Below are 144,179 nucleotides of genomic sequence, written 5' to 3'. Positions count from 1 at the left end.
TTGTCTCAAAATATCTCCCCACTCGACTCATCCACACTGGTTACCTGATCCCATTCCCAGTTGCCTGATCACATACCCAGTTGCCTGATCCTATTCCCAGTTACATGATCCAGTTACCTGATCCTGTTTCCAGTTGCCTGATCCTATTCCCAGTTACCTGATCCCATTTCCCGTTACCTGATCCCATTCCCCATTACCTGATCCCGTTCCTAGTTGCCTGATCCTATTCCCAGTTACCTGATCCCGTTCCCAGTTGCCTGATCCTATTCCCAGTTACCTGATCCCGTTCCCAGTTGCCTGATCCTATTGCCAGTTGAGGAATTCCATCCCGTGTATGACAAGACCTTTCCTCTACCCTCCAAACCTTCAATTGTTCCATGAAACTCACCTCTTTAAGCAACCTTATCAGATCGCCAAACCAGCCTCTGTCTTAACCTATTTAGGATATTATACCCAATCAGCCCTCTACGCAGTTCACACAAGACTTACATTTATTATCTTCATATTCAGTCAAGGAAAAAAGGGATTAAGGAAGTCGGGGTTTATATTCATGATCACAGGTAAACTCTGCGCTGAGATGTACCAAAGAACTCAGAGATAGCTGGTGGAACTCAGACAGCTTCTTGTTATAAGCCAATCAGATATTAGCTTTCATCTTTTCAATAGTGTACTAACGAAAGCTAGTGTCTGATTGGTTGTCCTGATAACCAATTGATGTACATGTATCATGATTAAATCAAGCATTTATAAATGTGCTATATTTAATATTGTCCCATAAACGTTTCTTTATCTGCTTCAGCTGTCGCCTCTCGCGTACGTGCCAGCCTCATTGGCATTATTAACGACCAGGATTTCGGAGTATCCTCACTCAGTGCCAACATGACGGAGAACTCCCACTCTGGAACCACCACCATCAGCAGCAGCATTGAGAACATCCCGCCCTCAGTAGGTATGTGTTACCCCCAACGTATGGGCACCTTACTACTTCATTAACGTACAAAGCTTCGGGGCACATGGCTTTTTTATAGCCAGCTCCACGCCACTATGGGTTTTGTCACGAGACCTTTATGTGGAACTGATAATCACATAGAGACCTCTTCACGCAGAGACGGACTTCCCAGGATCACTTTACAGTGTCATAGCTGTGGCCAAGGATAGCCATAATTCTGTGCATTTGTGCACAGAAGGCCATTAAAAATCATCTGGATGGTCCTAGGAAAATCAGGATTGTTGGCATGTATCTGTTTCCATTCCATTCTCTTCGTTCGGAACAGGAGACGAGTCCACATATTGAAATATTTGGTGGTTGACCTATGGCCGCTGCTGGGGGTGCAGTGACTCCGGGGCAAAGAGGTGTGGGGTCCATCTGCTGCAGAGCCGCTCTTCTTAGTACTCATAGGGTGGGCACATGTGCTATTCCCAAATGGGGAAGAGCAGGAGGATGGACCAGCATCGCCATCCCCAGGGCCTGACTGGCAAAATTTAACCCGGGGGGATAGACGCAGCTCAGCAGCCTATTAGGAAGTAGGAAAATGCAGGTAGCCCAGTGATCCAGTCCAAAGTAGCCCACTATGGGAGCGGCCCGGGAGGAGGGGGGGGGGGGGGCAAATGCCCACCAGTCCAACCAACCCCCCCCAAAAACCAAATTGGTCTGTGGGCCTCTGGATACTTCTGCTTTAATATAGATAATATCGCTTAAAATTATATTTATTTTCTTTTCCTAACAGGACCCCTGATGAAAGTGCTGGTTTCTATGATTGCCCCTCTGTACTGGTCTGGGGCCTTCCCCCACGATGGCACCGTTAATGGTTTCTCCCTGACTAAAGGCGTTTTTCGGAAGGAGTCTCAGGTGGAGTTTGCAACAGGTGAGATCCACACATTAGTGTCCAATCGTGGATAAGTTAGACATCTAACCCCTCAGAGCTTAAGAGGCCCCTTCTCTTACACACCTCACTGAGGCATGAGGCACGTCACATCCATTCTATGGCAAGTGTGGGTCCTACAGTTGTTTCCCATCAGACGATATCTCTGGCAGACAGTATTCTCCTCTTGTGTTGCAGGTGAGCTGCTGCGTATTACACACATAGCCCGGGGCGTGGACACTGACGGCATCCTGTGGTTTGATATTGTGATCAATGGATTTGTCCCAGAAGCCTTAGCGTCTTCTGAAATTGTCCTCCAGGTACGGTTTATATCCCTAACTTCATCCTCCTGAAAAATACATCCCGACCACATTGCCTATAACTTAGCAATGATCTTTTATCCTGAACCCTGTTATCCGGAGAGTTACAAACACCAGATAGAAGAGAAACGTGAATTATCGCTGCTACTCCAGGATAAATGAAACACACAGAGAAATGATCGCTGAATGTTTCTGCTTAAACTCTCTGAGGCTGATGCAGTTGGGAAAAAACTACTCTTATAAAAAAAGAGTATGGAAATATAGCACATTTCTGCTCATATGCAGAGATCTAGATGCATCCATCTTGGCATTAGCAACATATGCGCCTGGTGCAGGCGGGCGTGTCAAGTTCAAGGTGTTACATAGGCACATTTGCAATCGCTTGCTTCATGAACATGCCCAGAGCGATTTCACGCAACATGCGCTGCACCCGCTGGTGTACGTCCCTCTCTGCATCAGCCACACTGTGAGGAGCACTGCTAAGCTATGAGTGGAGGAATAATGGGGGGGGGGATTGTGGGGAACAACTGGGATACTTTTGTAAATGTAACATATATTATTAGGCATGATGCTCATTACTGGGAAAACTATAAGTCCCAAGCATTCTGGATAATAGATCCCATACCTGCGCTGTTGACTTTGTCCTTTAAATGGCCATGGACCTATAATACATCTTGAGCCGATACAGATTATAATTAATAAAAGACAGAAGATGTTTGATATTGTATGTAATATATATAATTGTACATGCAATATATATATATAATATTTACCAGCCCCCACACGTTGGATTTTACCGTTTTAAATCAAGCTGGCAAAAATTGTCGGTTTTAAAAAAGATACTTAAATAAATAATGCCCTAAATATGAAGATAGTATGGTGTGTCTGGAGAACGTTTACCCCTTATCTTTTTGTTGTGGTTTGTGTTTTTGATGTATGTTGATTTAATAGCAAAACAGTTCAAGGTTTGCTACTAAGAATATTTGAGAATGTTTGTTAATAGTAGCTTTTTGTTTTATCATTGAGAGTTTTTATTGACATTTGTCAAGAGTATATGGGGGTGCAGAAATAAAAATAAAGAGGGAGGGTCATAACAAGGGAAAACACAAGAGAGGAACCTCCATGCCGGGGAGGGGGGGGGGGGATAGTCACTCAGTCAAAACAGGGTATGCAACTATATCTGCTGTTCTATATGTCGGCAAACTTAGAAATCACTATGTTCATCAGTTTGAGGGGATTAAATGAGGGCCGCTGTAGAGGAATAGCATAGGCAAACCGAGGGGGGGGGGGGTTCCTAGTGCCTAGAAACCCCCCTCTAAGTCTGGGGCACTGTATAATTGAAGTGGCTGGAATCAGCTCCCGCTTCACACGGCTCTGCTTGAAAAGGGAGAGCTGCATGCACCTAGCATTAGTGCACGCAGCATTGCCCATGTATAGTATGGGGATAGGAAGAGTTGGAGAGCAGCCAAGCACTGTCTAAAATTATAGCCACACCCCCATGCATGCTGGTCACGCCCACTTTAAATTCATGTTTCTTGTCTGCTCACCCCTCCCCAGGAGTACAGTGAGACGTATGTACAGACGGGTAACGGGCAGATCAACGCCTGGGCCTCCCCAACCTTCGTCAAGGATGGAAGTCACCTGACTCTGCGCTGCAACCACACTGTGGAGTACAACCCAACCCTGGGCCGTCAGCACAAACCCACCCAACGGGTGCACGTTAGCGCCATCCGCTCCTCATACATTCCCCAATCGGAGGAGCTTCGCTTCCAGCTCACAGCCTCACTTCAAGGAGGTACCGTACTGGTCTTCTCTCCCCGTTCATATGTCAGCAGGTTAGATGGAAAAGTATTGATAAGGCTGATTACTTAATAATAAGTAATAAAAAGTCTATTATTGTACATCCACTCCTCCTCTTCTCCCTATTGTTACTTCTTAGCTCTCTTTTTAATTACACCTTTACATATCTACTTTGATGAGAATCAGTTATATTAAATTCAGATTATCTTTATGGAAACTATATGTCATATTTTTTATTGTAATCCCATCTATTTTTCCTTTATACGTATCTCTTATCGCCACAATTTATAAAAAACAAAAAACGTCATGGGGGCAGCTGAACGATATGTGGCTGCCTTCGTAATACTGACCCAGAGTGGAAAGGGTTAACTCCATACTTGCCTACTCTCCCGGAATTCTCGGGAGGCTCCCGGAAGAGTAGGCAAAGCTCCCGCATTTGCCGAAATTCACGGCAGTGAATGGAGGGGACGTGGCTTAATCGCGTCATTAAGCTACGCCGTTAATTTCGGCTTTTTATAGTGGGGGCGAGGCTTTGGTGACACGTATAATGTCTCCACGCCCTCCTCCTACCCCATGTCTTAAAATCTTAAAAGTTGGAAGGTATGGTTAACTCTCTGCCAATATGTGCTAGCCGGCTCTCGCATGCACAGTAGAACTTAAAGCTCCACTTGGTAACCCAAAAATATTTTTTTTTTTAAAATAGATAAAAAGTTTAAAAAAATAAAAAAATATTAAAGCTTCTTTTAACATTGGCAAAATGCAATACTTGAAGAATAAAACATTTTTTTTCAATGACATTCTCCCATAGTCCATTTTTGTCAGCAGCCAGTTACCTACTAGTATGTTTTTGGAGTGTGGGTGGAAACCAGAGCCCCCAGAGGAAACCCACGCAAACATGGGGAGGACATACAAACTCCACACAGATAGGGCTTTGGTCGATTTTGAACCCGGCCCCCTACGCTGTGAGACAACAATGCTAACCACTGTGCCACCTCCGAATTTTATACTTAATAATTTTAATCTGAGGCAATAGATACCCGTCAGATCACACGGTCTAGGAAGTGCTGCTGAGATTTTGCAAAATAGTATTCATGGCTTATATCTTGTTTCATATTCCAGGTATAAACGGTGGAGCGTGCCCTCTGGGTTTTGTGCAGTCATCAGATTTATATTGTACAGGTGAGTGTGCTGGAGCAAGGCATTATGGGAACTTCCCTGCATTATACTAATCCTATGAGCCCAATATGTACATAAAGGAAGGTTCTATCCCAGTGATGGCTAACCTCTGACACTCCAGGTGTTCTGAAACTGCAAGCCCCAGCATGCTTTGCCAGTAGATAACTATCTAATAGCTGGCAAAGCATGCTGGGAAACACCTGGAGTGTCACAGGTAAGCCATCACTGTTCTAGCCACAGAACGGAATGCAGCTCTGAAGGAAAGGCAGCATTAGTGACTTATTGACTTAACTTAAAACAATTCACTAATTTCCATGTGAATTCCACTGATAAAATTTAGCTGGACTTTGCTTAAAACAGGTATCTGTAGGTGCTATATTTCTACAAAAAGGCACCTGAAAAATGAAATGAGTAAATAAAATGAGAGTTAAAGCATAGAGATACTAGGACATAAAAATATAGGAGTGTTAAAGGTAAAAGTACAATAGTAAAAATTTTAATAAAAAAACTTGGTGGTTTTAAAAGTGGGTGAATGTGTGCAAGATAATGCTATTTCATTTTTAATTCTTCTCAGTGGGGCCCTATTCTGTCATTCCCAAGATAGATACCTACAAACCTTTCAGTCTACCAGGCATTGTTGCCTTTATGTTTAAATAGTGCATCTCCCAAGGCTGATTTGCATTATTGGTCAGGAATGACAGCCAGCAGGGAGCCAAGGGTGAAGTCACCTACCCAACCCAATAACTCTTTATAGTGATACAGACCAGCAGCTTCAGAGTTCTGGAAGCAGGGATGTCTATTATAATGTGATTACATAACAAATAAATGGATGTGATTCTGTTATGTCTAACACTTTTCTAGATATGAATGAGTGTGACCTGCGCAGGCCCTGCTCTCATACCTGCCACAACATCCTGGGCAGTTTCTCCTGCTCCTGCCCGGCGGGATATGGTCTGGCACCGGACAACCGCAATTGCCGAGGCGAGTATTGTCAGCTTGGTTTAATCCACCCTATAGGCTCAGGCTGGCACATGTCTGGGAGCCGTTATTTCTTTACCTTACTTTATACCGGTTGGTTTCTGCCGGCCTCGTATATATGCAATTAAATTTATGGAGTTTGGGTATTTAGGTAAACATGTGGGAGACATTGTCATTCATTTAGGATGTATTTATTCACAGTGGCTTAGCTTGCGTTATTACGCCTTTTTTTTTTATTACAGATCTGGATGAATGCAAAATGGGTACTTACCAGTGCCCGTCTGGGCAAGAATGTGTCAACACAGCTGGATCGTACCTCTGTCTCCTTCGCTGTGGACCCGGCTTCCGACCCAACTCTGAGGAATCGGCCTGTGAAGGTAAGACCAGGGAAGGGATGATGCGGAGAGAATGTAAGGGTCAATGAAAATAATCTTTAGTAATACTTACCTAGGGGGGGTTCCTAGTGCCTGGAAACCCCCTCCAAGCCCGGGGCACTGTATAATTGAGATGACTGGACCCTGACCCCGCTTCACACGGCTCTGCATGAAAAGGGAGAGCTGCAGTAGAGGGAGACCTAACAGTAGTGCACACAGCATTGCCCATGTATATTATGGGGATAGGAAGAGTTGGAGAGCAGCAAAGCACTCTCTAAAATTATAGCCACGACCCCATGCATGCTGGAAACCCCCCCTCTACAAATACTGCGTTTGCCCCAGCTTACAGAATCTTGTTTTCCACTGGATCCTGTGAAAGACGGCCCCTCAAATCTTTATAGTGTACCTCCTTCTGGAAATGTAATTTAGAAGCGTTGTGAAGATAATGGGCGGTACTAAAGAAGTAGAATGTTGGACTTTGGTGTGATGTTTACACTTTTTCTTACATTCTATGAGCAGTGCCGGATTAACAATGGGCTTCATGGGGCTGCAGCCCCAGGCCTCTCCACAGAAATAGGCCCAGACCAGCCAGGGGCAGTCCCATCATTGGAGAGCAACAGGCAGCCAATCGCGAGGCTCCCTGTTTCTTAGTGGGGTGGTGCTGCGCCTACAGAGGCGCTGTGTGACTCAGCTGCACCATCTTCCACCCAGTCCCAGACGGAGGTCAGTGGCGCTCAGCACAACATGTAGGAACAATTCATTTTTAAGGGGATATGGGACAACTGGGGATATGTGAAAATATAATATACATGTGTTAATGGCCCGTGTGTATTAGCAGAGGGATCTGTTTCTTTTCTTACAACAAAATTACCCACTTTTTCAATGGAGATTATACCCGGGTACCACTGACAGGTAACTGTGTTTGAATATTTGTGTGAACACTTTAAGAAAGAATAGTTATATATAACAAATCTTATACATTCCCCTTTGGCCATTTGAGGTGTTAGAACAGGGGTCAGGGAACTATTTTACTTTTTACCCCAAATATATTTAGATACGTCGACGTTACCCCCTTGATTTGAAAGAAAAGAAATCATATATTATTAATTATTGGAATTCAAAATTTTATTGAATCTATTCAAAATTTCTTTGAAACTTCAAAACTTCAGGTTTTGGAGAAATGATGTTGCTTCATTTTTGATACGAGAGCATCATTATTGGGGCATTTTGATGTCAGAGCAATTTGCATACAGTCTTCTGCGTCCAATCGATTTCTCTGCTTTGTTTTTATGTTCGTTAGAGTAGAAAATCCTTGTTTGCAAAGGTAGGTTGTTGCAAAAGGCAGCAACTTTTTGACTGCCTCCTCATGTGCAATTTTGAATGCCTTTGCAGCTGTTGACATCCAAAAATATGACAGATCTGCTTTGTTTTCAAATGCAATACGTGCTTCATTATTGCACCGTAGCTCAAGAAGTGCCTCTGCCAACCCTTGAGGCTCTTCTGGTACAACAGCAATTTCACATTTAAAGGAGTCTACAATCCAACTGACAGCATGTGAATCGGCAACATTACCCCCAGGAATTTCATTTTTACCCCATTTGGGGTAATTTACCCCTGTTCCCTGACCACTGTGTTAGAAGGTATAACAATGACTAACAGCTGATAATCACGTTCTCACACATTAACTGCACAGTTTGTTTGTATCAGTTAAAATCAAATTTTGCTCTCTGTATTGGGTGGAGGTCTCAAGTCTGCCCTCTGTATTGTGTGGCTGTCAAACGCGTGCTGTGTACTGTGTGGCGGTCACAAGGGTGCTCTGTATTGTGCCGTGGTTACAAGGGTGCTATGTATTGTGTAGCGGTCACAAGGGTGTTATGTAATGTATGGTGGACACAAGGATGCTGTGTATTGTGTGGCGGTCACAAAGGTGCTGTGTATTGTGTGGCGGTCACAATGGTGCTGTGTATTGTGTGGCGGTCACAATGGTGCTGTGTATTGTGTGGCAGTCACAAGGGTGCTGTGTATTGTGTGGCGGTCACAATGGTGCTGTGTATTGTGTGGCGGTCACAATGGTGCTGTGCATTGTGTGGCGGTCACAAGGGTGCTGTGCATTGTGTGGCGGTCACAAGGGTGCTGTGTATTGTGTGGCGGTCACAAGGGTGCTGTGTGGTCTTCTGCTGCTGTAGCACATCCACTTCATGGTTGGATGTGCTGTGCATTCAGAGATGCTCTTCTGCCTACCACCCATGGCTAATTGAGTTACTGTCGCCTTCCTGTCAACTTGAACCAGACTGGCCATTATCTTCTGACGTCTCTCGTTAACAAGGTGATTCCACCCACAGATCTGCCGCTCTGGTTTCACCGTTCTCTGTAAACTCTAGAGACTGTTGTGTGTAGAAATCCCAGGAGATCAGCAGTTTCTGAGGTACTGACACAACCCGTCCGACACCAACAATCATTCCACAGTAACAGTCACTTAGATCACATTTCTTCTCCATTCTGCTGTTTGGTCTGAACCGCAATTGTAATTTTTGACCACGTCTGTCAGGGGAGGGCTGGCAGATTTTAGCCAGGGGGGAAAGTTTGGACTCAGCAGCCTATTAGGAGTATTTTAAAGAAAAAAAAACGCAGGTGGCCCAGTGACACAGCCCAAGGTAGCCCAATATGGGACCGGCCCGGGGAGCAGATGCCCCCCAGACCCTGATGTCTGCATGACATTGAGTTTCTGCCACATGATTGGCTGATTAGATATTTGCATTAACTAGCAGGTGTTCAGGTATAACTAATAAAGTGGACAGTGACTGTTTATATATTAGGATCAATATAGATACATACAGTAGACATTATATATATATATATATATATATATATATATATATATATATATTTATACATAGATTCAAGTTTTATTGATATATTTATTTTTCTAAGGCTTTCAGCACCCTGTACTTTGTTCAATATTAAAAACTTAAAAATTATCATTTTTCATGTATGTTTCTGTTAAAGCACTTTATAAATGTATCTGACAGTATCTGACTGCCTCTCTGCCATCCCCTCCTGGATGTCCTCACGCTTTCTCAAAATGAACATCTCTAAGACTGAACTCATTGTCTTTCCTCCCTCCAGACTCCCCTCCCACCACAACCTCTCTATCGTTGTTAATAACACAACCATCTCCTCTGTCACCCAACTCCGTTGCCTAGGTGTCACCCTTGACTCCTCTCTCTCTTTTACCCCCCACATCCAATCCCTTGCTCAAGCCTGTCGCTTCCAACTGCGTAACATCGCCAGCATCCGACCCTTCCTCTCACAAGACGCCACCAAAACCATCATCCATGCACTCATCATCTCCCGCCTCGACTACTGCAACCTTCTCCTCACTGGCCTCCCCCTCTCCCATCTTGCACCCCTTCGATCTGTACTCAATGCGGCTGCTAGACTCATCTTTCTCTCACGCCGCTCCTCCTCTGCCTCCCCTCTCTACCAGGCCTTACACTGGCTCCCTTTCCCCTACAGAATCCTCTTTAAACTCCTTACTACCACTTACAAGGCTCTCTCCCAGTCTACTGCCCCCTACATCTCTAATCTCCTCACCATTCACACTGCTGCCCGCTCCATGCGCTCAGCAAACGATCGCCGCCTCTCCTCCCCTCTAATTACCTCTTCCCACTCCAGAATCCAAGACTTCTCCCGAGCTGCCCCCCTGCACTGGAATTACCTCCCTCGCTCCATCCGTCTCACACCCAATCTGTGCTCCTTCAAACGGGCACTCAAAACTCACCTGTTCCTGAAAGCCTTCCAACCATCCACTTAACCCCTCATCTACTCTGCAGTTCTCTCCCCTCTCCCCTCTCCCCTGCCCCTTTTTCTCCCTCGTATCACTGCCTCCCTTTCGTGCCTTTTTGTCCACCTTCCCTTAGGATGTAAGCTCGCATGAGCAGGGCCTCTCTCCCCTCCTGTCTCCATACCGACTCTTCTGCTCTGTATTTATTCCATATGTCTGCCCGGAGTTTCTGAAGCATTGGTACTTAGTGTCTATTGTTCTGTGATGTTTACCCTGTATGGTCTACTGTTTGTACTATGTAAGGAGCTGCGGAAACCTTGTGGCGCCCAACAAATAAATGATAATAATAATAATAATAATAATAATAAATAAAAATAATCAACCATTGTTTGTATTTTTGTCTTAAATGGTCAATAAAATAACAAACCTTTACCTCTCAACTGTCCCCATTCCATCAGGATAGTCCTGATTTTAGGGGACTGTCCTGATCAGCCAGGAGCTTGTCCCGGCATGAGGGACAGCTGGGATGTATTTCCAGTCATCACGTTACATACATGTTGTGTGATCCAGTTAGTGGTGCCCTCTGTATATAAGGGAGGATGGGAGGGAGATGTAGGTGGTTGGAGGGCAGTGCAAGCTATGCCCTCCATGGTGCTGGCCACGCCCCCACACAGCTGGTCACACCCACACATCACTGGCCACTCCTCCGGTGGGACGGCACTTCTCACATTAGGCCCTTTATCATTTTTATCTCCAGGCCCATGTGGCCCTTAATCTGGCTCCGCCTCTGTAGATGAATACGGGTCTAGGTCAGCTCTGCTCTAACAGACAATACACTGCAGGATACGTCCAGTACATATGTGGAATATAAAGTCACGCACAGAAAAAACAAATTCAATTACTGTCACCTGTTATAGTTATTAATGACAAAACATAAAAAATTTCCATAAAATACATTTATTAGGATGTTATTAATGTCTACTGCACATAAAATGCATTTTACAGTTGCTCCTGATTGCAAACACATGTTATAGCATGTATATGCGCCCATCATCGCTAGTAATCGGCACTTACACCAGACCTGTAGCCGGTGCAAGTGATACGACAGAAAATCACGTACCTTTGAGATGTTCAAAGCTTGAATCAGACGCTGGTGATTACACTCGAGCTTGGCACACCCTTACTGTACAATGACTACGTACATACCCCCCTTCTCCTCCCTGATCTGCCCCTGAAATTTTAGTCTGTAGTAGGGTCCTTTGCGCTCGAAGATGAATTGGACGTTGCTGCACTCTCTGGCGTATGGTTTGTTTCTGGACATGCGCAGAAGGATTTTCCGCAAAATACGGCACATATTGGTATTTACATTCCTTAATGAATCGGGCCCTTTGTGTCTGTCTTATAGAGTAATATCTGAAATTCATCACACAGTAAGGTATTTTCAGGCTTGTATCTAACTTAGTTATAACTTCATTGTACCTAACTTAAATATTTGTCTCTCTCACTAACTGCCCCAAGTGTGAGGAGGCCCCAAAGGTCCTTCTTTAACCATTACCACAAACTGGCCCCAGCTGTGATTTGTCTGTTGTAGAGGTGACCACACCAAAATCATCATCATCACTCCACATATCACTTGTCACCTTCCCCGTCCTATAGTCCTTGACATGTACAAACCCCACTGCAGAGCAGAATGATTTGACACCATTGTTTCAAAGCTATAAAGCTGCCTATGTAGAAATATAAGATAATCAGATAACAAAGGCTTTTGTAGTCAGAGAAATAGAGGACCCCAGTTGTGGCTGGACTCTCTCCACTGATGGTCAAACAGAGGTTTATTGAGTTTGCTGGGAGTTGCAGTTCAGAAACATGGCCCATTCCTGATACAAAGTTACTGACTGATGACAGTGAGAAATGTCTCTCATCTTACTTCAAGATGGGAATAGCTCAGCTGGCTAGTAACAAGGTCCTTTACTTGCTTGGATTGTGGAGGCTCTGGTTTGAATCCCATGTCTGGCTTCATTTTAGTAAATTGAAAGTTGCAGCAGGCTGATTAAAGACATTGAGAAAAGAATAAGTTAGCTCAGTTGACCAGTAGTGAGGTGCCCATGGACAGTTATAGTAGAGGCCCTGCATTGAATTCTGAGTGACTTCCTTTCTAACATATTTCATACTGCAACAGGCTTGAGGAAGTCCATAAGACAAGTCTCTCCATATTGTCATCATATGTACTAGCTTGGTGGCGCAGTAGATAGGAGATCTGTCTACAGGTTATATGGATTCCCTTGTTCAAATCCCCAAGAAGGTAAAACTTGCAACTCCTTTGATTTTGCTCCAGGCCCCTTGATGGTAATGATAAAAGTCTCACTGCTGCTTACATCATGTACTGGCTCAGTTGACTAGTAGGCAAGTTGTTGACTATGATGCTGGAGATCCTGGTTTGAATCCCCAGACAGGCTTGATGGTCTTTCCTAAGTCATTAGCCTGGTCTGGGGCTGGTTATTGGGTTCTCTCCTGGTGATGTGTTAACTTGTTTGTCTAGTGTTCTTTAATATACTTGGCTGTTGTATGTAAAAGTACAACAGTCAATGTATGAAAAGAGAACTCTTTTCTTACATTATTAACTTGCCACTAGATTACTCTTTTCTCAACATTGTTAGGAACTCTGCTTGATTCAGTTGAACACTTTACTACTTGCCTACTCAATGTGATTAAAGACAGACCACCCTTCATGTAAGTAGGAAGACACTTCTCAATGTCATGAACCAACCAGGTGCACCAACAAATGTATGAAGGGGATTTGAACCAAGACCACAGCCATCTAATGATAGGAGAGCACCAGGCTACTAGTCATCTGAGCCATCATATGGTCTAAGCAAGTGAGGAGACTTTTCTTAATGTCTTCAACAAGTCAGGTGTAAAATCCAAGGTACAAAAGCTACAGCTGTTTGTGGATTTGAACTAAGACTTCAATCATCTCTATAAACAGAGAACCAGGATACTAGTCCCCTGAGCCAGCTTAAGGTTATGTAAGTGATTCTTCCTCAGTGTCATAATTTATCCTGGAGCACCAGGCAATGTAGTTAAAAGAAGCCTTTCTTGGGGTTTGAACCAGAGTCTCTACCATTAGTTATGAACAGAGAATCTGGACACAAGTCCATGGAGCCACCTTGTTTGATAAACATTGTTGGGGAGATTATGTTCAATGTCATCAACCAGCCTGGAACATGGCCCATTCCTGATACAAAGTTACTGACTGAAGACAGTGAGAAAAGTCTCTAAACTTACTTCAAGAAGGGAATAGCTCAGCGGGCTAGTAACCAGGTTCTTTACTAGCAGTGATAGAGGAGGCTCTGGTTTGAATCCTCTGTTTGGTTTCATTTTAGTAAATTGAATGTCACTTCAGGTTTGATGAAGTCCATGATAAAAGTCTCTCCATATCTTCGACCAATGTTCTAGCTTGGTGGTGCAGTAGCTACATGATCTGGTTACAGTGTATATGGATTCCCTTGTTTGAATCCCCAACCAGGTGACATTTGCAGCTCCTTTGATTTTGCCCCAGGCCCCTTGATGGTAATGATAAAAGTCTCACTGCTGCTTACATCATGTACTGGCTCAGTTGACTAGTAGGCAAGTTGTTGACTATGATGCTGGAGATCCTGGTTTGAATCCCCAGACAGGCTTGATGGTCTTTCCTAAGTCATTAGCCTGGTCTGGGGCTGGTTATTGGGTTCTCTTCTGCTGATGATGTGTTAACTTGTTTGTCTATCATTCTTTAATATACTTGGCTGTTGTATGTAAAAGTACAACAGTCAATGTATGAAAAGAGAACTCTTTTCTTACATTATTAACTTGCCACTAGATTACTCTTTTCTCAACATTGTTAGGAACTCTGCTGTCAGTTGAACAACACTTTACTGCTTGTGTGTCTACTAACTTATGCCCTTAATGTGACTAAATACAGACAGTCCTTCAGGTAAGCAGGAAGACACTTCTCAATGTCATGATCCAGCCAGGTGCACCTACAAATGTACAAAGGGGGATTTGAACCAAGACCACAACCATCTAATGATAGGAGAGCACCTGGCTACTAGTCCTCTGAGCCATCATATGGTCTAAGCAAGTACCAAGACTTTTTCTTAATGTCATCAACAAGTCAGGTGTACAATCCAAGGTACAAAACATACAGCTGTATGTGGGTTTGAACTAAGACTTCAATAATCTCTACAACCAAAGAACCAGGCTACTAGTCCTCTGAGCCAGCTCAAGGTTATATAAGTGATTTTCCTCAGTGTCATAATTCATCCTGGTGCATCAGGGAAGGTAGTTAAAAGACATCTCTCGTGGGGTTCAAACCAGAGGCTCCACAATTAGTTATGAACAGAGAATCTGGACACAAGTCTACAGAGCTACATGTTTGCTAGGTAGGGTGGTGAGATTATGCTCAATGTTATCAACCAGCCTGGTGCAACATCCAAGGTACTAACAGAATACTGTCTGTGGGAACATAAACCAGAACTTCAACAGCTAGTAGAGCACATGGGTACTAGTCCAGTGATCCAGCACAGTATCTTTAGGACGTAAGTCTTTTCTAAATGTCACCAAGCATGTACAATATCCTAAGTACTTAAAATGATACCTGTTTGCAGATTCAAACCTGGGACTCTACTATTTCAAAGCCCCAATTATACGGGACAAGCAGGTACAATGAGAGACAAATTCAACACCTTGAACTTTTTTGTCATGTTCCTCAAGCAATTAGTGAACAATTTCTGCAGTGTGGCAGGGCACATCAGCCTGCTGAAAGAGGCCACTGTCATCAGGGAATACAGCTGCCATGAAGGGGTGTAGTTAGTCTGCAACAATGTTTAGGTAGGTGGTACATGTCAAAGTAACATCCACATGAATGCCAGGACCCAAGGTTTCCCAGCAGAACATTGTCCAGAGAATCACACTGCTTCCGCCAGCTTGTCTTCTTCCCATAGTGCATCCTGGTGCCATCACTTCCCCAGGTAAATGATGCATACACACCCAGGCTTCCTCATGATGTAAAAGAAAACGTGATTCATCAGACCAGACCACCATCTTCTGTTGTTCTGGCGCTCACGTGCCAGTTGTAGGCCCTTTCAGTGGTGGACAATGGTCAGCATTTTAAGTATATAATGGCATGGCCTGAAATATCTGTAAATGACGCAATTCACCACGAATCGCGATATTTTGGCCAGGGAATTGTGGATGCGGGAGCGTTGGCAAGACTTGGCTCAGCAGCCTATTAGGAACATTTTAAAGGAAAAAAATTTTAGGTGGCCCAGCGACCCAGCCCAATGTAGCCCCATATGAGACAGATGCCCCAGTCGCTTACTGTAAGGACTTTATAGATAATATTGTGTTATATTGGTAAATTGTGTTGTATTTTGTTTAATAAATAATGTGACTTGTTCTGTCTTGTAGATGTTGATGAGTGCGCCCAATCATCTCCTTGTCAGCAGAGGTGCCTCAACACCATTGGCTCATATAGGTGTGCTTGTGACCCAGGCTATGAGCTTAAAGGCACGCGGTGTATAGGTTAGTGACATCCCTGGCTTAGTTTCAGTCCGGGAGAGGGGCGTGCCTAGAGGGCGGGAGGGAGCGGGGCATGGCCAATCATGTCATTTTGACCCCGCCCCTGCGATGAAAGTGACAATTTGTTGCGGGCCAAAATGACGCAATTCACCACGAATCGCGTTATTTTGGCCAGGGAATTGTAGGATGCGGGAGCGTTGGCAGGTATGATTTTAGTATCATTATATGTCCCCTCTGAATGAGATCACACTGTTGCCTTACTTTTTATTTTACACAGATATATGTATTCCCGCATGAGTAGAATTTAACGTGAACCCTTCACCTACTAACAGCGGGGGCAGTCACTTTGTGGGCTGAATCAGTCAGTCATTTCACTTGGAATTAGTAAAGTAGCCCTAGTTCCTACTGAATTCATAGGCGGCATTCTCAGAAATGTTGGTTCAGCTCACAAAATGGCTGCCTTCATAGTGTATGCTTTAATTAAGAAAAAAATTACCTCAGAAAAATCTTACTGTATTGGCCAGATGTCAGCTGCTGGATGATAATACAAGGTGATCTATTAATGGGATGGGTTGGTGAGGATTTATCCACCGCACCTCTACCTAAAGTGATGGGATAATGACGTGGTTGTGTCTTTGCCGGCAGATATAAACGAATGCCTACGAGGGCAGTGCCAGTCACAGCAGCAATGCAAGAACACCCTCGGAAGTTACCAGTGCGTGGACAACTGCCCACCGGGCACCACGCGATCAGAGTCTGGAGCCTGCAGTGGTGAGTGGACATGTGGTACCTGACATTGTGCAAAGTCAACGACACATTCCAGACGGGGTTCAGCCCCAGAGATCTCATCTTCAGAATAGAAGCTAAACTGAAAGCTTTCGAAATGGAGGGAGGGGATCGTTAGTACAAATTAAACTATATCACAATTTTTTTATTGTAGATTGTAGAAATTTACTTGCAATTTTCCTACACACTGTACATTACATTTTTATAGGACTTGAAAATAATTGGATTGCATTGAAAAACCAACAAAAGGTTTACCCACACAGGCAACAAGTATTACTTGCTCTTTACCTTCAGAGAATTAGTACAAAATGACAGCATACACAACAATAGGATTTTTAAACTTCCGTAAACTCTGTTTCTCCTAGTCCATTGGGGTATAGTGTAGTGAGATAGGCGTGTGGCACTTTAAGAAAGTTGTTAGTTAGCTGCTGGCAAAAGTTATACTGGGGAGGACGTCGCGGATGAGGCTCAACTGAACCGTCGATGCGGCTTCCACATGCAGACAGCAATTAAATGAATAAAAGTTAAATAAAAAACTAAACAGCGACTGTATAGCAGCCCCAAACGTCCTAGTTTAATTTGTCCTACACGCTGGGGCACTTAAACTAATCTGAAGCCTAAACTGGAAGTGTGGTATAGAGGGGGAAGAGCTAGGGCTAACTAACATATTTATTAAAGTGCCACACACCTATCTCACTTTACTATACCCCAATGTTCCCAGTGTCCCCCAGTTGGATGTGGGAGGAAATTCAAGTTGCACTAAGATATAGTTTTTCCAACTCATCCAATCTGAATTCCACACAATCTCATTGTATATATTTTTTTTTTTTATTAGATTTCATTTAATGTCTTCCACTTACTAAATTTTTTTTGTACAATGACATCAAGATCATTCACATTGTATAACCAAACGTGGACACGTTGGTCGTAGATGCTGCAATTCTGTAGCCGATAATGGCCAGTCACCTTTATATCCAAGACCGTGTGGTATCTGTGCCGTCATGATGCCGGTAATTCCGTTGGAATTGATATGCTCATTGTCGGGCATGGCGATAGTTGTAAGATGGCCACAAATATAGGCCAATAGTGCTCATCTCCAGACCGCACCAAAAGGTTACTGTGCGTTGGCCAAACGGCATCTAATTGCGTGAGCAAGATGAACGATAATCCTGCCGCCTGTCTCTCAGGTTGAGCAACAGACCTGTGTGTGGTCATCTGCAGATTTAATGAGCAGGTTACAGGAGAGGAGATAATGGTGGGACATGAATACAGTACAATGGTGCAACAAGGTTTACTTTGGGGCGTGCTTGAGAATAGGAAAATGTCGTAAAAGATTACTCTCGAAAACATGAGGAAGGTGCTATGGGGTACATTTATCAATATTCACATAAAGTGAAAAGTAGTTTTCAATCCTTATCGCAATGATAAGGATTGAACTACTTCTCACATTTATGTACAGCCCTGCACAGAAACAGCAGTTCCGAAAAACTGCTGTTTCAGTGATAAAAAAAATCATACTTACCCCCCTCTTTGGAAGCGCTGTCTCCGGGTCTTCTCTTCACTCTTCAATTGCGCATGTCCAGTTCCAAGAACTGGACATGCGCACACAGATCCCCTCTCTGTCTCTGCAACGATAGTTGCAGAGAGAGAGCGCTGAGTGACAGGGAGGGATCATGTGATCCCTCCACACATGCGCTGTCCAGCTCTGCTCTCCGGAGCAGAGCTGACAGCATTAGATATCTTCAATTAGGATGATGTACGCCAGCTGCAGCTTTTTCCCGAAAAAAATGTTTTTTTCGGGACTTGTTAGATTGCGGCCAGGAGCAGTCACCATTCTGTTGAATGGTGACTGCTCCCAAAAACGAAGAGGAATGCAAAGCAGCAGATATCCATGATATCTGCTGCGATGCCCCCTTAATAAATTTGCGGAGGACACTGTGGGACCTTAATGACCCGTTAAAAGCACTATCGTGCTTTATTAAATATGTCCCATTAGGCATTAGCAGATATAATACTAGTGTAAGGTGATTACACTGTGTTGACTGTACAAATAAATCTGTGTATATAACAAAGGGCTATCCTGATAACTAACCAGTAATACAATGAGTGGTTAGACTAACAGAACCAATTGTCCTCTATAAGTCGTCATGTCAGATCTTACCGCAATCCCCTTCCGTTTCCTCCAGATATTGATGAGTGTCGCGACGGCTCCCACATGTGCCGCTACAACCAGATGTGTGAGAACACTGTGGGCGGATATCGCTGCACGTGTCCACGGGGCTACAGGTCTCAGGGTGTCGGGAGACCATGTCTGGGTACGTACGGATCTGCTCTGCCAGGATTCATTGTCAGGGTGGATGGGGGCTTGTAGATTTCCACTGTATACTGACAGGTTGGTGCCAGGTGAGAAGTATTATTATTATCGTTTATTTATGAGGCGCCACTAAGGGGCCGCAGCGCCGTACATAGAGCGTGGGACAACAGTACACGGTCACAGTACAGGGTAACAATGCCCGGCACACAAGCACAACAAAGACAGGGTGCAATAAGTACAGAACGTAAGTACAAAGGAGAAGTGGAAATAATGCGCAGAAGAGGAAGAATGTCACACTCAGCAGAGAGCAGGTGCACAGGCAAAGAGGTGAAAGTGACTAACAGGGCACAGAGAGGGGGGGTGGAGGGGAGAGAGTAGGAGGCTGAACCTGCGCCCACAAGCGTGGGTGCTACTAACAGGGTCAGAACAAAGGTGGGGATGCAGAGGCAAAGGAGAAGTGGAGAGACAGCGAAGGGCGAAGGGAGTCGAGTGGTGAAGAGGAGAAAAGAGAGGGGGGCCGGGGGCAGAGGTAAACAGGAGGAAGAGGACATGAGGATAGAGGGCCCTGCTCAAGATTAGGGGGGGAGGGGCTGACAGGAGACACAGAGAAGGAAGATAGGGTGAGGGAACAAGAACACCGAGGAGAGAGATGGGCATGGCCAGGAAGGAGCAGAGACAGAGTGAGGGGGAGGTAAAGTATGGTAAGTGGAGACGGATGGTAAAGAGGGATAAAGGAGGGTTAGATGGAGGAAGGATAAGCTAGTATGAACAGATGGGTTTTGAGGGAGTGTTTGTAATTGGGCAGGCTGGTGGAAAGCCTGAGAACGGGGGAGTTCATTCCAGAGAAGGGGACAATGCGGGAACAATCTTGAAGACGGGAATGTGAGGTGGTGACCAGATGGGAGGCGAGGTGGCGCTCGTTAGAAGACAGTAGCGGGTGAGGAGGAGTATGAGTGGAGATGAGGTTGGAGAGATAAGGAGCAGTGGGGTTAGAGAGGACTTTATAAGTGAGGGTGAGGAGGAGTATGAGTGGAGATGAGGTTGGAGAGATAAGGAGCAGTGGGGTTAGAGAGGACTTTATAAGTGAGGGTGAGGAGGAGTATGAGTGGAGATGATGTTGGAGAGATAAGGAGCAGTGGGGTTAGAGAGGACTTTATAAGTGAGGGTGAGGAGGAGTATGAGTGGAGATGAGGTTGGAGAGATAAGGAGCAGTGGTGTTAGAGAGGACTTTATAAGTGAGGGTGAGGAGGAGTATGAGTGGAGATGAGGTTGGAGAGATAAGGAGCAGTGGGGTTAGAGAGGGCTTTATAAGTAAGGGTGAGGAGGAGTATGAGTGGAGATGAGGTTGGAGAGATAAGGCGCAGTGGGGTTAGAGAGGACTTTATAAGTGAGGGTGAGGAGGAGTATGAGTGGAGATGAGGTTGGAGAGATAAGGAGCAGTGGGGTTAGAGAGGGCTTTATAAGTGAGGGTGAGGAGGAGTATGAGTGGAGATGAGGTTGGAGAGATAAGGAGCAGTGGGGTTAGAGAGGACTTTATAAGTGAGGGTGAGGAGGAGTATGAGTGGAGATGAGGTTGGAGAGATAAGGCGCAGTGGGGTTAGAGAGGACTTTATAAGTGAGGGTGAGGAGGAGTATGAGTGGAGATGAGGTTGGAGAGATAAGGAGCAGTGGGGTTAGAGAGGACTTTATAAGTGAGGGTGAGGAGGAGTATGAGTGGAGATGAGGTTGGAGAGATAAGGAGCAGTGGGGTTAGAGAGGACTTTATAAGTGAGGGTGAGGAGGAGTATGAGTGGAGATGAGGTTGGAGAGATAAGGAGCAGTGGGGTTAGAGAGGACTTTATAAGCGAGGGTGAGGAGGAGTATGAGTGGAGATGAGGTTGGAGAGATAAGGCGCAGTGGGGTTAGAGAGGACTTTATAAGTGAGGGTGAGGAGGAGTATGAGTGGAGATGAGGTTGGAGAGATAAGGAGCAGTGGGGTTAGAGAGGACTTTATAAGTGAGGGTGAGGAGGAGTATGAGTGGAGATGAGGTTGGAGAGATAAGGAGCAGTGGGGTTAGAGAGGGCTTTATAAGTGAGGGTGAGGAGGAGTATGAGTGGAGATGAGGTTGGAGAGATAAGGAGCAGTGGGGTTAGAGAGGACTTTATAAGTGAGGGTGAGGAGGAGTATGAGTGGAGATGAGGTTGGAGAGATAAGGAGCAGTGGGGTTAGAGAGGACTTTATAAGTGAGGGTGAGGAGGAGTATGAGTGGAGATGAGGTTGGAGAGATAAGGAGCTGTGGGGTTAGAGAGGACTTTATAAGTGAGGGTGAGGAGGAGTATGAGTGGAGATGAGGTTGGAGAGATAAGGAGCAGTGGGGTTAGAGAGGACTTTATAAGTGAGGGTGAGGAGGAGTATGAGTGGAGATGAGGTTGGAGAGATAAGGAGCAGTGGGGTTAGAGAGGACTTTATAAGTGAGGGTGAGGAGGAGTATGAGTGGAGATGAGGTTGGAGAGATAAGGAGCAGTGGGGTTAGAGAGGACTTTATAAGTGAGGGTGAGGAGGAGTATGAGTGGAGATGAGGTTGGAGAGATAAGGAGCAGTGGTGTTAGAGAGGGCTTTATAAGTGAGGGTGAGGAGGAGTATGAGTGGAGATGAGGTTGGAGAGATAAGGAGCAGTGGAGTAAGAGAGGACTTTATAAGTGAGGGTGAGGAGGAGTATGAGTGGAGATGAGGTTGGAGAGATAAGGAGCAGTGGTGTTAGAGAGGGCTTTATAAGTGAGGGTGAGGAGGAGTATGAGTGGAGATGAGGTTGGAGAGATAAGGAGCAGTGGAGTAAGAGAGGACTTTATAAGTAAGGGTGAGGAGGAGTATGAGTGGAGATGAGGTTGGAGAGATAAGGAGCAGTGGGGTTAGAGAGGACTTTATAAGTAAGGGTGAGGAGGAGTATGAGTGGAGATGAGGTTGGAGAGATAAGGAGCAGTGGGGTTAGAGAGGACTTTATAAGTGAGGGTGAGGAGTTTAAAGAGGATTCTGACGCGGAGGGGGAGCGAGTGAAGAGCTTGACAGAGAGGGGAGGCCGATGAGGACCGGTAGGTGAGGAAGATGAGTCGGGCTGCGGCGTTTAGCACGGACTGAAGTGGAGCGAGACGGGTGTTGGGGACGCCAGTAAGGAGAAGGTTGCAGTAATCCAGGCGGGAGATGATGAGAGAGTGAATGAGAGTTTTGGTGGCATCCGTGGAGAGGAAAGTACAAATCTATGTTTCTATTCGTGTATCTGATTTGCACTAAAACACTTCATTGAGAAAGATTTATTTCCTTACCATAGTTTTAAGTCGGAAACATTCTCCTTTTCCACGTATACAGATATTAATGAATGCCAGCAGGTCCCTAAACCCTGTGCATACCAGTGTCAAAACCTTGCCGGCAGCTACAGATGCCTGTGCGCGCCTGGGAAGCAGCTCCTGGGGGACGGACGGTCGTGCGCAGGAGTGGAGAGACTTGGCAACAACTCCTCTCTCGCTAACACTGGCGCCCTGACTAATGGACGCATCAACGGAAACAACGTCTACACCTGGCTGTCCTTCAACCAGGACGGCAACATGATTGGCCAAAGCAGCACACCCCGCTGCCCCCAGGGCTTTATGCGTAGGAATGGGGTGTGCACAGGTAAGAAGGACTCCGAGTAGAGTGAGCTTACAGGTCTATGTCTGTTACTAGTAGTACACATGGCACAAAGAGGAATGGTTTTTATGCCACTTTATTAAACTTGATTGTAATGTAGATTGTGTAACCACTTAAAACAGGTGTCACCTGGTCTTTAATTACCTTTTACGTTCCGACACCGCTCGTGTTCCCTCTTTCCAGACATAGATGAATGCCAACAGAGGAGCCTCTGCCAACACGAATGTAGAAACACAGAAGGCAGCTACCAGTGTCTATGCCCATCAGGTTACCGGCTACTGCCCAACAACAGGAACTGCCAGGGTATGTACCAAGGACTCGGGAGTGAGTGCAGTCACATCACCACTAGTGCTAAATAGCTTTGTAGCCTTCTGCTAGCAGCGGGTCTATAGTCTGCGGTCTAACAGGCTCGCTGGCTGCCGTCCAGTCGGCCTGTGGGATTCTACTAATTGACTACATTTTTTTTTGCACAGTAAGGGATAAATTTATCAAGCCGCGAGTTTGAACAAGTGGAGATGTTGCCTATAGCAACCAATCAGATTCTAACTGTCATTTTGTAGAATGTACTAAATAAACTAGAAGCTGGTCGGTTGCTATAGGCAACATCTCCACTTGTTCAAACCCACGGCTTGATAAATTTACCCCTGGGGCTGTGATCGGCCACTCAGTTGGGCTGTAACAGACCAGCATTCAGCTGCTCGGCGTGGCTGTAATACGCTGCTTGTCGGGGCTGTAACGCATTGCTTGGTGTGGCTGCTATGTGACATTTTGGCTAGACCCTTAAATAACAAATAGCAGCATTTTTACATGAAATAAAACGATTTCACTCTGTAAAATAGCAAAACTAGTTTGGAAAATACACATATGTCACGACTGCATTGGAGATAACTACCATGCGTTCTGCAGAGCTGCTAGGTGACAATTGTAGGCATGTAAGTAACTACATGGCAGCTACGTCGATGTGTTTTTAATATGCCCAGTATTAAATGGCTGACTTGGCGACCCCGACTTTATCTGTCAGAATATTTTATTAACCCTTTCACATTTGTAAGACCCGACACACTCATTATACAACAGATCGGAGAGCATCAACCAAAGCTGAACCATAAACACTGCGGCTTATTTCGACACGAAGCTCGGGAGGGGGGGGGGGGGGGGGGGGGGGAGTAACCTATAGCAACAAGTCCAACAATTGTTTTCATTGTTTAACATTAGATCAATGACGGATAATGGATTACTTTGCAATTTTAGCTTAATTAGCAGCAAAGCATCTAACTGAAATAAATCAGTATGTGTGGACATAACACCCTTCCTCTGCATCCCCTCTCTGCCTTGCCCTACACTGGCTCCCCATACCCTACAGAATCCTTTTCAAACTCCTGACCACAACGTACAAGGCTCTCTCCCAGTCCACTGCCCCCTATATCACTGACCTCCTCTCCATTCACACTCCTGCCCGCTCCCTGCGCTCGGCAAATGATCGTCGCCTCTCCTCCACTCTGATCACCTCTTCCCACTCCAGAATCCAAGACTTCTCCCGCGCTGCCCCCCTTCACTGGAATGACCTGCCTCGCTCCATCCGTCTCTCTCCTACTCTGTGCTCCTTCAAACGGGCACTAAAAACCCACCTGTTCCTCAAAGCCTACCCACCTTCCACCTAACTCCTCCTCCCCTCCTTTATACGCCAACTCACTCCCTCTGTACCTGAGTTTTGTTCACCCTCCCTTAGGATGTAAGCTCATTGAGCAGGGCCCTCCTCCCTCTTGTGTCCTTACCAGCTCTTCTGCTCCATCTCTACTGCATTAGCCTGCTTGGAGCTCCTGAAGTGTCAGTATTTTTTTGTTTACTGTTCAGTAATGTAATACCCTGTACTGTCTACTGTTTGTGCAGTGTACGGCGCTGCGGAACTCTTGTGGCGCCTAACAAATAAAGGATAATAATAATAATAATAGCTATTATTGCTTGTTACTTACTAATCACAAGAGGTAATTGGGACCACTGTGCTTTCCCTTGTTACCATAACTCTGGGTGTTTGTACTACTATGTGAGTAAGTGCTGATTTATGAGTCCATGTGGAAGCTGATTACATGAATGGTATCTTAAAATGTAGACTGTGTCTGATGCACATACGTATGTACAATGCTTGCGGATCACCAAAGGTAGGATTGCAGCCTGTTTGCTGTCTGACCTTGTGTGTACTCAATAAGCAGGTCCTGCCCCCTTGTGCCACATAATGTAGATGTACAGTACCCAAGGCAAGAAGTGCGGATTGTTCTCAAGCGGGGCATCCGCCTACTCACAGCAAGGAGTCCATCAGTTTCAGAGCACAGATCAATACACAATAAAACCAGTGAAGAGAAAATACATTGAGATGTGTTTTTTAAATTCTATGTGTCCTTTTCATTCTCTCTCTAGACATAGATGAATGTGCAGAGCACAGAGTGAGTTGCGGATCCAACCAGATGTGTTTCAACACCAGAGGAGGACACCAGTGTCTGGATACCCCGTGTCCTGCCTCTTATGTGAAGGGTCCCAGCCCCGGGTAAGACCTATAGAGAGCAGGATACAGACTTCCTCTCATGTCATTAGTGAACTCAGTAAATGTTAATCCGTCAGCTGTGTTAGAGCATTACGTGACCCAAAGACCTGTCCTCCACCACCATTCTCAGCTGCCTATCTGCCCTACCACCTGTGTCGCCATCTAAACCCACACACATAGGCTGGCAGCTGTTTATAGAGGCATTGGGCTGTTATGCTGGCATGGCATTGTATAGGATGAGCATGAGAATGTTAGTTCTGGACTAGATTTACTTTTTACCTTGCGTCGCATGGTAATTATTTTACTGGTCTGTAATATGCACTATGGACTAAGTACAGGATTTTTGGCAAGTCTTTACTTTTACAGTTGACCCTAAAAAAATGTATCCTGTTTTGCAGGAATTGTTTTTTAGTGGCATAGCTAAAAGCCTCAGGGTTCTGTGCAAAGTCTGAATTAGGGTCTGCCTTCCCCCGTTTGCCCTCTCTCCATTGCCCGGTGTAAAATTTATCCTTCGCCTGCCAAACATTTCCTCCTTACATTGCCTTGCCCACTAATTATGCCCAGAAATTGCCCAGTGGGGGGTGTAATATTCCTAGCAACGGCCTACAAAGATGTAATATGCCCAATAATTGCTGAGCAAGATTTGTCAAGTAATTTCCCAACAGGGTGTAATAAGCCCGATTAAAACTGTGAAACTTCTGGTCTAGTGAGATGTCTTAAATGGTTATGTTAAAAACACACTGGCCGACACTAGACCAAAAATATGTCAGTTCATTGATTGTAATTACGGCCTCTTTTGTCTGCAGGACCTGCTATCGGCGATGTCTAACAGACTGCAGTTCAGGGGGTCCCTACAGCCTGCAATACAAACTCTTGACGCTTCCTTTTGGAATACCCACCAGTCACGATGTCGTGCGCCTTAGTGCCTTCTCTGAAGGAGGCGTCCTTCAAAACCAAACCAGCTACACTGCTCTGGAACAAGATTCCGGCAGTCCCTTTGCTATCCGTGATGAGGGGGGTCACGGCATCATCTACACTTTACGGCCGCTGAACACCTCGGGAGTTTACCGACTAAAAGTCCAGGCTCTGACTCACAGCGAGCTGCAGGGGGTACGATACCAGAGTGTCTTCATAATATACATCTCCGTTTCTTTGTATCCTTATTGAGCCCAAAACCCTAGACAGGTGGGTCAAGACAATACCGAAATGTGACTATGGAGCCAACTGTCCAAAAATGCCAAACCTCCGACATCATAAACCTAAAAGTATATTTTTATACACTACGCCAGTATCAATATCGTAAAATATTCTGACTGTGAAGTGCTGGCACTGCCCAGTTACTGGTGCCAGAGATGGGATGAGGAACTGGACCACTCTCTGCAGCCTTACACAGCATGACGGAGAATATAATCCTCTGTAGAAAAATTACCAGTATAGAATGTAATATTACAGTGACTTTAACGAGTGCAAATCGATCACGCGACTGAGGTCGATGGATGAAATGATAACAAAGGTTACACGGGGGGGGGGGGGGGGGGAAGGGGGTTGCAGGATTTTTGGCGGTTCCGCTTGCTAGTTTCTCTGCCAGCCCTGTTGCAATCTGCTGACATATCTGTGCCGGTCTCAGGGAGTCATGTAATCGATAACAGGCGCGGCCTTCACTCAGGACAACCGTCAAGAAGGGGAAAGACACAAAGGGGGACATTTATGAAATCTGGTGCACTGGTATCTGTAAAAATAAGAAAATACTGTACCCCATACCAACCAATTAGATGGCTTGATTTTTCTAGTACAGATTAAAGAGTAAAAGCCGACGCATTTTGCTTAGCTACCTGTGCACCTGTTTTCATATATTATATATAGTATAGGTTGGGCAGAGGGAATGTCGATAAGAAGGCTACACTATTATTGCAATTGTGTTATGATCCTCTGTGTACGGGATTTATCACTGTAGCTAATTACATCGTAAAACGTTGTTTGACACATAATGGTGGGTAGTTTATGTACTCACAAAGACTTAAATTTAATTAAAACCCTGACTCCATATTACGTAATTCAAATTAGAGAACCTGTGGCTCTGCAGCTCTTGTACAACTACCTCTGGCTGATAGGGAAAGCTTGGACCTGTAGTCCCACAACAGTTGGATAGCCATGGGTTGACCGAGTCTAATGAAAGTCACATAGCGCAGTTTGAACAATGCCCACTAGAGGGAGCGCTGCATGCCAAAGTCTGAGGAATCCGCTACTGGCCCAGTTTCTACACTCTCGCTCAGCCCTCGGGCAACCAAGGCCTACCCCTTCCCTGCTGCTTACAACATGAAGCTGCTGGGCTAAAAACACTATCAAAATGGATTCGATGATACAAATTAATATTTAACAACTCAGTAGTTTATCAAAAAATTATTTGTATATCTTGCTAAAAAATATTTGTTGCAGGAATATTTTCTTTTCTAGTTATTTAAGTGTTATTAACATCCTCCGACCCTCACTGGCAGCCCCTCCCTAATGCCAGTGATCCTGTACCGCAGAGGGAAAAGATTTAGCAGATAATATAGTAGTTTAAAAAGAAACACGGCCCTGTGGATCTGTCGGCGAGAAATGAAACAGACTCTAGAGACAATATTTTGGCTTTACATCTCCTCCGGTGGACGATGGGTCTATTTTACTGAGCTTGTGTAATAGGTGCTATGGAACGAACGGGTCCCCTCATCCTTTATGGTGGGGGAAGACGATTGGTGCTTCAAATCAGGAAACAGACCAATAGGACACTTTCTGAGGGAGGAGGGTGTTTTTCATGGTTATTAATTATATGTGGTATGAGGCTTGACTTTAATGCATTTCATTATTTACTGTTGGCTTATTTATTTTTATGTCCAAATAAAGTCTTTTATACTGTTTGTTACACATTTATTTGTGTGTCACCAGTTTATATAGTTTATATATAAGTTGTACTTGAAAGCAATCTCCTTTTCTCCTTTCATTAATCTCTCTCATATATATATATATATATATACATACACACATATATATATATACATACACACACACACATATATATATATATATATATATATATATATATATATATATTATATACACACACATATACACACACACAAATGAAAATCATTGTAGCGAACGAGATTTTACTCATTTCTCTATCCACCATGGGGGGAGCGCCAGAGACGCTGGGGTATATAGAGTGTAGAAGCTGAAGCATTGGGCACATTCAAATTTACTGTTAGATTTCAGCTCCTCCCCCTCTATATTCCACTGGCTGCCTCTCAATGGGCCAACAATGGTAACAGAAGCTGCAGTCACAGTCCTTGACACCAGGACAAGTTGGGGGTCTCCCGGTCCCTAGTTAGATAGTGTAATGGAGGTCAGCTGAGGGCTATTCTTACTAGCTGCCCCTCATTAGGCACTAGCAGCCATCTTTGGTGCTGGGGAAAGGTGAGATCCCTTCAGCACCTCCTCCCTGGTGAGGCTTCCTAGCTAGACAAGCCCACTAGAAAAGACACAGCAGCCTTTTTGGAAGCAGCCTTGTGAGCAGTCTCTTCTCTCCGCTGTCTTTCCATGAGTCCAACCCTCTGGAACCTTCAGGTTGTGCTCTTCCTGCACCTGACCAGCCAGGCCAGTACGGGGCTTAGTCCAGGTACCCACCCCCTTGAAGCGGACTCTGACGTCTGCCACCACATCTGGATCTCGGAAGCTTCAAACTCTGTAGTGATCAGATTCAAATTTTTCTTCCCGGGAGGGGGTGGAGATATTAGGAGATTCTGGGCACTTCCTTACTCAAGAGGAAAAAGAAACGGTGATCTCTCTTCATTCATCTGCACAGATGAATGACCTGTTTAGCAAGGAGTAGGCTAGACCTGATGATAATGTCAGGTCTCCTGCAGACTGCAGGCCCTTTACCCTCTTCCTGACTCATTGGAGCTAAGATTTCAGCCCCCAATCATTGTGGCACTTCGTGCCCTATGGTTACGGACCTGGGAAGTGGATGCAGAGGCCAAGTGGACCCTCAAATCCCTTACATACTCTGGGGAGGTCCTATTTGGTTCCGAGCTGAATAAAATCATTGCTCAGGTCAAAGGGGGATCTGACAAGCAATCAGCTTGTTGGGATGTTTGCCCATCCAGGGACTCCTGTGGTGGGGCCCGTGTGCTTCTTTTCAGGAACCAGTGATTCTGTTCCACCACGGATGCCTGAGTGAGCGGCATTGTCAGCTAGAGATATATAATAGATCTACAGGCATCTCCGCCCAGGTGCTTCTTTACCACGGGTCTTCCAGGAAGGAGGGGAAAGCAGGTTGCCCTAAGGGAGGCCACTCAGTCCCTCATTTTGGTGTGGGTAGTTATTCCCAATCTGGGGATTAAAAGGGGTTGGGTTTTTAACTCAAAGCTTTTCCTGGTCCAGAAGCCGGATGTCTCTTTCTGACTTATTCTGAACCTGAAAACTCTAAATGTGCAGTTGAGGGTGGACAGGGTCAAGATTGAGTCATTACGGTCAGTCATCAACAGCATGGAACAGGACGAGTTTAGACTTTTCAGATTTGCTGTTCAAACTCACAATTAAAAGTTTTGTTACACTTCGTCCTGGCAACAGCACCGAGGGTGTTTACCAAGATCATGACTTATGGCGGTACTTCTGGATCCAGAGGGGTGATGGTCATTCCACACATTGTTGCTCCGTTAATCAAGGCTATCTCCGTGGCCTTGCTTAAATCTCATGGAGACAACTCAGGTATTAGAATCACAAGGCTGGATTAGCAACTTCAAAAAGTCCAAACTGAGCCGTTCCCAATAGATCTTCCTGGGCCTTCTGATCAGTGCCCAACAGTAATGTGTGTTTCTATAAGAGGACAAGATCCTCTCTCTACAGGGACTGGTGAAGTCCATGTTACCTCGCAGGTGGGTGACATTTCACCTGAGCATGAAGGTTCTGGGAAAGATGGTGTCCACCTTCGAAGTGGTGCAATTTACACAGCTTTATTCAAGACTGTTCCGGCTCATTTTGATCTCGAATTCCAACCAGCTCTTGACCAGGCAGACGTTGTCTGTTGCTGGAGTCGCTGATGGCTGAAGAAGGGCAATTTCAAAAAAGGATCACCCTCGTTATCTGGGACTGGACCTTGGTGACTACAGATGCCGGTCTTCGAAGTTAGGGGGCTGTGGTGTTCCAACACCGATTTCAGGGAGTCCAAACTTCCAATCAATGTGTTGCTCAGAGCAGTTCTCAACACTTTAATCGCAAGCCAACATTATCTGCAAGGAAGGTACAATCCGAGAACACCATAACTGTGGTGTACATAAATCACCAGGGGGCACACCGAGAGGTCCCTAGTCATGAGGGAGACTGCCAAGATCTTCCATTGGGTGGATCCCTCACCGTGGGTGTTAGTCAACAAATAACTTTTAATCAATCATTCTCATTAGTGTTAGAATTTCACTGGTTTGGGGTCACACCAAGATTTTTATCTCCACACCAGCCTTATTATATACTACACTATTACTATGCTGGTGACACAGCTGTCGGACGGATTAATGTCTTCCTGCAATCTGAGCAGCGTCATCAGTACAACAGCTCACTCCCCTCTGAATACCAATTATCACCCCCCAATAGGGAACAGCACCAGACAATGGCAGTCCAGTTGCCCCACTTCTTGCAGCCGTTCCAGATTCTCTACCCTCCGCCTTGCAGACCGCTCATCCTATCAGCTCCTGTCTCTACCTCCTCTTACCACCCTCCACCAGACTTGCCTTTCAGTGAACCTTTGTGTCAGTACATGAAGAATAAGTAATTCAACCTCTGTGCAAAGTATAAATCGAAATTCATCCAAATGTGGACAACCCTGTCTGATACTAACCGTCACCTACATATATTCAATGGGGAGGCTCTACAGTGGCAGTGAATGATGCTTGGGTGAGGTTGGTCGAGTACCAGCATAGGCATGGTCAGCATTCAAGGGGTGTGGCTATAATTTTATACAGTGCTAAGCCATTCTCCAACCCCTTCCCATACCCTTCAAATTCACAGGCAATGCTACTGTTAGGTGCATGCAGACACTTCACAAGCAGAGCAAGATCTGCTCCCTGCAGTCAGAACCGGCCCACCAGAATCAGAGCAGTTGGCAGACTGCGCTACTCTTACCTCACTGTTCTTGCAGCTTTCACTACCTGCAGCTGCTGGTGTCTTAAGCACGGTTGCTGTTTGTCTGGATCCTGGAATGTTGGGGTCCCCGTTTGGAAAAAGGACAGGCACATGAAATATGAAAAGACTCTCCATAACCTCCATAAAATCAACAGCACCCACGGTTGATATTTAGGCCTCCTTCCCTGCAACCAGCTCCAACATTAAAAAGTATTTACATTTAATAAATAGACATACCCACCCCTCCCAAGCAGCCCTGACATTAACAACATTTTAAAAATAAACCTATTCCTCCCTAAAGAGTCCAAACATTAAAAAAATAGTATCCACATTTAAAAAATAGGCCTCCTCCCCAAACACAGCCCCACATACATTTAATAGCCCCCAACCACCACTTCATTAATATAATAGTCCTACCACCCTACCTTAACTTACTGGCACCGCCATGATTTGACTATTACAATAAATAGCCCCCTTCAATGAATAGCCCCAACCCACCAATAATGATTAACTCCTACCCTCAATTTATTAGCTCACCCCATTACATTAATAGACCACCACCACCCCCCCCCCCCCCCCCCCCCCCCTCACTAACCTCTTTCCTTCTGGTGCTATAATGTTTCTAAGGCATGCTCTTCAGTCTACCGCACTTCTGTGTGCCATGTTTAATGTCTGCAGGGGCCACAGAGTGGGCACACAACGAGGGGAGGAACGGTTCAGGAGAATCCACACCTGTATATGAGGTGTCTGGTCCCAGGGGATGAGCCAGCCACCAGGAAGCATACTGCAAGAGTCTTCAATACTCCATTCCTGGAATGGGGGAGTGGGAGGGGGTCCAGGCAACTGGAAATCCCTGCATACTGCCTCCCTCCCCCTCCAGTCTTCTCGAGCGTGTCATTTACAACCGGCTCGCCTCTTTCCTCTCCTCTCACTCCCTCGTTGTCCCACTTCAAACTGGCTAACGCTCCCTCCACTCCACGTTAACCGCCCTCACCAACGATCTTCTCACTGCTAAAGCTGGGTACACACTACACGGTTTTTGTCCAATAATCGGCTCAACCAGCCGACATACGACCGCTCGTTCGAAAGTCGGGTCAGTGTGTGTAGTGACACGATGGTCGAAAGTCTGCCCAAATAGACGATTGTCGCCTTGTTTGGTTGGTCGTACCATTCAATTTTTTACGACCAATCACCTAACGATCATGTAGTGTGTATGCACTCATGCTGACGATCTCCATAGAGTTTACAGAGTCGGGCTCTTTTCAGCCGATGTTAGCGATGAATGTCAGAGTGAATAAATGTAGAGGGTGCTGTAGAAGGAATAATTCATTTGTTCGTTCGGAGACAGAATATTTAGTTTCAGAGTCACAGAAGCTAACGAGATTCGTTAGGACATGTGGATAGCTATAACAAGGTGGTTTTAATCAGTGTGACAATGTGACAGTAGTGAATGAATGAATATTGTGCTGTTATTCTCCGGACTAGAGGACCAGATGAAGAGCACAGATCTGAAGGTAAATCAGTGTGTATGCATGAATCACCAGACTGATCAGACCTTCAGTCGTAGGTATAATCGTTTGAGATAGCACGTCTGTCTAAACAATTCTTCAGTGTGTATCCAGCTCAAGTCTAAGGGTCATTAAGATGCACTCTGTAATTTATATTAGTCATAGAGATGCTCTCTGTATTGCACAGAGGTCATTAACATGATCTCTCTCTATTGTATATTGTTTATGAAGATGCTCTCTTTATTGTAGAGCGTTTCCTAGAATCATCGTCTATATTTATAGGGCGTCATAGAATCCACTGCACAATCAACAAAAAATAAACAGAAAAAATACAGATAAAGGACAAGAGAAAAAGTATAATCAGTGTCATTCAATACAAGAGACTATAGACATAGGGGCATATTTAAGAAATCACGGTAGTGCACTATCGTGCACTTACCGTGGAAATCAGGTCCCGGATATCATGGATATCTGCTGCTTTACACTCCTGATCGTTTTTGCGAGCAGTCACCATTCAACAGTATGGTGACTGCTCTGGCCGCAATCTAACAAGTCATGTTAATGTACGCCAGATTATTATTAAAATGAAAAAAATCCAATGCTGTCAGCTCTGCTCCGAAGAGCAGAGCTGGACAGCGCATGTGTGGAGGCATCACATGACTCCCTCCCTGTCACTCAGCGCTCTCACTATCGTTGCAGAGACAGAGCAGGGATCTTTGTGCCCATGTGCAGTTCTTCAAACTGCACATGCGCAATTGAAGAATGAAGAGGAACGAAGAACACCTGGAGGAGATCCTGAGACAGCGCATCCCGGAGAGGCGGGGTAAGTATGGGTTTTTTTTATCACAGAAATGGCAGTTTTTCGGAACTGCTGTTTCTGTGATCCGTTTTTTACTAAATTTGAGAAATAATTCAATCCTTATCCATGCGATAAGGATTGATAACTATTGCTCATTTTTGCCGATGAATGATAAATGTGCCCCATAGTAACTATATAAGAAGACACAACTAAAAAATGATAAAGAGGATGAGATGGAAGGTTTAGAGGACCAAACTTGTGAGAGTTAACAGTAAGAGGATTAGGGTTGTAAATGGAGACGAGAGAGGCGGAGTGAAATGGCAAGGTGGAGCCAAGATGCTCTCTGTATTGTATAGAGGTCACTATGATGCTCTCTGTATTGCATAGAGGTCACTATGATGCTCTCTGTATTGCATAGAGGTCACTATGATGCTCTCTGTATTGCATAGAGGTCACTATGATGCTCTCTGTATTGCATAGAGGTCACTATGGTGCTCTCTGTATTGCATAGAGGTCACTATGGTGCTCTCTGTATTGCATAGAGGTCACTATGGTGCTCTCTGTATTGCATAGAGGTCACTATGGTGCTCTCTGTATTGCATAGAGGTCACTATGGTGCTCTCTGTATTGCATAGAGGTCACTATGATGCTCTCTGTATTGTATAGAGGTCACTATGATGCTCTCTGTATTGTATAGAGGTCACTATGATGCTCTCTGTATTGTATAGAGGTCACTATGATGCTCTCTATATTGTATAGAGGTCACTATGATGCTCTCTATATTGTATAGAGGTCACTATGATGCTCTCTGTATTGTATAGAGGTCCATAGAATTCTCTCTGTATTTTATATCTGTCCCTAGGATGCTCTCTATATTGGATAAAGGTCACTAGAATAGTCCCTGCATTGATCACAGGTCAGATCAGACTGTGTTGTAATATTTGATATGTCATTGGCTATTAAAAACCACACCCACTTTAGGCAGGAATACGTAGCATAGACGGTGGCATTCTCAGGGGGGAATTCAATTGGGCGCATTACTGTAAAAAGTAATGAGACCTGCGCACTACTAACGATATTACGGTAATATTGCGCATAATTACTGTTAATACGATAACACAGAAATCTGCTTTAAAAGTACTGTATTAACGGTAATAGGTTTACCGCGGTGGTATTCTGGGGGAATTGAATTCCCCCTTAGAACAGTAACAGATAGATAAGTCCAGCAGTCTGGTGTAACTAGACCGTTTATTGGGCAACAAAATAAGTTCTGAAAACAAAATAATCCTCATCTGTCTGGCTGTAACTACATAAAGTCCCTCTCTGTGGTGGACCTGGTATCCACAGGCGACTCTCTCAGCATAAGCTTCCCGTCTCCTCTCCCCAGGTAGTGGGACACAGACAGAAGACGGACACAGCCTTTTATTTAGGCCTCACAGCTGCATCCGTCTAATCAGCCTGTTACCTGGCTGTGAGGCCATAGGACCTGAGCAGACTCAAAAGAATGAAGGCCCACCAACTTTTCTCCATTCACTCCAAGGACCCTTAAACCAGCTCCTACTTGAGCTGAACCTACTGAAAAACTGTCTTTCCAATACACCCTACAATTTCCCTTGAGTTTAAGAGACACAAGATGGGAACCTAGGACATATATACTGGTCTGAATGTTCTCATAAAAGTTCCATTATGTTGGGCCTGAGTCATTAAGGAGAGCAGAGCATAAAAAAGAAGTAACTTTGCACCTGGGCAAAACCATGTTGCACTGGAGGGAGAGGTAAATTTAAAATGTGGGGACAGATTTATAGCTGGGGTAGGGCATTTCCAAGATCAGCTTTAAATTTCAGTGTAAACATAAAGCTGTCAAGTGTTTGTGTGCGATATGAAAAAACAGCCAGTATTTAACTTATGTGCAAAATAATAAACCAATATGTACCCCTTGGATTGTAACATGGTTTGTTCCATTATCAGGAAAAATACTAAACTTCACTGGAACATTCACCCAGACTACATCACCCCAGCAGCTTCTTTACATTCTGCCAAAGCCACGATGAGAGAGCTCACAACGAAGGAGTATTATAGTTTTGCAGCTGATTTTCTCTAGAGTGGTATTTGATGATAACCCTTCACTACCATTAGCGGAAGGCATTTGAATCCTGCATGCCGATTCATTATACATTAACTTCCAAGAACACACATTGACATTTGTTAATTTATTGAATATTTCTCCCAGCCCAAGCCGTGTAATACTGTATATGTACAGAAGGTATTACCATAACAACAGCATGCACATCACAGTGAAGGAAAGACATAGGTCTGAGGCAGATTACAGCACGTGTCAAAGCTGAGGAGACAAAGTCTAGTGGAACTACAAGATCTAGTTACCAAAGGAGGAAAGGATCGGGGCAACTGTGCCCGAGAGGATGACCTATTCTACACGAGTCCACCCCTGCTAACAGAAGCCACTTAGTATAATCCCATCTCCCATCGCTTCTTTGCAAAAGTGCATTTTCTTTCCCGTTCGTCAGCTGCGAGTACTGAATAAACCATTTCTATCATTAATCTGCTAATATTTGCGCTCAGCTGGCAACTGACGCTACAGGCAGCGGGTTATTGGGAAACGTACCCTATTCGTTGACCTTCACTAAGGTCGGTGGAGTGAGTGCACATGACTGTTTAGTAACAAGGCAATACTAGTAGTAAGACAAGCTGGCCGCAGGGCGAGGCTAAGCCTTGCTCTAAGCACCCGTTCCAGTGTTAGCCGTCTGCCAACGCTCACGTGACGGATCTCCTCGCTGCCGCGTAAGCATGCTACACAAACAGTTCTGCCTCCCCTCGAATAAAGATCTTCATACATTAGCTTATTACATTGGTGAGCTTCAGCTTACATTGACCCACAGTTTGGTAAACTAAGACCTGGGAAGTTTTATTTTTCATTTCTCAACTATCTGTAACGTTAGTTGCAAACAATAAAAAGAATAAAACACCACGTCTGTGCGCACAGTTCGTCTGAAGGTGCTTCTAGAAGTGCGTTAACCTGGTGTAGTAGTAAATACTACCACTAGGGGGTGACATCCATCTGAGCCTGCATTGAAAAAGGAAACCAGTTAGAGTGTTTGCTAAGGACTATGGCTGGGACTGTGCCGATAGATAAAGATGTGAAGGAGGCACCTTGGTTGTTGCTATCCAGCTCGTGTTTCAGCTTCTATCTTCTGCTCCCCGTGGAGGCTCTCCACCTCCTGAGGCTGGGCCACGGTTTGACGAATTGCTACCTCGGGGCCACCACCGTACAGGCTGAAGAGGTAGTTCCACGTCTCTTCAGAGATCTGCCCATAATCCGCACCTGTACAGAAGGAACAGATCAATATGTGGGATGGTCTAGAGTTCATGGAAAGAAATATGGTGTCATGTGTCACCTTCTGTCCTGACAATATACTGTGCACAGTAATATGGTTCTCCACAGTTCAAACTCTCATATAAATATGACCAGTGATGATCCTGACCACAAACCGGTCACACTATAGGATCTGATTTGCTAACGGGCAGAACCACAGAATCCTCATGTAGCCGTCTGTCTGTCTGTCTGTCTGTCTGTCTGTCTGTCTTCACCCAACAACTGGAAATGACCATTTGGCCAACAAAACGGGAAGAGACCTTTTATAAGGTCTGAAACCGCATTGGTAAAAGGCGGAGGGCTCTATATAATTAATTATATTGTGTTACCTAAAGGGCATCAATGGCATTTGATGTGGATGTAACATTGAGATTTAGAGTGGCGAACGCTGACATAACGGAACCTCATAGATTAAGGGCTTGTTAGATCTTTATTACAATAGAGAGAATTGTATTTACAAGCACAGTTCAGCGTAATGCATATAACAGTGACTGAGTTAACCTGCTGTTAGTGTCCTCCCATCAATGCATATGGAAGGGGGGCTCCTCTACAGGCAGTTCTCTAACTATCACCTAAGAGGTTCTCGTACTTCAGCTCTCCCCACTCTGAACCTAATTCCTCACACTGACATGGCCACAATCACCCCGCGCTCTCTGTCCCCCCCTTCTCTAAGGTCATCCTGCACTCCCCTTCCCTGTGATCTCCCCCGCGCTCCCCTTCCCTGTGATCTCCCCCGCGCTCCCCTGTGATCTCCCCCACGCTCCCCTTCCCTGTGATCTCCCCCGCGCTCCCCTTCCCTGTGATCTCCCCCGCGCTCCCCTTCCCTGTGATCTCCCCCGCGCTCCCCTTCCCTGTGATCTCCCCCGCGCTCCCCTTCCCTGTGATCTCCCCCGCGCTCCCCTGTGATCTCCCCCACGCTCCCCTTCCCTGTGATCTCCCCCGCGCTCCCCTTCCCTGTGATCTCCCCCGCGCTCCCCTGTGATCTCCCCCACGCTCCCCTTCCCTGTGATCTCCCCCGCGCTCCCCTTCCCTGTGATCTCCCCCGCGCTCCCCTTCCCTGTGATCTCCCCCGCGCTCCCCTTCCCTGTGATCTCCCCCGCGCTCCCCTTCCCTGTGATCTCCCCTGCGCTCCCCTTCCCTGTGATCTCCCCCGCGCTCCCCTTCCCTGTGATCTCCCCCACGCTCCCCTTCCCTGTGATCTCCCCCGCGCTCCCCTTCCCTGTGATCTCCCCCGCGCTCCCCTTCCCTGTGATCTCCCCTGCGCTCCCCTTCCCTGTGATCTCCCCTGCGCTCCCCTGTGATCTCCCCCACGCTCCCCTTCCCTGTGATCTCCCCCGCGCTCCCCTTCCCTGTGATCTCCCCCGCGCTCCCCTTCCCTGTGATCTCCCCCGCGCTCCCCTGTGATCTCCCCCGCGCTCCCCTTCCCTGTGATCTCCTCGGCGCTCCCCTTCCCTGTGATCTCCCCCGCGCTCCCCTTCCCTGTGATCTCCCCCGCGCTCCCCTTCCCTGTGATCTCCCCCGCGCTCCCCTGTGATCTCCCCCACGCTCCCCTTCCCTGTGATCTCCCCCGCGCTCCCCTTCCCTGTGATCTCCCCCGCGCTCCCCTTCCCTGTGATCTCCCCCGCGCTCCCCTTCCCTGTGATCTCCCCCGCGCTCCCCTGTGATCTCCCCCGCGCTCCCCTTCCCTGTGATCTCCCCCGCGCTCCCCTGTGATCTCCCCCACGCTCCCCTTCCCTGTGATCTCCCCCGCGCTCCCCTTCCCTGTGATCTCCCCCGCGCTCCCCTTCCCTGTGATCTCCCCCGCGCTCCCCTTCCCTGTGATCTCCCCCGCGCTCCCCTGTGATCTCCCCCGCGCTCCCCTTCCCTGTGATCTCCCCCGCGCTCCCCTTCCCTGTGATCTCCCCCGCGCTCCCCTTCCCTGTGATCTCCCCCGCGCTCCCCTTCCCTGTGATCTCCCCCGCGCTCCCCTTCCCTGTGATCTCCCCCGCGCTCCCCTTCCCTGTGATCTCCCCTGCGCTCCCCTGTGATCTCCCCCACGCTCCCCTTCCCTGTGATCTCCCCCACGCTCCCCTTCCCTGTGATCTCCCCCGCGCTCCCCTTCCCTGTGATCTCCCCCGCGCTCCCCTGTGATCTCCCCCGCGCTCCCCTTCCCTGTGATCTCCTCGGCGCTCCCCTTCCCTGTGATCTCCCCCGCGCTCCCCTTCCCTGTGATCTCCCCCGCGCTCCCCTTCCCTGTGATCTCCCCTGCGCTCCCCTTCCCTGTGATCTCCCCCGCGCTCCCCTTCCCTGTGATCTCCCCTGCGCTCCCCCTTCCCTGTGATCTCCCCCGCGCTCCCCTTCCCTGTGATCGCCCCACGCTCCCCCTTCCCTGTTCCCGCATCTCTGACAGGTGGGTGAGACAATGAACACACTTACCCTGCTTTGGCTGAACATGTCCTCCACTCTTGGTCAAGGCCACCTTACTGTTATCTATCGGTCCTGGGGGGTCTGGTAAAAAGAAAAACAACATCAGTAATGTGAGATGAATGTGTCATGATCACATTGTATTTTATTTCTGTACAGAAGAACCTCTGTCATCCTCCAATGTACTGAGCTTGGTGTATGGCTCACTCGTACTGGGAGCAGGGAGATGTGAGTGATCCTACGGCTCGTACTGGGAGCAGGGAGATGTGAGTGATCCTACGGCTCACTCGTACTGGGAGCAGGGAGATGTGAGTGATCCTACGGCTCACTCGTACTGGGAGCAGGGAGATGTGAGTGATCCTACGGCTCACTCGTACTGGGAGCAGGGAGATGTGAGTGATCCTACGGCTCACTCGTACTGGGAGCAGGGAGATGTGAGTGATCCTACGGCTCGTACTGGGAGCAGGGAGATGTGAGTGATCCTACGGCTCGTACTGGGAGCAGGGAGATCTGAGTGATCCTACCACCTAGGGCTCACTCGTACTGGGAGCAGGGAGATCTGAGTGATCCCCACCACCTACGGCTCACTCGTACTGGGAGCAGGGAGGTGTGAGTGATCCCACCACCTAGGGCTCACTCGTACTGGGAGCAGGGAGGTGTGAGTGATCCCACCACCTAGGGCTCACTCGTACTGGGAGCAGGGAGATGTGAGTGATCCTACGGCTCACTCGTACTGGGAGCAGGGAGATGTGAGTGATCCCACCACCTACAGCTCACTCGTACTGGGAGCAGGGAGATGTGAGTGATCCCACCACCTACGGCTCACTCGTACGGGGAGCAGGGAGATGTGAGTGATCCCACCACCTACGGCTCACTCGTACGGGGAGCAGGGAGATGTGAGTGATCCCACCACCTACGGCTCACTCGTACTGGGAGCAGGGAGATGTGAGTGATCCTACGGCTCATACTGGGAGCAGGGAGATGTGAGTGATCCCCACCACCTAGGGCTCACTCGTACAGGGAGCAGGGAGATCTGAGTGATCCTACGGCTCATACTGGGAGCAGGGAGATCTGAGTGATCCCTCCACCTAGGGCTCACTCGTACTGGGAGCAGGGAGATGTGAGTGATCCCACCACCTACGGCTCACTCGTACTGGGAGCAGGGAGATGTGAGTGATCCCCACCACCTACGGCTCACTCGTACTGGGAGCAGGGAGATGTGAGTGATCCTACGGCTCACTCGTACTGGGAGCAGGGAGATGTGAGTGATCCTACGGCTCACTCGTACTGGGAGCAGGGAGATGTGAGTGATCCTACGGCTCACTCGTACTGGGAGCAGGGAGATCTGAGTGATCCCTCCACCTAGGGCTCACTCGTACTGGGAGCAGGGAGATGTGAGTGATCCCACCACCTACGGCTCACTCGTACTGGGAGCAGGGAGATGTGAGTGATCCTACGGCTCACTCGTACTGGGAGCAGGGAGATGTGAGTGATCCTACGGCTCACTCGTACTGGGAGCAGGGAGATGTGAGTGATCCCACCACCTACAGCTCACTCGTACTGGGAGCAGGGAGATGTGAGTGATCCTACGGCTCACTCGTACGGGGAGCAGGGAGATGTGAGTGATCCCCACCACCTACGGCTCACTCGTACGGGGAGCAGGGAGATGTGAGTGATCCTACGGCTCACTCGTACTGGGAGCAGGGAGATGTGAGTGATCCCACCACCTACGGCTCACTCGTACTGGGAGCAGGGAGATGTGAGTGATCCCACCACCTACGGCTCACTCGTACTGGGAGCAGGGAGATGTGAGTGATTCCACCACCTACGGCTCACTCATACTGGGAGCAGGGAGATGTGAGTGATCCTACGGCTCACTCATACTGGGAGCAGGGAGATGTGAGTGATCCCCACCACCTACGGCTCACTCGTACGGGGAGCAGGGAGATGTGAGTGATCCCACCACCTAGGGCTCACTCGTACTGGGAGCAGGGAGATGTGAGTGATCCTACGGCTCACTCGTACTGGGAGCAGGGAGATGTGAGTGATCCTACGGCTCACTCGTACTGGGAGCAGGGAGATGTGAGTGATCCTACGGCTCACTCGTACTGGGAGCAGGGAGATCTGAGTGATCCCTCCACCTAGGGCTCACTCGTACTGGGAGCAGGGAGATGTGAGTGATCCCACCACCTACGGCTCACTCGTACTGGGAGCAGGGAGATGTGAGTGATCCTACGGCTCACTCGTACTGGGAGCAGGGAGATGTGAGTGATCCTACGGCTCACTCGTACTGGGAGCAGGGAGATGTGAGTGATCCCACCACCTACAGCTCACTCGTACTGGGAGCAGGGAGATGTGAGTGATCCTACGGCTCACTCGTACGGGGAGCAGGGAGATGTGAGTGATCCCCACCACCTACGGCTCACTCGTACGGGGAGCAGGGAGATGTGAGTGATCCTACGGCTCACTCGTACTGGGAGCAGGGAGATGTGAGTGATCCTACGGCTCACTCGTACTGGGAGCAGGGAGATGTGAGTGATCCCACCACCTACGGCTCACTCGTACTGGGAGCAGGGAGATGTGAGTGATCCCACCACCTACGGCTCACTCGTACTGGGAGCAGGGAGATGTGAGTGATCCCACCACCTACGGCTCACTCATACTGGGAGCAGGGAGATGTGAGTGATCCTACGGCTCACTCATACTGGGAGCAGGGAGATGTGAGTGATCCCCACCACCTACGGCTCACTCGTACGGGGAGCAGGGAGATGTGAGTGATCCCACCACCTAGGGCTCACTCGTACTGGGAGCAGGGAGATGTGAGTGATCCCACCACCTAGGGCTCACTCGTACGGGGAGCAGGGAGATGTGAGTGTTCCCACCACCTACGGCTCACTCGTACTGGGAGCAGGGAGATGTGAGTGATCCCACCACCTACGGCTCACTCGTACTGGGAGCAGGGAGATGTGAGTGATCCCACCACCTACGGCTCACTCGTACAGGGAGCAGGGAGATGCGAGTGATCCTACCACCTACGGCTCACTCGTACTGGGAGCAGGGAGATGCGAGTGATCCCACCACCTACGGCTCACTCGTACTGGGAGCAGGGAGATGTGAGTGATCCCACCACCTACGGCTCACTCGTACTGGGAGCAGGGAGATGCGAGTGATCCCACCACCTACGGCTCACTCGTACAGGGAGCAGGGAGATGCGAGTGATCCTACCACCTACGGCTCACTCGTACAGGGAGCAGGGAGATGCGAGTGATCCTACCACCTACGGCTCACTCGTACTGGGAGCAGGGAGATGCGAGTGATCCCACCACCTACGGCTCACTCGTACTGGGAGCAGGGAGATGCGAGTGATCCCACCACCTACGGCTCACTCGTACTGGGAGCAGGGAGATGTGAGTGATCCCACCACCTACGGCTCACTCGTACTGGGAGCAGGGAGATGCGAGTGATCCCACCACCTACGGCTCACTCGTACAGGGAGCAGGGAGATGCGAGTGATCCCACCACCTACGGCTCACTCGTACTGGGAGCAGGGAGATGCGAGTGATCCCACCACCTACGGCTCACTCGTACTGGGAGCAGGGAGATGCGAGTGATCCCACCACCTACGGCTCACTCGTACTGGGAGCAGGGAGATGTGAGTGATCCCACCACCTACGGCTCACTCGTACTGGGAGCAGGGAGATGCGAGTGATCCCACCACCTACGGCTCACTCGTACAGGGAGCAGGGAGATGCGAGTGATCCTACCACCTACGGCTCACTCGTACTGGGAGCAGGGAGATGCGAGTGATCCTACCACCTACGGCTCACTCGTACAGGGAGCAGGGAGATGCGAGTGATCCCACCACCTACGGCTCACTCGTACTGGGAGCAGGGAGATGCGAGTGATCCCACCACCTACGGCTCACTCGTACTGGGAGCAGGGAGATGCGAGTGATCCCACCACCTACGGCTCACTCGTACTGGGAGCAGGGAGATGTGAGTGATCCTACCACCTACGGCTCACTCGTACTGGGAGCAGGGAGATGTGAGTGATTCCACCACCTACGGCTCACTCGTACTGGGAGCAGGGAGATGCGAGTGATCCCACCACCTACGGCTCACTCGTACTGGGAGCAGGGAGATGCGAGTGATCCCACCACCTACGGCTCACTCGTACTGGGAGCAGGGAGATGCGAGTGATCCCACCACCTACGGCTCACTCGTACTGGGAGCAGGGAGATGCGAGTGATCCCACCACCTACGGCTCACTCGTACAGGGAGCAGGGAGATGTGAGTGATCCCCACCACCTACGGCTCACTCGTACTGGGAGCAGGGAGATGCGAGTGATCCCACCACCTACGGCTCACTCGTACTGGGAGCAGGGAGATGCGAGTGATCCCACCACCTACGGCTCACTCGTACTGGGAGCAGGGAGATGCGAGTGATCCCACCACCTACGGCTCACTCGTACTGGGAGCAGGGAGATGCGAGTGTTCCCACCACCTACGGCAGGGTGGAGGCAGTGCCAATATTCATGAGAATACTGTCCATCAATCCATTAACAACCAGTGATGTCTCTGACACATGAGGAACCTCATTATAAACCAGGGGAATTCTCTCTTACCATTGTCTTTGCCTTTGACGAAAGCTTCCCACTCCCGGAACCACTGCATGCTGATACAGTAGATGATGTTGGGAGACTCCTCCGCCTGGAAAGCTTTGTTTAGCTAAATATAGGAGAGATAAAGGGTGAGAAGTGTATTCTCTGTGGTTACAAGTTGCTGCCAATGAATCCTATTCACTCCCTGGCAGCTCAAAGGTTAATATGTCAAGATGTAACATATAGCGAGTTATGCACCTAGAAAAAATGTATCATTGTGGTGGAAATAGCACAAATGAGCTGTAAAATATAGAACAAACATAGTTTATCTTTCATCGGTCTAATCTGAAGTGATACAATTGATAGTAGAAGCTGATTGATGCTACACAGCACATTTGTGGTAATGTATTATATTATTATAAGCTATTATTGTTGTTATGTTTTGTTATAATGCATCATGTTATTATACAAGCCTGACAGTGTAGTATTTTCACTGAGCTGCGACTAAGAGGAGTTTCCATAGCTGACAATTGCAACATTCTTGCACAAAATGTCTTTTTCACATCACGGATGTTATTTTTCATGACTGCAATCAGCTAGGTGGCGCTGTTTCTAAATATCAAGATCACTCTCATACAGAGTTACACATCTGTGCTCACTCATCTCTATATAATTCAGTGCACATATGTATCGAAGCCAGTAAGAACCTCATAAGTTGAACTGGGGTTAGGGATTTAGGGAAGGTCCTGGATGCAGAAGATTGGCTGGATATATGGAGAGGTGCGGCCGAATAATCTATCAGCGTGCGTACTAAAGGTACTGCATATATGCTTTTATACCACTGGTACCTGGTTCCAACCAGGTTGCATAAGATCTATCCTAGTGTCCTAGTGTCTCTCCTCTTTGTTAGAGACAAGTTCTTTTCTCCATATCTGGTGGTCTGTCCGGTCAGACCGAGATTCTGGTCTGAAGTTCAAAATCTTACTGGAAGTTTAAAAGCTACAGATATTCTGTTCCATCAAAACATGTTTCCCCCTCTCCCCGGCCTAACAATAAATAATACATTTATCAGACACATGTAAAAAGTGTGGTCACCTGTTTAGTGGGCAGCTCCAGGAAAAGTCAGAGTCCAACAACTATAGCTGACCTCAGGAAAAAATTCTGGTACATCTGGAATAGTGTTTCCCAGACCCAGACCTCAGGGCTCCTCTAACAGTGCAGGTTTTCCATATCTCTTTTCTGGAGCACAGGTGTACTCATTACTGAGTGATACAATGTAACAGATCCACAGGTGGTGTAATTATCTCACTTGTCACCTGGAAAACCTGTCCTGTAAGGGGTCCTGAGGACAGGGATTGGGAAACGCTGATCTAGAAGATGGAGATTATGACCTATATACTGAGGAACTCATCTACCGTTCTATAAAGCCCGAGTTATCTGGACACAATTTATAATCCAGATTCTGTTCTTCCAGCTCGAGGCCACACGGCGAGGAAGCTCATTCTGAGCTTCCTATTTTCTTTTGTTGTTTCACTGTCTGTCCCCCATCTCCCCACTTCATCCCTCTTTCCATTTCTCCCCCTTTTATATTTTTTTTCTTAATTAAAATAAAAAACAGGCATGAAAATATCTTCATTTTCTTTTTTTTGTGTGTATTTTACATTTGCATTAATTTATATATGTTGTATCGTAATAAATTGCACTTTGATTACATATATCCTCTGCGTAGGATGTTTATCTGTTTTTCTTTTTGATTGAAATTATTTGATGTTGTTAATAAAACATAAAAAAGAAAAATACGTGCTCACACTACAATCTGTTTCTATAGATATTTCTGTACGTTCAAATAAAAATAAAGAACTTCTACAAGAGTGAAGATTGTTTTAAAGGATGTAGAGAGAGAAGCTGATTTTTACATATATTTATTGCCTAATTTCCTGTAGTACTAGTATCTGCCCCTCCCTCCCCTTCGACCCCCCTACTACTATCTCTGACCTCCCCCCCCCTCTTTTATAAACCATAAAAATGGGAGGAAACACCCTGTGTATTACTACATCATTGTTTATTCATGATCTTACTATTCATGTATTGAGAGTAACATGTTGCTGTTGACTATAATATTTCAGAACATTGTGTTTTTACCTTAATAAAGGTGTCGATCTCTGTTTTCCGGCGTTTTGCCAAAGCCTCGATTTCCACCTGACATATTGAGCAAACATACAGATGGTTTACAGCTGGTCCCCCACCAAACCTGTTGGGAGTAGGACACAATAGGTCACACCGGTGCTTTTCACTTGATATATATCACATATTTGGTCAGGCCCACAGACATATCTTAGCCAATCAGAAACAAACACCCTTATCTTTGATTGACTGCTTCACGGAGTATACAGTGTTGTAACAAGGAGCCATGGCGGCTGGAGACAGCACTTGCTCAGGCATCCACCTCCCCTCCATAGGTACAAAAGAGTGCGTGGCACCGTGGAGCGTTGGCAAAGGGGCGTGTCTAGAGGTTTAGAAGCACTGGCCTCCCTCCTGTCACCTCCCCTTCCAAACTATCTAAACTTTGGTCATTTTGGATTCACACACAGGACGATACTGTGGTGACCTGATTATTCTGGGTGTGGCCAGTTTAATGTATGCCTGTCACCTACACAAAGAGAAGGCAGCCATATTGTGGGATGAGTCAGTAATGAGGTCATATTTCAATCCCAAGGCCAAGCAAAATGTGGGCCGAGTAAGTAATTGTAGTAGAAAGAAAGGTGCTAAACACCTTATATATAAAATTCCAACACACGCTCGCTGCTCATATGTATTGTACTACAGTGCCATAATATGGCTGCCCCCGCTGTGACTAAGGATCGTTTCAGGTCTTCCCAGGTTTTGAGTAAAAGAATCATCGTCCAATTTGGCTATAAACATGAGCGGTTAAATAGGCCGAGATCCAGCAATACATTGATTGTCCAGCACAATACCACGGACTCAGTGACAAGATGTACCAGCTGCATTGTGGGTAGAGACGGAGAGGATCGGAGGTCTTACCTGTTGTACAAGTATTCCCATACGTTCTGAGGCAAGATCACAACCAGGTCATCGATATAATGGTATTTGTTGGGTGGAATTCCTGCAAAGGTAACAATATATACATACGTATGGGAGCAGATCCTAACAGACACGTATATATTCTATCTATATATCCTGGACACAGAGAATTGTGTGGTTTTCTCTCACAAACATCAAGAAACCTCTGAATAGAACAGAGCTCTTCTAACAGCCACAAAACGGGTGAAACGCTTTACTTTTCTTCACAACATATACTTTGTTATATTCAGTTTCTGAAGCGGAGGGAGACATTTTGTGGACTGAACCAATATTTCAGTCAGAAATCCGCTACATAACCTATAAGGCCAATATTTACGAGACCCTGGTCCCTAGTGACTATTGGTTCATGCCACAAAATGGCCGCCTTCACCGTTTGCAGGTGACAGCCGCCCACCAACAGACACCCCCGTCTCTCTGAGGCCTACCTCCATGGCAGCACAGGAAGCTCTGGTTACTTATGGGTCCTGGCTCTGCAAAAGTGTTGAACTTGTTGAGCCACTCGCGGGAGATGTAGAACTGGAGAAGACCCGATTCTTTCATCGCTGCCAGCGACACGACCTTCTGCCTCTCCCGCTCCGCCTCCTCGCTGCTCTTCCTGAGTACCGGACAGACGGACACGTCAAAAATGAGTGATGGTTAGTCAAATTCAGTACAAGCAGACACAAGGATCATCTGTAGCCAGACAGGTAACATAACAACGCGTCTATCCACTTACACTCACCTGTAGAAGAGGACGTAAGCCTCTGCGTTCTGTACAACCGTCTCGTGCACCTCCGTCACGTACTGGTCATCAAACTCGTACCACTGGCCGTTAATCACGTTCTGACAGTAAGATATGTAATGACCGCCTGTAATACGAGAGGACCGCGAGATTAAAGAGGGACGCTGACTTTTTACATAAATCCGTTTTGCACACTGGATATGTACACACATCAGAGTTTTTCTATGTTCCCTAAAACTTTAGACTTTTTGGACTGTGCTAAACAACAATATATCAGATGTATAAGTTAAAATGTAAGTTATAGTGACCCTTTAAAGCTTTCAAACAAATGAAGAATAGATATTTTTTCCCATTTATATAATCAGAAGGTCACAAAGGCTCGAGGTGTTTGAAACTTTCCTGAATTCAGTACCTTGGATTTCTTGATTCATTTAATAGAGATTGTAACATTACTTATCTACAAAGTAATATAGGTTATTAATTATTTATATTAAAAACGGGTAGCAATTATCATTTCCGGCAGATACTCCTATTAGTTATATCATCATTGGCGGACACTACTCTCTGTTGGGTCTACAGTGATTTTATTCCAATGCATGTCCACTCAAACTGTTTTGTCTGGGCTCCAATGTGTGTTCGTAGAACTGTATTACGATGTGCTACTAGAACAGATCTCACCGCATAATCCATTTCTCTCTGTGCCGCAATTCCGTCTACTAGCCAATATGCACCTTTACAGCCATCATCAACACTGAGTTATGATTGGCTGTTTCAGTGAGTGTAACTAATCGCAGTACAGGAAATCGTGCCGATCTCATGCAGACATTATAGATCTGTCAGCTGAGCTGAACGACATAAAGTCTGCAGTGCGTTGCAACTGAAAATAAAGGAGTTGGCTGCTTAGGTTAACGTTTAGGAACACAGGGTGAAATGCAAAACGTGCTAATGTTGGCTGCCAATAGGTGGCGCCAATAAATCACTTTCTTTGGCTTCTGTCTACTAATAGAAAAAGGGGGATATTTTAGTTCCCAAACAGAAGGTTAGTGATTGATAATTCAGATAATAATATAAATAATACCATCATTTTTCTATGTCTTCGACAGATAAAGTTTATAAACTTACTCCCCGCAGTCCCATGGTGGCAAATAACAGCCAGAAGGTCATAAGTGGTGATATGAGAGACGCACTCCTTCGCTAGGAAGGGTCGCAGATTCAGCCCCTCCAAGGGAAAAGAGACGTGGCTGCTGATCTTGAAAGAGTACATCACCTCGTGCCGGAAACGTTTCAAATGTATACAGAGGATCTGCAGAGAAACAGTGAGACCCGCGGATACAATGTTGAATGAATACTTTGGCTTGTACTGCCTGGATAAAACGTTTATTAGACTATATGCAGCAACACCTGTCATCATCAGCTATTTATATAGCGCCACTAATTCTGCAGCGCTGCACAGAGAGCTCACTCACATCAGTCCCTGCACCATAGGAGCTTACAGTCTAAATTCCCTAACATACATACACATACACAGACTAGGGTCAATTTAATAGCAGCCAATTAACCTACTAGTATGTTTTTGGAGTGTGGGAGGAAACTGGAGCACCCGGAGGAAACCCACGCAAACACAGGGAGAACATAGAAACTCCTCACAGATAAGGCCATTGTCGGGAATTGAACTTATAACCCCAGTGCTGTGAGGCAGAAGTGCTAACCACTGAGCCACTGTGCTGCGCAGAATGACAGACAAGAAGGAAGTCACAATCTGAAGAAGTATCAATTGTCATTATGTTTATTACCTTCTTGTTCATAAAACTACAATCACAAGCAGTAAGTATTTCAATAATTATTGCCAAAACAGTAAGCTTTTGGCTACACTATCATTAGGGTGCAGTAGCTTCTGACAGCCTCTGTGTGGCGCACATTGCTTTATAAGGATAGCACAAATCTCCTGAACTCCATGAACAGACTGAATCCTCATCTACAGAACAGACTTAACGGAATGTAAATTATGAAATAAATCGAAAAGTTTGACAACATTTAATTGTGCACGTTAGGACACTTTTTCTGATATCCTATGGGGAACACTGATGAAGGCACTTCCCGTGCTAACCATACGAGTGGGTACGCTCAGGAAGCTAGCATCTTTTCAAGCAAAACGTTAGACTCCAATGGGGCAGGGACTGATGTGAGCGAGTTCTCTGTAGAGCGCTGCGGAATTAGTGGCGCTATATAAATAACATGATTATGATGATGATGATGATGATGATGAAGTAGCACAGTCAGATAACATGGAAAAGTGACAGGAAGAGGAGAACTTACCTCCGGCAGCCGTAAAACTTTACAATATTTTACTCCATTGCGCAGCCTAAAAGAATTGAAAAGCAAATAATGGTCTCTCTGTTTCTAATATTATATATATATTATTGTATATTATACACACACATACAGCACTTACTTTTTACAGCGCTCACAGCTATACATGTTATCACCTAGGAAGAAACATATGAGGAGAGAGAAAAATATGACCTTAGTTGAGACATAAAAAAATGTTTAAAGGCGTGGGGGTAAATATATCAAGCTGTGGATTTGAAAAAGTGGAGATGTTGCCTATAGCAACCAATCAGATTCTAGTTATCATTTATTTAGTGCATTCTACAAAATGACAGCTAGAATCTGATTGGTTGTTATAGGCAACATTTCCACTTTTCAAACCCGCAGCTTGATAAATTAACCCCAGGCTTCTAAACTTCATTTCCCATAATGCCAACTAGTAGCCACCAATAGACACTGACGGAGGGGAGTCTGGGAGATGTAGTTCAGTGGCAGGAACTGTGAAATATGTGCAAATTCAAGCGATATATAACTTGTCATACATAAAGGTTAGGGCAATAATACAGAATAACAAATTGACAAAAAGATTAAATGGAAAGCACAATGGAGTATGCTGGTGATATATAAATATTACTACTACTGTAGTACTAATAATATTAATATTTTAGAAACAATATTTGTTTCAGTTTACACTTCTTCAGAAAACAGGCGGCCTATATAACCTATTATTATGTACATGATGTCTATGATATATTAATATATTAATTATTATATTATATATTAATAAGATGTAGATAATACATCCAAAAAAATATGAGGCATTTAATGACAATGAGCCTGATTCATTAAGGAAAGTTCAGCAAAAGTAAGTAAGTAGGGCAAAACCATGTTGCATCGGAGGGGGGAGGTAAATATAAAATGTAGGGACAGATTTATAGTTGGGGTAGGACATGTCCTAGATCAACTTTAAACTTCAGTGTACATATAAGCTATCAAGTATTTGTGTGCTACATGAAAAAACAGACAGTATATATCTTATATGCAAAACTAATAAACTAGATTGCACTGTAACATGGTTTTGCCCAGAACACTTAAGTAAGAAAACTTACTCAATTTTTTGCTTAACTTTCCTTAACGAATCAGGCCCAATAGCTTTTTCTCTATTACCCGGTAAAATCTAAACTAAGATAGTGACTACTTATACACAGCTACTCTTCACCATATTATATGAACAACCCAGGTGCCAAAACGATGTCAATGTAGAGAGGTTTGTTGCAGGCGATTCCAATTTTTTTGACACAACGTTTTGACCGATCCACCAGCCAAGTGTGGTCACGCGTCCTTGTAGAGGAGTACAAACTTCATGTTAATACATTGGAACAGAGCCGTAACTTAGAATTCTAGCGCCTGGGGTGAGAAAGACAAATGCCGCCCCCCTAGCCCTCAATTTTAGCAAAATGAACCTAAAATATTCCTAAATTGCGCCCCCCCCCCCTTTCAGCGTTGCGCCCTGGACGGTCGCCCCTGTCGCACAGCCCTAGTTACGGCCCTGCATTGGACCTCCCTGCGACACAGCCTATAAGCGTCTTCTAATCTACACCAAAACCAGCCACAGTGCCGACGACTTACCTAAACAAAGCAATTAATATGTGTTATGGTAAATTACCAATGCTATCCTGATTTTGCTGTTGATAAAATGAGAAACGTATGTGTCTTACCTTTTAATTCGTCAGCAGCAAAGAAAGCAGCAAGGCAGTCCTCCAGTGTGACTATCGGACCCCAGAACCAACTTGGAATGCAGGAGACCACAAACCTGAGAGGGGGGACACCCAGAAACACACAAGGGGTGCCAGGTCATACGGATGTTGTCGTTATGGTTAACACAATGCGCGTGCACACACACATACATACTACTAGTAGTTTGCTGGGGGTCCCTCTACTGGAAAACACTCCGTTTGCTAATTTGAGCAGGATCCCAGTCCGAATCAGATCCCTCCCTCCTACTAGATTGACCAGCAGAGATCCCTATTCTCCAGAATCACTGGAAACTTGTTTAATTAAGCAAACTGCAGCAGTCCAAGGGGACGGAACCCCATCAAAGTGCTGTTGTGGGCAACGGGTTAATAAAATTTTAACTGGAAAATCAATTTAAAATGTGGTGCTGCAGCTATAAACTGAGAATCAAATAAGACGCCACGCTACAAATTCTGCTTGTCGGTAGATAATGAGAAGGTCCTAACATTGGGGCGAACATGTCAGAGATAAAAATTCCATCTACAAATCATTACAGTAGAAATATAAATGACTTTATTGCAGAGCAAGAAGCATTACCCATCTGTATAATAAAACAAACAAATTGAATGAGAGATGTACAAGAGTGCAACCTGTTTCTTAAAGTGTCCTACCTATTAAAGGCGGATATTAAACCTGATTATCTGCGTCCTCCAATTGGGAGAAATATACCTGCCTAACAAATACTAAAGAAATGGTCATATCTGTCAGATTATAACTAATAACACACTCACTCTCTGTTTAGAACAATAAAGTAAAATAAAATGACTAATTGGTGGAACGGATACTTATATTGAACTTGACGGAGCGGGTACCTGCGGATATAGTCCATCAGGAAGGTCAGCCACCCCTGGGAGTTATAGTTCTCTCCGCAGGTGCCTGGTTTGGAGACAGCACTTTGATGAATGGTGGAGTGAAGCTTTGCCAGATCCTCCTTTCCTGGGATAGGCAGCGACAAGTCCTGAAAGGTCTCAATGGTGGTGGACACCTGTCCCAAATATAAAACGTGGGTCACTTTATGTTAAAGTTACAGTGTGACTGTACAACGCCAGACCACGAAATACCACGAGCAAAGCTCGGAAACATACCCGATCACATGTTAGACACTGTACCAAGCTTAGAATGGACCCGTCAAAGATATCGGATATGACGCTGCGATATTTGACCTCAGATCGGCGTTTCCCTCCGCTCAGGACTTGCGCTAAAAACAAAGCGAAAAAATAACCCAATAACGCTACTCGGAGCAGCTAAGACCGAGAGCCCATTTTGGGCTTAAGGCATAAATAATCTGCTAAAGCTTTTATAAAATGATTTAGAACAAAAATCCCCTTGCAGACTTAAAGAACAACTGAACACAAATATTTATTTTATTCATATGACGCATGAAGATGAATACAATATTTACCCTGAATGGCCACTGAGGTTTTGCTAAAAAAGTTTAAATTAAAGGGACTGTAACTTTATAGTTTTTATTTTCCCTTTATATTTGTTTAATATAAATACAGCGATAACTGCAAAAATAAATTGTTATAGGTTTTACCAAGTTTCTATGCTAGTAAGTCTGCTTGCAGTGCACTTGATTTAGTACAGTTCCGATATTTGCTTCCTCTTTCCCAGAATCCCTTTATTAGCAATGTTGTAAATATGGTAATTAGAAAACGAAGGGAAATCAGTAGACGACAGGTACAGATGGCACAGGGTCACGCTGTGATTCAAGGAGTGGGAAGGTTTAAACAGGGGACAATGGTCTGACTCATCCGTCTGGTACAGGGCAAGTAGTGAACAAATAATTGAAGAGACAGGAAATGACATTGCTGGGGAACGTAGTGATCTGGCAGCTAAATACAGACACACAGAGAACAGTGTTTAAATGGGCTCAGGGTCAAGGTTTATCTAGCACAATGTGCACTGAAAATAGAGCCATCTGCACAATTTTATGCTGGACTACATATGTGGCCTCTACAGCAAAAGCCAACAGAGACACTAAAAGGGACTCAGCCTGGTCAAGTGTGGCTAACGGATGACATTGATCCCTGCGTTGGCTACTGGAGAAGGCTACTGCTCAGTCAGCCCTTTCCAAGACGCCACCAGCCACCACTTCGGCCATGGTGAAAACATGCACTGAACTACAGCAACCAATCAGCAACTAGCTGCTGTCTAGAGCAAGTCACACAATGAAAGCCAGTGTCTGATTGGCTGCTATTGGTTGAAAGCAATCTTTGCCCTTAAATCAAATGTTAGCAAATGAGCCCGGTTATGTCGGCCGAACTAGACTTTGGGTCTTATTTTGCCCACTTACCTTTCTTTAAGACATACGAGTGTGCCGAGCGTAAGGGGCTGGAACGAGGTGGGCTGGTGGAGAGTTTAGGGTGCGAGTCGGTAAGGTGCGGGCTGCAGGGCCGGGAGGAGCAGTGCATGTAGGCCTCATTGTCAGGCTCTGGGGGGCGGAAGAGAAAAGGAAAAAATAGATCAGAGCTCCCCCCACATGCTCATTGGCTGCCCTAGCTGATCACATGACTTGTAGTTGTGCATGTACTCAGTTTGTGGACATGAATGCACTTATACAAAACTCCCAACAGTGAGTACAACACACACAATTTAATTCGCTAATCTGCATTCTAACAAATGCCCTCTAATTAATTACTGTAACCTTCTTAGTCCAAATACATTCTTACATCCACTCCCCAAAATCTCCTATTAAGTGCTAGGTATCAACACGTTAAAGTCACTATACAACCCAATTGTACGTGGGATGTACATTCACCTTAATTACTATGAATATTCCATCTAACAAATGGGTGTATGCAAAATGCAAACAGTATTGTTCCTCTGCAAAGTTTACCTTTAATTCCATGCAGCCAGATTGGTTGCTGTGCAGACAAATCACTGAACATCTATAGATACAACTACAATAGTGCCACTTAGTGGCCACATTGAATAATGACATCACACCTGCATGCTTTGCATTAACAAGCAATACTTTAGCAAAATAAAGCACCCCCAGGTTTAAGTGTAACCTTTACAAACAAGATGTAGAACCTAAAAAAGGTTCTATATCATAATGAGACATGTTATACGGCTGTTTCACCTGGTATCATTGCAGTGTCTACATCTGCGTCCTCATCTGCCTGTTCAGAGCTGGTTCTGCGGTGACAATACGACAGTCTTCTCTCCTTCAATTTTTCCTTCTCGGAGATGGACCTTCCAGCTTCTTCTCGGATCAACAGCTCCATCTCAGCCAACGAACCCACCCCTCCTCCCCCTTCTCCGTCACCCATTTCTCCTCCGGATTCACATGACAGGAAGTCATCCTCTGTGGTTCCTCGCTCAATCTCTCGCGGCTCTTCCCTCTCGTCCTCTTCCTGGTTATAAGACGGTATGGGCTCCTTCAGCTCTTCATGCAACTGGTCCATGAGACAACGGAGGAACTCCTGTGTGTCCTGTGAAACACAACTACGTGGGTGAGATACCCTGTTTATTAGCACCAGTTTTGGGTGGAATTCTTCTTTTATTACTGAAGTGAGACCAAATTTTGTGACCCACCTGTTGGGCATACCCTCGGAACAAGGGATTGACCAGCTTGATCCCATGGGAGAGGCTGGAGGGCACCACGTAACTAGGGCTGAACAGGAGATACAATTATTATCCAGTACATGTCATAAAGAAATCTACCTAAAGAGATCCTTTAACACCACATTGTCTAACTCACCAAACTACCGGATTGGCGCAGATCCAACCATTTTATGGTTGACCGTAAAAGCATAACGACCAAGTTCATCAAGTGATCACATTTTTATCGAGAAACGACAGAAAGCCAAATGTATTTCACGGAAGATCACAAAACATCGGTTTTAGCCCGATTGTATTTATATTGGCCGACAAAATCACCCAGTGTAGCCACCTAAAGTCTAACCAGGACGGGTGAATGTCCTTACCGCTTCTTGTGCCATAGCTCGGAGATCAGTTTCTGGTAACTCTTACACAGTGCCGGCTTCTTGTCTGTCCGTACAAGGCCACCGCATTCTAAAAAGAACTGGGTCAATGGAGGACTACAGGGAGGAACAGGTTAACCGTCAGTACAAGTTTTACCAGGCAACGTGCTGAACCAAAGCTAACAAACAGCATGTGGATTAGACGGTTACTTACCAGTTAGAGAGAGCTTGTAGGGCTGCATTCATGTAACAGGAATTACCAATGTTCTTCATTCCTGTAAGGCCTGGAGAAGAGAAACAGATAAATCATTATAATGCAGTATTACTGGGCCAAATAAGTCATCAGGTGGCGGATAAGACAGAGGTAAAATAATAACACAAGACAAAATGTACAGTGTATAAATGCAGTAAATAAAACCATCAATTCTAATACAATGTCCCTTTCCTTACAAAGAGTTTCCTCTGGCTGAACGCAATACAGCTCATTTTAATACATTAGAGGTAGAGTCAAATCCCCATCGTGCATTTCAGGGGGCCAGTAAAAGTTGGTGTTAAAAAAAAAATAAAAAAATAAAAATCTAACTTCAAGAAAGTCTAAAAACACCCAAAACTTCAAGTAAAATACAAAAAAAAAAGGAAAAAAGAAACACAGCAAGCTGCTTTCCCAGCCATGCAAACATATTAGACATGAAAAAAAGCCAAAACGCTGTAAAGTCATTGGTGTAATTAGACATATGGGGGCCCCATATAGACATGGCAGACAGGGAAGGTGGCCCCACACCGGCTGTACCTATGGTAATCCCGCCCTTGTATATAGGTGTGTTCATATAAAATAATAGACAGAGCAAACATACAGTGCAATAAACTGTACGGATGGGATTATGCAACTTCCAGATTATTAAAGCACAAACTACTGTACTCAACACTTGCAGCAATAAACAAAAGGAGAGTGAAAAAAAGGAGCGTATAACATGGGAACGGGTGACAATTGCATTAATTACAAACTTTAATTTACCATACACGCTAAAACTTAATTTGAATTAAAGGGATATCAGCATCAATATAACAAAAAACATAACTTTTACTGTTTAGCACACCACTAATTGATGCTTTTCCTATAACTGCAGATACATTTGAATACACAGAGCTGTGATTATTGATGTATTTATTACATATCTCTTTACATGTGATAACTGCTCATCTCCCCACTCACATTGTCTGTGTCCTGGGAGCTCTCACTGCAGGGCTGCTGTAAACCAATTAGATGTTTACTTTAGATTATGAATCCTCTGATCTTTACTTTATCATCATCATCATTTATTTATATAGCGCCACTAATTCCGCAGCGCTGTACAGAGAACTCGTTCACATCGGTCCCTGCCCCATTGGGGCTTACAGTCTAAATTCTCTAATATACACACAGAGACAGAGAGAGAGACTAGGGTCAATTTGATAGCAGCCAATTAACCTACCAGTATGTTTTTGAAGTGTGGGAGGAAACCGGAGCACCTGCAGGAAACCCACGCAAACACGGGGAGAACATACAAACTCCACACAGATAAGGCCATGGTCAGAAATCGAACTCATGACCCCAGTGCTGTGAGGCAGAAGTGCTAACCACTGAGCCATCATGCTGCCCATACTTTAGATTATAAATTCTCCGATCTTTACTTTAGTGCAGGGGTCGGCAACCCATGACCACTTCTGTCTGGCACGCCAGCGCTGAAGCAGCTCCCAGGTTTCTGGAGGAAGACGTGTCTCCAAAGGTAAGTAAGAGCAGCAAATTGGGGGACACATATAATTGGTATACTATGAACAGGGAGGATAACTATACAACATACTGTGAATTGGGGGACAACTATGTTTTATGATATGATTTGGGGGCACAACTTTGTGTCATGATATGAATTTGAAGCTCAACCATGTGGCATAACACAAAGTGGGGGCACTACTGTGTGGCATAACATAAACGTTTGTGCCATTACTATTAATATGATATTAGCATCATAAAATAAGACATAATAAATGTGTGTGTGTATATGTATAATTACATATTATATATATATATATATATATATATATATACACACACACACACACACACACACACACACACACACACACACACACACATATACACACACGCCCAAATGGCACACCTAGGCTTGACTAGATTTTAGCTGGCACAATGATAGTAGAAGGTTGCCAAATAGAAAACAGGAACAGATCACGAGAATTACTCCCAGCAGACAGAGGGTAATTGCATATACAGTTGTACCAGTGCTAAATGAACCAGAGAGTCTACTAGACGGACCATCTAATTCGTCGAACTGGCCAACCAATCAGTTCTGTGGAGAATACTATGAAACATTTCACACACTTCTGATTGGTTGGTTGGTCCAACCAGACTGGGAGACAATGAGGATCGTCATGTCAATTATTGAGCCTCAGAATGCATTAGCAATTGGGGGGGTGCTTTTTTTATCTTCTTCCTTTTCTTTTTTGAGCTTATTTTCTTCCCCTTCAGAATTGGCCGGGTCAATGACACACATAATTTCACTTTCTAAACTACATCAGACAAATGTATGAGAATATGAACTTGTCTTTAGTCCATCCAATCAGGTGCTGCTATCACAGTCCGACAGGTCTGTGAATGATATAAGCACTGGTGCCTATGGAGGGCAAGTGGCTCAGTGGTTAGCATGTCTGCCTTACAGCACTGGGGTCATGAGTTCAATTCCCGACCATGGCTTTATCTGTGAGGAGTTTGTATGTTCTCCCCGTGTTTGCGTGGGTTTCCTCCGGGTGCTCCGGTTTCCTCCCACACTCCAAAAACATACTGGTAGGTTAATTGGCTACTAACAAATTGACCCTAGTCTGTGTGCCTGTCTGTCTCTGTTAGGGAATTTAGACTGTAAGCTCCAATGGGGCAGGGACTGATGTGAGTGAGTTCTCTGTACAGCGCTGCGGAATCAGTGGCGCTATATAAATAAATGGTGATGATGATGATGATGATGATGATGATGATGAGGGCAACCTCTAGTTGCCTCAGTAACAGAACTCATTGGAGGATCCTTCCCCCATCCTGACCGTTATAAAGCAGCTGGGAATGGACAAGTCTTTTAGAACACGGCTTCTAAGCTGCTTTATAAACACATGCACATGTAATCTCATTAATATTTTTTATGAAAACATCTTTATATATCAATTCTTACAGAAATATCCTCAATTTGAGAACAAAAGTGGAGGAAACAGAAAATAAAACAATAAAAAGAGGAAAGACACCAAGAAAATGGGTTACAATACCCGGTTACAAGGAAGATAATATCCCGCTATGAATGGTTTGCTGCTGGTCACAAGAGAGATGCTGCTACAGACAATACTGACCATGCAGCTTCTAATCCAATAAGTGCACTTACCTCTGGGCTTCAGGTCATCTTCATCACTCTCGGACTCTCCATCGTCGGCTACTGCAATGGGCACAGACTTCAATGGGTGAGGAGTAGGAGGAACATCCTGGAGAAGGAGACAAATAGTGGACAAAGTTTACACACAGCACGGACAATATCCCGGCAGTGTGGCACCTTACAGGTCAACGAATGTTCTGACCACACAACATAGCAGTATGCTTAGGTAAGGTCATATCTATATGAGTGACTTATGTATAGGATATAGCAATGCGACAAATGTGATGACTATCCCAATTTGGAAAATAACACTTACTCCGTTTAAACCATTTATAGAGTTGGAATGATTAAGAAAATGCATTGATGTTTTTAGAAGACCTTTAACCATATCCCATAATAACATACCTCTAAGCGGTCCCTAGTTTGCTGGGACATCCCGATTAGAGGCCCTCAAAAGGGATGTGGTTTAGGGACCATGGGTGTGGTTTTGTCCAAATATGGTCATTTGTGGGTGGTTTGTGAGGGCGGGGCCTATTTTGACCACTTTCAGGATTCTGGGAGTTATATAGTAAGCCCAATTATACTGTCCTGTCTGTCCCCAGTGCAATCTGAGCATCCATGTAATGTTATATATATTTTACATAGGGGACAAGGTCACCCAATACCTCCCCATTTAATGTGTGGATGGTATTGGCTCTCTTTCCAGACGACAAGCTATTTATGAACGGAAATAAAAATAAAGCTAATATAAGACCTTAAAAACAGGTGCCCTCCTTCCTGGGCACAAATTAAATACTGAGGACGTATATAGGATGGGCATAGAGAGGAGGAGTAGAGTACAAACAAGTTTAAGTGGAATTTATGCTTTACTCCCAGCACAGCGCCCTCTATACCCAAGGTAGAGTAGTGTCCCCCAAATCAACTCCCGCTTGGCCTGGCCAATATTTAGAGCAAAGTGCAGGAGGGTCTGGGACCCCCGTAGATCCAGCAAACAGCGCCTACCCGTTAGGTTCTAAATTCATTTTTTATTTCAAATCTGAACTCCACCCAATAATATTTTCTTTAGCTTTGCATGGAGTGGAGTTTATAAAGAATTAAGAACCACCTGATCAGATATATGGTGGTTGTATTACAGTAACATTAAGAGATTCACAGTCAAGCATATAACAAATCAAAGTGTGAGACCTAGCAGCAAACAGGATCCATTATTACAAAATAATCATTATGGTGATTATATGATATTTAGTTACGTTGGACGGAAAAGAAGCCTAATCATTTTCATCTTCAGGCTAATGGGTACATTAAACCTGGACTGTATGTTGTATGGTGACATTCTGTTATACTGTATGTCATTCTTAATATCTGTTCTTATAGAAAACTGCAACACGGCCCTTGTTTCATAGGCAATTCTCAGTATCACCTCTCTGGTAATGTCTGTTGAATACTACAGGTACAAACAGCTACACAGTACCACTTATCTAGTTGTATGTTAGATATAACTTATTCTGTATGTCTGCACAGTACGATTTCTCTACTTCCTTTGCAGAGAGCCACTAAACTTGTTCTGTATGTCATTCTCAGTATCTGTTCCTTTGTGTATGTAATTACAGATACACATTAACAATTCCCTTGTTCTGTATGCTGAACACAACTCTCAGTATCATCTTATTCTGTACGGTTGGACAACTGCGCAGTACCACTTCCATATTTTTTTTTTATAACAATTGCGAATGGAAAAAAAAAGTCAACATTATTTTAATCCTTCCTTGATTTAAACCCTTATCATGTGGTCTGTACATACAAAGCAACGGATCATATGTTCAATTGTGTGATAACTATCCTTAGCATGTACAAAGGTCAGACACATCAGGCGAGCAGAAAAGGTCACAGAAGAAGACATTCAAACATGTACAGAAGGTCAGAGGTCAGGTCCTTGCACCCTTTACACACAGATTTAGGGACGCACCCTGTGGCTTAGCTTGGGGGAGGTGGACTGGGAGTGAGTAGGTGAAGGTGCCTGAGGATCCAGGAAGACCTCTTTCTCGCAGGCGTAGCACCAGACGCGGAAGGTGGTCAGGTTCACCGTGAGATCGTGCTTCTTAGCCTGAAAGTGCAGGAGAACACCGGCAGTGGTTTAAGTCATTTGCCGACAACAATCAGTCTACACATACACAAGACTTAGCGTCATGGGATCCCCCACCTGGGCGTGTAATGTACTGTGATCAGCGTAAGACTCGCCGCATCCCACGTACTGACAGCCGTCCTGAAAGCAGAAAGCAGACGTTATACACAAGAAGAATCAGATCTACCACACATCTCACTAGGGCAGGGGTAGGCAACCTGCGGCTCTCCAGGTGTTGTGACACTACAAGTCCCAGCATGCTTTGCCAGTTGATAACGCCTTGTGGCGCCTTATAAATAAAAATGAATAATAATAATAATAATAATAACCAGCAGATAGGTGGCAAGGCATGCTGGGATTTGTAGTTTCACAACACCTGGAGAGCCCCAGGTTGCCTACCCTTGCACTAGGGTATAGAAGAAGTGTCTATCACTTGCTCAGTTTAAAGGCCAGTTACCTGCAGACAGGCCCATAGGTTGGGTCCGCCAGCTCCACATGACTCGCATGATCCCTACAGAAAGAGATAGGGAACAGGTGAGGCCAGAAAGAAGTAATTCAGAGTAACAACCTAACGTTTAGTTATTTATTCATTATTTCTGCAGAAATTAAAGCGGTTGTACACCTTTATACAACCCATGCTAGCTAGGTACCCCTCTTATGTACTCTACCGCAAGCACTGGATGTAACATGAGCCTTTCTGAATATACTAGGAAGAAACAGTAGTGACAACAAAGTCTCATCCTACGGTGTTACCAAATGAGACATAGGCATTAAAATAATAACAAACAAAACAGACAAGATAAAGTTAAAACAGGAGAAAGAGTTTTGAGAGACCGACCCTCTTTTCAAGTGCTGGGAATATAATAAATGTACTGCCATAGATAACTTATACACAAATGGGACATTAAAAACAGTGAGTTCCCATTATAATTTCTTAGCTGGATGCAGTAACATGAACAAGAGGCTGATCAGATATGTAAACAAACCATTATACAACGAGAACAAAAACTTCACGCCGGCACATGGAAAAAGGGCTGAATTTGTGAGCAGGACACATAAGTCTGGGCCAAGGATGGCACTATTCTGTCAGCCATAAATCTGTTGTGAGGCGGAGCAGAGGCAGAACTGCCGAGCTGTGGTCCCCGCGGTACAGGGGGGGCAGGAAAGAGGGAACTGGGCCCCCGACCGTCTGCATCTGTCGTGCAGCGGGCCCCATTATCTCCATGGGCCCCAGTGCATAGCCCCTGCTGCACCAATGATAGTTCCGCCACTACAATGGAGGACGTACACGTAAGAGTTACAAGCTCCTGTTCTAATGGCCGATTAATCTCTGGCCAATTAAGTACTGTAACTCCTGTACATATTACAGATATGTGCAGAAGTTTCAATTCCTGATTGGAAACGGCTTCAAGTCTGCCTTCGGTCCCTCACAGGAAGCCAGCACCGCCATTGCAGAGTCTGGCAAAAGGCAGGGCGAGTCCTTCATTCACTTCATCTCTGTGCTGGAAACAAATAGACACCCTGAAGGGTCATGGATAATGAGAGCTAAAGGCAGAGGAGTCAAGGAGGAAACACAGACATCAGTGCTGCATGTTACAGTAAGGGATTTTATATAGCATTAAAAAACAAAGCGATTCATAGGAGCCGGTTTTGGCACCCCCAAAATTTTTGCTGGTGCAAGCATTAACCATGTATATGCATGGCATTTTTCAGTGTTAGGGGGGGTGTTGTGTCTTATGATGTAATTAAGTATGTCGGTGTGCTTTTTGGCCAATGTACTTTCATTCATATGTTCCCCCATTCTTCAATGTTTATAACTTAAACATTATATTATAACTTAAACCCGCGGCTCCCAGGGGTGCCGCGGGCCAGCCATAGAAAAAACAAAACACATAAACTTACCAATCCGCGCGGCGCCGGGACCCAGCATGGGAGCTGAAGCGCGGATTGGTAAGTTTATGTGTTGTTTGTTTTTTCTATGGCTGGCACGGGGCAGAGTGAGAGAGGGCAGAGGAGGGGGACATTGTGACAGTGGAGGGGGATAGCGTGAGAGAGGGCAGAGGAGGGGGACATTGTGACAGAGGAGGGGGACAGTGTGAGAGAGGGCAGAGGAGGGGGACATTGTGACAGAGGAGGGGGACAGTGTGAGAGAGGGCAGAGGAGGGGACATTGTGACAGAGGAGGGGGACAGTGTGAGAGAGGGCAGAGGAGGGGACATTGTGACAGAGGAGGGGGACAGTGTGAGAGAGGGCGAGGGGGACAGCGTGAGACAGGGCAGAGGAGGGTGACATTGTGACAGAGGAGGGGGACAGCGTGAGAGAGGGCAGAGGAGGGGGACAGCGAGAGACAGGGCAGAGGAGGGGGACAGCGAGAGACAGGGCAGAGGAGGGGGACAGCGTGATAGAGGGCAGAGAGAGGGGGACCGCGTGACAGAGGGCAGAGAGAGGGGGACAGCGTGACAGAGGGCAGAGAGAGGGGGACAGCGTGACAGAGGGCAGAGAGAGGGGGACAGCGTGACAGGGGGCAGAGAGAGGGGGACAGCGTGACAGGGGGCAGAGAGAGGGGGACAGCGTGACAGGGGGCAGAGAGAGGGGGACAGCGTGACAGGGGGCAGAGAGAGGGGGACAGCGTGACAGGGGGCAGAGAGAGGGGGACAGTGTGACAGGGGGCAGAGAGAGGGGGCAGAGAGAGGGGGCAGCGTGACAGAGGGGACAGCGTGAGAGAGGGCAGTGTGCAGAGGGGGAAGTGTGCAGAGGGGGCAGACGGGGCAATGTGAGAGGGGGCAGACGGGGCAATGTGAGAGGGGCAGCGTGTCTGGATGCAGAGGGGGCATTTTTGCATACAACTAAATAAGTATTTCTGTCCTGACCTAAATACTTATTACATTTTTTTGACCCAACTATTTGTAAAACAGGGCTGCTCAGTAATTATTTTGGAGCGGTGCCTTGAAAAAATTATGGAGACTCTAAGGGTGCCACGAACTGCAAAAGTTTGGGAACCACTGACTTAAACTGTTTATTAATTTATTATTTGTAAGTTATTTACATATTATAAAAATGTGCCTATGGGCTAAACATATAGAAAGATATACATGAATAACACCTGTTTTATTGCACTTTTGTGATGTTGTTCATGCTGTGTCGTAGTGTGTATGGATAGTAGGCCTGCATAAGAGAATAGAGTATATTACACTTGGGGCCTGATTCATTAAGGAACTTAAATTAAGAAGTTTCTTATTTCAGTCTCCTGGACAAAACCATGTTACAATACAAGGGGTGCAAATTAGTAATCTGTTTTGCACATAAGTTAAATACTGACTGTTTTTCATGTAGCACACAAATATCAACTTTACATTTCAATGTACAAATAAGCTATCAAATATCTGTGTGCTACATGAAAAAACAGTCAGTATTTAACTTATGTTCAAAACAGAAAACTAATTTGCCAAAAATATCCACAAGATCATCAGAGCGAAGGACGTTATGGAGTCTGTTCCAGGGCTCCCTGTGGCTACGGCCAAACACGTCTGGGAGAATGTGGCCTCTAAGAGGCTGACTAATAGACACAAGGACATTGCATGGATGGCTATCCAGGGGGGTCTGCCTCTCAGGACATTCATGCACTCCCGGAACCTGTGCAGATATGTTCACTGCCCCTTTTGTATCACCAGAAGGGAGACTGATCAGCATATCTTTTGGGACTGCCCCACTGCACAGGCACTGTTGGATGCCCTGGAACATAAACTTAAGGACAGTGTGCCCAGGACTTGCCTTTCATACCATTCAGTATTTTATGGATTATTTCCTGGGACCCACATCATTGAGGCAACCCAGGAGGCCTGGCGCCTTATGAACTGTTTTAAGGACGCTATGTGGCTTGCCAGGAATCATCTTGAAGCGGGAGAAGATGACCATCCAGGACTGTCGCAGGATGATCCACAGCCTACTAAGAGACTATAACACCCTTGACAGTCCTGAGGAAGAAGAAGACGACGATTGATTGATTGCTATTGATTGTTGTCTCCCTCTTTTCCGCACTGTCTTTTTTATCAATAAAATCTTTGGTTTGTGCTTCCCCTCCCTTACCCCCTCCAACCCATTCCCCTTTCACAGCTTGAAGTATTATTGAATGTAATGTCTATTTATGCACCCCTCTCTTTGTGTCTGTCCTCAATAAAAACTTTTTGCTCGTAACTCCCCCACCCTACCCCTCTCACCTACCTCCCCCTCATATCCAATGTTTTTTATTGTACTGTGATATGGTTTAAAGTTTGAATGGTTAGTGCAGTACTTGATGGATATAGTGTAGGATGTCATATCTTGTACTCTATGCCCTGTATTGTACTAAAATGTATGCATGATCATGTCTTACGGTGTACTGTGTACACTTGAATGAAACGTATGACCTGTGTTTTTTGTACTTTATACAAATAAAGCTACTTTTTCAATCAAAAATCAGATCCGGAAGTTGGAGCGCCAAACGTTCCGATCTCTTAGATTTGGCAACACACGTCTACGGTCATATCTGACCGGTTAGCCAGTGTACGGCCAGCATAACTTACCTTGGATTTTAAGATCAGATCCTCCTTGGTGACTTCTCCGATTGAATCTAGATGAGGACAGAAATCTTCAATCTCACCCATGTTGATTGGAAGGATCAAGGCAGAGCCAGGGTGACGGCCTCAGGCGTCCTCAACAGGTCCCAGCCATGGAGCTGAAAAGTCATGGACGGCCTGAGAAAGCAGGAATAATAGGAGTTATCTTACATGGAAACATAACCGGACAGTTGCCAACAGCCCCCATTTTTTGAATCTTAAATGGGTGTGGCTTTCTTAGAATGGGTGTGGCTTGATCAGAATGGGTGTGGTCTCATCCTCAATGGCTTCATTTGTCCTGATTTTCTGCTTGCCAATCAGATATGCATGCATACAATTGCTCAATAACGGCTTAACGAGTTGTGTAAACCCCATGGATAAAACACAAACTGTTCAGCCAATTCACTAGACCAGTGACATCAATTTGTGCAACAGTGATGTCACTAGGCTGTAGTAAATTGATTGGCTTATTGGTTCAGCACACAAAACTGCCTGCCTGCACTGTGCAAAGGTGACAGGTGCTCTTTAAAGGACCCAGTGACTCATCATTATTTACAACACAACACTGTGCTCAGCCTTAATACTTATTTTGCCGCGATCCCTGCAATGTTACCATAGCAACTACAACCAGGGTTCATCCGACAAAGTAATGTCCTAGAACTCACAAGGACATAAATTCACAATAAGCTGAAGTGGATATTTTATGAGTATAAAAGGAAATCTTAATTCCAAAGTTTGTATTTGCAGCTATAATAAACACTATAAATTAGCATCTACAATACAATATGGTGATTTGTGTGTTACCTGAATAAGCAGTACACAGTCTAAATGTAACTGGAAATTTGGCAATTGAGGTTGAATTACAAATCTCAACACTCAATGCCAGTAGTGGGGAACCGGTATACCCCAGTAACTTAAGCCTGGGTTTAAGGATCCCCTGTACCTGGGTTGAGCAGATTCAAATACAACACAAACGACATTTCTACTGCATAATATAAGGTTACAACAGGAAACTCCAGCTAAAGACATTAAAATGCTGAATCACTGTAGGTTGAGAACAGTGCTGATCTAGAACAAAACACTGCTTCATTTACTGGACCCCCCTCCGCTTTGCAAGAAACTTGAAATTGCTCACTTTATTATTAATACTATTATTATTATTATTATTATTATTATTATTATTATTATTAACAATCTTTATGTTCCGCAGCAAGCGCCGTACAGAAGGCAAACAACAAAGACAGTACATGGTATAACAGTACACTACAGTAAACAACACTACAACCCTCAACACAGCTACTAATAGCCTGGATGGTTAATGGAGTGCAAGTGGTATATTCAGCGCAGGATGAAACCTGTGCCCATTAGCGTGGACGCAACTAACACATACTTACCAACTTTCTGTTGGAGAAATCCAGGAGCCTGCAGAGGAGGTGGGCGTAACGGGGGTGCGTCATTTTGGACCCGCCCCCGTGACATAATGACGCACGCGCGTCATTTGACAGTGGGGGCGGGGCCAAACGCCGCGATTCACCGGGAATTGCAGCGTTTGGGACTTAATTCTGCCCACTTCACTAGGAAGTGGGCAGAATTATCCAGATGCGGGGGATTGCCACACTCGCCCGGGAGATTCTCGCAAAATGCGGGAGTCTCCCGGATATTTCGGGAGAGTTGGCAAGTATGAACTAACAGGTTTAGAGCCACTTAAAGAGGTGCGAAGACAATGTAAGAGTGGAATCAATGGGCAGAGAGCCCAAGGAGGAGGTGCGCAGTATAGCTGGGGAGAAAAAGTTATAGGTAATGAAAGCAGGAAGGAAGAGGGCCCTGCTCAATAGAGCTTACGATCTAAAGGGAAAGGGGCAGACAGACGGTTGACACATGGGGGAGGGATTAGGACGTTTTAGGCAACTTGCAAGTCAACTAACTAGAACTATGGATTATCATTCTGTGAAAGAAACTAATATATATATATATATATATATATATATATATATATATATATATATATATATATATATATATATATTGCTGCTGTTCCAATCAGGGGAAGACATCAACAGAAGACTCAACATCTTGGTAACCCAACCCAAAGGTGATCTCTCCCTTGCAGAGCAGCTGACAAACTTTTTCTATATAAACCTAACACAGACACAGTGTTAAAACTTGGACCTCTATCATTATCTGTAGTTCCTTACAAATCAACAATCATCATCATCATCACCATTTATTTATATAGCGCCACTGATTCCGCAGCGCTGTACAGAGAACTCGCTCACATCAGTCCCTGCCACATTGGAGCTTACAGGCTAAATTCAATAACATACACACACAGACAATAATAATAATATATGTGAGCATTGCCAACTTGATATAATATTAAAGTCCAATTAGTATATACCAGAGAATATTTTAACCTTAATGCTATATGCCAATCTTTGCCAGTACTATGTGAATCCTCTGAGCTACGGCTATAGGATGATGGCGGCTAATACTTCTATGTGGGTGTGTATGGGTGGGCATTCATTTAACGTATGCAGCATAGGGAAGACCCTACTGCCAGCTTGTCAGGGTATAGACCACATTGTCCCCTTTATGTATTATAGACTTACAACATGTACACAAACAGGCCTGCTCCCTCTCCATTGACAGGAATATTAATGTCTGTATGTAGGAGTGGGGTTATTTATCTATGTATGCCATCAGACCTTATGTTCTTTATGCATAGAGTAACCAGGGATTTGTCATTGCTTATAAATCGGGGTCATCTCAGCTCCCTGCATTTACCAGCCATGGCAACTTGCAATTAATTCCATTGGTTATACATAATTAAATCCTATTAAAACCATGTAATAGCTACGGCCCTCTTCAGCATACATTATATATATATGTATAGTGCACAGCTATTGTCAGCTCACAGGTCTCTTGGTATGTGTCTGTATTGTATAGTATAGTATATTATATTATATGATATGATATATTATATTATATATTATATTATAGCCTGGCTCTCACCTATGTCCCAGGCTGGATGCTGCTTACCTCCCTACGCTATGCCAGCCTGTGCACGGCTCCCCATCTTTTCTGCAGCTGTTGACGGCTGATCCATGACTCCGCCCACGCTGCCAGGACTAGGGCGGGGCCTGGACGCGCCCGGGGCCTGTGATGGGGGCGTGACGTCATCACCAGGGGCCGGAAGTAGACGTAACCGCAGCTGTTTACCTGTATTTGGAGGGGGCAGCACGGTGCGGAGACTGAGATGCCTGCGGGAAAAAACTTTAGAAGGCGGAGAGCCACCAGCTCGGATGAAGAGGAGCAGGATGAAGGGGTGACCAGGGAGGTTAGGTGAGTGAGCCTTATAGGGTTACTGGCAGCCATTGTGGAACCACAAGTACCAGAATCTCCAGCCAGCCAGGGGTAGGGCATGGTTCACATAAGCTGGTGATCCACTGGTTAACTAACCCTCTGGTGTTCTGTACTCCAGGTGTTTGTGAAACTACAAGTCCCAGCATGCCCTTCCAGCAATAAGCTGCTATATATTGGCAAAGCATGCTGGGACTTGTAGTTTCACAAACCCCTGGAGTGTCACAGGTTAGCCAGCACTGTTTTAGTGTGTGTCTTCTGGGGACTGGGTGTATTCCCATGTTGACAGTTTTCACTATCATTTGGTTTACCATATGCACACCTAAAGTTATTATCTTTTGGGATTAAGTCCCCATCTATCTCTTCCCTTCAGAATTGTCCAGCTTTAGATTTGCATGGGTAGTCCTAGGACCGGGTGGAAATTTTTAGGTTTTATACAATTCTGTTGTTTTGTGAATTCTAACCTGTGTTCTGTATGTGCAGAATGAAGGTTGAAGAAGCAAAGGAAGTGCAGAGTCTAAGAAAGAGGCCCAATGGTGTGAGGTAAGTGATTTATGCAGGGTTGTATTTTTTTTTTCTTACGATATCCAAGTAGAGCAATAGGTCAGAATAAGTTGATGCCTTGTACAATAGAAATAATTTATTATGTGCATTTGACTTGGTCTCTGCATTTTGTTATAATTCTTGGTTTCCTGTTCGTCCATGCATAGCTTGTTTAGAAGTCATTGGGGATAGAACAACCTAGAACCAGTCTTCTAATTGGAATGTTGACATCGGCATGTAATATTTCAGGAGACATATTCTGATCTTGTGGCTAAACAGTCCACTTATGTGAATTTGTTAGGATAGGGCTGCATGTGATGGGGCAACATCATGATGTTGGAAGGTAAATAAGGAAAGCAGGAATCTACAGAATGAGAGCACAGAGTAGTAATGTGAGGCTCTTGTCAAACTGATGAAGGATGAAATTATTTTCATATATCCAACTTGTGAGCAGCCCTATATAGACCACACCAAATCAACAATATATACCTCTGTAGCTAACAAAACATTGAAGGGTCCACCCTGGGATCCTGAAATGTTACTGGTGAGTTATGCAGTGGTGTACAGCTGTGCTAAAAAGTACAGGTGACATCACCTTTCTATCTCTTTTGACCATCTTACATAATCCATCCTGTAAATTGAAGGTGACCCATACACAGTACTTGGTGGACATATAGTAATCTTTTATACAATGTTTACAATGAACCTTTAAATTTTATTACTGGTTGCTATTCTAGATTTTTTTAATTACACTAAATCACTCTCATCCTTTTCATTACTCAAGTTCCTAATGAGTGAAATGTTTAATTGGTCTAATCTGACACTTGGGAGATATGATTCTAAATCTGCCTATGCTCTGCGATAACACCAGGAAAATTGTCCAATTGATCGGATATTGTAGTGTTTATGGTTCCAATGTGAGGGCAAAGACAGATAATTGTGTGGGATCATTATCATACCTGTAAATCGGATCGAAAGATGATTGCTTTTGGGTTATGTTTTTTGGTGTATTTTAGTGGTTATCCAGCCGCTTGGTCTGGAAGCAAAATGGCCAGATCTCGCCCAATTTTGCCATCAACTTGTGTAAATTTGGTAATGCTCTGAATGTGACTTCAGTTTTTTGTTTTTACTTGCTGAAATATAATCATCATACCTTCATGTATATGTGGTTGCCCTATACACAGCATTTATATAGTCATTTTACTTCTGGATAAAAAATACATTCTTACAAATATAGTAAACGTAGAATATAGCTGGGTTATATATAAATAAATATGGTCTTTGTGTTTATTGTTTGTTACTAACCTTTAAATAAAGTTTGATGACAGTTCCGGTTAGTTCATTAGTTTCTCTTTGCTTTTTTTATGTCTACAGTGCAGCAGCTCTGTTGGTTGGAGAAAATTTGCAAGAAGAATCCACATTAGCGGTAAGTTCACTGTAAATTATTATTAATTTTTATAGGGCGCCACAAGGTATCCGTAGCGCCGTGCAGGGACATACGGTATTACAGCACGGTACAGTTAACAAGAAGCATAGTAACTCAGGAAGCTCAGAATACAGCTAGAGGGGATGGGGGAAAGGGATAGCCTGCATACACTGGTAGACTGATCCCAAGAGGGCGGGCGCAGATGACAGGCGAGAGCCACAGAGGGGTGAAGAGAGTAGCAAGAGGGGTCGAAGGGCAGAAGGTCCTCATGGAGGAGGCTAAGTAGCTGGAGAGCAGGGTTATACGTGGTGTAGAACAGGAGGAGAGGTGGCCCTGCTCGAAGAAGCGTAAAATCTAAGGGGAGGGGTGGTCGGATAGAGAGACACAAGGGTGAGAGGAAGAAAGGGGGAGAACGGAGGCTGAGTCAGGGAGGGGGGGAGAGGAGTACGACAAGGTGGGTAGTTAAGTGGGAGACTGGAAGATAAATGATTTATTGGGCATTGCTGATGTCGGCGTTGTAGTTTTTTATTTTTTTTATTTTTTTTTTCAACCCCGCCCCTTCCACTACCAAATGTTTGGTTTTGCCAATTTCCTTGTCAGCAAAGTGCACTATTTATTGCAGTTTTCAAGTATTTGAACACTGCATTAGAATATTTAGTAAATTAATGCCAGGCAGGTAGAAGCAGGAGCAAGAGAACATTGTGGAAATTGAGCTTTCACTACCACCAGGGCCGGATTAACCTGAGGTCTAACTGGGCTACAGCCCAGGGGCCTCAGGCATCCAGGGGGCCCTCCAAAGTCCTCAGCAACATTATTGATTGGTCCGGGGGCGCCCCCGGCCCGATCAATGCTGCTGAGCACTTTCACTGCAGTCATCCGTCCCCGGCGCTCAGTAATCTGCTTACTGAGGAGATGTCCTCAGTAAGGAGCTTACAGCACGCCGCCGAAGGAGGACTGCAGTGACAGGTAAGCCCTTGGGGGGGGGGGGGGGGTCATGTGGGACGGGGGGTGACTCACATTGGGGGCCTCACGGGGGAATGGAGGCCCCCTTAGCCCAGGGGCCTCCATTCCCTTAATGCGGCCCTGACTACCACTAAATAAGTTTGCAGTGATTTAATAAAGGTGACAAGTGAAAGTGGCAAAGTTGGGGTTAATCTGTTTCCTTTTTTTAAAGGATGATCCTTTCAAGATCAAAACAGGAGGCATGGTAGATATGAAAAAACTGAAGGACCGTGGCAAGGAGAGGTAACATTCTCACTCTTATGTGCCACGATCTAGTCATATTACTGGTTATAAGATGTTTTCACCTTCCTCACCCATATAATCTTATCTCCTTTAGGATAGGAGAAGAAGAAGATCTGAACTTGGGAACCTCGTTCTCGGCAGAAACCAACCGGCGGGATGAAGATGCTGACATGTACGTGTCGAGTTGGGTCGCATGTAATGTTCTATACTGGTCAACTTATGCTGAACGAAAATGTTTAGAAAGGCTTTAAAGTAGAACTGAACTCAAACATTAAGGGGACGATTCAATTCCTAGCTATGAGGTGCAGGACTTCACTGCTTGCGCTTTATAAATCGATAATATTAATGCCCCTTGTGGTTCGTTCACACTCAGGATGAAGTACATCGAGACCGAGCTTAAGAAGAGAAAGGGAATCGTTGAGAATGAGGAAAAGAAAGTGAAGCCAAAGAGTGCGGAGGATTGCCTGTACGAGCTCCCGGAGAGCATCCAGGTCTTTTCCGCCAAGAAGACCGAGGAGATGTTATCCAACCAGATGCTCAGCGGAATCCCAGAAGTGGACCTTGGGATAGAGTACGTGGCCTGTAGTCTGTTATAGTACATGACAATTGGCTCTAGTCATTATTGATTTTAACTTTTTTTATTTTTTTTTCCCAGTGCAAAAATAAAGAATATCATCTCTACAGAAGACGCCAAAGCTCGTTTACTGGCGGAACAGCAGAATAAGAAGAAGGACAAACAGACGTCCTTTGTACCTACCAACATGGCTGTGAACTACGTGCAGCACAATCGATGTAAGATTAAATGTGGTACAGGCTGTGTGACTTAGGATCTTCATCATCATCTATTTATATAGCGCCACTAATTCCGCAGCGCTGTACAGAGAACTCACTCGCATCAGTCCCTGCCCCATTGGAGCTTACAGTCTAAATTCCCTAATATAGACACACACTCACTCACAAACACAGACAGAGAGGGAGAGATTGGGGTCAATTTTGATAGCAGCCAATTAACCTACCAGTATGTTTTTGGAGTGTGGGAGGAAACTGGAGCACCCGGAGGAAACCCACACAAACACGGGGAGAACATACAAACTCCACACGGATAAGGCCATGGTCGGGAATTGAACTCATGACCCCAGTGCTGTGAGGCAGAAGTGCTAACCACTAGGCCACTGTGCTGACTTAGGATAGAGACATTCTCTAAGATACTGCCAAAAGTCAACCCGCCACCTTATTTTTTTTTATTATTAATGTCTTTTATTTATAAGGCACACCACAAGGGGTCTGCCACGACGTTCATAGGGGGGGTCAAAGCAATCAACAAATTTACATATATAAAACACCAATAATTTGCATAACTACAAACCTCAAAATGTACATAATTACACCCCACAAAATTCCATAATAAAAGTAAGAATCTTTGCTCCTGTTCGCACCTTAATAGAGGCGTGAGCAGAGCGAGGGATGTTCTCTGTACCGTAATAGCGGTATTTCTGTTCAGGAACACATCGCACCCAATTGAATCCAATCTTTAAAAGTCTTTTGGAAATCCTTCATCTTTTATGTAAATTGTAAAGTGAATCTTTATTAGTAAGGTAAATTAAAACTGTTTTTATAAGCAAGACGTTCTGAAGGGTCATGGCTGCCTTAGTCTTCGGAACTTTCGCATTAAATTTCCTTGCTTTGTTTTATTGTGTTGTTGTTTTTCTACCCCTATTGTATATCCTGGTAACTATGATTTAATCTTGAGTTTTGCTACAACTTGAGTTTTAAGAGTAGTATGAATTGAGTGACTTTTTATGGGCAAAGGCAGAGTTTTGTTTATTTGTGTTTTTGTCTTTTTGTGTTTGTTTTTGGTTTTATTCCTCTATTAATTACACAACTGTTTTATTGCCAGTTTACCAGGAGGACCTGCACACTCCTATGCGACGTCACAAGGAAGAGCCGAAAGCCCGACCTCTCCGGGTTGGTGACACAGAGAAGCCGGAGCCAGAAAGTGAGTATAACTTGTGGGCAGATTACACAAAGCCTTTGTTTTATTTTCTTGGTGTAGGGGCCAGACTGCACCAGAGATCATGTCCTGCAGTAGTTCACATGCAGAGACAGAAGGATATTGCTAAAAAATGTTGTCTAATGTACTTTTATTCCTACCTGGTCCTTCAGCCCTCAAATTACATCATATATCCCCCCCCATCACTAGCAAAGACCCCAGCTAAGATTGACAGGAGGGCTTTGCAAGGAGAAGGTTAGCTGTGTAATGCATAGTAATCTCCATCAGAACATTATACTGTATTATACATTAATCTGTAATAGTTTCCTTCAAGTACAAGGGAAAAGCAAAAATAGGGATAGTACAGTATGCTTTTAGTTTGACATGATACCCAATTTTATTTAAAAAACAAAAGCTAAACTCGTCTGTAAACACCTCCAGTCTTATGTTCATCCTTTTCTATCTTCAGAGTCTCCTCCCAACCGGAAGCGTCCATCCAACGAGAAGGCCACAGACGACTATCATTACGAGAAGTTTAAGAAAATGAATAGACGTTATTAGTACTGGCAGCAGCGACCCTTTTAATATTTGTTTGATGGGGTCCAGCAGACCGTTTACTACACAACCTGCAGCTAAACGTATACCCTGACCTAGGTTAGAGTGCTTGGGTGGGGGGAGGGTCAATACTACAAATCACTATTAAGGTGTCCATAAGAGAAATCTACATTTTTTTTATTTTTTTTTCCCCTCCCCGCCTGGTCTTGTAGAGGAGTCTGTCTGTGATGGTAACTGGGCACCAACTACGCAGTTGCTGAGAGTATTGTTACTACTTTGCCACTGGGACAAGGAGCCCAGGCAAAACCAAGGGCAGAGACTGGCTGCTTTCTGGACATCGATGTAGCCTTGTGCCATGATGGGAAAACTGCGTTCAGAGTGGATCATTTATGAGGTTCAAAGACTTCACTGCCTGTGAGGGACACATAGATTTATTTGTTTGTGTCTGTTTTTTACTGTTTGTTGTGTATTGCTTTTTTACAACTGATTAAACCACAATAAGCAGTGTTTTACACCAATCGCCTCTGTATTATTTTTTTCATACAATTGCAATAAGGGACATATGAGGATCTGTACTACAGACAGTGGAGGTTGTCTGTGGGCTGCCCAGTTTGCAGCAGAATGCAGCCTATCGTCACTATGCCCTAGTGGGACATCACTGAGGTATATAAAGCACTTTGTGCCTAGTCATGGGCTGCGTACTCATGGATGTTACTATAGCCCACAAAATTGCTGCCTCCAGTAAATGAAGGTTATGAGTACACTTTAACATGAAACAATAAATGGTACGAGCATTCATTCAGCATTGAGTGAAGACCTGAAGGTTTATTTTCACATCATTACTATATAACCCATATACCACCTACCCCACCTCACCAGTCTGGCACACATAACCAAGCTGTGGCAGATCCTATTCGTCTCTTTCCCACATGTACCCTAGTCCTCATCAGGCTGCTGCACAGCCCATGCAATACAGCATATGACTGGAGTAGTCACATGACTGACACAATGATGGAACAGCATCGGCGGCTGACATGAGAGCACGTTTCTTGCACTGCAACTAAGTGGCAGAACTGTGTTATGTTGTGTCCTTGGTCCAGTCTATCCAGGAGACATTGAGGATACTCACAGCCATTTCTCTGCCTGGGGATGTGGTAGATGAGAAATTACGCACCTTAGTGAGAACAGTGCTACCCTCCTCTCCTTAATCTGCATGTGACTGAGGGGAGTAAGATTGACCTGTTTTCTGTGCTACAAAGGAGGAGATCAAGGTCACTATATTGCAGTAATGGCTCACCTGTGGCACTCCAGGTGTTGTGAAACTACAAGTCCCAGCATGCTCTGCCAGCTATCAGCTAGTTATCTACTGGCAAAGCATTCTGGGGCTTGTAGTTTCACAACACCTGGAGTGCCACAGGTTAGCCATCACTGCTAAATAGTGTTCACAACCTGATGGACAAGTAATCATTTTCCGATAGAAACGCTTTCATGTTAAAAAATAAAGTTACAGACAGTGATATTGAGTTTCAATGACTTCTACACAAACTTTTTAATGGGGTTTTCCATTTCTCAAACTAGTTTGCTGATTTGACTGTGCTCTCCAGCAACTTTTACTAAATACTTTTGCTTTCTCTTTTCCTTCTGTGCTTTTCACTCATGTTATGTCATCAGAGTTGTCCTCATTGGAAAACAAAGCGGATCTATGGGTAACGTATCTAATGCAGAGAGTACAGCAATGATACTATAAATAAATGGCTGAGAGCGTGGCAGGAAGACTAAGAGAGAAGCGAATGTATTTAGTAAAAGTTGTTGGAGGATATTTAGAAGACCATAGCCTTCACCTGAAGGCAGACAACCCCATTATTAAGACACTCTAGGGGGGCATTATTTTATTGAAAAACAACCAAAGACAAAAATGTATTGTAGTTCAATAAAGAAAATTACCTGTCTGAAATATGTGGCCTTCAAAATATAATCCCCCCCTTACTCAAATGTACCGGTAAACTGTTGCAGAACATATCACACTATAGGTGCAACACTTGCAAATTAAAAATAGACTCCCCTTTGCAAATGATAGCATGAGCAAAGAGGAACCATGTGCTGTATTCCATAGTAACCAATCGGATATGCTTTCAATAATCTATTATTGTGAAAACTAATATCTGATTGGTTTGCAATATAAACCCAAGGGGTATATTCATTAAACTGCAGGTTTGAAAAAGTGGAGATGTTGCCTGTAGCGACCAATCAGATTCTAGCTGTCATTGTGTAGAATGTACTAAATAAACGATAACTAGAATCTGATTGGTTGCTATAGGCAACAACTCTATTTTTCAAATCCGTAGTTTAGCAAATATACCCCCAAATGTTCATTAAATATGTGACTTTATTGTGACAGGGTCAGGCTTAGACTTTTGGTTACTATTCAAGCCCAATACATTTATAGAAGTATTGTGTCACTGACAGCACCACTGCATTTAATTCTTAAGGATTCATGTGCAATTTTTGCTAACTGATTTGTATACCACTAAAAGCACTATAGTCTTATCTCATATCTTTCAAGTTTGCCTATATAAAATATTTATTATTTTTTTTATAATTAATACAATTGTTTGGTGTCTATTTCATAACTTGTTCACTTAGTGTGTGTGAGTTGATAGCTCAATGACACCCACAGTCCCTGAAACAGAATTATTTATAAAAGAATAACAACGAACAATAAAGTAAAATAATGGTCCAGTGAAAAGACAACAGCCAAGTGAGAGGAACCCAAAGTTTGCCCACAATAAAGATGGCCGCCGCGGCGTCGTGGAAGTGATGTCACCCTGACAGGAGCGGTCCCGTCAGCAGCACACACCAGTCGGTGCTATGAAGTTGTGGAGGGCGGCTTTATGGTTGTTTCTCCCGGGCATGGCCCGGTGTATGGAGCCGGTGTCCCTATCCTTGGGGGCTATATCCATCATCGCCCCCTTGTTCAGTTACTATTGGTTCAGGGGCTCCCCCCATGACTGCAAACCCCTGGAGAGGGCTATCAACACCACAGGTAACCTGATGAGTGGGGCTCCCTGCTCTTGTGGAACTATAAGTCCCATCATGCACCTTTAGCCGGCAGGGCATGCTTGCACTTCTAGTTCCCCAGCAATTGAATAGTCCCAGGTTGCATAAGATTCTGTAAAGCAATGGAAGGTTCTATTTCCTGTACACCCTAAACACTTATGTCAAACATAAGAAGTGGCATTGTTTTTGGCATATAGTGAATATAGTAACAAAGGAATGGCATGCATATTTGTTTAATAAGTGTACTTTACAAGTCTATTATACTCTTTATTATAGCAGTTAACTATATTTTGCATACAATTATAATTGCTATATTCTTTCTTGCATTGTATTACATGATTGCTATTTTTTTGTATTTTATATGCTATACATGTTTATTATTTTAAAATAAGCTCAATAGAACCCTATTATGATCATGACAAGTCATGTCGGGTAGGTGTAATGTTGTTAGTGGTATAGCAAGGTAACATGGCACTCGAAGACCTCACCTGCTTTGGGTGCGTGCCCCCATCCCTCTTCACCCCCCTGCTCATTCAAGTGTGCTGCTCTGAACTGAGGATACCAACAAGAGTTGATTCACAGATAGTGAGAGGATATGGTGATAATAGCTTGGGAATGTGGCAGGAGTTTTAACAAGAGCAGAAGTGTAACAAGTAGTGGTACCCAGGCACTCTAGCACAGTGTTTCTCATACTCAGTCTTTAGGAACCCTAACAGTGCAGGTTTTCCAGGGGACAAGTGAGATAATTAGAACACCTGTGACTCTGTTACATTGTATCACTCAGTAATGAATACACCTGTGCTCCAGCAAGGAGATATGGGAAAAACCTGCACTGTTAGGGGTCCTGAGGACCAGATTTAAGAAACGCTGATCTAGCACCCATAGCCATTTTGTTGGTCAGCTTTGCATTTTGTCTCTTAAGATTTGTTAAGTTTGACTACTGACCAATAACTAACACCCAATAAGCATGCTTGTTTTGTTTCTGCCACATTATAACTTATTTAAATGGTGCCACTATATTAAACAGCGCTGTAACAGAGAATATTTGTCATTCCCTGCCCCCTTGGAGTTTACAGTCTAACTTCCTTAACAGGGTAATTGTTTAGTCAACAGGCTATTAACCTACGAGTATGTTTTTGGAGTGTGGGAGGAAACTAGAGCACCCAGTGGAAACTCATGCAAACACAGGAAACACGTACAAACTGCACACAGATAGGACCCTAATCGGGGATCGCAGTCATGACCCCAACTCTGAGATACCAATGCTAAACACAGTGCTGCCATAAAGTGACAGGTGACTTGTGGTGTCTCAAACATCCATAGAACTGGCTGTCACTCGCAGATCTCCAACCCCTTACGCATGTGGGAACATACTCTAGAGCTGCTCTTCTACATTCCACTCTTGGTTCTATCTTTATAGGTTTCACACTTTCTGAAGGGAGAAATATCGGTTGGTTTATTGCTGAAATTTATTCACATTTGCACCAGGTATCATTCACATCCAGCTGTTGTTAATGTCACAAAGGATATTATGGCGCTCATCTGGTCTATATGCCCTTTTTCAGCTCTGCAGGTGGACTTTGACGACAAAATATATGGGCAGCACCTGGCCAGGCTGGTCGTCCTGAAGGGTGTGTCTGGTTTTATGAAAAACAAAAACCCTAAGAAACCCCTCACCCTTTCCTTTCACGGCTGGACCGGCACCGGCAAGAACTACGTCAGCCAGATCCTGGCCAAGAATATTTATCCCGACGGCATGAATAGCCAATTTGTGCATCAGTTTGTGGCCACGCTTCACTTTCCGCACGCTCATCTGATTGACAAATACAAGGTAATGAGGGACACAGAATGGAATGTAACAATACTCTGTCTTCTGTGTACCCTGTCTATGCCAAGCATTGTTCTATTTCTTTGGTGTGTTAATTTAGAACTGATGCCAGATGGTTTTCAATTCAGATTCACCATTGGATAAGTTTTCTCTTTCCTGCCAGTGGGGGGCACTGCGACAGTGGGGTGTAGTAGGTGCATCTGGAGTAAAGGCACTTTGAAACGCAAACTGTTGGGTGTATAGCTCCTCCCCTACTATGCCCCTCCCATCTGGATCCATCCTCTGTTTTAGTTAAAGTGCCTTTTGGAGTAGAGCATGTTTTGTTGTTAGTGATTTTCCTTTAAAATGTTTCTTGTTAAGCCTCGTTAGGCCCTCCCTTCTGGGCTTTGGTTATATACGAAAAACTGAGGGTGGCTTCCAATGGGAGGGGCATAGTAGGGTAGGAGATTGAGTTTTGTCTTTACTCCAGATCCACCGACTATACCCCATTGTCACAGTGTCCCCCAATGGAGTCCGAGAAATGGATTTTTACGGTGAGTAAAAAAGAATCCCCTTTTCGTTTTTGTAAATTTAAAAAAAAAATGTTCTCCTGCTTTATGGTTGAAATGCAGCACTTCTGAGTGCTGTTTTAACACATCTACTTTTTAAATGCAAAGAAATAGGGATTTCACTGACCCGTTTTTTATGCTTGCTCCCGTTCTTTTATTCCAGCAGCCAGCCCACATTATTTAAAGCTGCCCACCTACTTTATTCACTCATTTCTGAACAGAACTTCCAAGAAAAACTGATCCTTCCTGACTTGTCAGTATTCTCTCTCCTGTTTCCTGTTGTAATAGGACCAGTTACAAGCGCAAATCAGAAACGGTGTAAAAGCCTGTGAGACCTCCATCTTCATATTCGACGAAGTGGATAAGATGTTACCAGGCCTCATTGACGCCATCAAGCCATTCCTAGACTACTATGAAAACATTGATGGAGTATCTTACAGAAAAGCCATCTTCATCTTCCTCAGGTAAACAGGAGACCCCTATCCAATCAAAATCCCCGATTTAAAGTGCACTTGTCGTCTGCAAACAGTGGAGGCAGAATTTTGTGGGCTCATCCTCCCCCATGGTTCTTCAATGGGAATGAAACTACAAATTCCAGCATACCCTGCCAGCCAAAGACTGGCTATTGGCTGGCAAAGCATGCTGGGACTTGTAGTTCTCTGTTCTAGACCCTGTTCCCTAGATTGGTGCCACATCTTCTAGATTATCATGTATTTTTATGCATATCACTGCTTAATGTTGTGCTCATGTGCTCTGTGCCCCAGTAACACAGGAGGGGGGAAGATCTCGGAGTTGGCTTTGGATTTCTGGAAGAATGGCAAGAAAAGAGAGGACATAAAGTTATCGGACGTGGAGCATCATTTATCCTTGTCTGCATTCAACAAGAAGGAGAGTGAGTATTAAATCATAGGCTACCAGAAGACTTCATCCAGATTCTGCCCTCTCCTTACTCCTCACATCCAGTCCTTCTGTTTCCTCCACACTTGCAAGATTACCAGATTTCAAAATTTCTCCCTTAAGATGAAACCAAAACCTTTGTCCACTTATCATCTCCTCAATTACTGCAATCTACTCGTAGCTGGCATTCCTCTAACCCGTCACTATAGTACATTTGTTTTTATGTTTACGCTAATACACCTGCATTTTGCGCTCCCATTTTTTTTGCATTATATCTGATTTACCATAGGAGCAGCAGTTGTAGTATTTTACCAAGAGAGAGAGCTCTCCCCCTATATATCTTATTATGATTCCTCTCACCCAGCCATCCCCCTTCAATCCATTTTAAATGTCTCAACAAGACTGATCTTCCTTTCTTCAGCCAGTTCAAATCTATCTCGCCACTTTGTCATTCCCTAAATTGCGTCCCAATATCCACCAGAATTCACTCGTCACCTTCCAAGCCCTCAACACCACCCGTCGCTTCTTACATCTATGAACTCATTTCCAAGGGCAGCTACGAACCTCTGGAATTTCCTAAAATCCCAGATCTCGCTCGCTCTCCCCAACCTACAAAGCTTTAAACTCTCCTTCAAAAACCCATCTCTTTACCATATAGCCTGCCACACTCCCACCTGACCCCATCCACGTTGAATGCAACTTGCTGCAGCTCCAACCCCCCCACTCTCCCTCCGTTACTCTCTCCCAACTAGAATGTAAGTCAGAGGTGCCCAAACTCGGTCCTCAAGAGCTACCAACAGTTTTCAGGATTTCTTCAATCATGTACAGCTGAGTTAATCTATTTGGCTGGGTCAATAATTATCCCACCTGTTTCTACAGCCAGAAATCCTGAAAACATGACCTGTTGGCAGCCCTTGTGGATGGGGTTTGAGCCCCTCTGATGTAAGCTCTCATGGGCAGTCCCTTCCCACCTTGTCTATGCTCTGCATCTTGTAGGTCCTTCCATCCGTTTTCCCCACTGATTTTTTTTTTTTTAATTTTATTTTTTACACATACGTACACTAAAACACCTATTTGGTGTAAGGTTAAGAAATCAGAGTTCATGTATAGTTGTAATTCTAGGACAGCATTAAATGTGTGAGACTTCAGTTCAGACAATGAGTTATATTGTAACCTTCTTAGACAAACCACTGAATTAAAACTCTCCCCCATAATCCTTTGCTCACCTACCCCTCTCCAGATTTTTACACTGCCCCGTACAGGAGCAGAGCACAGATCCTTGTGCCTCTTATTTTTTACTTCCCTTACCCCCGGACCTGTCTGGTCTGGCGTGATTTTTCTTGGATGCAAAACCCTCAGTTTTGGAAAGCAGAGATTATATACCAGTGGCTAGGAAGGAGTGAGCTTAAGAACGGTCAGTAGCTACCTGCCAGGATGGTCTGAGCTCTTACTCGTTGAACCACTGGGTTCAATGAGTAAGAGTAGTCCTTAGACAAGCCAGGATCAGAGAACGGAGATGCGTTTCTCTGCATGGAAGAGGTAGCCTAGGACTACACTAAATTATCAGAGACCTGCAGTCAGCACAGTCATGTTCTCCGGACAACATTCTATAAGTTCATGGGGTAGATTTATCAAACTTTGTAAAAGGCTAAAGTGCTGGTGTTGCCTGTAACAGCCAATCAGATTCTAGCTATCATTTTCTGAAGAGTACTAGATAAATGATAGAATCGGATTGGTTGCTATGGCCGTAACCTTCACTTTTCCATTTTCGAGGGACTGATAAGTCTACGCCTCCGTCTACATTAACCTTTTTTCAGACAGTGACCAATTAAAATTTGTGGTATAAGTTTTCCTTCCATCCTTTGGGTAGAAAACAGTCAAAGGGACATATGTTGATGCCCCCTTACAAGCTCCTCAGGGACAATGCAGCTAAAGATGAGGTCCTTCTGGACCTCCAAACAATCAGACACTATACCTGCAGACGCCGGCAACTGTTCCTGACTATTAGCTGAGCCCCATAGGTTCGGAGGCTAATGGGGGAGCGTCTACTGTCCATCCACTCCTGGCCTCGCTGTGCGTCTGAAACCTGAGTACTCGATATCACCCCAGAACGTTATCTGTTTCGCTGGATCTTTTACCTCTTTATACTTTTTTCCGATCCCTAGTTCCAAGGGTGCTGGAAAGTCTTCCAAAGACATTACCTGCAATGTAATTAAAATATGTGCACAGTGTCCGACTTTGGTCCCCGAATGATCCCATGTTTCTATACGTAGGTGGTTTCTGGCACAGCAGCCTGATCGATAAAAACCTGATTGATTACTTTGTGCCGTTCCTGCCGCTGGAGTTTGAACACGTGAAGATGTGCGTCAGAGCGGAGCTTCAGCACCGCGGCCATGCGGTAAACGATGCTCTGGTCACGAAGGTGGCCAAAGAAATGACTTTTTACCCCAAAGAGGAGAGAGTTTACTCTGTTAAGGGCTGCAAAGTGGTAACTGCTAAACTGGATTATTACCTATAAGACTTTGTGCTATTGACTGCCTTAAAGTGGGATTTTAACATTTTTTAACAGCAGGCTTGGACTCTATTCACATGTGTGAAGACAAAAAGAAACTTTCCAGGCTCTGTTTTCTCTCTTTTTAATTGCTGTACGATAGGAGAACATAGAACAATGAAGGTAATTTCAGGAAGAGCGGAGGTTCATACATTTCTTCTGTCTGACATTGTCTGTTCGGAGCAGTGAATCGTGAAAGCTTCAGTCCCGGCTCCTGCAACTGGTCCGTTGATTTTTACAGAAACTATAAATCACTTTTATAAAACATGTGTTTATATGATTAAGTATTATATAGATTGTTCTGTGGGTTTTTTTTCCCCTCCTGATGAACACCAGCTTCTGCTTTCTGGAGTATTGAGAGGCTCTTAAGGCATTACTATGTTCTACTAACTTTAAGATGGAAACACGCTGAAATCCCCTTCTCTTCTGTCTGTTCCAGTGCCACAATCCGGCAGTATTAATAATGTAACCTCTGATCCTACGATCTGTATAAGCCAGGTATGATGGTTCAGTCTTATGCTCCATGACCGATATATAATACTGAGTCACCAATGTAACCTGTTCTTACGGGGCAGTCGGCAACCTATGTATGACACGGCCGATCGGTCTTGGATGAAATTGTTGCACAGGGAATGTAGATGCTGCTAATGGCCAATCAGGGAAGAGTGTTCCATTAAAAACAAAGGTAGACTTATTGTGACTCCCCTGTAGCCTCAAATGCTTTCAAACTGGTCAACATTCCGTAATCTCAACAAGGAATAACATGGAGTTCTGAGGCAATATGGACCATACCATTGTATTGCTTTATGTAGGTTATACCCACTGCTAGATGGTATGTTCCCAGTAGGATTCTGGGTGAGTTGCCATCAGAAAGACCTCTGTATTATACATTATTTAGGCAACTAAAGTATGTAAAATTAATTTTCACTTCGATGTCTATATTCTGCTATGCCCCATTGCAAGGAGCTTCTGGTCAACCTCTTATGAAGATAGTGTGAAAGCTGCTTATTGTGAGAGTCGACACAACTATTTTACATGATCAGAACCCTTTTCTGCTTAACGCATTGGCCCTGTACATGGGAAACACTGTGTTTCCTGGCCCGGGAGCGGATGCTTGGACTAACCCTGATAGCCAGGGGAATGTCCATGATAGTGGTGTACTTGTGGCTCCCCCGTGTCGCAGTCACTACTCTGAGACTGAAGCAGCCATGCCACTGCTTCCAGACTCAAAGGAAAGGGTTAAAAAAAAGATAAAATGTAACATGAAGTAGATCGGTGGTAGGAGGAATTGAGGGAGGCTAGAGAAGAATGGATACAATATTTAGAATGAAGGCAAAAAGGTGAAATGAGAGGCAGTTAGTTATCTTTGTTAGACTGAGCGCTAGTGAATTAAAGCCATGGACCAAATTACAGGACTTAACACAATGAAATATTTCTGCCTCTCATTGACAGGAGCTTAGTAATATGTAGGTGAGATGTTGTATGATCAGTGGAACCACTGTTGGCAGAACTTACAGCTTCACGTGTGTGTTTTTATTGCACAGGGTTAATGTATAATCTGTTGTAAGCTTGTGAGGACATTTTCAGTGTCCTACCTGTGCACTGATGTCCTTTCGCCCTGGCACTCGTTCTTATCAAAGCAAATTTAGTGTATGCTTCAGATGTAATACTTCCTGGCTCCAGTTTCTCTGTTGGTGCTAAAATTATATTAATATTGGGTCTTGGCCACGGCTGCTATATTTTTTGAATTTCCAGTTAACCGATAATTCCGCTGTCAAACAAGATTTATCCATTAAGTCTATTTGTCCCCAGCATACATATGTGACAATACAACGTGGTACCTGTGTACTTTAGTTTAGACCAGAAGTGTCCAAGTTCAGTCCTTGAGGTACCAACAGTTCCTGTTTTTAGGATTTCTTTAGTCATGCACAGGTGAGTTAATGTATTTGGCTGGGCCAGTGATTATCCCACCTGTTCTGCAGATAGAAATCCTGAAAACATAGTAGCCCTGAACTTGGGCATCTCTGGTTTAGAAGATACAGCGCTACTTGCTGAAGGCAGCTTGCTGATGATGTCACAGAGGAGAGACCTATACTGAAAGGCAGGATTGTACATGTTGTTTTCTACCACAGTTAGTGCACCCAGAGAAGCAGGTTACATATATGTTTTGTTCGTATTCCCCAGCGAGTTTTTATATTCCACTAAACATGAAAAAAAAGTTTTTGAAGTCCAAATCTTTGCTGGTGTAAATCATTGCCCCACAATCATAATGAAGTTAAACTCCCTAAGAAATCCAGAGAAATACTCACAATTCTCAGTCCAGTAACAGGAGATGGAAATTTTATTTATGAGTTAAAAAAATCCATATCAAAATCAAATACCTATATAGATTTAAAGCAGGTTTTTAACCTGTGGCACTCCAGGTGTTGTGAAACTACAAGCCCCAGCATGCTTTGCCCAATATATAGCAGCTTATTGCTGGAAGGGTATGCTGGGACTTGTAGTTTCATAACACCTGGCGTGTCACAGGTTAGCCAAACCTGCTTTAGAGTTAACCAGAGGAATTAAACGTTTTGCACTTTTTATTCATTAGAAGTGTCCTTTTTAAAGGGTACTTCCATAAGATTCACAGGTTATTGCAATGATTTTTGTAGTTTGTATTACTACCACTAGGTGGTGCACTTCTTGGCTTTATGTATGATATCTCTCACCCACAATGTGATGGCTTTATCTCTCTAGAATGAATGCAGATGTGTAAAGGCATCAAAGTTTGGGATTTGTTTACATGTGTACTTGTAAGTGCCACAGATGTGATGACAACAATTATTAAATACTCCAACCTCGTTAGTGTTGATTCATTCACTGGGCAACAGAAATGGCAATAATGGTGGGATTAAGTGATCAGTAAAGAGGGAAGAACACGCGGACAAGAAGAGAACTCAGAGCAGGATTCTCAATGACAGTGTGAGAATACTGTAGCTAAGACGCAGTGTAGACTCACACTGACAGTCTGATGGAAGACTATTTCTGGGAATTTCCTCAAGTAAAATACAGTATAGGAACAGCGTAAGATAGCACAAGGTCACTGTGGAGCTTGAGAACCTGCTAATGACATTTGTGAGTGTCTAATTCACTTAATAAATAACTACTTTATGGAAAACAAACCATTGAGAGCATACATCAATAAGAACAACACACGTTATATTTCAGCAAGTTGCGTCCTTGGATCTTGCATATTTTTTCCATTTTTAACCTCGGTTTCCAGCACTAGAAACATATTAACTGCTGTAAACAAAGCCACAAGTACACACTGCCATGTGGAAGGACAACTAGGCCCTTTTAGATATAATCAGTTCTGCAGAACGTTGATACACTTTACAAACATGGTCTTTCTTGCCAACCACAATGTCAGCCCATCTATAGGAGACATGACATTGGGGGTCTGAAAAGAACAGATACCAGGACATCTTATAAATAAAGTGAAAGACCTTATTGGACTGTTGCATCTTCTAACATTGAAGCAGAGAAATCAATCAGCTCTAGGGGTTTACCATACGTTATAGGAGTAACAGACTCAACAACGTCAACAAGGACAGTCTAGATTTTGTTACGGGCCGCGGGCACCACCCCGTCTCACTCTCCTCTGTTCCTGGCGTCCCGGCCATCTCCGTGAAGACTGGGACGTCCCTTCCGGTTCTCGACCTGACCGTTGCTAGGACAACAGCCGGAGGCCGAGCTATCGGTTTTTCATGCCCCGGCAACACAGGGCAGCCGGGCGCGTGCGCCAAGACTTCTACTAAGCCTGCAGACTGTTAACAAACTATTACATTCATTAAGCCACACATGGGGGACTTTGGCTGTTTCATTCTCTGCTCCTGATTGGCTGTCTTAAGTATTTAAGGCAGGGAGGGCTTAGCCTCCCTGCCGGTTATAGTGTGGATTCTGTCTGTTGCTGACCTGCTCCTGTCCTGTTCCTGTTTGTCCCAGTGTTCCTGTGGATACTCTGCCCCTCTGCTATTGGACCTCCTGTTGTGACCCTTTGCTCTGTTTCTGGACTCTGCTTTTGTGCTGGTGACCCTGACCTTTTGGCATGTTATTTGACTACCCTGTTTGCTTCGGACCCTTGACTACGTCTGACCATCCGTTACCATCTGTGCAGCCTCCTCCGGCCCCTGCCGCTACGGTGTTGTTAATAAACTTGCACTACGTCTAGAGTTAAGACCTGGGGGTATCCGAGTACCTGTGAGTGCGTAAAGCTCTACGGGAAAGGCAGCTGCTATAGACCTCTACTGCTAGTTTTACACTGCTGACTGGGCAATCAGTCAGTGGCGAATCTATGTACCTTTGTATGGTGGCCGAGAGGTCTGATCAAAGCAAAGGAGGGGGTGTGGCTATACTAAATCGCCCCCCCCCACCCAATAGAAATGTCTAGGGAGTATATTTACTAAACTTTGAAAAAGTGGAGATGTTGCCTATAGCAACCAATCAGATTCTACCTGTCATTTTGTAGAATGCACTAAATAAATGACAACTAGAATCTGATTGGTTGCCATAGGCAACATCTCAACTTTTTCAAACCCGCAGTTTAGTAAATAAACCCCTTAGATCTATTCCTACAGTCAGTGGCATCACGGTCACATTTGTGAACCCAGGGCAACATCATTTTTGTGAACCCCCTTTTAAAAATCATAAAGGGTCATTTGCAGCTGTATCCAAAACGTATGGTGTATCAGGTTTACCCAAAAGAGAGAATGTAAAATAAACACAATTTCACTTGAACAAGTACTCTGTCCTGCCCGCCCTTGTTTTGGATTGATCACTACACAACAGAGCTCGGACAGTAGACTTATTATAGCACAGCAGATAGAGGATAGTTTTGATACATAATATAGAACTAGACGTCACCTTGAAGTTGATACACATGTACAGTGTACTGATATATTTACATTCCTATCACTAAATACAAAGTGCTCTCTGTTTCCTGTTTGCAGACATGTTCCAATACACATTACCATTCTAATGCTAGGTACACACTACACGGTTTTCGTCCAATAATTGGCTCAATCAGCCGACATACGGCCGCTCGTTCAAAAATCGGGTCAGTGTGTGTAGTGACACGATGGTGGAAAGTCTGCCCAAATGGACGATTGTCGCCTCATCTGGTTGGTCGTACCGTTTAATATTTTCGTTCCAATCTCGTTTCCGCTGTGTAGTGTGTATAAACTTCTGACCGATCCACAACAGTAAGTATGAAATTACAGTCATTGCTCACGACAACAAAGCTGTAAAAAGTCGCTAAAGGGACGTCCGCTCTTCCCTTTATCGTCCTAAACAAGGCTAGTGTGTATGCAGTCCATGGACCGAGCGATCGGACCATCGATCGCATGTAAAATCGCTCGGCATAAAAAGTTGGTAGAAATTTCTGTAGTGTGTACCCAGCTTTAGGGATAACTATCTGGAAATGTAATTTACTTTTGTTGAATCAGTCTTAGTAAATAAAGAGGTGGAACCCATAGCTCTTGAGAACAAAGGCTTCATATCAGTGTGTCTGCTTGTTATCATCATCATTTATTTATATAGCGCCAACATATTCTGTAGCGCTTTACAATTGGGGACAAACATAATAAACTAATAAACAAACTGGGTAAAACAGACAAAGAGGTGAGAAGGCTCTGCTCGCAAGCTTACAATCTATGGGACAATGGGAGATTGACACATGAGGTTAAGTCTACATTTTGCATTTTGGCCCAGCCAGACTGCAAAGGTAAAAGTGACTCATAAGCTAAATGAACCCGTCACACAAAAATGTTGGTCAGGGGGTAGTTGTCTTGTGTGAAATTGTGTAACAGGCTAAAGGTAGCGAGGTTTAGAGGGCGGCTGAGGAATATTATAAGCTTGTCTGAAGTGGTAGGTTTTCAGAGAACGCTTGAAAGTTTGTAGACCAGAGGAGAGTCTTATTGTGCGAGGGAGAGAATTCCATAGAGTGGGTGCAGCCTGAAAAAAGTCCCGTAAGCGGGAATGGGAGGATGTAATGAGGGTGGATGAGAGACGCAGGTCTTGTGTAGAACGGAGTTGCCGAGTTGGGAGATATTTTGAGACAAGAGAGGAGATGTATGTTGGTGCAGCTTTGTTGATGGCCTTGTAGGTTAGTAAAAGTATTTTATATTGAATTCGGTACAAAACAGGCAGCCAGTGTAGAGACATACAGAGTGATTCAACAGAGTAAGAACGATTTGCAAGGAAAATCAGTCTTGCCGCAGCGTGCAAAATAGATTGTAGAGGTTTGAGTCTGTTTTTGGGAAGACCAGTAAGGAGGGAATTGCAATAGTCAATGCGGGAAATGATGAGTGCATGAATTAAGGTTTTTGCAGTGTCTTGTGTGAGATATGTGCGAATTCTGGAAATGTTCTTTAGTTGTATGTAGCAGGATTTAGATATAGAGTCAATGTGGGGAACAAAGGATAGGTGTGAGTCAAGGATTACACCTAGGCAGCGAGCTTGTGGGGTGGGATTTATGGTCAAGTTATCAACAGAGATAGAAATGTCAGGTATGCTCTTGTTGGTGGGTGGGAATATTATTAACTCTGTTTTAGAAAGATTAAGTTTGAGTTGGCGAGAGGACATCCAAGATGAAATGGCAGAAAGACAGTCAGTTACACGGGACAACACAGATGTCGAGAGATCAGGAGAGGATAGATAGATTTGGGTATCATCCGCATAGAGATGATACTGAAATCCAAAGGAACTTATTAGATTTCCAAGAGAAGCGGTATAGATAGAGAACAGCAGAGGACCTAGGACTGAGCCTTGTGGTACTCCAACTGATAGGGGAAGCGGAGCAGAGGTGGCTCCAGAGAAATTAACAGTGAAAGAGCGATTAGAAAGGTAGGATGAGAACCAGGATAGAACAGTGTCTTGAAGACCTAGGGATTGTAGCGTTTGCAGGAGAAGAGAGTGGTCAACAGTGTCAAATGCAGCCGAGAGATCCAGGAGAATTAGGAGAGAGTAATGGCGTTCAGTTTTAGCAGTGATCAGATCATTGACAACCTTAGTCAACGCAGACTCTGTGGAGTGTTGAGAACGAAAGCCAGACTGAAGAGGATCCAACAGGTTGTTATGGAAAGAAAGCGTGTGAGGCGAGTGTAGGCAAGTCTCTCTAGAAGCTTGGAGGGGTACGGGAGCTGAGAGATGGGACGGTAATTTGATAGAGAGTTTGGGTCGGAATCTTGTTTTTTTAGAATAGGAGTAATCACTGCGTGCTTGTATAGTGATGGAAAGATGCCAGTAGAGAGCGAGAGATCACAGGTTTTAGTTAGAGGTGAAATGAGCACAGAAGACAGGGATCTACCAATTTGCGAGGGAATAGGATCAAGAGGACAGGAGGTAGAGTAGGAAGATAAGAAGAGCTTAGAAATTTCCTCTTCATTTGTGGGGTCAAATGAAGAGAGGGTGTCAGAGGGTAGTGGGAAGGAATTGAGCTGATTGCTTTTCAAGGAAGAGGATACCATTTCTAGTCTAATCTTGTCCTTGAAGTAGGAAGCAAGATCCTGAGCACTGATAGTAGATGGAGGGTTCGGGGGTGGGAGGATTGAGAAGATATTTAAATGTATTGAAAAGGCGTTTGGGGTTAGAAGCCTGAGCATAGATAAGAGATTGGAAGTATGTTTGTTTTGCAGTGTCCAGAGCATTTCGATAGGAGTGGTAGACAGAAGTATATGTGAAGACGTCATTAGAGGTGCGGGATTTACGCCAGTGACGTTCTGCTTTACGGGACAGTTTTTGAAGATTTCGTGTTGCTTTAGTGTGCCACGGTTGACATCGAAGTCGACGTGTAGTATGTTATCATAGCACACCTGTCCTGCATGCAAAGATTTGCCACCAGGTACAGAAATGAGTGGATTAAACACTTCATAACAGAAGACGAATCTATCCCAAGTCAGGCGGTCAGGCTCATGGAAAGGTATTAGTTAATTTATTTATAAAAGAATATTTTGTACGCGGATCAATTCTTTCACACTGGAACCCCTAGATCTCAGAGATGCTGCAGTCAAAAGTTATTATTCGTTAACGCCATATTGGTTTTTTTTTTTTCATGATAATTGTACTACTAGGTGGCGCTACTCTATTGTTTACCTAAAGATGTTATTACCTAAATGAAGCAGATATCATGGTAATATTGAGTGCACCTGCTTCTGCACCCACATGCAAAAACAAGAATTGTTTTGGGGACAAGAATATTTCAATCATCATCAGTTATTTATATAGCGCCACTAATTCTGCAGCGCTGTACAGAGAGCTCACTCACATCAGTCCCTGCCCCATTGGAGCTTACAGTCTAAATTCCCTAACACACACAGACAGACTAGGGTCAATTTTTTGATAGCAGCCAATTAACCTACTAGTATGTTTTTGGAATGTGGGAGGAAACCAGAGCACCTGGAGGAAACCCATACAAACTCCACACAGATAAGGCCATGGTTGGGAATCAAACTCATGACCTCAGTGCTGTGAAGCAGAAGTGCTAACCACTGAGCCACTGTGCTGCACCACAATGAGAACCCAGGTGCATTTAGTGTCTATTACTCCTTCTGCAGGGGGCAGTGCAGCATTTTACCCCGCTTAAAAGGACTTTTCATAGTTACTTAGGAGGTGTCGGTAATTGGAAGTCACCCTATGCTTGTAATGGGGCGCCTTCGAGATACAATTTTATTTGAAAGCTCATTAATAATTATTAAAAAGCATTTGAAACACACAAAAGTGACACATGTAAAGATAGTCCCAATGTCCAGGAGAGTAACTTTTCAAACCCACACCAAGGGGTTTGAAAAGTGGACATGTTGCCTATAGCAACCAATCAGATTCTAGTTATCATTTATTTAGTACATTCTACAAAATGACAGCTGGAATCTGATTGGTTGCTATAGGCAACATCTCCACTTTTCACAGTCGCCGGAAACCCGCAGCTCGATACATGGCCGAGTCTTAGTTGCGGTAACATATTCATAGGAGACTGGTGCGCTAGAAAGGTATAAACATAAAAGGGTGGGATCCGGCTGCTGGAGAAGGCAGATCCGGCAATGTCAGCATGGAGCTGGGAGGCAGGTTTGTATTAACGATCAAACCCGAATTAGAGCTGGAACGGCCTTTCCACAAGAGACAGGTCATACGTGTTTACCTCTGACGAGCACAAATTGTGATAGAGCAAATACATAGTGGGGGAGGGTTGAAGGGCTAAGTTAAGTAGATCAAGTCAGTAATGTCATTTGTCTAGGGCAGTGTTGGCTAACCTGTGACACTCCAGGTGTTGTGAAACTACAAGTCCCAGCATACCCTTCCAGCAATAAACTGCTATATATTGGCAAAGCATGCTGGGACTTGTAGTTTCACAACACCTGGAGTGTCATAGGTTAGCCAACACTGGTCTAGGGTAGTAACAGTGGCTGCAGCTACTACAGGGCCAGGAGCTGGTCATGTGTATATCTGTCTTTGGCCATTAATGGTTACTTTCCATCCAGCAAAATGTATAGCTTGTGTAGCTTATCCCTAACATTTGGTGCACTTTGTGGCACAAATCGTTTTCACTTAAATACCAGTGAAAAAATTTTAAAATCTCGGGCCTGATTCATTAAGGATCTTAACTTGAGAAACTTCTTATTTCAGTCTCCTGGACAAAACCATGTTACAATGCAAGGGGTGCAAATTAGTATTCTGTTTTGCACATAAGTTAAATACTGACTGTTTTTTCATGTAGTACACAAATACTTGATAGCTTATTTGTACACTGAAATTTAAAGTTGATATTTGTGTGTTACATGAAAAAACAGTCAGTATTTAACTTATGTGCAAAACAGAATACTAATTTGCACCCCTTGCATTGTGACATGGTTTTGTCCAGGAGACTGAAATAAGAAGTTTCTCAAGTTAAGATCCTTAATGAATCAGGCCCCTCAAGTGTCCAAAGATTCTTGAACATCTTGCTAAGAGCGTGAGCAGGCGATACATGAAATCATGAACGAAAGTTGTCTTCTATCATAATAACACCAAGGGGTATATTTACTAAACTGCAGGTTTGAAAAAGTGGAGATGTTGCCTATGGCAACCAATCAGATTCTAGCTGTCATTTTGTAGACTGCACTAAATAAATCACTGCTAGAATCTGATTGGTTGCTATAGGCAACATCTCTACTTTTTCAAACCCGCAGCTTAGTAAATCTAGCCCCAAGACCCTAAAATATCTGAGAGTTCCAGAACCATATCAAATGCAATTCTTTCTATTCATACACACATTTTCCTGTTTGTATATCCACCCAAAACCATGGTACTCTTATTCAGGGAATGCTATTGTTTCAGGGTTGACTTTTTGCTGCTCTTCACCCAAATAAATTGCATTTTATAGTGACCCTAAATTGGCGCATGAATCATTTCTTCTCAAATGCATCACACCCAGTTATAGGAGTACCACAGTTCTGCTAATTGCACGGTTTCTATTTTGTAGCCAGCTGCCCCTCTCATACAACGCTATCTTAGGAGAAATGTTTTTATTCTATTTAGAATTCCAAGAGGAAGTAGTATTAGAACATTATGAGATAACTGTAGGAGCGGTGTGAGAGGAGGACGGAGGGGGAGAGTGTATTACTGAGTATCAGAGCCAGTAATACAGGGAGATACAGATCAGGGGGTGGGAATTATTATAAAAGTCCCCGTAAAAGAGGGGGACATAGAGAAACAAGGGTGGCTGGCATTACATGGAAAGCGAGGAGAGAAATACGATGGTGGGTATGATCCAGTGGGAGAGAGAGACTGAAAAGAGTGTCAGCTCTTCACCAGTTATACCCAGGAGTAGATTAAATTCCGACCAAACAATATGGACTGAAAACTACTTGTTTTCGGAGCTGGAGCTGAAGACCCTGGCATCCACACTGCCACCGAACGATAAGACATCAAGACGGGACGTTAATGAGGTCAACGCCGACAAAATGTAAGTTACACAAAATTATGTTGATGGCTTGTTTCATTTCATATGTTAAATTATAGTTTAAAAGAAAGTTTTAAAATGTGTCAAATCTGATTAGTTTCTTTTACATATGTTAGATCACTTTAACATAATGAGCTGAAATAACAATAGATATACATAGTGTTAATATGAGTATTAAAAGGCGAGATATAATAGTGTGTTTATAGTGTTAGGCTGGGTACACCCTACAGTGTTTTCTGCTGATTATCGAGCCAATCACACATTAAGCCCAATATCGCCAAAAGCTCATCGTATCGTTTCATTTGATTTTATAAACGGACTAAAAATCTCGTTCAACGATGGAACGATGTCGTTCCAATCCTGCAGTGTGTACGCACTCAGGACCGGCAGTGTCCATAGATCTCTATGGAGTGTGCAGAGTCACCATCTTTTCGGCCGATGGTTATGACAGATCTGACTGTAAAACATGTATAGTGTATACACAGGAATCGACATACTGATCGGGACTTGGTAAAATCATTAACGCTATCGCATCGGGAGAAATTTTCTGTAGTGTGTACCCAGCTTTAGTCATTAATGCAAAAATCGCAGTACACAACTCAGACACAACATAATATAATGAGGTATCATATACATTAGGGAGAACAGAAAACTTACAGTGAGCAGTCCTTAGCGAGAAATGTGATTTATGCTCAGCTCAGCTACAAGATGCTCTATCGGGTGCATTTGGCTTTTAGGGGGAAACTATGCTACCAGCATCTCTACTCTATAGGTGGAATTAGACATAAGTACACACCGGATGCATTTGTACGCCTAACACAGAAATATTGCTGAATTTTCTGCTGTATGTTATCTTGAGATATGTAACCTGTGAGACAGGATTTTTGCAAATTAATTTTCACGGGTATGTTCAGGACACAAAAATGCATCAAACTCTAAATCAGGCTTTGTATCACTATTAAAAATGTGGGTTTTTTTTTTTTTTTTTTTTCTATTGTCGATTTCACATTCATAACTGTTCATATCCAACAAACGATACAGGGCCCCATTCAACTTTGAACACAAGTTCATTGGAGTGCCGTATCTTGCGTAATATAGCTCTGCGCATGCACCAGATGCGGACGTGCGCCAGTGAACATGATTGTATGCAAATCATGTCCAAAAGCAAGTGACATTTCCGACTGCTTATGACTTGAGGGCGGAACGGGGGTGGGAAGCAGTTGACAGACATTGGCAGTATACAGTAAGGGTGTGCCAAGGTCGTGCTAACGCAGACGCGGCTGATTCAAATTCAGGGTCTCCTTTAAGTAGGTATTTTTTTAGCTGAATCATTTGCACCAGCTATGGGGCTGGTGTAAGTGCCGACTGATAGTGATGACTACACGTATGCGTGCCACTAGACAGCGCAGAATAGGTGTTTGCAATTAACATAAACTATAAGAATGTATTTTATATACAGTTACACCCTGATCTATGTATTTAATGTAAAAAAAATAAATGACAACAATATTTTTTAAAACATATGTTTTTATATATGATTACAGTATTAAGAATTGTTCATTTATTTTATAGAAGTTTTTTGTTGCATGTGTTCTGATGGGACTTTATATTGTACATATGTATGCACATACCCTGGACTGTGTTCTGTCTATATACGGCAAGGAACATATAGCCGGAGTATACTTTAACCATACTTGCCAACCTTTGGCAAACTAATTCCAGGAGATCCCAGGCAGGGGGGTGTTACTGGAGGGCGGGGGAACGAAAATTTGCACCATTTTGGCTCCGCCTCCCACGGCAAAATGCTGTTTTTCCGTGGCAGAGGGGGGGGGGGGGGGGCAAAATGACGCGATTCACTGCGAATTGCGTCATTTTGAGGCGCATGTTGTGATATGCGGGATATTTGCCTGCTCTCCCGGGAGCCCAGGAGACCGGGAGAGTTGGCAAGTATGACTTATACTCCAATGGGAACGTATCTTGAGATCCACTTGGATTTCTATATGGTTGTACGTGCGAGCAAGTTGCGTGTGTTTTTTTCAAACAGCAAGTTGAGTTCACATTGCATTCCTTGACGAATCAGCCCCACAATCTCTGCAGGTTAGTCCTGCTTTGCATCTATATTTTTATAGTGATACAATAATCTTTACTGAAAACTTTTCCCCCTCAGGATCCCTTTAAACCCTGAGAAGAGTCGGTGCCGTCGGCTTGCGGGACGTGTTGCCGCAGTGAGTTTACAGACTGCAATCATCGCCCTGCTAACGTTACTGTGTGAGTCCCACATCTGCCTATCACAGTATAATTATCAGCAGCCTCTGTACCTCACTCAATCAGTGCTGGATCAATGGAACCTACTCCAGTCTTCTACTATAATTAAACATATAATACGGGTGGACTTCTCTTTTAAGATTCTTAGGGGTACATTTACTAAACTGCGGGTTTAAAAAAGTGGAGATGTTGCCTATAGCAACCAATCAGATTCTAGTTATCATTTATTTAGTACATTCTACACAATGACAGCTAGAATCTGATTGGTTGTTATAGGCAACATCTCCCACAGTTTAGTAAATATACCCCTTCATGTCTTCAGTTTCCCTCTCCGTACCCCAATAACTGGCATAGGGAACACTGCAGAAATGTTAGCAAAATAAAATCCCAGAATCCTTAGCTAACCCACTAAGGCTAAACGTCCTGTAGAAATGTCCATTATCAGCACCATGTGACCAGAATGGAATTTTTCACTGCATCCAAAATAATAGGACGTGTTTTTATAACTGTTGTAATGTATTATACAAACGACTATATAATCTGGTAAAATATAATACTGTATCCATTGACACAATCAGAAAATGGCCTCTCAATGACCAGAGTCCCCAAAAATGTTACACCAAGTAATAGTTTTTTTAAGATTTGTACAGCACTGTGGCATATGTTGGTGCTTTGCAAATAAATTTGTAAATATATTGTTTTACTTTAACCAATCTATTTATTGCTCCAGATTTTCAGCTGGGGGTCCTACTGCGCAATGTGGAGGAAGCAGGGGAGCAATGTATGAACCAGAGCAGACAGCAGCAGGAGATCAACGTCTTTCTGCAAAGAAATATATCCTCCTTCATCCGGGAGCGTAACTCTCTGCAGGAACAGACACTGTCCCGGCTACAACACAAAGAGACCCAGCATCAGCAGGAGACGGAGAGGCTGGGGCGGCGGATGCTCCAGTACCAGGAACTATACAGCAATTATAGTACCCTGCAAGACACGTACCGGCAGCTGAGGGATTCCCATTTATTCATCCCCCGGGATAGTGCATTACTGCAGAACTGCCCGAAAAACCTCAGTGGGGCTGATGGTGAGTTTTATACACTCAGATTGGTGTTATTAATAAACACTATGTTCTGCTTTACACACTTTGGCCACAAGGTGTCACCAATATCCACATTCCTGGTAATACACACCTGAAAGGAGGGCTCACATACTAACATCAGCAGGGGCAAACGCAGGATTTGTAGAGGGGGGTTTCCACACCACGCCACCAGTGGGCGTGACCAGCATGCATGGGGGCATGGCTATAATTTTAGACAGTGCTTGGCTGCTCTCCAACTCTTCCTATCACCATAATATACATGGGCAATGCTGCGTGCACTACTGTTAGGTGCACGCAGCTCTCCCTTTTCAAGCAGAGCCGTGTGAAGCGGGGGCAGGGTCCAGCCACCTCAATTATACAGTGCCCCAGGCTTGGAGGGGGGTTTCCAGGCACTAGGAAACCCCCTCGGTTTGCCTATGATCAGGGGCTATATTTACTAAGAATTAAGTTTGGTGGCGGCTTGAGACCGCCACACATCGCCGGCGGTTTAGTGGTCCAAAAAGCCGCATTTACTGTAGGGCGTTTTGAGGCTGCGATTTAAAATGAAAGGATTGAAAAAGCTAAACCGCTGGCAGTTTGGTTAAAGCCGCCATCCAAAAGACAGGACAGGACAGTTTAATACCTGCTTCAGAAAGGCTTGAAAGCTCAAACATGCTGTTTGAACTATTTGCCATTCAGAACCTAAGAGAAAACAGCATTGACATTTAAATTATTTGGACAATCATTTATTGATTAAGGGGGAAAATTAATTTAATGTTAACTTATGGGGAAAAAAAATCATTATATTAAGGGGGCAAAGTTATTTCATTATTATATTATTCGGGCACTATGTAATGCCAAATTGTGCAACATAAACAATTCTATCCACCATTAGCAATCAGTTAATATTATTATATATTCACATTCCCCCCATAGTGTTATAATAGTGTCCCCTTCAAAAGTTCTAAAAAAAAATCCCCCATAAGTTAATATTAAATTCATTTTGCCCCTTAATCAATACATAATGATTGCCCAAATAATTTAAATGTGATTGGTGCTTTCTCTTATGCTCTGAATGGCAAAATAGATCAAACAGCAGCAGTCTGAGCAATCTCGCCACTTACAACCTCCTCTTTCATTTTGGCCGTTTGGACGGCTGTTTTATGGCGGTTTTGAAAACCCCAGTTTAGTAAATCCGGCTGTTTGTATGTTCATCATTGTTAAACTCGGGATGGCGGTTTGTAAAGTGGTGGTTTTGAAAAATGTTAATTCTGTCCGTTTTAATGGCGGTTTGGGCTGTAGCGGATTTGAAACCACCGGATTTACTAAAGCCCAAACCAGCAAAAAACGGCGGTTTGACAAAACGGCCCTTTAGTAAATCTAGCCCCAGGGCTCGCTTACAAACAGGGGTACAGATATTAAGGAAAATATGGAACGAAGGCGGACATATTTCCTCTTTATCCTCCATATTCATTTCTTCTCAGCCGCTTTGCGTGGCTGGGGCATATCCGGAGAAGTCGGCTTGTAAAGAAGGCGCGTGCTTCTCTATGAGCCAGAATCCACCATCACCTCTGCGGGGGTGGGGGGCAGCTCTGAAACATTTTTTAGCAGATTTCAGTAATGACTGAATATTACATAGGCACCATTTTGTTCTGCAGTGGGGCTCTATGTACGTCATAGGAATTCCTCCAATATACCGCAGAATGCTCCCTTATAGGCACACCCCTCTGGCATATCTCCAGTCTCTCCCGATATAGTCAGGTCAGTCCCACTCCGGCAGGTTTGAAAAAGTGGAGATGTTGCCTATAGCAACCAATCAGATTCGAGTTATCATTTATTTAGTACATTCTACACAATGACATCTAGAAACTGATTGGTTGCCATAGGCAACATCTCCACTTTTCCAAACCCACCGGAATCTCGCAGCTTGATACATTTACTCCCCTGGAGTTCAGAAAGTGACCAAGTCCTTCTTATGTATCCAATCATTGAAAGTATCTCTAAACACTATTCATGTACCTCTTCTTCTAAATAGATTGTTAGCTTTTTGGGACACTGTCATAAATTCACAGCATCTATTTATTTCACTGAACAATATTCAGTATTGCTTTCTTTTTTTTTTAATACCATAAAGCCAGTTTATGTTGTTTTGTTCCCTTTTGGTTGCTTTTTTATCATTGAACAGGTGTTTTCGCCAGAGTTAGGGCTTCTGTCAATACATTAAGGCAGGGTTTCCCAAGCCCAGTCCTCAGGGCTCCCCAACAGTGCAGGTTTTCCATATCTCCTTGCTGGAGCACAGGTGGATTCATTACTGACTGACACATTGTAACAGATCCACAGGTGGTCCTAATTATGTCACATGTGTTCTGGAAAACCTGCACTGCTAGGGAGCCCTGAGGACTGGTTTGGGAAACCCTGCATTAAAGGGTTACCGGTAGCCCCTGTCGGTGGTTTTGGCAGGTTTCTACTAGTTACCATGGACAGCGTCAGGGAAAATTCTAATTCATTTAAATAAAGAATTTTTCTTCGCCGAAGTTCAGAGAATTTTTTTTTGTAACTTATGGACAGTGGAAATGGAAGCGCAGTACCAGGTGACAGGTGTGCTGAGGCTCCCTGGGCTGGCTGGCGGAGTGACAAGGGTTCTCTTACCAACCGGTATCACCTGGGAGCTGAGTGTCGCTCCTCTCCGCTTACGGTCCATACACATCGCTGTTCTTATCTGTCTCTTATCTGTTCACTGATTCATTTCTACACTGCTCCTAGCCTAGTCCTTATACCAAGAATCCCTTGTCATGAGACCAGTGAGAGACATGCTAAGTGCCCCCTTGTGGGTGCCCCATTTAGAACTGTCCCCTTGCTAGTAGCCTGCTACGCATCGAAGCCCAACGGATGGCTGCATCACCACACCCATCTGTAGACAGTGAGCCATTGCAGTGGAACGGTGGCTCAGGGGTTAGCACTTCTGCCTCACAACACTGGGGTCATGAGTTCAATTCCCGACCATGGCCTTATCTGTGTGGAGTTTGTATGTTCTCCCTGTGTTTGCGTGGGTTTCCTCCGGGTGCTCCAGTGTCCTCCCACACTCCAAAAACATACTGGTAGGTTAATTGGCTGCTATCAAAATTGACCCTAGTCTGTGTGTGTGTGTGTATGTTAGGGAATTTAGACTGTAAGCTCCAATGGGGCAGGGACTGATGTGAGTGAGCTCTCTGTGCAGCGCTGCAGAATTAGTGGCGCTATATAAATAAATGATGATGATGATGGACCCACTAAGGGCCACTTTATTGGCAATGGCAGGGCCTTAACTAGGGCATACTTGCCAACTCTCCCTGAATGTCAGGGAGACTCCCTGAAATAGGGGTGATCTCCCTCACTCCCTGAAGAGTCTGGCATTCTCCCTGATGCTGAACCAGTACAAGACGTGGTTGGCTTCGCCATCTGTGGCATGATGACACAGTTCAGAAATTGTGTCCTATGTCCATGTATTGATGCCTATGGAGGCGGCCATTTTCATGGAGACCAAGATTTAATCAAAGACTGACAGGTAAGACAACATGACTTCAGAAATGTGAAAGACACTTCAGTCTCGGTTCTCGCTCCCGCAATAGATAAGTGGCGGAGGGCGGGGCTTAATGACGCAAATATCGTGTCATCTTAGCCGAGCGGGGCCAAAATGATGTGATTCGTCACGACCCGCCCCCACTCGCCCACCTCACCCGAGATCTCCCTGAAGACAACGAGGAAAAGTTGACAAGTATGAACTAGGGCTGTACATGAAGGATGACAGCCCAGGATCCAGCGCTGAAGAAGGGGGGGGGGGCGCAGTTTATGAATGTTTTAGGTTTATTTGATTAAAATTGGGGGCTGGGGGGGGGGCGGCAGTTTTCCTTATCACCCAAGACGCTGTAATTTTAGGTTACGGCTCTGGACAGTAGGGTCAGTGCAGTGTATCAGAAATGTCTTGTATGTGTCTGGAGCTTGTTGTCCCTGAACATATCCTTAATCCTTAGCGTTGTCCAACTGCACAATAACATTTATCTTAAACTGTAAATTAAATACACTTTATACTCACTATGTATTCTTAATCTCTTGTCTTTATAAGATAATATTTAATATGAATTAGAAAAATACTATAAAACAACATTATATCCATGATCAGTGAACATACAGTGGTGGATTTTGTAGTGAACCACGTGTGAAATGGTTGCACACATAACATAGTTGCACATGTGACATGACTGTACACGTGACATGATTTCAAGCCAATGCCCAGCAGCAAAGTGTCCACGGAAATGATATTCACATGTTGGCACCTAGGCCACATCCCGTACTACTGTAATAACATCCCGCACTATGTCACAAAGCTACTACGCTACTACGCAGTGTCTCTATGGTCCCTATGACTATAGGCAAGAGGTTGACAAGCTATGGCTCTTCAGATGTTGAATGCTGGGCATACTGGGACTTGTAGTTCTACAACAGCTGGAGAGATAAAGGTTATATATAAGTCAGCTATAGACTTACATTTATTGTTAGTATCATTATTCTTTATTTATATAGATCCAGCATTTTCTGCAGTGCTGTACAATCAGAGAACTTTATTGAAGGACTGGTCCCGATTCCAGCGGGTGGGTATGTTGGGTTAAGGGAGGCGTGTAATGGGCAGCCTAGCGGCAGCCTCCTGTGGGGGAGGCCACGCCTCCTTCACAACATGGCCACGCCCCCTGTCCCGATGACTGGGACAGACATGTTGGGAGATATGGAGTAAACCCACGCGAAAAAGGAGAGACGTTCCACACAGACAGCCCCCTTGGGGGTAAATTTATCAAGCTGCGGGTTTGAAAAAGTGGAGATGTTGCCTATAGCAACCAATCAGATCCTAGTTATCATTTATTTAGCATATTCTACAAAATGACAGCTAGAATCTGATTGGTTGCTATAGGCAACATCTCCACATTTTCAAACCCGCAGCTGGATAAATTTACCCCTTGGAGTTGAACCCATGGGCTCGGAGATTTGAGGCAGCAATGCTATGTGCGTTCATTGGTGTAATGTCCGCTGACGTCAAACTGAACTGGCGGAGAGCTGTGTCTTCGGAATCAGCTGCTGTCGGCATGCCGCTGCCATCGGACATCTGGAGCTTCGGTTTTCAGGTGGGAGGGTCTGGTGTGTTTAAAATGTGTGGACAGATAAAGATCACAGTGTAAAAATAAAGATGTCCAATATTCGTGAGCAACATGCAAAAGTAGCCAGTATTTCCCTTGCATGTCAAAAATAAATCAAAATAAAATAAACGCATTTGCACCTCTTGCAGGGCAACATAGTTTGTCCAGGAGCAAATTTGCTTTTTTTTTTTTTGCTTTGCTCCTACCCCGAAATTAAGTCCATTGTTTTAAAAAAAAAAAACACCTCACTTTTGGATTTGCAAGTAAAATTTGGCACATAATTGTATCTACCTCACATTGGACATGAAACACCCTGGTACGTCTGTGACCGGCTACCACCACCCATCGTACTGTGCGAAAATATGTACAACCCACAATCACTGCCACCTTGTCAAGTTAATTTATGTGTCTCCAAAGCCAACAGCACACAAATAGGTGCATTGTGTCACAGAGCAGGAACTAACAACTTTTACAATACTTTTTTTCTCACATCTGTAATTATTTCCAAAGCTTTTTTCTGCTGCGGGATAGGGGGGGGGGGCAGATTGAGTACAGACAGAACTGAAAATAGGATACAAGAGAAGGTATTTGAAAACAAATGAGCAGATGACCACAAGTTATGTACTTGATGAGTACATCAAGTACATAACTCAGTGCAGCACGGTGGCCTAGTGGTTAGCACTTCTGCCTCACAGCACTGGGGTCATGAGTTCAATTCCCGACCATGGCCTTATCTGTGAGGAGTTTATGTTCTCTCCATGTTTGCATGGGTTTCCTCCGGGTGCTCTGGTTTCCAAAATCATACTAGTAGGTTAATTGGCTGCTATCAATGTCTGTGTGTGTTAGGGAATTTAGACTGTAAGCCCCAATGGGGCAGGGACTGATGTGAATGAGTTCTCTGTACAGCGCTGCGGAATCAGTGGCGCTATATAAATAAATGGTGATGATGATATTTTAAAATTCTACTAATTTTTGGCATTCACGCCATGAAAATCATGTTGTGATATAGAAGGATGCAAACTTTTACCAACATTGGGCCTGAGGCTTAAGTTAGGAGCAAAACAAAAAAACAGAAGTGAATTTGCTCCCGGACAAATCATGTTACAATGCAAGGGGTGCGATTTTTTTTTTTTTATTTATACAAGAAAAATATTGGCTCCTTGTTCATATAGCACACAAATACTTGATAGCTTTATTTTTACAATGGAATTTAAAGTTGATCTAGGACATGCCCTGTCCCCACATTTTAAATATATTTCCACCTGCAATGCAACATGGTTTTGCCAAGGTGCAAATTTGCTCCTTTTTTTTTTGCTTTGCTCCTAACTCAGCATCAGGCCCGTTGTGAGGTCCTCCATATTCATGGTCTTCAAGGATTATATCGGGTACTGCTTCCACCTAGCGGGTAGTCTTGTAGTATTACTTAGACGGATCAACAGAGATATCCTCAGGGCCGGATTAACCTGAGGTCTAACTGGGCTAGAGCCCAGGGGCCTCGGGCATCTGGGGGCCCCGTCGGCATTTATCGGGTCGGGGGCGTTCCTGCCCCTTTCTCCGACTGTCAGCTTGAGAATGGCAGGCAGCTAACAGCAAATGTTATGCTGTTAGCTGCCTGCTCTCACTGTAGTCTTTACGCGGCGCGCAGTGATCTCCTTACTGAGGAGATCTTGTGAGAGTGAGACTCACTCTAACAAGATCTCCTCAGTAAGGAGATTACTCTGCGCTGTGGGAGCACTACAGGGAGTGCCAGAGACACAGAAGCAGGTTAGCGCTCGGAGGGGGGGGTGTATGGGCTCGCGGTGTAATGGAGGCCTCCATTCCCTTAATCCGGCCCTGGATATCTTACATTCGTCATTGTGGTGAGTTCCCAAAAAACAAAGCATGATCACAGGGTCCTGTCACTTAATGGGGATGGCTCCTCGCCACTAACGTTTGATCTTTGGGCAAACCACAGATATGTGAAGTCGGGACTCCTGAGATCCATCGCACCACAGGTATGAGAGAGAAGTAGGTGTGAAGACACCAATGACTGGTCTGTGTAGCGCCGCCACAAATGACTGGCTCAGAAGACGGTGTGCTACCAGTAAACATCAGACGGCAACGACAGTAAAACAGGAGCGTGTAAACACCAACAAAAACATTGGAGGACAAATACCATCAACACAACTGAGAAAACACAGCGGCAGGGGTGGTCGGACAGCAAGCGCCACTTGGCACAGAAAGAAGGCACCAACAGGAGCAGACAAAGGACATTTACTGGCAGGAATGGCAGCTGGGCAAAATGTTGAGTAAACACAAAGACCTCTGGAGGTTCGACTGACGTTCCCGCTACGACACGTTCTGCCTGTGGAATCGCAAGTTTATTTTGTGAAGGTGAGAGAGGTTTCGCTGAACAACGAGAGACCAAAGGCAGGCTGGGGAACTTCTGGCTAGAGGTTGTGTCGGATACGCTCGCAAAGTGTTTGTCTTGGCTCCACCAAGCTCACCTCTAACCAGGTCATACTTCTCTCCCAAACCTCAGGCACCTGGCGAGCGCTGCCAGCTGCCATTCCCAATAGCCTGGCTGCCGGCGTACGCTCCACTTGAGAGAGACGACCACCCTCTCTCTCTCTCCCGAAACACAAGGCCTCGGCTGTCTTTGAAAATTATAGAGTTAATTTGAGCAACAGAAATCAAACAGCCGCAAAATTACAGATATTAGGGCTGACACCCGCAGGAAAACTAGTCATCACTTTGCAGAAATAGACCCATCAAAGGGAAACCTGTGAGATAACACAGACCGAGCAGTGTCTGCAAGCTGCGGGTGGGAAAATAGAGAAAACACCTTCTGCACCAGGGGAAAAAAGGAGGTTTAACCTCTGTGCTCCCAGGACGTAGAGAACGGATGATTACTAAACGTTTAAAATAATCACAAAACATTATAGATCACATTTGTATTTAATAACTGTAGAGTTAGACATTTGGTAGCACGTATTGGAAAAGCAAGTCCGTGTTTACTGTACAGTACAGTATCTGTCTGTGTGTCTGTGAACAATAAAGATTTGTTGAACTGACCCACACTCCTTGGTCCTGACATGTGCGCTGACATTTTGCGGTGGACCTCAGACATCTATTGTGGTCACCTTAACCTCTCTGGTATCCATCTGCATACAGTTGGTGATTTACATTTGCGTCATTCGTCCTCTAGTATACAGAATTTGTGTAGGAAGGTATATATGCCACTGAAGATATTTTTAAACGTGCCCAGGGACATTCCCGATGGAAAATTCGGGATTATTTAGACCGCTTCCCTGGCCATGCCCCTTTCAAGCCCCAGAGGTGGGACAAAAATTTGGGCCGTGGTCAAAATTTCTTCTAACGCATCTGTACGGCTTCATATTCAGCACTAGCCAATCTCCGGCAGATATATAATTGTGGAAGGTGTAAATTAAAATATGCCAGTTTAGTTTAAATCATCCTCTCTATAAGGCCAGCCTCACCGCAATACTAAGTTCGACCAGCGATGCAACCTTTGGTATAAAACGAGTTGACTGTACGTTTCTCCTAATTAAACATGTGTCCACGCCAAATGTACTTTGGAGCAGAGAGTAACCAAAACCTGGCAACCGCACCAATTTCTGGGCCTTCCTGAAAATGTCAATCACGAGTTTTCGACAGCAATCGGCTAAGAAAGGTTTAATAAAATAAGGGGGTGTTTTAATGGCCTAGAGTGTGCCGATCACATTCTGCATCTACAGCACTGATTCCTCATCGTTTAAGACCTCTCCCGGCGATTGAAATTTTACATAAAGGGCTTGCTTAATCGTCCCCTCCGGTGAGACCAGATTTTTTTATTTTTTTTAATTCAGATGGATATTCAAGGATTGTAACAGTTGGACCAATTTAATAGCATTTCCTGCAAACTGACTGTACCCTATATCAAACGTTGCATCAGTACTTTGAGAACATACAAAGATATTTCTTGCAATAATACAGAATTAGTGAATCCTAGTCTTATAGCTCGTCTCCTCTAAAACATAGCCACCAACTGCCCCATTCTTGGGGGGACACTCCTGATTTTCACGGAAGGCAGAAAAGGGTCCTTATACCGCAAGGCATTTGAAGTCCCAGAATGCCACAAGTGCATGACCACTGGGGGTGTGGATAGTGATGAAGGTTGAACAAAGACTAAAGGGCAAATGTATCAAGCTGAGAGTTCCGGTGGGTTTGAAAAGTGGAGATGTTGCCTATAGCAACCAATCAGATTCTAGATTAGCAACAGATTCTAGTTATCATGTATTTAGTACATTTTACAAAATGACAGCTAGAATCTGATTGGTCGCTATAGCCACCATCTCTACTTTTCAAACCCGCTGATAACTCTCAGCTTGATACATTTACCCTTAAATGTGTTCCATTTTTCCTTTAAATAAAATAATTGGAAGTATTTTCAAGTTCTAGACCTTCACAAAATTGTTTGGAAAGGTTATATTTCCTTTAATTTATCTGAGGATCTAAGCTCTGTTTAATAAGTGACCATGTCAGAGAACTATGTTGCATACTGCTACTGCCATATTCTCAATAAGAACACATTTGGGCCACACCTCTGATTCTCCTTGACCACGCCCTGAATTCGTATTGTTCAGAACTTTATTTGCCTTGGCCACGGCAAAATTTTTTGGGCTTAGGCTGCATTAACAAAAAAGATTTGTGTCAAACCCAGCCAATAAGAATGAATCTCCACCCATAATGTATCTCCAATCCTTCCAACCTCATCCACATCTCTTACCCCTTTTCTTGTGCATTCTGGAATGCTACAATTTTCACCTCCTTGCCGTTACTGAAAAAGCTCTTTCATACGGGATCTCTGCCTCAAACACATTCCTAGTTGTGAAGGCCAAAGTTTGTAGAGCAGGTCTATTCTACCATCTGCACATTCCAAGCCATACCACTTGAACCTCATTACTCATATCCCTCCTTCTTAAACATCGTCGCTTCTCTGAGCTCCAATTTTGTGTTGCTGTCGGTTGGCCCAATCTCTTGCTTCCTTGACAGTTTTGCAATCTGGCTTACTCACTTCCTATATATTAGCCTACCTGGCATCTTCCACCCATTGCGATGGACACATCTTGGACCTCAAAGTCCTGCTTTGATACGGCTGTTTCTTTCTAAAATAAAGCACTCTTACCTAAAGCCTAGAGAGAACAGCTGCAGCCACAACACACAGACTCTGGCTATCCAAACCCCCAGCCCTGACACTCCAGACAGATCTGCTACTTCCGACAGTGCTCCCACATCGCTAAATGCCATGGAGGAAATCTCGCTCCAACGCTGCCTTCCTTGACTAATGTATCCTGTTCTCTTACAACAAGCAAACCTAGTTTAAGTCTCTAATATCCCCACAGTCAATCTTCCCCTGATGCCTGTTTACTTCCTTCAACTTGCTCCTCTGTCCACCCTATCACTGTCTCCATCACAGACCTTGACTTTCCCAACTACTTCAAAAGCAAATCCAGCCCCATTCGACAGGACATCTCCTCAAGCCAGATCTTACATGTCATACTCAACTTCTTCTCCAATCTCCACTCCACCCTCAGTTCATTCTCCTCCAATATTGAGGGCGTGATCTATGCAATCCTCTCCTACTCATTCCTCAACCTCCCCCACAGACTTTATTTCCTCTCAACTTCTCCGCTTCCACATTCCCAATTCTCGTCCGTACATAGCTCACCTCTTCAACTTGGCTGATTCCACTGGTACATTCCCTTCCTCTTCTAAACCCACACTCAACTCACTAATCCTCAAGAAACCATCATTCAACCCGGCCTCTCTCTTCAACTACCACCCCAGATCTATGCTCTCCTCCAGCGACTAGTGTACAACCGACTTACACACTTTCCCTCCTCTCACTCCCTTCTCGACCTTCTGCAATTAGGTTTCCGACCTCAACCTTCACCGATACTGCTCTAACTAAAGCAACCAACACAGCTAAGTTGAAGGGCCACTTCTCCATGTTCATCTTCTTATACATCTCTGCTGTGTTGACAACGCTGATCACAAACATAAGCTGCTAAGGCAGCTGACACTCAGAGTTAAGCCATGTTAGCACTCCAGCGGGTAGTCATTTGTAAACCAGGTCATATACAATAGCAGAAAAACCAACATAAGCTTATTTAGGAAACAGGAGCAAAGAACAAGATACTCAGGCAAGGCTTATTCTGTGCGGTGCCTCTTAATCAAGAAGGATGTTTTTGATGTAATAGTGGCCATCTTGGTTAAGGGGAAGTTCATGCGCAAGTAGTGCCCTCTAGTGGCTGAAGGTAGAAATGTCAGATAATAATTCAATTAACACTCCAAGTTCCACTCGCTCCTCTTTTCTCAGCATTACGCTCCAGAGTGTAAGCTTTGACCAACAATTCCCTTCCAACCATTTGTTCTCAAGTCTGCACCAATTCATCAACCTTGTTTGTCCCTGTTCTGTTCTTCCTGCATTCTTAGTTTTCACTACTGTTGCAAAGTATTAAATATGAAAATATAACTTTTTAGGTTTTCAGCCCTTACAAATCTTTTGCTCTTACATTCATCAATCCCTTGATCGTCCCCTTAAATGGTTTGATGCCTTAAGAAATTGATATGCTCTTTGCCAATCTGCCAAACCCACTGGACTTGTGTGGACTTCAGAACAAGACCAGTGGGAGTCTGGTCCTGAGGGAGAATCAAACTTCAGTCTTCACTGCGGGTGGGACAGTCAGGCGTAGCCACAGGTCAGGGGTCACAAGCATGGACAATCTTCAAAAACAGATGAAGTTAATGTATAGACATGCCTGATTATGAGCCTGTCTTTCTGAAGGATCGGTCTTGGGCATTGCTCTCCTTTTGGCTCCACACAAACAATTTGCATGTGGCCAGCATTAACCTCTTCATGAACAAGGCCACATTTCACAGTTCTGTCACCAAGACAGCGTTACCAGCTTTGTGTATCCTAGTAAGTTTCACATTTGCTTTTATTTTTGGAAACTTAGGGCTGTTGGTTATATGTACGTGTAGTAGGGTATCATCATCATCATCATCTTAATCATTTATTTATATAGCGCCACTAATTCCGCAGCGCTGTACAGAGAATTCATTCACATCAGTCCCTGCTCCATTGGAGCTTACAGTCTAAATTCCCTAATATAGACACACACTCACACACACAGACACAGACAGACAGAGAGGGAGACTAGGGTCAATTTTTATAGCAGGGTATAGAAGGAAACCATGCAAATGACCAAATAAAGTATTATTCTCATAGTTATAACTGCGTAAAGTTACACTTTAAATAAATCAGCTTATTTTCCTCCAGCATAGATATACTACATATGTAAACTTTATGTACTGTATGATGCAATTATAAGGGTGGCCAACACTTCTCCCCTTACATCTGTGACCTGGTCTCGAGGTACATACCTACCTGACCACTCCGCTCCACCTCTGACCTCCGCCTCAATTCACCTCTCATTACCTCATCCCATGCTCACCTCCAAGACTTCTGCCGTGCTGCCCCTAATCTTCGGAACTCCCAACCCCGTCTGACCCGACTCTTCTCCAACCTTCATTCCTTATCACTCAAAACTCACCTTTTCAAGCATTGCTCTCCTACCACCTCCTGACCATTATATCCATCACCTCCTCTTCCTTGTCTGCTATCTAAATTTTTCTCCCAGTTGATCCTACTGTCTCTCACCACCCCTCCCTCTAGAATGTAAGCTCTCGCGGGGAGGGTCCTCTCTACCTATTGTCTGCCTTCTATCCCTTGTACGTCCTGTCACGTCTTTTGCTACACTCCACGTGAGTCCCCATAGCATTACTCACAATCAACTGTGCTACTGACATGTATTACCTCATCTATTTGTTACTTGCTTCTGTATCCGGCGCTACGGAATCTGTGGCGCCTTATAAATAATAATAATAATAATAATAATAATAATATAACTTTGTACTTTTTTAAATTATTTTAAAAAAGGGAGACTGTCTTCCCTATTGCCGGCATTGGAAATTAAGTTTGCCTTAGATGCAACAGCAGATCACATGTCGGTCAATGTTAGGTTCAGGTTACACTGGCTAGCAGGTAGGTAACTTACTATATAAATGTTACAATAACACGGACATTCAATGCTACTCTTAATAGACACATCTAGACTACTGTGCAGCGTATACAGAGAAAGTGGGAATTTTGGTTAAGTTTTATACTGTAACATTCCAGCACAGAGTAACATTATATTATATATAAAGCACAGTAGAGCGCTATTTAGCCACACCTATTTTCTACCCACTCCCGAATAAACGCGCTCTAGCGCTGCCTGGCCGGCCAGCGCTTAGAACATAGCAGAGCCTTTGGTGCCAGTGGTGTCTGTGGCAGTTACAATGGGGACTATCCTGTTCCACTCCATTCCTGCTGGAAGTGAAGAGGACATGTCACCACTAAACTCGTGGATGAGAGTCGTGGAAGGAATGCCCCTTTTGGACCTTGGTGTTTCATCCCACTCAGGGGCTGTTTTTTTTCCTAAAACCCCATTTATTATATATCTCTTCTACTTCCTCATAGAGTGCAGCAGAGACAGTCTGTATGATTACAGATGCGTTTACAGCTGATGTACTTTATTTGGCAGTTCAAGAATCATTATCATCATCATTTATTCATATGGGGGCACTAACTCCGCAGCGCTGTACAGAGAATATCTGTCATTCACATCAGGAATAAAACCAAATGTTGTTTAAGAAGCAGAATCTAGGCTTGGAACATAATAAGTATCCACCGGAATCTTAGGAACTTCTGAGAGTTCCAACTGAAATGTAATATATCCCACTGAAGGAGGCGATCTTCTGCCTGTTGAACCTTTACACTGTTCTATCTTGTGTGGCTAAGTCTACCTGTGACAGTAACAATGCAATCATTGCTTTATTCATCTTGGCTACAATAAAAGGTAGTCCACTTTTAAGTTCCTATCATTAGCCACATGCCAGTGTCTGAACCTAATTACGTTACTTCTATATCTTCCACAGAGAGAGTTTATTCCTGTAAAGATGTCAAATTACAACAACTGGCTTTTCACCTGTCAGTTTTCATCCCTTTACCTGGGCTTGATCTGGTATTCCTTCTTCTTGCTGATCTTGTGGGATCTCACCTACTCCATTTATGGCTCCCTATTATCAGTCCTGGGAGTAAATTTATCAAGCTGCGTGTTTGAAAAAAATGGAGATGTTGCCTATAGCAACCAATCAGATTCTATTTATCATTTATTCAGTACATTCTACAAAATAACAGCTAGAATCTGATTGGTTGCTATAGGCAACATCTCCAACTTGATAAATCCCTCCCCCCTGGGCTTGACTCCAAGCATCGGTTTGTTCTGAAACATCTTTGCAGAGATGTTTGAACACTTCAGTCTGTTCTTTGCATCTATCAGGTCAATGTGTTCTTCTACACTATGCCACTGACCATCAAGTAAAAGACCATCCAATGATCTTTATATATCTTGCAATTATCTCATCTTTCAGTCATACCCCACATTGGGGGATGTTGCTCTCTCTACGTGGTTCTCTTTTCCATGATTAACCACCTGCCCAGGTGCTTATATAACATCTTCAAGACTCCTCCATGCTGATGGTGTGTTGACTTCTCTTCCTAGTCCTTTGGCACTTGTGGATATATGCTGCTGGTAGGGCCAACTTCTACTCTGTCATCACTCTCATTTAGCATGTGACAAATTCTGCTTGTGTCTGATTATTTTTATGCCTTTCTGTGGAGGGACTCCCACCTCCACCATGACCACTACCCAACCACTCTCTTTCCTTCTCTACTATCATATGTCCAACTGCCTCCCCACCGTATCTTCATGTAGGTCCCAGTGCTACCTGAAGCTTAATATGTCCAAAACTGAGCTCACTAACTTCCTTCCTTCTACTGTCACCACCCAACTCAAACCTCCCCCCACTTGTAATATCACTTTCATTTCAGTCCCCCAAGAATACTGCCTTGCATCCAGTCCCTCTCATTGTCCACTGTCTACTTGACCAAGAAAGACGAAACTGAAGCCTCTTAGATCCTGAAATAAATCCATTATGGATAACTGAAGGCTTGTTTATGGAGAGGGGAATGTTATGATGAAAAGAGATGAAGCATTGCTCAGATAGAAGGCAGGTCGACATTTGGTGGTGTAGTCTGAGGGTCTTTTGTCTACAGTGATTTTCCTCCTGAACAGAAGGCGATCTCACTCTTTATAGTTTGTTATCGAAAAGAAAGCTGTACTCTCCCTTACGTGATCACCACCATAAAGATAAATAACTGTTTGTCTGGCATTCTGTAACATATCATTAATAACAACCTGTTCATAGTGTTTAATTGTCAGAATTACTCTGTGGAATTGATGATACCTGCCAGCAGTTGGCGCTACTGAGTACTGAGGCGCGGAGTCTAACACGCCCCTGGAGGTATGGACTTCGCTGCAAGGGACGTGCAGGTCGCGGCCCTCAGTATCAGTCAGCTGGCGAGGTAACAATTGAGGCAGCGGTGACAGCCCACCAGGATGCAGGATGGAAGAGTAGTCAACAAGCTGGGTCACAACCAGAGGAACGGATCTAGCCAAATCAGAAGCAGGAGAATGGTCAGGAAGCCGGGTCAATACCAAATATCAGTCTAAACCAGAATCAGGAACCGAAGGAGAAGTCAGGAACAAGCTGGGGTCAGAGTCCAAGTAACAGCAACACAGGAACAAACGCTGGACCAAGGCTGAAGACCAAATACTCTGGCACTAGACATGTGTCAGAGGCTGCTTTATATACCCTAAGGTGCCTCCTGATTGGGTTAGGGAGATCTTGGTGGTAAGACATGCTGGCTGCAGACAGGTGAGCAGAGATAGCGTCCCGCTGCTAGGCAACAGGACGTGGTTGCTTGGAAGGTGCAGGCGTCCGTCTCCTGCCCCAAGTGTCAGTGCGGATACGGCGCCTGACAGTAATATTCAAGAGTAGACAACATGAAGCTATGGGTCTCAACTGTGGTTGGACTGATGGAAATGCCATGTTGGAGGTTATCATTCACCAATAAATGGGTTGCCTATCCTGCCTCTAGAACACTGTAGACTGGAAGTATATTTACACTGACGGTAACATACGCTGGGTTGATTAGCCACAGAGCACACAAATATATGTCTCTGCGGCTGCTCTATAAATCTTGAATGGTTACTGGTACGCTTCGTCCTACAGCTTACACAACGGGTGACAGCAGGTTGTCAATCATTCGAACCATTTAATCATTCCTTCCCGTCCTGTCACAGTCAGTTGGTCGGCTAACGATGGCACTGCTTGGTGATTTGGTCATTCATCATGGTAATCCTGTGCTTTTCTCTCATAAAGGACCTTTTCTTGATAAAAAAAAATAAAAATCCTATTCAATAAAAATTAAAGACTGAAAAAAAAAAGGGTAGAAAGAGAGAGGACAATGGCAGGGTTTGTTTGCAGAGCATGGCACACCTGCACATTTTGTGTTTGTAGGCAGTCGGTATGCCCATGAGTATGAAAGAGAGATATAGGTAGCCAAGCTTCATTCTGTTATGCCCTCACACTTACTATATTACACTATACTCATTGCCTATACACAGCGGGGGGCAGCCATCTTGTGGTTTGAACCAATCTTAAATGTATACATTCAGTGTGCACTATAAAACCTAGGGGTAGAGTTATAAAGCCTCTAAAAAGGAAAAGTGGAGATGTTGCCCATAGCAACCAATCAGATTCTAGCTATCATTTTCTAGAATGTACTAGATACATGATAGCTGGAATCTGATTGGTTGCTATAGGCAACATCTCCTCTTTTCCTTTTTAGAAATCTTAGTAAATTTACCCCCCCCTGTAGTGGTGTCAGGGGGTTTGCACATCTAATAATCTTTTGGTGTCATATAATATAGGCAACATAACGACCACTAAGGACCACTAGAACTTCTCCCATTTATTAGGGATAATTTTCACCCTCCTCCTTCATTACTTCCTTTCCTGCCACGCTGGTCTTCTCTTTCTTCCTTCAAATAAATTATTTACCTGCTGTCCTACATTTGTAAAAAGGAATCGAGGACAAACTAAGCCCCGCCCATGATTCATACCCCTGTCACACACCTAATGGGACCAAAGCCCCGCCCTATCCTCACAATGCCACGCCCACTTTCTGAAGGTCACATGTCTTTTGGGGGAAAAAAATTGCGCCGATTGTGACGTGCTTAAATGCATCAGCATCAAAGCGTCCCTGGAAATTATTATAAAATGTTGGCGTTTCATGTAATAATATTTTTATTATTAAATAATAATTCATCATTTATCAACTGCATGTTGTATAACCGGTTTAGCCATATATTTCAAATGACCAAACCATTGAAGGGGTACATAAAGAGCCATTTGTATACAGATACAGTCATAGTAGCCACCTATATTTTAAAATAGTTTCCTGGGGCATTTTCCATGCAATACTGTCCCAAAGGAACTTGGAGCACTGCAATCACCATCAAGGCAAGTTTACTGGATTAAGACTGTAGGGGGCCCGGGGCACTTAAATTATATGGTTATCATTTTAGACAAATACACATTCAATACTGTGTGCACTACTGTTAAATACACACAGCTCTGCCTTCACGAATAGTACGATATAAAGAAGAACATACCTCCCACCTGTCCTTGCAGTTGCACTAAGTGAGACAGTCATCCAAATTCAGGACTGCCTCACCAGATTCAGGACAGTTGGCAGATTGTCCTGCTCTCTCCTACCTGTTCTTGTCTCTTTCACCACCTGTAGCTGCTGGTGTCTTTAGTTGCTGCTTGTCTGGATCCTGGAATGTTGGGGGCCCTATTTGAAAAAAAATATGTACATGTAATTTAGAAAACTCCAACCACCCCCAGCGTTAAATCAATAGCACCCACATTTAATAATGAGGCCCCAACATTAAAATATGTTAAAGTATTCGCATTTGATAAATAGATCTTTTCTCTCCAACTAGCCCTGACATTAAATTAATAGTACTGCAAATTAATAAATTAACCTATTTCCCTCCCTCCAAACAGCCCCAGCAATAAATTAAAAACATTTACGGTTAATAAATATTTCCCACAACCATCCCCAGGATTAAATAATTCATATTCACATTTATTAAATAGCCCTCCTTCTCCTCAAACTTAGTCCCCACCCACAGTCCACCATTAAATTAATAGGTCACCTTTCGTTACATTAATAAAACCCCCCCATCCCCTTTCTTTATTACTTTAAGAAAATAACCCCTCTCCCCATCTCACACACTTACCTGCACTCAGCAGAGCTGTGTAGGAGACTCCTCTGTCTCTCTGGAAGCTGCTCTGCATGGGATGGGAACCGGTCATGTGACTTGTCAGAGGAAGGCCAGAGAGAACGATCCCAGAGACACACATGAAGAGCAGGGATGAGACAGACACAAACACACATAATGTAAGAGAGGGAGGGGGGGAAAGGCTCAGCTGCATGTCTTTTTTTTTTAAAGTTGCAAAAAACTGCAGCCGCCACCGGTCAGGGGGCCCCTGAGAGAGGGGGCCCGGGGCACATTCCCCCTGTGCCCCCCCTTAATCCAGCTCGGGGTGGGGGGGGGGGTATTTATCCGATCGCCGTCCCCCCCTTGATTCTGCCATTGCAATTACCTAATTTATCCATCCATCCCTCCCGTCAATGTGCAGGTAACTAAGAGCAATGCATATACACAGAAATGCAAACACAGCTAGCTCAAAGAAGTATTCATTTCAGTAATTAGATTCAATGCATATATGATGTCTCTACATTATTTGCAAACCATACTTGTCTACTCTCCAGGGAATGTCTGTTGAATTTTATAGTGGAGTTCTCTCGAAAGAGTAGGCCACCCACCTGATCCTGCTGATTATCTCAGTGGGTCGGACAGAGGCGTGATGATGCGGTTGTCTGCAAATTGTGTCCCTAACCACACAATAATGCGAAACGCGCCAGTCCCCTCTAAACTGAAACTACAAAACTGTGCCCAAAATAGGCTGATATTTGTAGTACTGCAAGCACCAGCATGCCCAAACTGTTAAGGGCAGCTTGGGCTTGCTGAGACCTGTAGTGCACCATTGACAAAATTGTGTTTTTAACATTAAATATTTTTTATTACCCCACTCCACCGCATCTCCTTAGGAAATCCAGCCTCGTGCTGACCAACCTTGGTTGTCATTAAGGCAGAGGGGACCCCACACTGCGGGCTCCCCTGCTATAGTGAAACAAGCCCCGGCTGCCAAAGCCTAGTGCTGGTACTAGTAGAATTGGGGTCAACCCCACGCTTTACCCATCCCCCCATTTTGCTAGTACCATTCTAGGCTGGCAGCACTAGGGTTGAGCTGTTTTAGGGGAGGGGCGGGTGCATTTTTTTTGTTGATGTTATGTTTTAACTGTCTTGTGCCCGCGGGTATTGCATTTTGGTGTCAACAGTCTGGCTGTCGACAGATTGACTACATCTCAGAACAAGAGCATGAAGAAAGATGACTGTACTCATGACAGCTTACATTACCTTAGATCAGGACCAGTAATCACATTTTAGGCTTTCACGCTACACACAATCATCTACTACTGCTCTGATCTAACAGGCATATAACGTATTACTCATTAGGCTCAGACAGATATACTGGGTAGTAGGTAAATACCAACATAGAAAGAGGCCAAGGAGCATACCTGTCATCAGTTCTGATTTCCCGAAATGGGCCTTACCCAATCAGAAACAGGTATTGTTTGGATGGATTGAGTGTGGTCTTATTTTGCTAATTGGAATATTTGCAGATATAAAGGGTGGCGATAAGGCTGAAATCTCCATCTAACAACTAAAGCATCTCCCAGAAACTAAATAGACGCTGAACTGTTTTATTCAAACGTAAAGATGTTAAGCATTAAGGTATCTTTAATACTTTATGAGCTAAGTGAACGTGTGTTAATTATTTTCTTCAATCATGACCATTCTTCTTTCTTCGCTCTTTCTTTAGACATTGCTGTCTGCCTGGAGAATGTTTTAAAGTCTTTCACCAGGGGAAACCGTAAGTCAAACAACACTATTACAAACAAAAATATAAATGTATTTTGCTTTTATAATATAAGGTGAATCAGCTTCTATTAAACGTATATGAAGCTATTTGTGTTCTGGATGCTCAACGTAAAACAGATTTGTGCTTCACCTGTGTCCTGGATGGTCAACGCTGTGCACATCTAGGATGGCAAAGAGATGGGAAGATCTGAAGAGGCACTGTGTGATAGTGGAAGTGTCACATCCAAAATCCTTTCACATTAGAGCCACCCCATTTCATTGCATTAAATTAAACGTTACAATTTTTGTCCTAAAATACTGCTCGGTATGGCCATAAAACAATGAAGAGAGAGAGGATATCTGGACGGCCTTTGCATGCTGATTTTTATTACATTAGTTGAAGTGCTTGCAGAAATGTGCTTCTCATTTGAAGTGCAACGTAAAAGAATAGGGCGAGACTCAATTCCAACCAGCTCAGAGTTGCTACAAAAATCAGGTACTTTTGTGGATTGGAATTAGCCATGTACCCCGTTGCACAGCAAGGAGCACCCCAAACATGCACCCTTTCCACCCCCTTATCTGAGTTTGCAAATTAGGTTTTGCCCTGCTCTGCAAAATTTGACACACTGGTGCACCGATCATGATCATTTATTTATATAGCGCCACTGATTCCGCAGCGCTGTACAGAGGACTCACTCACATCAGTCCCAGTCCCATTGGAGCTTACAGTCTGAATCCCCTAACATACAGAGAGAGACAGACAGAGAGAGACACTAGGGTCAATTTTGATAGCAGCCAATTAACCTACCAGTATGTTTTTGGAGTGTGGGAGGAAACCGGAGCACCCGGAGGAAACCCACGCAAACACAGGGAGAACATACAAACTCCACACAGATAAGGCCATGGTCGGGAATTGAACTCATGACCCCAGTGCTGCGAGGCCTAAGTGATAACCACTGAGCCACCGTGCTGCCCAGCCATACTTTGCAAGGAACGCCTTCACTCGCCCAACTTCTCCCACCGACTAGTGCAAACTTCTAATCCTCCGCAAATGCAGCCACCTGGTGCCACAAATCTATCTAAGCGAACTTGCACAAATCAAGGAGCACTGTACTTACAATGAGGGGTTTGTGCTGCGCCTCAGCCGTTTTGCACTTTTTAAATGACCTCCACAGTGAGATGCTTTTATAAAAAGGGATTTACAGGTAGCTGTGCAGAAAATATAGTGTTGTTCATAGTAACCAATCCAACTCTAATTGCAGACAATCCCCTGCGATCCCCATCTTGATACACCGCAATTGACATTTTCACAAATCATTTTCTAATAGACCAGGGGGTAAATTTATCAAGCTGCGGGTTTGAAAAAGTGGAGCTGTTGCCTATAGCAACCAATCAGATTCTAGCTGTCATTTTGTAGAATGTACTAAATAAATGATAACCAGAATCTGATTGGTTGCTATAGGCAACATCTTCACTTTTCAAACCCATACACACTCTTTATTAGATTACATGTAATATACATCTGAAATTATTACCAGCAAAATACTTTTTGTCCCCTTCGGGCCTCTGTCTCTTCCATTAAGCTCCTCCATCTTACTCCCACATGTTACTGGCTTTAAGTCATTTTTCACTATGATGAACATGGCCTAATGAAGGGTTAGTAAATACCCTGCAAAGAGCCAGGACCCCACACTGGTGTACAAGCCTGTATCCCCTAAAGGGGGCCTGGTGAAGAGACCGCTGTTTTATTTTTTTAAGCTGGGGACCCCAAGGGTCACCTTGACATAAAATGTATTCAGGTGCAGAGCTCCCTAAAGACAGGTACTGGTATTTGGGATTGACCTTTGACTTTCTATTTTACACCCTTCCACTTATATCAGGCCTGACCAACCTGTGGCTTCCCAGGTGTTGTGAAACTACAAGTCCCAGCATGCCCTTCCAGCTTCCAGCTGGCTAACTGCTGGCAAAGCATGCTGGGGCTTGTAGTTTCACAACACTTGAAGAACCGCAGGTTGACCAGACCTGACTTATATCGTTTCCATAGCTGGTTAGATGCATCGGCTCAGGGGCAGATTTCCATAGATAATACTTTTTAGATAATACTAGATAATACTAATTTTAAAATAGTTCCTAGGGACAATTTCCTACTGAGTCGGTCCATCCAATCACGTCTTGTGCGATACTGGGAACTTGGAGACTTAGTTACAATCCCTATTGTGTGTTATTTACTAAATGTAATTGTAATGCACTTTACTGCATTTAAAATACTCGTCTTCAATAATTATTTACTAATAATGCCCAGGGAATAAGAACAGATGGTGACAATTCCATATATGTCGTTGTTCAGTTCTGATAATAGGGACTTTTCCAGGCACAGAAATGATTATAACCTGGGAAAATAGGGACAGTCGACAACTATGTAGTTATCTATTTTTCTGTAACATCACCCACTTCTTGCAGGTGCAGATGGAAGGTGGTCTAGTTTTTGCTGGTGTCTAGGAGACTTCCCAAAAAAACAGAAATTGTGGGCTGTTTATTATAAATAAATGATATGTAGATGCGTAATCACTAAAGATTCATATAAATTCTGCCAAATGATGTGCAGCGTGATTTGTAAGACGTTTTAGTAGCAGGATATATATATATATATATATATATATATATATATATATATATATATATATATATATATATATATATATTGGCAGAGAATACATGCATTTGGGTAAAGGACAGTACCCACCCAACCTAATAAAAAGCATTAGGTTGGCATCAGGACGGGGGGGCTATATAGCTTAGAGTGGACGACCCCTTTAATTCTCCTCACAAGGGCTTTTTGGAGAGCTGCAATGTTTTGAACTAAAAAATATGATGTTCGTTAGTCTCCAAATAGTTGTGACATTACGCTGAAGCGGAGGGGGGGGGGACCTGTTCTTTGCCGCATCAAAAAGATTAAGCTGTCAAGGTGTGCCTTCTAAAATACATGTGTAACATTATAGTTGAGGAAAAGCATTTAAACCTAAGCCTTCCTCTGTAGTATGTTTGTTTAACTATTATTTGAAAGATTTACAACATTGTTTCAACAAAGTGAAAAACAGCAGTGGCAGCTGCTGGCTGCCTGCCAAGTTCCGTGAGTCTGTAAAACAGCATTAGGATATGCTTTAAATCCACCATAAGGCACAAAAAAAAAGAATGGTCACTTCCTGTCTATGTGAGTGAGCCAGTAATGTCAGATCTGTTTCTATAGATTATATTTAGATTGTGACTATTGTAGGTGCTAAAACAGTGGCAATACTGTGTCTCTTATCCGGTTACTGGCTGTGTGTGATGGGAATTCACAGCAAGGTGACATCAGACATCAGACATGACTAAGCAGGGGTCCTGCCGTCTCACTGAAGGTGCGTGAACAAGTCTGTCTAATGACAGGTCTGCCTAACCAAAGTGCTACATTGAAGTGAATTAATCTTGTGGTAATGACACTGGACTTTGAAGTCCGTGAATTCGCCGTGAGATGAGAATGCCTTCGGACATGACTGTCTGTAACGCTAAACACAGTCATTGTGTCTTTGTTGTCAAGAGAACCGCAATTAACAAAATCCCATGATGACATGGTGCACCGAGTACCAATGGAAACAGCAGTAATTGGAGGGGCTTCAAGCATCCCCCGCTTGTGTAGAAGCGGTTCTAGTAGTTTGTGGGAAACAATGTGTCTGTTTATTAGGAAACGCGCTGGTCAATGTTAAAGGCAACATGTCGCTTGTATTACATGAGTAGCATTATGATATCCGCAGTTCGCTGTCAGTTACAGTAGTGTATATTTGTATAGACAATTGGTCTTCCGTAGCTGCAAAGTGCATGTAAGTGTCACATTCTTACAGTCTCTTCAGCAGACACGTCACAAGTAATGTTGTAAATTTCTGGCCTGTGACTGAAACATGTATATCGGTAAAAGTATCATCATCATCACCATTTATTTATATAGCGCCACTGATTCCGCAGCGCTGAACAAAGAACTCATTCACATCAGTCCCTGCCCCATTGGAGCTTACAGTCTAAATTCCCTAACACAGACGTGCACCCACACACACACACACACACAGACTAAGGTCAATTTGATAGCAGCTAATTAACCTACTAGTATGTTTTTGGAGTGTGGGAGGAAACCAGAGCACCCAGAGGAAACCCATGCAGAACATACAAACTCCACACAGATAAGGCCATGCTTGGAAATTGAACTCATGACCCCAGGGCTGTAAGGCAGAAGTGCTAACCACTGAGCCACCATTCTGCCCGAAGTATACATCTCATTTAAAGGCATGGCCTGCGACCACATTATTATTATTTATTTATATAGTGCCAATCATGTTACGCAGCGCTGTGCAAAGGATATATAGTCATTCACACCAGTCCCTGCCCCATTGGAGCTCACAATCTATATTCCCTACCACACACACAGACACAGGTGCATTTTGTCAGAAGCCAATTAAACTACTAGTATGTTTCTGGACTGTGGGAGGAAACCAGAGCACCAGGAGGAAACCCACGCAAACACGGGGAGAACATATAAACTCCACATGGAATCAAACTCAGGACTCCAGCGCTGTGAGGCAGCAATGCTAACCCCTTTTGATCTACTCTGCTAATTAATTCGAAATTTACTCTTTCTTTCCTTTCAATATATATTGCCTGTTTCACTCGAAATTAGTCCCTAGGGGGTATATTTACTAAACTGCGGGTTTGAAAAAGTGGAGATGTTGCCTATAGCAACCAATCAGATTCTAGCTGTCATTTTGTAGAATGTACTAAATAAATGATAACTAGAATCTGATTGGTTGCTATAGGCAACATCTCCACTTTTTCAAGGCCGCAGTTTGGTAAATATACCCCTAGGTCTTTCCAAAAAGGGGAACCTAGGGTCTGATACCACCTCAGTTAGCAGTGATGATGAAACACTAACGCTCTACCCCTGTAAAGGAGAAGTTTGGGGTAGGAGGAGCGATTGAAACAGCCAGCAAAAATAAAACCTACTGTCCACCACACATATTAATGCAAAGTTGACCCCTGTTCATTACAGGTGGAACGGGCAGTATAGAAATAGTTTTTTATTTTTTTTATCTTGATGTAGAAGAATTATATTAGAACTCTCTTTGCTATTCTTTATTACGTTATTGTCAGTATAGAACCTCAACTGTTTTGCACCAGTCCCTGAATCCAGCACCCTCCCTCCCTTCTCCCAGTTACCTTTAAAAACTATATAATAATGTAGAAAGCGTTCTGTTAGTTGTTATATTATATTCACTGTTGTATAATATCTCAGTTTCTTCAATAAAAATAAAGTAAAAAACAGTAAAAAAAAGAATTTGTCACTCCTGGTGCCCAGGTCCACTCATCACACTGAGCCACAATTTGCTCATCCCACTACCGGCACCATTTTTTCATACTAATTGCTGCACAACATCCATTTGTGCAAGAGAATAAAAAGTGCATGGCGTCACCAAGCGGCGAGGAACCACTTCTTAGTCAGTTGACATTCCCTGTAAATTTTATACAACATTTTTTGCATTCATGCCCTTCAGGTCTATTTCACGTGTATATGCTCACATTACGATTTATTTTATTTTAATGATGACATGATCTCCTATAGGTTTTCATTGATTGAACTCCAAACACCAGCTGCAAATAGGAACCGGTGCTATCCCAACTGAAGTGTAACTGTCTTCATCCTCCAAATAGTATTTCAGCTGCCTGGAAGGAACATTATCAATCCACTACTGTGCAGGTAATTGCTGCCCAAAAATTCCGGCTTTATTTGTGAAAGCAAATGTGTTGTTTTTACATAGGCATCCTCCTCGCCGTCCTTTGACTGTACCCCTGAAATTAGACTGCGGCCCCCCCCCCTCTCTCGCTCCATTCCCAGAGGAACCTGTTTGCTTTCCGTACCGTTGTTATGATACGTTTTTGTCTTTGTATATCCCCAAACCCCTCAGCCTTGATGTTAGCTGCCTCTGTCCACAGACACTGGTACGCCTTGTATTCCTGTGTGCCACATGAACCCTCCCCTTTCGAAGGCAGGATTTTTGCTTATTAGTTAAATGTTTGCACTGAAACCAGATACGTTTTTTTTTTTTTTAAAAGGCCCCTCTCGTACTGACTGCATCCATTTAAAAGGACAAGGCTAGGTTTATAAGACCTAGCGTCTTCATCTGCCCCAATGACAGACTCTTCAAAGAAGGTTTTTTTTTTTATTTAATTCCCCCCCCCCCCCCCCTTCCTCGTGCCTGGCTGTGTCAAATGAGCATCCAGAAGGCATGCCACTGAGGTCCACCACTCTAGTTTAATACCAGTGCAAACCTATATTTTGCCTGCTTCAGAGCCTTTCCCTTTCCAGAATCGGTTTGTGAACCTGCCTCTCCAATGACCCAGGAGACACGCGGTGCTTTCCGACTCTCTGACCAGGAGTCCATTTAAAAACTTAAAACAAAAAAAAAAATAAAAGGCAAAAAAAAACCCTCAAGAAAACAAAAGAACAAACCCAAAAAAACAACAACATAAAACAAAAAAAAAAAAAAAGAAAAGAAGCAAGATCTTAGCTGCTGGGACAAATGAATACAAATGAATTTAGGGGCTGGAAGGAGAGATTGTACGTCTCACCGAGCCACCAAGTAAGTGTCAATGCAACATTTAAAGAGTCAATTTAATAAACTGTTATTTTTTTTTGTGTGTGAATTTAGCTGTTTTGCTTTTTTATCCCCCCCCCCACCCCATGTGTAATTTAACCGATTAGCCGCCAGGGGGGAATTGCATTTAAAAGCTCCTGGCTGTCAGAGGTTAAAATATCTGTGTTTTACATGTTATTTTGTAAAGTTTGTAGTAGAAATGTTATAAATGGAAATGGCTTGCCTGCTGAAGGGTCCAGTTGCTTTGTACTTTGACTGTTGCAATAGAGATGCTTTTTAGCTAGAAATGATTTGAGCGAGCACTTGACAAGCTGCAGGACTAGAATTGTTGAAGGTTGCAGAGTTAATCTGCCCATAGCTTCTGATGCTTTGGAGAGACATTGCAGGTGCATAAAAGTTAGTGCTGTCAAAACTTTCTTTTGGGGGCTTCTAAGATCTTGATTTGATGTTAGAGGCTAAGGAAAGGGCATGACTTGTTTAACATAAACTTATGTTTGGACTAAAATATGATTGGTAGAATGGTTGAATGGCCAGGATACTTTATCCATGCTTCTAAGCTATTTCGTAAACATTGATTGCATGTTCTCTGTGTTGTCCTTTACTAGAGAATGAAAATCCTCTTTTATGTAAAGGAAACCTATGTATAAAGGGAAGTCAGTTTATTACCTGTTAGTGGTCCAGGCTTAACTGAATGACATTTACAGTAAGGATTGTCAATCACCCTCAATGTGTAACAATGATGTTTACTGAACAGGAATAATCTACTGTTACATCACTGACTTCTCTATAGTAATAGTCAACTACTGTGGCTGTTTCAGGTGAAGAAGGATTGACTTCAGTTGCGTCATAAGCAATCAGTCCTAAACAATGACCTGTCTTCTCTATTTCCCGTTTCAGGGAATCTCGTAACGTGACGTCTACGACGTAACTGCGCGAGCCTTCCCAAGTCTTTCTTGAATATCCTTGTATAAACCGACAGGCTGACTCTGTCCAATCGGATCTAGTTCACAGAAGCGTCAGTCCTTATTTCATTTTAGCTTCTGTTATGGAATTTTGAGGGTTTTTTTTTCTGCCAGACGTCAAACAATGTGTCCTGAATGGGTCACTGCTCCACTTCAGTGTACATCTGCAAAATGAATTGCCCATTAATTACTTGGGAGAAAATAGTACTAAGTTCCCATGATAATAAAGATTCCCAGCCTTCTGTTTCAGAGAACGCTGTCTGTTCTTGTTTGCAGACACCAGGGGCTGGCTGGCAAATTTTAGCCTGGGGGGCTCAGTAGCCTATTAGGGATATTTTAAATGTTAAAAAAACGCAGGTAGTCCAGTGACCCAGCCCAAGGTAGCCCACTATGGGACCGGCCCAGGGGGCAGACGCTCCTCGGCCAGCAGCCGGGCAGACAGACTCTAAGCCGTCTGGTCAGAGTGAGACAGACACTCACCTGAGAATGTGACATGTAAATAATCTGTGCCCAGTTTTAGCTTCGTGGTACAAGGTCTGCGGAGGGCACAATATGAACATCAAACACGCTCAGTGGTATTTTAGTATTTCAAAGCATTAACTTGACCCCATTGAGTGCAGGAAGCAGAGAGACAGTAATTTGGTCCCACTCAATGGCATACACATCGGAGAGAGAAAAAAACCACATATTTAAATGTCTTTGGTAGACCAGCTGTATATATGTTGCATAGTGTGAACCTGTCTGTTTAGTGTACAGTAATGTGAACCTGTGTGTGTAGTGCAGAGCAGTGTCCTGCTGTATGTGTATAGCAGAGAGGTGTAGTGTAGTGGGAACACGTGTAGTGCAGAACAGTGTCCTGCATGTATAGTATAGAGAAGCATTCTGCTATACGTGTTGTGTAGATCAGTGTGGACATGCGCAGTGCAGAGCAGTGTCCATCTGTCTGTGTTGTGTAGAACAGCGAGAACCTGTCTACCTAGTGCAGAGCATTGTGAATACCTAGTGCAGAGCAGTGTCCTCTTGTATGTATGTGTAGTGCAGAGCAGTGTCCATCTGTCTGTATTGTGTAGAGCAGCAAGAACATGTATGCCTAGTGCAGAGCATTGTGAATACCTAGTGCAGAGCAGTGTCCTCATGTATGTATGTTTAGTGCAGAGCAGTGTATGTGTAATGTAGTGTAGTATAAACATTTGTAGTGCAGAGCAGTGTCCTCTTGTATGTGTAGTGCAGAGCAGTGTATGTGTGATGTCGTGTAGTATAAACATTTGTAGTGCAGAGCAGTGTCCACCAGTGTGTAATGTAGAGAAGTGTAAACATGTGTAGTGCAGAGCAGTGTCCATCTGTATGAGTAATGCAGAGCATTCTGAGTATGAGTACTTCAACACCATAGCCTCTTTATGTGTGATGTGTCCTCCTGTATGTATAGTGCAGAGGAATGTCCTGTTGTGTATGTAGTACAGTTATTCCCTGCTTTATGTGTTGTGTTAACCTGTATCTGTAGTGCAGAGCATTGTGAATCTGTATTTGTAGCGCAGAGCAGTGTGCACCTGTATGTGTAGCGCAGAGCAGTGTGAACCTGTATGTGTAGCGCAGAGCATTGTGAACCTGTGTGTAGCGCAGAGCAGTGTGAACCAATGTGTGTAGCGCAGAGCAGTGTGAACCTGTGTGTAGTGCAGAGCAGTGTGAACCTGTATGTATAGCGCAGAGCATTGTGAATCTGTATGTGTGGCGCAGAGCATTGTGAATCTGTATGTGTAGCGCAGAGCAGTGTGAACCTGTGTGTGTAGTGCAGAGCAGTGTGAACCTGTGTGTAGTGCAGAGCAGTGTGAACCTGTGTGTAGTGCAGAGCAGTGTGAACCTGTGTGTAGCGCAGAGCAGTATAAACATGTGCAATGCAGAGCACCGTCCTTATGTATGCATCATGCAGAACAGTGTCCTGCTGCATGTGTAGTATACCTTAGTTGTATACCCTGTGTAGTGTAGTATACCTTAGTTGTATACCCTGTCTACTCTGTGTAGTATACCTTACTTGTATACCCTGTGTAGTGTAGTATACCTTAGTTGTATACCCTGTGTAGTGTAGTATACCTTAGTTGTATACCCTGTGTAGTGTAGTATACCTTAGTTGTATGCCCTGTGTAGTGTAGTATACCTTACTTGTATACCCTGTGTAGTGTAGTATACCTTACTTGTATACCCTGTGTACTCTGTGTAGTATATGCAGTCCAAAATAACCTGGAAGTGCATCATAAAAATAACATCCAACTTGTATATTCATACACGGAAGGCTACTTGTATATGCAATTAAGGCTACAGAAACCTACAAAATTAGCCTACAGTAATATATACTAGGACCTGTATTGCAGAACAATGTCTGCCTGTTTTTTACAGTTACGGTCATTATAGCGGCTATGAAGCAGTATTTGTACAGTGCACAGCAGAATATTCCACTGCTCTTTGCAGATATTCATAGCAGTGTTTAGCTGTATGTGCTGTGCAGAGCTATGTTTATGCCTTTGTGCAGAGCACTTTACTTGCTTGTATATGCCCTTACTTGTATGTACATCTTACATATGCAGTATATTTTCCATCTATACTTGAAATGCTGGGCAAAATCATAATGCATTTGCTGTAATGAACAGTGTTTAATCTGTATATGCAGCTTGGAAAATGTCTATACTGGTTTATTGAAGTAACATCTTACATATCTTGTAAGTATGTGGGATGCTGTGTTAGATATGTGTTTACGTAGTCTGAATATTGTGTATGTACTTAAGTGAGGTACGGATCTGCATGATAGGCATTACTCTTCATATAGAAATCATTGATAGTACTGTATTTATTGATACAGCCGTCCTACACAGAAGTGTGTGTCTGTAATTCTATTTTCCTATTCTCCGGCTATTTTAGCATTGCTTGACAAGATGTCAAGGAGGAGAGCCATGATGTATGTCTTACGCTGGGATGTGTCAAACGCAGCACCCCCTTTTCTGTCAAAAATGTCAACTAATTCTAATTAGTAAACATCTGTAAGTAAATATCACTATTACCAACTGTGCTTGTAAAAGAAAGAAAAAGAATATTTGGCTGGTATTTATGTATTATTCAGCAGTTTTCTGGCTATAAGCGTGGAAAAAACTGGAGGCTAAAATAATACTTTACACATTTTAATTTATTTTCTGTTAAATCTGGTGTTTGGTTTGGATCCATGTTTGCATAGGCTGCAAATAATATAGGGACAGTATGGAAACCTGTAATTAGATATTAGCTGAATGGCATCCAGTTTGGGCACTCCTTTTATAGAACATCAGTGGTTAATTAATAAATTTGTTTTAAAAAAAATAAAGTCTCCTTTTTGGGTGTCTGCATTGATGGGGTCCCCTTTCTGGGTGTCTGCATTGATGGGGTCCCCTTTCTGGGTATCTGCATTGATGGGGTCCCCTTTCTGGGTGTCTGCATTGATGGGGTCCCCTTTCTGGGTGTGTGCATTCATGGGGTCCCCTTACTGGGTGTGTGCATTGATGGGGTCCCCTTGCTGGGTGTGTGCATTGATGGGGTCCCCTTTCTGGGTGTCTGCATTCATGGGGTCCCCTTTCTGGGTGTCTACATTCATGGGGTTCCCGTTCTGGGTGTGTGCATTGATGGGGTCCCCTTGCTGGGTGTGTGCATTGATGGGGTCCCCTTGCTGGGTGTGTGCATTGATGGGGTCCCCTTTCTGGGTGTCTACATTCATGGGGTTCCCGTTCTGGGTGTGTGCATTGATGGGGTCCCCTTGCTGGGTGTGTGCATTGATGGGGTCCCCTTGCTGGGTGTCTGCATTATTGTGGTCACCCCCTGCACTACACATACAGGTTCACATTTATGGGGTCCCCTTTGCTAAAATCCTGATTTATGAAGAGAGGGGGGGGGAAAGTTCTCTGAAAGCTGAATTGGTGTAATATTTAAGTCCGTCCACAAGAGGGCAGCAGGGGCGCTGAGCGAACAGTCCCAGAGCCTTATATCCACTTCATTTCCCTGAACCTTCCTTTCCCTGAGCCTCGGGTCCAGCAGGGAGGAATCTCCGTGTGCAGGCTGGGCAGGGACCCCCTAAAGTAAGAAGAGGGGGTACACACAGGCTGCCATGGGTCCCAGCTCACCCTGCCCACTGCCCCCCTCCCAGGGTGCATGCAGAGTCCCGGGGGAGTGAGTGGCACTTGCACCAGTCTTATGTGGGATAGCTGGGTGCCCATAGCGAGCCGCGGGCTCTCACTCCGATGGACCTCCAGCCCCCGACCGAAAGAATGAAGTAACCGTGATGGAGCCGGTATCAGCCTCGGGCTCCACACTCAGAGCAGCCGCGTCCGGGGGGTGAGTACGGGCTGGAAGGAGGGAGGGGGTCCGGGCTGACACTCTGCAGCTAGATCGGGGATGGAGGATGACAGGAGTGTGAGCGATGCATTGGGGGGTACATGGAGCAGGGCTGGGGTCCCGGATATGACTGTTCATTGGTGCTTGGTGCACAGGGGGTCTCCTTTCTGGGTGTCTGCATTCATGGGGCCCCCTTGCTGGGTGTCTGCATTCATGGGGTCCCCTTGCTGGGTGTCTGCATTCATATGGCCCCCTTGCTGGGTGTCTGCACTGATGGGGTCCCCTTGCTGGGTGTGTGCATTCATGGGGCCCCCTTGCTGGGTGTGTGCATTCATGGGGTCCCCTTGCTGGGTGTGTGCATTCATGGGGTCCCCTTGCTGGGTCTCTGCATTCATGGGGTTCCCTTGCTGGATGTCTGTATTGATGGCATCCCCATGCTGGGTGTCTGCACTGATGGGGTCCCCATGCTGGGTGTCTGCACTGATGGGGTCCCCTTGCTGGGTGTCTGCATTGATGGGGTCCCCTTGCTGGGTGTCTGCGCGCATGGGGTCCCCTTGCTGGGTGTCTGCGCGCATGGGGTCCCCTTGCTGGGTGTCTGCGCGCATGGGGTCCCCTTGCTGGGTGTCTGCGCGCATGGGGTCCCCTTGCTGGGTGTCTGCGCTCATGGGGGTCCCCTTGCTGGGTGTCTGCATTGATGGGGTCCCCTTCCTGGGTGTCTGCGCTCATGGGGGTCCCCTTGCTGGGTGTCTGTGTGCATGGGGGTCCCCTTGCTGGGTGTCTGCGCTCATGGGGGTCCCCTTGCTGGGTGTCTGTGTGCATGGGTTCTCTTGTAAAGGATAACCTGCTGCTGAGTGTGTGTTTAGTAACAGCAGAGATGCCCTGGGATTGTACTGTAGTGTCTTGAACTTGCCTGTACAGAGTGTTACACTCCTGAATGAGTGACTAGTACTAGTACCAGGGTCGTGCCAGTGGAATACTGGGTACATGTAGACAGATTCCTGTGCCTATTGGCAGAGCGGTCATACTTGACCTATACATTCATTTAATCTAGATGTGAAAGTAAATTATTAACAATCTGCATAAAATAATTCCCTGACCGGGTATTTTCTCTGTACAAAACCTAAACATGTCCTGTATGGAGATATATATATACTCTATGAAAAATCTAAACGTTCAACCTTCTGTCAGTTCTCAATCTTAAACTCCGTCAGATATAGCTTTGAACTCAGTAATTACTTCTCTAGGGAAAGAGATTAACGTTTTAATTCTCTTTATCTCTGTTATACAATGTATATGACTCCATGTGAAAAACTATGTACCCTTCTTAAAGTAAGTTAAGGGATCTGGATCAAACTTTTTTGTTTTGTCTTTCTTTGCTTTTCCAATGCAATGATTTCCTGTTTAATGATCAGTTCCACAGAACTGCTTAACTGTATATATATCTGTGACAGTTACCTCAAATCATTCATCGCTAATGTGTTAGTCAGCGATGTAGCTGTTCTCTGATGTTAGTGGGATTCTGGCTGTTTCAGCTGAATTTGTGTGTGTGCCTTATTGAAAACTTCCTGGGGTTTTTTGGAGACGTTTGCATTAGAAGGATGCTAATATTTGCTTAAAGATTGCAAAGAAGTTCTAAAATGTATATGTAATGTATGTATATATTTGCACAGGACCGCACAATGTAAACACGATCTGGGGATCGCAGTAAATCATAGTAGGGTAAATAGAATGTGTATAGGGTGTGCCAAAGAATTTTTGATTGGGCTATAAAAATTCAATATCTGTTCCAAAGAGCTGACTCTCTAACTGGCAGAAAGCTGGTGTGCAGGTAGAAAAAAAAGAGAGAGAGAAGGAATAGCTTTCAGCACGGGATGATCTTGCCCATAAATTCATGCATGCTATTTGGAATCGAAGCCAAAATAAATGACATGTGTATTCCTTAAAGTAGGAACAGTTAAACCTTAAATTGTACCATAGGCTGTGCTCCAGGGGTGCCGTCTTAGCCCTGCGGTGAGTAAGGTTCAGTCATTCAACACTTTTCCCAGATGACAGTTTAATCCTATGTCTGTCAGGGGCTGGATCTAGAAATGACGGGAATAGCAACGTCTCGGGGATAGTAGGCTGGGAAGAGCCATGTCTGATACGATTCATTCTCTTGGACCAGGGCTCCGCAGTTCAACTAGTTTCCCTTAAACACACAAGTACAATAACATTCGCACGTGGAGTGTCTATGCGTGCGGCACAATTTAAGATTTACAGCAACTAGACATCTTTTACAAAACAAAACCTACATTATTTACCACCGTGCTTATATATTTTTCTTGACTAATTTCTGCGTACTAGCCGACTTAGTTTGTGGCTGCGTTTCTAGGTATATTATAGGGGACAGAGTGGTATGGACTCGTGGGTATGTTCTCTGCGAACGTTAGCAAGCCCTGCTGTACGCCTGGATGCCTGCTGATGGTTACCTGCCCTCTTAAGCTGCAGAAACTGGGATAACCATAGCGGAGAAAGATCTGGCTGAGCAGTGGGTGATTAGCAGACGCCCTGCAGGGTGATTTTCTGGACGGCACACCTAGACCGGAGGGGATCCCAAATTGTGAAGTGTGCCAGACACACCCTTGTCCTCCCTACCTGTCCTAACGCTTCGCAGCCACAGGGGAAGGATTAACCCTTCAGTGAGCGGCTCCATCTAAGACAGGGAGTCTGGCATTATCAGTGCATTGTTGAGCGCTCCTATTTAAGTAGTTAATTAACCTACGACCTGTAATTCTTACCATACATTCCATTTTATACTGTAAGACTTAGGCAGCCAGTGACTCTACATCTTCTGCAGGCTGGCAGTGCATACTGGGACTTGTAGTCCCACAACGCCTGAAGAGCCAGAGGCTCTCAGATCATGCTGGGACTTGTAGTTTTACAACGGGGGAGGGAGGGAGCATGGCTTCCTCTGCTGTAAGAAATAAATGAAAAATCTCAAAACTCATCGAAATGGGAAATTCTGTCATCAGCTTCCATCAGTCATGTGATCCGCATTACCCGATCAGCAAGTTGCATTCATTTTTGTGGCGCCTGTTGCAATTCCAATTGGTCCACCACTATTAGGAAAATCCTGTTGGTGTTATGCAATTTGCTGTCATTCCCATACGCTCCATAATATCCCAGTCTTGTACGCTTGTTAGCATTACGGCTACTCCCATATTCCAGGTTACAGTAGGTCATCCGTTCTGTACTGTGCTTATTAACCTCAAGCCCAGTGCATGGAAATGATTCATTAGCTGTCAGTATAACTGGCTTACCCCTAACAACCCCTTACATAACATGTGAATGCAGTGTGTCGGAGAGGTATGCCCCTATCGCCTGCATAAATCAGTCTTTCGTGATAAGAATCTGGCTCCTGTCTTGTACTTGAGTTTAGTCTGTTGTATTCCATGTATATGCTTTGATTGGAGACTCTAATCATTCCTTATTTTGTCACTTATTGATCTGAATCATGGAATGTGTTTTCTGACTCCTGCGCTAACGCGTTCGAGCTGTAACTCCTTCCACGTAACTCGTTTGATGTATAACACTAGTACTAATCTAATGATGGCACTGGGTCACCCGTCATATCGCATAATCGCAGTGGACCAAGCTAAATCCGTATAACTGGAGTCATTTATCAAGGACAGGCCTATTGTCAATCTGTGCACCATGTTTTTTTATGCTTTGGCACGTTTATATGTCCTCCCGCAAATGGCGCAACTATGTCGCCACCAATCTGAGATGACGTGACCGGACCTTGTCCTGGAGCGCTGGTGGGTCCTGAAAGAACCTACACCAAGCTCAATCTAAGATCTGTTGTGTTGTGCCAGCCCCCTTACTAAATCAGCTTGACCTTACCGTTGACCTTATGTTTGACCGTATTTGGACACCACTCGCTGTGGACATTTATACAGCTAGGATTGGCTCTGTGCCGTGTATGGGCACCTAATTGGTCACACTGTACATCGTCATACCAAGCTGACCAAGCTCACCACTAAATTACAATCATAGTGTTGAGGTCGTCCATTGCCCCTAGAGACCCCACCGAAGGGCTACTAGGAGGGGATAGTTAAGTATACTTGTGGAGACGGTTGCTATTGTGTTGTCAAACATCAGACCTGGCTGCCATAAATTACCCCCGGTTTGCCTAGCGACAGTATGGTTGTTATTGAGCTAAAATATTAGAGAAGAACATTTTTTTTTCTCTTTAAAAAAACAGATGTTTAAAGGAAATAATAGCTATGTAAATCCACTTTACATGGCTGTAAAGCTCCACAAATTAAAGGGACATGAGCATAATTATAGGGAGTAGAAAGCTCAGTGTTTCAGTCAGTGATGGGTATATGTCAGGGATGGGCAACCGGACACACTTCAAGGGCCCAAGGTGCGGCCCTTGAAGTGTCACATGACAGAAGCCCCTCTGAATAATTCTATGCCTTCTTATAAAGCACAGAGCTGGGGGCAAAGGGTAAAGTCTCCCCGGGCCACCCGTTGCCTACCACTGTTATATATTTATTGCACATTAAGTAATTATGATTATTATTTGCTAACGAAGGTGGACAGAGCAGTATCCTTTATCAGCCAATCAGACACTTTCTTACATTATTGTATCTGTCACAGAACGATCAAAGCTAATTGCTGATTGGTTGCTCTGCCTTACTGCATTGTACCCATTTTCATCTATGTTGGTTAATAATAACATACAAGGAATGTTCTGTTTTGGGTCTTTTTCACACGGGTAACTGTTAGTGCAGTTTTATTCACACCCACCTGGCGTAACCTCTCATAACAAAGTGGTACAAAGAGACATGGTGTTGTGTAACCCACAAACCAATAATATAACAGCTTTTATCAGGTTACATGAAAGCTCATGTCTGATTGGCTCTTATGGGTTACAGACAGTACCTGCTGTCTCGGCTCCAGTGTATTAAGTAAACCCCAATAGTGTTGTAATGTTACTTGTCCTGTTCACATATTTTTATTGTGAAGTGCACTTTTTTTCTTTCTTCGTCAGCAACCAAAACTATCCACATCATAGATAACTCTAAAAGAATGCATGACCTGCATTTTCTCATACAAATATACATTATTATCATCATCATCACCATTTATTTATATAGCGCCACTAATTCCGCAGCGCTGTACAGAGAACTCACTCTCATCAGTCCCTGCCCCATTGGAGCTTACAGTCTAAATTCCCTAACACACACACACACACACACACACACACACACACACACACACGGGTCAATTTTGATAGCAGCCAATTAACCTACCAGTATGTTTTTGGAGTGTGGGAGGAAACCAGAGCACCCGGAGGAAACCAGAGCACCCAGAGGAAACCCACGCAAACACGGGGAGAACATACAAACTCCACACAGATAAGGCCATGGTCGGGAATTGAACTCATGACCCCAGCGCTGTGAGGCAGAAGTGCTAACCACTGAGCCACCGTGCTGCCCACATATAGGTTGGATCTCTCAGTATCTGTATCAATTAGACAATGGCGGATCAGAGGCTGGGAGACGTATTTTGCAGCGTCCAGTGAGGTCAGGACCTGTCCCCATTCATCCATCCTGGGGTGAAAATGACATTGATGTTAATCCCTGTCTTCTTCTAGTGCCTCACACCTCAGCGATGGATTAGAGGAGAAGACAGCGGACACTAACTCATCCACAGCGTTCACGATATGTTATTTCCAGGGACACTTGATATTGTCTTGGAGTTGTGCACTCTCCATCGTCTCAAGTTTTATATAAATACTCCTCTTCTAGAATTATTAACTTATAAAGACCAGAGAATACGAACAGATGGGAAGTATTATATCTAGCCAGCGGGCGGAAAAAGCACATTTTTATTGTGCAATTGGTTAGCACTGAGAAATGGGGACATTTACAGGGCCGGAGACAAAAGTGCTTGACACTGTTCCTGGTGTATTAGGGACCGTTCACATCTATGATTTCACAGGCCCTTGTTTAGGCCGGTTATCCAAAGGAGTTTGATTTGCATTTAAAGGCTTGCTTTCATACTGTAATGAAGCCGCATGTGCAAAGCGGGTGACATGCGTTTGTTATCTAGCGTTATCTCCATTTACCCCACTGTGTTTGACTGGCGTTAAATGCTTTGCATGGAAGAAGAGGTGTTCTGATACCCCCTTCAGATCTGTGCTCTTCATCTGTCATAACCATCGGCTGAAAAGATGGTGACTCTGCTCACTCCATAGAGATCTATGGACACTGCCGGTCCTGAGTGCAGACACACACTGCAGAATCGGAACGACATTGTTCCATCGTTGAACAAGATTTTTAGTCCGGTTTAAAAATCAAATAAAACGATACGATGAGCTTTGGAATGATCGTTCATTGTTGCAGCAGACACAGTAATGCGATATCTGAAAAACCCTCTAGTGTGTATTCAGCCTAAAGCTGGGTACACACTACAGAACTTTCCACCAACTTTTTATGCCGATCGATTTTACACCCGATCGATGGTCCGATCGCTCGGCCCATGGACTGCATACACATTAGCCTTGTTTAGGACGATAAAGGGAAGAGCGGACGTCCCTTTAGCGACTTTTTACAGCCATGTTGTCGTGAGCAATGACTGTAATTTCGTACTCACTGTTGTGGATCGGTCGGAAGTTTATACACACTACACAGCGGAAACGAGATTGGAAGGAAAATATTTAACGGTACGACCAACCATATGAGGAGACAATCGTCCATTTGGGAAGACTTTCCACCATCGTGTCACTACACACACTGACCCGACTTTTGAACGAGCGGTCGTATGTCGGCTGATTGAGCCGATTATTGGACGAAAACCCTCTAGTGTGTACCTAGCATTACTGTTGAACTTTTCCAACTTTGAACATGCATTAAGATGATTTCACCAATAGATGGCGCTAAATGGGACAGAAATCTATAAATAAATAAAAAAAAACAACGCGGTTTTATGATTGGAAAGGAAGGTTTACAACTTAATAAAGTTTTCTAAAGCGCTGATACGGTAACTATAAAATGCAGCCAGACCAATATATACTTGCAATGAAATAAACCAGCCTTCAGCCGCGTGTGGAATGCTTTTCTGTAAAAGCAGCAGGATATTTATCTTTCACCCCATCCAGCAGCGTCTTCACACACGTCTTGTAGTGACCGTGTGCTATATATGGCAGAATTGACAGACACAACAAATCTCTGCTTACTACCCAGTGACGGGTAGAGGACTGGTACACATGGAGGTATAGTGACACCGAGATGACACCAGCATTCAAACTGCGAGCCTCCCACTTCAAAGACCAGTGTGTTTACCATCAGTCCTCTTCCCCCTTTTCACCATCGCCGTGTAAAATTTGACACCATTCCCCAGCTACCTTCTTTCTCCGGCATATTTTCATGAATGAGTGTGTAGGTGTGTGCAGTATATCTACATTCCAACGTGACCCGTTTCATACATGACAGTGTTCTGCTTCTCCTACTTATTTTCTATTTGCTGGAACCTCATTCATTCATTGATATTCATTTTTGTTTTTATACTCACACAGTGTAAACTTTGCCGTCATTCCTCATTTAATAAATATAAGGATGAAACTCCAAAGATATCATCATTATCACCATTTATTTATATAGCGCCACTGATTCCGCAGCGCTGTACAGAGAACTCACTCACATCAGTCCCTGCCCCATTGGAGCTTACAGTCTAAATTCCCTAATACACAGAGAGAGAGAGAGAGACTAGGGTCAATTTTGATAGCAGCCAATTAACCTACCAGAATGTTTTTGGAGTGTGGGAGGAAACCGGAGCACCCGGAGGAAACCCACGCAAACACGGGGAGAACATACAAACTCCACACAGATAAGGCCATGGTCGGGAATTGAACTCATGACCCCAGTGCTGTGAGGCAGAAGTGCTAACCACTTTAATTTCTCCCCCTTCTCTTCTTGTATTAAGGTCTACCTGTTGCCTACACACCTCTGCTCCTGACTCTGTCTGGCTGTTTTAATGGACGGAGAGCCCTCTGTGTCTGTCAGTCCGTCTGTCTGTAACAGGGCCCTTCAAACAGAGGTCTGTAGGCCTAACAGAAGCCCACGGACTCTGTATAGGCCTCAGCTACCATAGTCAAAAATATTGGACCTACGTTAATTATGTCGCACTGAAGAAAGTTTATAGGAGACCCGCAGCTACTGTAACGTAGCTAATTGGTAAAACGACTCAAAGGCTTTTATTACAATCGTCAGATTGACTAAAGTATCGTCCTGACTCTTGGATGGACCAATACGGGGACTTAAATCCTAGTACTTTCCGTTTTTTAAAAAAAGGGTAGTGTGTTTCTATTATACAGTAAAGTTAGTTTTACTTAACATAGAACTAAAACTTCCAATAAGATATGCTGTATAGGTAATTAATGTGTGTTTATATTGCATTTCTTTATATGGTAGAACTCTTGTGTTTGTTCAGAAAATCGATCACAGGTTGTTCATTACATACTGCCATATTTCTGTTAACATTCATCCAGCCGTCTAGCTGACTTTGATTAGTAAAACAAAACTGCATTATTAGTAGTAATTTATGTCGCAACAGATTCCTTTTTATCTTTTTTTTTTTTTCATATTATGCTTCAAAAATATTGGACACTCAGAGTATTCCCATTACTTATTAATATTCTAAGCACATATATCACTGTACTTTGATGTAGTATCATGGATGTCGCAGAACATATGCACCAATAATTAACCAAATAGAGCGTAATCTGTGTCTAGTAATATCACAAGATAGTTAGTAGAAAATGCTACAACTCTTTAATTTTGTCGGTCTTGACCCCAGTTTCAGAGCTTCTTGAGTTACTATAGCTTCCCAACTTTTCTCAATTTTCAGTCACAAACATAGGTTTCCGAACGTTTTAACCCCGAAGATCTCTCTATTTTACAATATCGACCCGAAAGGCGCAATATAATTTGCTGCTCGGTCGATGAATTCTTTACCACCTATTGTAATTCTCTTAGCTTCATAAGTTAATATTTATTGAAAGGGGAATATTTAAAAATGAAAAACAAAAAAAAGATATGATGTAATCAAATTCAGTAAACGCAACGTGATGGGGATTTCTAGTGCTCCCAAGTTTCGCCGATACAGTATTGCCCGAAGTATTTTGTCAGCGTTGTGTCTGTGGAACCTTAACAGCTTTGATGTTTCGAGCAAAACCTACGTCCCTATACAATTCTGTGAGGGCCAATTTCTATATTAAAGCCTATGAGGAGCACATTTTACTCTTGTGTTTTTAAATAAATCAAAGTGGTCCAGACAAGCCTGACCAGGTGAATGGATTGCTAGCTCTGTGTAATAAATCTCTGTCTACTGATGGTGTGTTGACTGATGCAGGGTTTAAACGGTTAACGCTGGTTGACAAGGGATTTCTATGGTGAGCCTGGTTACCAAATTCTCTGTAGCAGCTGTCATCAAACCCGTTCCCTCAGCTGTAAATCCTATTTTCGGCCCCCCTGATCCTCCTCACTTTTAGGTCACGGAAATACTGAAAAGTTTGCTTGAAAAAGCCTTTTGTTTATTCTGCGGAGACATAATGTGACTGTTGTAAGGCGAAGCAATGCATCCTGAAAGGTGCGGAGCAATTTCTCATCCCTGACTGGGTGAGTGGAGGAAGCCGACGGGGACAATAAAGGTGCTGTTTGGCGGCCCCAGCTCATATTGCAGAATCCCTAAACTTCTTCTCCAATTAAACGAAAAAACCTGCTTAATGCATGGAAAGTTTTTCGGAGGAATTCACTATGCTTGCCCCCATGCGCTTAATCCTTTCTATCATTTGTCTTTTGTGAGAGCGTTATCCCAAGCTGTAGGGTAAATATGTGTCTAGAATGATATATATTTGCAGGGATGGACAAAATGGTGTTGAATTACAGAGCCAGTGAGATCCAGGGATGATACCATTGACTTTTAAACAGGAAAAGTGGAGGTGTTGCCTGTAGAAACCAATCAGATTCTAGCTATCATTTTCCAGAACGTACTAGATAAATGATAGCTTGATTCTGATTGGTTGCTATCATTTATCTAGTATGTTCTGGAGAATGATAGCTAGAATCTGATTGGTTGCTACGGGAAACACCTCCACTTTTCCTGTTTAGAATGTTTGATAAATCTCCCCCTAAGAACAGTTACATGCAATCTTTAGATGGGGGCCATATGCAACCGTATCTGACACAACATTGCAATATTCTTTAACACGTCTGCTCCACAAATGATTCTGGCTATGTGAGTGAGGGGCTTCTCCAACACAACATAAACTAACCAGCATAAAAGACCTCTAACCAGCAAATGTTATATTGTCTACTAAATAGTTGATGATCCACTAAAGCATCATTTATTATTCACTCCCCCCCCCCCCCCCCCTTCACCAGAAACAGCAAAAGTCTCAGGTCACTAACTATAAAAACAATGACTGAAATGTTGATCCAGGGCAAAATGCTCAAAGAGCAAAGTATAGCATGTTCCTGTCAGATTTGCATTGCTGCCTATGCGGGGTGATGGCAGACAGAGATGCTGCACTCTTCTAAGGATGTTTTCCAAAATGTCCGCCGTCCGCAATGGTTCTGGGCAGACCTGACAAAATGTAAACACTTATTTTACCTCATAATACCATTAGATGAATACTATACAGGCTTTTGTTTACTCTTTAACCGAATGACAGCTACCTCTTTATTATATAGTTATCGGTTTATTTAACATTTTATTTCATTTTTAATGTGCCCCGAAATTTTTATTGACATTAATTGAGTTGAATTACAACTTTATCACAGTTTCTTTCCCCATTTTTTTTTTTTTTTTTTTTTATATATCCACTAAGGATTTCTTATTCCATTCACTGTAATTGAAGGGCTTCAGGGACCTATGTATTAAATTGCCAAATAATCAGGTTTGCTTTTAACTGTTTGTGGTGAAAGCCCGGTTGGCTAAGTGGTTAGCACTTCTGCCTCACACTGGGGTCATGAGTTCAATTCCCGACCATGGCCTTATCTGTGTGGAGTTTGTATGTTCTTCCCGTGTTTGCGTGGGTTTCCTCCGGGTGCTCTGGTTTCCTCCTACACACCAAAAACATACTGGTAGGTTAATTGGCTGCTTTCAAAATTGACCCTAGTCTGTGTGTGTGTGTCTAGTGTATGTTAGGGAATTTAGACTGTAAGCTCCAGTGGGGCAGGGAGTGATGTGAGTGAGTTCTCTGTACAGCGCTGCGGAATCAGTGGCGCTATATAAATAAATGATGATGATGATGAATGCCGCAAAATTCTATTCAACTCCTTAGACCAAACTACCTATTTGTTGTCTTTAGTATTTTCAATGAGTCATTTTGTTGCCTTTTTTTAAACTTTATTCCAACTGTATTTTTTCCCCTCTTTAAAATTTAATGAAAAACATGTTAACTTGTTGGGTATTTTAACTCTTTTTGGCTATGAGGACTCAACATTGTTTCTCTACCTGACCCCTCGGTCGTATATGCTAATTGCATCGGTATAAAGGCTTGACGGCGTTGTTAAACCTTTTATTAAGTTTTCCACGTAATTGTATTTGCCCTCCTTCATTGATTCTATTCGACTTGTTAAGTTTGTTTTCAAAAGTAGACTCGACTGAAAATGAGTGTCCGAGGAGCAATATAGATAATTGTATCATTAGGTTAATGGGGAGTTTCATGCACCTTGTAAAATAAGGCCTCTTATTAGGATCCATCCATCCAGGATAAATCTGGTCAACGTTAGCATGTTGTCAACGCACCTCATTTTTATAGTACCTGTAAAGCTCTCGGGAATAGAAGAAGAATGGGAGGGGGGAGTGCTGAAGTTTTGTGTTACTTAGACAAACTGCCGTTCCCAACGAGAGTATCGGATCACCAGCTATTTCCATACGACTCTCCAGTGTTTCCATTTAAATTATGGAACCCATATTGTACGGACGCAGCCAGTGTTCTTGTTTTGTTTGATCAGTTGCACGAATTCAAATTGATGTCTATTTTTCCAAAAGCCTTCCCTGCTTTCCAACTCCCACACGAGCAATCTGCTCCATAGGTCGGACTGATGTGTAAGTGGCTGTGTGTGTGTGTGTGTGTTGGAGGTCTTGTGCCCCCACGGTGTATTTTCGCTCTGTAAATAAGAACAGGACCCCCAGGCCCGTCTCCTGCTCCTCTGAACTCGGATTGCTCGCACGGAAAAGCCCAAGTTCAGTTCCCCAGATGAAAAGGACGAATAAGGCACTGTTTATGTTCTACCTTAATGTGAAAGCAACACTTGGATCAAATGTAAATCACAGAGCACTTTGCGCTGGTTCTTGGCAGCCGGCGCTCGGACGGAATTAACTAATTGAGACTGAGGTCAGGATGCCTGTCGGCTGTTTATAATGACACCCGGCTAGTGCGCAGAGGGATTGGAGATGTGGGGTGACTATACACCAGGAAAGGACCCTGTAGGTTTCCCGATGAGTAGGTTTAACAGCTGGGCGTCCCTGAGGTTAGTCAGCCGAATACTTTTTTTTACAGGCTGATTAAATCAGTCTCATCTCCTTTGTCCGCTTGACCCTTCGTGGTCAAAATGAGTGAGACTTCCTTCCTACTTGTGTGACCTGGTGTCCGGTTATTGTAGTGTAGCTGTATTAATGTGTGGAGTTTGTGTCCAAGCAGTGTGTCTCTATGTCAACAAATGTGTTCATACACAATTAGGTTTCCTTTTAAAGCCCACGATAACCAAGGCAGTGTCATGTGTAGACAAGATACCAGTTTTAATGGGGTCTCCTTAGACAATCGAGTACTTTTAGTGGCTCAAAATAGTTTTACTATACGGACGTTGTTTTGCAAGCATTCATGTCCACTGTTGGTTGTGGCCGATTATATACCAATCGGATAGATAGTTGTATCACTTGGCACTTGGAGCTACATTGGTTACCCCATTGCTGGGCAGTGGTGGTAATGATGTGATTGTATTATTATTCTTTATAAAGTGTTACTCAGTGCTGTTATTTATGCACATCCCGTCTCTGCTGCTGTGGAGCTTACAATCTAATTTCCCTACCATAGGCGTGCATACCTGCATACACCAGGCCCAATTACCTATTTGTATGTCTTTGGACTATATGGGTGTAATATTTGAGACTCCCGCATTTTGCGAGAGTCTCACGGACTCCCGGGAGAGTGTGGCAATCTCCCAGATCTGCCCACTTCACTAGGAAGTGCCCACTTCCTAGTGAAGTGGGTAGAATTAGGTCCCAAACGCCACGATTCCCGGTGAGTCGCGGCATTTGGCCCCGCCCCCACTGTCAAATGACGCGCGTGCGTCATAACGTCACGGGGGCGGGTCCAAAATGACGCACATTTTGGAGCCCCGCCCCCCCATTACGCCCACCTCCCCGCAGGCTCCCGGAAACCAACATTCTAAAGTTAGTAAGTATGCTCTACAGTAGCAGACCTGATATACTACAGGGGCCGATTGGGTGCGGCCCTCTAGCCTTGAAAAGGGCCGCACATTATCCTTAATCACTGCAATAAGTTAAAACAATGCAATTAATCAAAGAAAGAGACAACTATCTGTAATAACATATCAATAGTAGTTTTAAGTGTTACCAACTATAACAAACGCATATGAC

The 144,179-nt window shown here is 44.2% G+C and overlaps 5 protein-coding genes, 1 long non-coding RNA gene and 1 pseudogene across 9 annotated transcripts in view; 5 read left to right on the top strand and 2 right to left on the bottom strand.

Annotated features, from left to right (window-relative positions):
• The window catches only part of HMCN2 (hemicentin 2), a 169,408-nt gene extending 142,730 nt beyond the window's left edge, over nt 1–26,678 (top strand). The window contains exons 77-90 of the mRNA XM_075185190.1: nt 800–949; nt 1,728–1,865; nt 2,061–2,182; nt 3,740–3,977; nt 5,102–5,161; nt 6,020–6,139; nt 6,379–6,513; nt 15,743–15,856; nt 16,499–16,624; nt 18,826–18,954; nt 22,297–22,599; nt 22,798–22,917; nt 25,030–25,156; nt 25,960–26,678. Of these exons, the coding sequence (XP_075041291.1) occupies nt 800–949; nt 1,728–1,865; nt 2,061–2,182; nt 3,740–3,977; nt 5,102–5,161; nt 6,020–6,139; nt 6,379–6,513; nt 15,743–15,856; nt 16,499–16,624; nt 18,826–18,954; nt 22,297–22,599; nt 22,798–22,917; nt 25,030–25,156; nt 25,960–26,320 (2,243 nt within the window). The 3' untranslated portion in view covers nt 26,321–26,678. The remainder of the gene's footprint in view (nt 1–799; nt 950–1,727; nt 1,866–2,060; nt 2,183–3,739; nt 3,978–5,101; nt 5,162–6,019; nt 6,140–6,378; nt 6,514–15,742; nt 15,857–16,498; nt 16,625–18,825; nt 18,955–22,296; nt 22,600–22,797; nt 22,918–25,029; nt 25,157–25,959) is intronic.
• Nucleotides 26,679–35,808: 9,130 nt separating this feature from the next.
• On the bottom strand, nt 35,809–69,132 carry USP20 (ubiquitin specific peptidase 20). Of its 3 annotated transcripts, none has more exons than XM_075185186.1 (25): nt 69,044–69,132; nt 65,972–66,142; nt 61,868–61,921; nt 61,489–61,551; nt 61,255–61,392; nt 59,301–59,397; nt 56,096–56,165; nt 55,885–55,998; nt 55,493–55,571; nt 55,038–55,389; nt 54,249–54,386; nt 53,038–53,150; nt 52,765–52,937; nt 51,877–51,971; nt 50,283–50,316; nt 50,147–50,192; nt 48,953–49,133; nt 47,831–47,957; nt 47,535–47,704; nt 47,050–47,131; nt 46,150–46,258; nt 44,032–44,134; nt 39,420–39,491; nt 36,782–36,953; nt 35,809–36,695 (listed from the first exon to the last, which is right to left on the bottom strand). In XM_075185186.1, exons 2-24 carry the CDS (start codon nt 66,050–66,052, stop codon nt 36,793–36,795), a joined length of 2,652 nt encoding a protein of 883 aa, XP_075041287.1. In that variant the 5' UTR covers nt 66,053–66,142; nt 69,044–69,132; the 3' UTR covers nt 35,809–36,695; nt 36,782–36,792. The 3 variants fall into 3 exon arrangements, with proteins under 3 accessions (XP_075041287.1, XP_075041288.1, XP_075041289.1); XM_075185187.1 differs by having other exon boundaries at nt 69,017–69,120; XM_075185188.1 differs by lacking the exons at nt 61,255–61,392; nt 61,489–61,551; nt 61,868–61,921; nt 65,972–66,142; nt 69,044–69,132 and adding an exon at nt 59,694–59,861.
• Nucleotides 42,073–44,001, bottom strand: LOC142101696 (uncharacterized). The gene is made up of 3 exons (XR_012679131.1): nt 43,911–44,001; nt 42,146–42,194; nt 42,073–42,095 (listed from the first exon to the last, which is right to left on the bottom strand). It is a non-coding gene; the product is annotated as an uncharacterized LOC142101696 (long non-coding RNA).
• A 42-nt stretch (nt 69,133–69,174) lies between the features above and the next one.
• Nucleotides 69,175–75,641, top strand: C9H9orf78 (chromosome 9 C9orf78 homolog). Its single transcript, XM_075185189.1, has 9 exons — nt 69,175–69,346; nt 69,848–69,907; nt 71,282–71,333; nt 72,508–72,578; nt 72,673–72,750; nt 72,952–73,149; nt 73,234–73,370; nt 74,476–74,574; nt 75,038–75,641. The coding sequence occupies exons 1-9, from the start codon at nt 69,261–69,263 to the stop codon at nt 75,127–75,129; spliced, it is 873 nt and encodes a 290-aa protein (XP_075041290.1). The 5' UTR covers nt 69,175–69,260; the 3' UTR covers nt 75,130–75,641.
• A 2,293-nt stretch (nt 75,642–77,934) lies between these two features.
• LOC142101081 (torsin-1A-like) lies at nt 77,935–84,294 on the top strand. Its single transcript, XM_075185185.1, has 5 exons — nt 77,935–78,166; nt 79,746–80,011; nt 80,845–81,020; nt 81,321–81,448; nt 83,727–84,294. Exons 1-5 carry the CDS (start codon nt 77,992–77,994, stop codon nt 83,969–83,971), a joined length of 990 nt encoding a protein of 329 aa, XP_075041286.1. The 5' UTR covers nt 77,935–77,991; the 3' UTR covers nt 83,972–84,294.
• A 10,367-nt stretch (nt 84,295–94,661) lies between these two features.
• Nucleotides 94,662–113,560, top strand: LOC142101873 (GPI-anchor transamidase component PIGU-like; annotated as a pseudogene).
• An 11,571-nt stretch (nt 113,561–125,131) lies between these two features.
• The window catches only part of COL27A1 (collagen type XXVII alpha 1 chain), a 199,965-nt gene continuing 180,917 nt past the window's right edge, over nt 125,132–144,179 (top strand). Inside the window, exon 1 of one of the 2 annotated variants that reach the window (XM_075185183.1) lies at nt 125,132–125,196. In XM_075185183.1, the coding sequence (XP_075041284.1) occupies nt 125,147–125,196 (50 nt within the window). In that variant the 5' untranslated portion in view covers nt 125,132–125,146. Of the gene's footprint in view, nt 125,197–130,163; nt 130,521–144,179 lie in introns of those variants that run through there. The other variant, XM_075185182.1, reaches the window with a different exon arrangement.

The sequence above is a fragment of the Mixophyes fleayi genome, chromosome 9 (assembly GCF_038048845.1).
Source record: "Mixophyes fleayi isolate aMixFle1 chromosome 9, aMixFle1.hap1, whole genome shotgun sequence".
Classification (NCBI taxonomy): domain Eukaryota; kingdom Metazoa; phylum Chordata; class Amphibia; order Anura; family Limnodynastidae; genus Mixophyes; species Mixophyes fleayi.
This window is presented reverse-complemented; position numbering and strand designations above follow the sequence as displayed.

Excerpts from the sequence above, each read along its gene's own strand:
- USP20 (XM_075185186.1), bottom strand. The coding sequence starts at position 66,052 with ATGGGTGAGATTGAAGATTTCTGTCCTCATCTAGATTCAATCGGAGAA. Across the intron at positions 47,705-47,830 it reads GCTTACGTCCTCTTCTACAG|GAAGAGCAGCGAGGAGGCGG; the intron begins GTGAGTGTAAGT and ends TCCGGTACTCAG. Across the intron at positions 47,132-47,534 it reads CTTCCTGTGCTGCCATGGAG|GAATTCCACCCAACAAATAC; the intron begins GTAGGCCTCAGA and ends TTACCTTTGCAG.
- C9H9orf78 (XM_075185189.1), top strand. The coding sequence starts at position 69,261 with ATGCCTGCGGGAAAAAACTTTAGAAGGCGGAGAGCCACCAGCTCGGAT. Across the intron at positions 69,347-69,847 it reads GGGGTGACCAGGGAGGTTAG|AATGAAGGTTGAAGAAGCAA; the intron begins GTGAGTGAGCCT and ends CTGTATGTGCAG. Across the intron at positions 72,579-72,672 it reads AAGGACCGTGGCAAGGAGAG|GATAGGAGAAGAAGAAGATC; the intron begins GTAACATTCTCA and ends TATCTCCTTTAG.
- LOC142101081 (XM_075185185.1), top strand. The coding sequence starts at position 77,992 with ATGAAGTTGTGGAGGGCGGCTTTATGGTTGTTTCTCCCGGGCATGGCC. Across the intron at positions 81,021-81,320 it reads GCCATCTTCATCTTCCTCAG|TAACACAGGAGGGGGGAAGA; the intron begins GTAAACAGGAGA and ends TCTGTGCCCCAG. Across the intron at positions 81,449-83,726 it reads TGCATTCAACAAGAAGGAGA|GTGGTTTCTGGCACAGCAGC; the intron begins GTGAGTATTAAA and ends TTCTATACGTAG.